Consider the following 144179-nt stretch of genomic DNA (forward strand, 5'->3'; position numbering starts at 1 on the left):
CTCTCTCATTGATTTGGATGTTACCACTACTCACTTACAAAGTTGCTTGTGTGTCAAAATTTGCGCACAGTCTTTGCTTCATAATCGGAGGATGTGGCTGGTCTCAGGTTACCATTGGAAATGATGAATTATGAATGCAACATCGGACTGCTTGTACTCTGGTTTAAATTATATCTGACATGATTAAGTTATGAACATAATTGAAATAGATAATGACTACTGGCATGTAAAATCTGTTTGAAGTGAAATTGTATATTGCTAGGCTAAATATTTTCTTAGTAAATGGGCAAAATAAAAAAAACTTGCATTTATACCAACTCTTCCATATATGCGGTCCCTATTTGACTCATATATATATACTCTGCTAGAGTTGAATTAACGCTGGACGTTTTACTGTGTAACTGAAAAGAATAAAATTTGCATTGAAGACACACAGCCTTCCAATGATACATGCTCAGATACTTAGTAACATAGTAGGGCTCACCTCTCTGGTTTATGACAATGCTTTTATCTACTGTACAAGTAAAAAAAAACAGGCATACAAAGTATAATAGACATAGCACACCTCAGGTAATGATTCAGCCAGAAATCCAAGTCAAGAAATGTCCAAATTATTTGCTGAAATTTGATTTCTGTGAACTAAATAATTAAGGAGAATATAAACATGTAGCTGGCAAGGCTTTTATCTGAGGACGCTTGAAAGGGCCACATTCTCATTACAGTATTCATAAGAGAGTCTATCCGCTTGGCTCAGAAAAACTTTTCTGATGAGCTTCATTTATTAACGTGTTTTTTGACCCAACAATGGTTTATCACAAAGCTTTCTATTTAGTCTAGTGAGACAATCTGCTACTTTTATTATGTGACATATTTTTGATTAATAACCATTGTAGATAAATTGTATATAAGGTATAAATCCCCCCTGAACTCTGCCCATTAACTATAGCAAATGCGGGCAGATAACTTAACATTACGCATAATGTTAACTTTACATTATGCATTATTGAGTTTTGCACAACAATTTACTATGAACCGTATTATGGCTCTTGCGCAGAGATTCCTCTAGAGTTTCTAAATTAGATACAGGTGATTGCTGTACTATCAACAGATCAACATGCCCCTAATCACCTAAATTAAGACAGTAGGTGAGTAGGTGTAGAAAACATTGAGTACAAACACAATGTAATCAGTGTGCATTTACTCAATGGCACGAGTAAGTGATGGACTACAGACATGTGTGGTTTTAACAGCTGATTACCAATACAGAAGGGGAAAACTGGCCAATATAAATGAACATTGACATTAAATGAATTAAGAAAACATTTATACATTCCTCACCTTGATCACAGATCACTTAGATGTCATAGTGCTCAAATGTTTCTCAGAGAAGTGAATCATGCTCATAACATAAGGTAGTGGCCAACATGCTGATCAGTAACCTTATTTTACCTTGAATATTCTGCTCAAGTTGGTTCAGTCAGAATCTTGATTTACATCAGCCTTGAGAATTGAGAAGTCTAGAGATTAGTTCAGTATGGCCATGCTTCACACCAAACAAGTGAGCTTTTTTTACAAGATCTAAGGAAACACATGAGGAATCCACTTTTTGGCATCTGATCATTTACCTTTCAAACTGCAATGATGCTCTATGACCAGGAAAAAAAACCTCTTTCATACTCACAGACCTGTCATGGCAGCAATCAAGCCTTACAATCAACAGCTGTGCAAAGGGTTATTTAAAATCTAGACTGCGGGTTCCTATGCATTGGTCGCTGCTCCTGTCACGCACCCCTGCCTCCCTCTTTCTCTTCCTCCTGCCACCACCTGCTTTTCTTGGCTACGCTCTCGCGAGACAGCAGCTTTTCTGCCCCTGTGCTTAGCGCGCCGTAGGGCAGGCTTGCCGGTGTTGCGAGGTTTCTTCAGGGTGGCGGAAGTGGACAACTTACCACTCGGTAGCGTCGCAAAACACTGCAGTGGTCAACCTATATATCTTTTCTGATTCTAAGAGTGGAATGTAATTTTTATTCTCATTTGTACAAGTGAAAGAGGCTTACATCATATAGCAGACATCTGAGGTCCCAGGCATTTGAATCCTGGTGTATGCTTTTCATGTCCAGGCCTGATAGTCACACAGATTTGAAGTAATACTATTTTTTGTCCCATAATTCATGATGATGATCTTATGAAAGTGTAATGCAGGAATTTTTGCCACCCCCGCCCCAACCCCACCACCTCACCCCCCACCCATTTCAATAAAGGAACTGTCAAGCCTTCTTCCTCCAAACCAAATTGCCAAGGCTGAAACCAATGCAATTCAGTAATTCAATTTAGTGCAGCATATATTTTTACTGGATGAAATAATTCATTTCAAATCTGAAAGGAAATAGCCTTTTTTTCTTGAATGTCCCTCTTCTATATTTCTTTTTTTACTTTCCAATTTTTGCTCCTCTGGAGTTACTGCCATGCCACTACCACCTGCACACTAGAAGTATTATGACTATCTCTCTATGGCATTAACTAGTAGCATGAGCATGGTTGCCTTACATGTTGTTGAGATGAAGTAGTACACTAGTAACCTGAGGAAGCATGGGCAATGTAAACCCACCCGCAACTTTGTAGTTGTACATTCTTCTGTTGCATGTTCCCTTTAAAATTGGAAATGGCCACAAATTAGCTTCCATTTAACTATTCGACAATATGTACTGTACTCTATTGTGATGGTCCAAACTTGTGGCACAGTGATAAAATGAAGACGATTAAATTGATTACCGGTAAAACATTTATTTTCAAATTGAGATTTTTGTGATATTTAAGAAAGCACAGTTTTACTTTTATAGTAGTTTTTAATGTAAGCAAATGTACATAACTGTCTATTTAATGCACACTGCAGCTGAAATAAACAACGCAGCAGCTGTTCAAGGTAAATCACTATTCTTATTGTTGTTCCACAAGTTTATGTGTGTGTATTTTTAGCAAAGTAACCTGGCTGTTCTGTTCTTGAAACTTAACGCTGGTCTTGCAATGAACCTACTGAGATTTATGCTGGTGTAATATTCTCTTTATAGTAACTTTTGACACACTTATGTGTACATCCTGGAGTTTGTCCTTGATCTGTTTGACTGTTGAAAAGGGGTTTTTTTCACAATTGAAAGTATTCATTCACTCTAAGTCATTCACTACCAGGGTGTTTGCTATTGCTGAAGTCCCCAGTGTGTTCTTGCTTCTTGACAATGTATGAAACAGTTGATTCTGACACTCCCAATGTTTTGGCTATGTCTATGATTGGTTTATTCAGATTATTCCATCCCATGATGGCCTGCTTTACCGGCATTTCTTCGGCCTTCTTGTTGAGAAACAACTAACAATTAAGATGGGAAAAAAATATATTGTTCTGTATTCGGCTCTAATAGGTGCCACTTAATTACATGCTGGTACAACTAATTAATTCTTAATTAGCCAGTCAACCAAACTGTATTAGCTTTTCCAGATTTAGAATTTGTCAAAACCGGACACACATGCACACACAAAGTTTGCGTTCACTGTTATGGCTTGGGCATTTTCTTTTTTTTCTTTTTTTAAATATCATTTCTAAGCTGTAAATAGTTTACTTTCAGCTACCTGCTTCAAAAGGTCAGTAGTAACTTGTTTTTGCACTACTGTTTTTTTGTGTTTTTTTTTTTTTCAGTTTTAATGTTGCCAGCAGACTTATAAATCCATTGTCAAGGATGTTGTAAGTTACTGTTTTTATATTTCTTCTTTTTTAGAAGCACAAGGACACCACATTCTACCAGGTTTGGGGGGGTAATAATAAACATAAGCTGTAAATTCACAAGGGTATGGCAGATTGGTCTCACAGCATTTAACAAGAAAATAGCTGTGAGAAAAACTTGAAATATCTTGATGGATGTGGCTCACCCTGTCTACAGGGAGTTTCAGCTTCCATCTGGGAGGCACATTTGTATCCCACAGAGGAAAAACAACAGGCACAGATTTGCTTTTATCCCCACTGTGATATCATTTCTACATGTTATGTTCACAGTACCACAATATTTCTACGCTTTACTTTTTATGTTGTAAATAGGTTGATGAAAACACTCATCTTGAGTGTCCACTGATTGTCCTAATTCCAGCTATACTATAATATTTGTTCATTTTTGTATTTTCTGTTTTAATTCTTTCTGATTGTCTGTCATATTTATGAATACTGTGTTCTGCCTCCACATCTTGTGATATCGCCGGCCACTAATGGCTTGTTATGATGCTATTTTACAAATTTTACATTTTTATATTATATTTTTAATGCTTGCTTAATTAAAATAATCTTTTATAAGAATTTAAGAATTCATACCAATTTGGATTATTTGTGACAATTAATTATAAGTTAACCATGGGGAAAATCAGGTCTGAAAAGTTTCACTTAGTTGTGTATCCAAAATATTCCTGAGTAACTTTGAGGAAGAACCCCTTAAGCCTTAAACTTGGTGCTTTACATGCTTGGTGAGAAACTTTCTTGAATATTTCATGAATTCACAATGTGAAGTGTACTCAGTAACACTTTAGAATAGGGTCTGCATATAAATACTTAAATAGAGCATTACTAGTGTTGTTAATTATTGAATTGCACTGTTGTTGTCTCATCCAGCATTAGTAAATGTTAGTAAATGTGTTATTTCAACAATCACTAGCAGCAATGAATGCCCACTCTGGGAAATCATAATAGCTATGGGAATTTGCATGTAAATCAGAGCAAGTCTGTGGCTTATACCATGGAAAGAAGTGAATTTGTGCAAACATGACATTTTGTATTACAACAAGGCAGGGGTTAATTAAACTTTACCAAGTGAAGTTTCAGAGATTATACTTTCACTTAAATGCATACTATGCAGGATTTTTAGCCTTGCTGTGGCCCTGTGTTTACAATCACAGAAGTCTCCTTGGCCCTCAAACTCCACTTAGTCACCTCCGTTTTTATATTTTATATCCATTTTTAGCCTGGCCAGTTTTCTATTTCACAAAAAATGCATTATTATGCAATGATAAAGTAACTTTGATGAAAAAATAATTTTGATGTCATTTTCAAGATGACGGATTACCTATGTCAAACAACTTTTAAGTGTGTGATTTTCATGCCATGCAGAAATAAATGAAAACCAAAACAAATTCAGAAAGTTGTTGTATGCTTTGCAAATTGATTTGCAGCAGTGTAAAGGCAATCAAGGTATGCCCCAATTGTATTTATGGTATGAAAGACATCTTCTCAACAAGAACGTGCAATGATAATTTACCAGTAGCCTAGGCTAAATCATTTTGGTAAGGAATGCAAGGAGGAAGTAAGAAGTTCAGTGCTTTTCAGATTTTTCATTAAATATGTATGCTCCTGAGTGAACACGCAACCATAGATTATTTGAGCTTGTCACACTATCTCCCCACACACCCCTCAGTCCATAGTTGTTGGATGCACACAGGTTGTATTTTGTCACACTAAACACACAAAAACACACACGGAAGGACCAGGGACCAGATGTTAGGAGCAGCTCCTGTGTGCGTGTCTCATTTCAGCCCCCCGATCTCACCACAGGCAGAACAGATAGTGTCAGCAATAATTGTCTAATTGCCTACAGCTGTGCTTGCAGGCTGACTAAACCGTATTTGCTCCGCCTGCAGATGATGTCCCAACCACGCCACCCCTCCACATACCCCTAGCACCCAACTTAGGCTGGGGACCATCCGCCACCAGCTACCCTAGTGGGACAGGAAGTCAGCCACCACCATCTGACCTCCCGGTCTATGGATCATCTTGAGCTTATAAGGTTGTTGTGCCAGATCCCAACAAGTGATGCGCATGTTAGGATCTTTCATGTGGTGGAGCCTCTGAAGGGCAGCGTCGTCCAAACAGAGGGTAAAAGGGCATCCCAGGAGATAAGCTTCCAGCTAATGTACAGCACGGGACGGTCAACCTCAAACCTTCTGGGACAAAACAACCCCCAGCCCACAGTTCAATGTGTCTGCCTGCAATCAAAAAGCGAGAGCAAAGTTAGGAGTACAAAGAAGTGTTTGACTAGAGTGTTACCCTGTCAAATGCTTGCTGGCACTGCCCTGGCCACTGGACTGGATCTGAGGCACCCTTCCAGGTCAGATAGGTCAGGGGACTAGTCAGCTCTGAGAAAGCTGGAATAAACATCCTACAGCAGCCTGGCTCTGGAGACAATGGAATCTGCCAGTAGCCCTTGGTTAAATCCAGCATTGTGGAAAAAATGAGTGGTGCCCAGCCAGTCGAAGAGGTTGTCAACCCTAGGCTAAGCATCTAAATGTGAGACATCATTCACCTTGCGATAATCAACATAGAAGCGCACAGACCCATCCTGCTTAGGCGCGAGAACAATGGGGCTGCTCCATGCACTAGTTGATTTTTATATTGCTCCCATCTCTAACACAGCCTGAAACTCAGCCTGCACAGTTTTCTTGTGTTCTAGGGAGCCGAGAATACACCATCCGCCCTGCTGGTGTTTCAAGTATGGTGGTGAATGAGATTTGTGCACCCTAGAAGGAGGGAGAGCACATCAGCAAAGCGCTTCTGCAAATGGGCAACGTCTGCTCTCTGACACAGTGAGAGATGGTTATCACAAAGGACCAGGGTAGAATTAACCAGTTTTGTTACCTCTGGAGCCAACTCATCTCTTTCAATTACAGTGGTAACATGTGAAACCGAAGCCACCTCTCTCCATGCTTTTAGGAGGTTGAGGTGGTATATCTGTGCTGCCCCACCCCTGTCAGGTCGTAAAACCTCATAGTCAACATAAGCATCATTGCCGTGTGACCACAAAGGGCCCTTGGTACCTGGAGAGCAATTTTGAGGTAGAGGAAGGGAGTAAAACAAGTACTTTATCTCCTAATTGTCTCAGCTGTACCCCTTTATTATGTGTGTGCTATTGTTGTTCCTGCGCCTGCAGCAAATTCTCCCATGACAATTGCCCTACTACAGTATGTAGAGCTTTGCTCGCAGCCACATATCCCAATTACAAGTATCTTCATGATGCACAAACTTACAAATCGTAGTTTTTTAAGTTTTTATTAAATCTTTCTACCAAACCGTCCACTAGGGGATGGTAGACCAGGGATCTAATGGATTTTATTACAAACAATTTGTATAGTTTTTGTAAAGTGTGTGACATGAACCAAGTGCCTTGATCAGTTGGAATTTCCTTCAGGATTTTAACCTGGGAGCTTATTCGGAACAGTGCTTGTGCAACGATCCTGGCCGATATTGTACAAAGTGGCACTTCTTCTGGGTACTGCATTGTATTGAATAAAACTATAAAACTAACATAAAATTATGCCCACATGCACTTCGGACTAATGGCCCAATGAGGTCCATCCACACCCGTTCAAGCGGGACCTCCATTAATGGTAATGGGGGCAACGGTGCTTTTTGTGTGACCACGGGGTTAACTAATTGGCTCCCTACTTCTAAATTACAAAAGAGAAGACATTAATTTGAAAATATCAGAAAAGATAGAGAGGGACTGATAAACCAGACCTTGCCAAACCATTATCCTCTTCCAGTTTAAGTTTGTGCCACAGCAACAAAAGAAATGAGTTCAAACACACAACCAAGGAACCTCCACCAAAATAAGAAGAGGAAAACTCTTCTTCTCCAAGGCTCCAAAGCCAAATGTGACAACTTCCCTGTGGCTATCATAAATACCTTATGCAGCATGGCTTGAGGATGTTTCCCTGACTGGGTGATGCTGACTTGGTGTGAAAGGTGTGGGGGGTCAGGCTCATTTATGACAAGGACTACCCAAGGAAAGGGGATGTGACAGGCGGGAGCTAACTGCAGCCTTTACTCTATGCCCTATTCCCTCTAATACAGATTGTAGGCCCCCACACTTCTGAAATGATTCCAGCGTGGCAAGTCCCTGGATGCCAGGCCAGTTCATCCTTTAGTCATTCTGACAGTCCTAGATTAAAGACTATGACCAGGGCTTCTTTGTTCCATCCAGCCTCCCTCATATTCATTGTTATATTTCAAATCCAATGTGTTGGAGTACAGAGCCAAAGCAACAAATGGCAAAAATCCCCCAAACCAAACCGGAACTGATGATGGCTGCAGTACAGGCCTGGCAGAGCATCACTAGGGAATATACCCAGTCTCTGGTGATGTCTATGGGTCACAAATTTCAGGCAGTCAACATATGCAAAGGATTTGCAACCTAGCACTAAATATGACAACTTAATTTCAGATTATGTTAATTTGTCCAATTACCTTTGTTCCGCTAAAATGGGGGGCTATGTATAAAAAAGGCTGAAATTCCATGGGTCACTGGATATGGTTGTAAATACCCCCTGCATTACAGCTGACAGTCTGTACTTCAACCTTGATTCATTTCAAATGAATATGCTGGGGTACAGAGCCAAAACAAACAAAACAAAATTGTGTCACTATGCAAATGCTTATGGACTGCTCTGTATGTATATATATTGTCACAATATCAGTGATGGACAGACCAGGAGAATCACTTTGAGCTCATTTATCAATACATCAAAATACATGGAGCTTTAGCACAATACAGGAATAACAAAATTGACTGCACACATACGACATGCTCTTTTTATTCCTACATGCAGCCTTTTATGCAAATCACTGACACAAATCTCAGCTAACTCTCTATGGCTTTTCTTTTGCAGCGTACTGGCCCAGTTTCTTCCCCGGTCACCTCTCTCTCAAGCGCAGCTGTTCCTTGAGAGCAATGATTGACGTTGCCTCTTCGAAATTCGCTTGGCCAGCGTTGAACTGAGGCTTTGGAAAGACGGATTCTCATCACCACCGATGTCCACGATGTGCCTGCAAATCCTTGCCCTCCAGGGATAGTCTTTCCACTGAAAGAGGAAACAAGAACTGTAAATGGATGTTCTACTGTATGACAGCGGGCTGGATCCATATTAAATCTAAAGTCTAATCTAACCTAATGAAGTGTCTTTGTTATTTTATTTCATCTCAGCATCTGTGATGCTATCTCTGTGCCTGGGTCCATACACGGAGCCATGACATCATTACCATGTAGCAAATTTTTTATAGCAAAAATGAGACCCTGTATTATGGACATTTTTAGTGACCTATACTCTCATCTTGTCATCAATATCCAATACAAACTTAATTTGTGGGAAGGAACATGTGAGAGGGACTACAACAAGTATAGTTGCTTGGCTAGCAAGCAATAGTGACCTGGCAGCTTGCTAGCAATATCCCATATTGTTTTCTGACTGGTAACAATGGACTCAGAGGATGATATAGTCAAGTTGGTAGAGATTTGGAAGAGCTGCCTGCACCCATAGCAACAGCACCGTCTGGTTAGAATTCACATAAATTTTACTCAGACAGAGACTATTGAAAAATGACATTTATTTATGTATGTATATATATATATATATATATATATATAATGTAGTTGTATACCATAGCTAATCATGCAGAACATCTAGGTTGCTGTTACGACTTTAAAAACAAACAAATTATCTGTTATACAGCATGCTTGATATGTTAGTGTTACACATGAGGTCTGGTGCACAAAAGGCACAAAGATTGCAACGCCCATTTACATTTAGCAAGAAAACTGTCATTTTCTATTGTTGATGCAACTTTAATTGGCACCCACACTGACTGTCTGAATACAGATACAGATAATTGTTGGTTAAACAGACACAGATAATGATAGTGTCATTTCTGCACAGCCCTACTGCCTACGCAGCAAACTTCCAAGTGTTATATAAACCCTACCAGTATTTGTATTCATCCAATGGAGACAATTATCTATTAGATGTGACACGATGCTGGGAAGGCCACTGTGTCACATGGCAAACAGACAAAACAAACTCAAAGTCTTTTGGCATACCACCTTTCATTATGCCCAGTAACCGAAAACAATAGAAAACACTTCAGGAAAACCAGAAATGATGAAACAAGGAACAAAAACACCACTAAAGGGCAGACCAAAAGAGTCCACAACAAATAAAAACTAACAAAACCCACAGTAGACGTTTAGAAAAGGTCTCCCCTTTAGGCCTGGGTGCAAGGCCTTTTAAAAATCCCAATAATTAGGCAAGGGACAGCAGCTGTGATAATTGCAGTGAGCTACAGCTGCTACCCTGCCTGAGAGATGTCTATGGCTATGCAGCGTTCCCAGGTTGCTGGAATACCTGGGGGGCTGAAAGGACAGTGCCCCATAACCCTTCCTGGCATCACATAGACTAAATGGTAATCTATCAGGGTTAATTTTGCACTGAACATGTTGCTGTGTATGGGTGTAAAAACTAATGGTAAAGCAGCCTGTGTTAACTGAGAATGGAAATTTCTGCTTACACTAATAAAATAACTGGTACAGGGAAGGAAAATCTTCTACTTACTGTCCTAGCCTCACTTGATGTATAATACAATCTGTGACAAAAATAACAGATCCCTGTCATTATCTGTTTTTCCCTTTCAAGAATTCATATTCTCTTTTGTGAACTACTGAAATCAAATCCAAGACCAGACATACTGTAAGGACTGGGAGCTATTTTTGTTCAATGACATCACATCACACACACATACACACACAAGCATGAGAGCGCATCCAAACACATACACACATACAAATACGCATACACTTGCTGTGCATTTGCACAGGCCCTTAATGTATACAGTAGATTGGCAGCGGTTGCCGTGGTTGCAGAGCAGCAGCAGCAGCTGCAGTTTCTGTGAGTGGGGCCAGTGCCATCCATGGCCCTGCAGCTTTCACTGCACTCCTGCTCCTCATGGGCGTGATACAGAAAGAAAGTTGGCTGCATGTATGAGCATGAGTTCCAGCCTTCCTGTCACCATGTGAGCAAATTGCAGAAGGCTAAAATTTTGCTCATAAAGAAATAATGTCAGGCTTTTGGACTTGTCTTTGAAGAGTAAAAAATTAGTGTGTCCAAGATGTCTATGTTTTTGCTTCCGTAAATATTCAGTTAAATGTTTCTATATAATTTATTTCGAAACAATTGCCATTTTTATGATTGAGGGCATGTTCTACTGAATGCACTCACTTTTTCTAATAAAGTGTGTGTGGGTGTGTGTGTGTTTGTGAACTAGCCCTGATGACAAGAAAAATACTGTTCGTTGTTTGTTGTTACTCCTCCTGCAAAGCAATATTGTGACTGAACTGCAATGCTTACTTACTTAAACAGCATACATTCATTAATTACTTCCTGACAGAAACAATAACAATTAAAATAGTCTAGATTTTACTTTTTAATATTTTAAATTCTGTTAAAGTCAATTTTGTGTCTATATGGTTTTTCAAAAATGATCAGTGTCTCAGAGCATATTAAACACATTCCAGGAGTAGGCCCCTAAGAGCTAGGTAAGGGCAACTTTGGCAACAAAAAATCCCTCAAGGAAATACTGTAGAAACAAAGTTTGGTTGACTGAAGGAGTTGCCATGCATTCCTGGCAGACAGTGCTCAGACTATTTATATAATTGAGGAGCAAGATATTGCTGAAAGTCATGGATTTTTTCCCCCACAGTATCTGCAGAAATCAACCAAAAAAGTAGAAAACTGTATTGCTTTGTTCCATTTTCAGAAAATCCAATAAAGCATTCTGCTTAGACAAATTTCTCACAATCTCCTCTCATTCAACATATGGGAGCTTACGTGTAAAAAACTGGCAGACATATATCCCAAGTGGCTACAGTAGCACAGCTGTCAAATGGACAACATTATTTTTGTCACTGAAAAAAAGATGTGATCTTGCTGGTTTTGGCTGTGCCTCTTTCAGACTGTGAGGAGTTGTGTAGTTCTGCACCTGAATACTTGCTTCTCAAGTGTGTCACTTGCACCCTTCAGCAGTCACTTCACTCCAGCTGGTGGGAATGTAGTCAGACTGCCAAAAATACTGTGGAATAAAACAGTAGTGCAAAAGATGCAGAGATTTAGCAGTGTATTTATGAAAATTAATTATGCAAACTAATATGTCTCATAGCCGCAAAAACATTCCATAAGACTAATAACACCAACGCCAACAAGTGACAGCACAGTTGCCCATTTTCTGGACTGTGCCCACAGTAAAGAAGTGCAGTGTAGAGAGAAGCTTCTGTGCTGTTGGTGTAGTGAGTGTTCTAAATGAAAAAAAAATATATATATATATAAATCACTAAAAATGATTTTTCCTGCCAATGATAATACAAGCAATACAATTATAGTAATACAATTTCATCTGCCTTTCATTTGTCAATGATAACACACAAACTCAAAACTTAATGTATGTAGTGCCTTGGTTGTTTTGAGAGCACTCCTATTTTTTGACAAATTTTACCCGATGATATAAGCTGGAAGAATCATGTACCTGTGTCATACAATAATTACACACACACACATATATATATATATATAATGTGTAAATCAGCATTAATGTTCTCAGGTACGTATCACTATCTTTAAGATTTTTAAATCAATAAACTATGTGTTACGTCCCTGTGCGTGTGTGTGTGTGTGTGTTTCCCTGGCTCTCTCTTACTCGCTCTCTTTTTCTCCCTCTTCCCACAGACTGCTGCCATTTGGCATTCATGCCGCCCATCACAACCATATTGTTGAGTCACTGCCTACCTTCCACCAATCAGAGGTCGATGCCAGATTTAAAATACCCACCGGCCATCCCGTGTTTTGCTTATGCCATTTTCATCCCTCTATTTCCTGTGCTACTGTATGTATTGTTGCTCTCTGTTTGTCCTTGGTGGTGTGTTGGTAGTTGTGCACTTGTTCCTCTTTGTGTTACCCTACTGCAGAGAGAACAGATTGATTGCTTAGGGCTCAGCGGGAGATGTCTAGCGATATCAAAAACCGTCACTGTTGCATTAGCAGTTGTTTCACTTGTTGTGTTATTGGATTATAAAATGCCATAATCATCAACCTGGGGTGTCAATTCATGCTTGGCTATGAATAGCTCTTAAATAATGAGTATTGTACTTTATCGGACCTGTGTTTTGTAGTTGTTCCAATGTAATGTAATATAATGTAATACTTGGGTGATATCACAGTGGTCAGTCAGTGGTGTTATTGCATAGCAGTAATTAGAGAAGCATAATTCGTCATTCTGTGTAATAAAATGTTTGGTGTCCAATTGTTAAAATGAGGATATCTAGAAGAAGAATAATCCTGCATGAATGCTTTCTGTTTACTTTTGTGATTTTCTGTGAAGACAATGTCTCCTCTAGTAACGATCATGTAAGCCATGCCAGTTATTTTCGTGCCAAACTAACATTAGCACCTGCTTTCCCCAGGCCTTACAGAATGCACAATTATCATTGCCATAATTGCAGTCAGCTTGGATAAATTAGATTAGGATATGCTTATGCGCATACCTTCATTTTCATCTACTTCTTTATTAATCTTTTTCATAGTCTCTTATTAGAATTCCACTAAAACATATCCATTAGAGCTAAACTGCAGAATTCATTGGGCACTCTATTTTAACACATTTCAGAAGCACTCAATACAGATGTGCCAGTTTAGCAACTATGGACTTTATTGCACTTGGTTTTACTTGTATGAAACCCCCCAAGTGCTTGATATAACTGGAGAGGGATTTAAAAATAGCAAAGTGAGATGCACTCCATATCAGTGGATATCAGAGAATTACTTTCATTAGTAAAACACCAAATAAAACATCATTTTTGCACAAGTCTCTATTCCAAGGAAGTGGAATTGAGAATTGTGAGCTGTTTCTGAATGGCATTATAACGTCCTTGAATAATCAATACACTGTAATTACAAAAAAAGCATAAATAAATTAATAAACTGAATTAACAATGTGCACTGACTGTGGGCTTTTGTTGTCCAACATTATAACTGTGGGAGTGAAATGGTCCCTAGCCTAATCAGTAAATAATGGGGTGATTGGTGATTCATTCATGAGGACAGTACCATTTCGGGACTGTTTACACTTGCTGCTGTAGCAAATGGATGAATGAATGAAATACATCTGTTTGTGTATGACAAGTTCACTTTAGTAGCACATTTAAGCTGTGGGTCAATTTTCCTCCAATTCAATAAATTCAGGAAATGGACTGAAATTCAGTACATGAATTAAAAAATGCCTAAAATGCTCTGTGAGTATTATTTTTTATTATTAATAAAAAATCAAATTTTTATTTACTGAACTGCTTATTTGTTTATCTTGATTTTCACCTCTGCACAGTTTATTTTCAGTATTAAATCAACTCTGATAGAATTAACCTTGAAACAATACTTTGTCAACTGCGTTACATTTGGGCCTGATGTCTAACTAATGTTGTACCTCGTGGAACACCACCCTTACTTAAATGAACTAAGTTATCTCTGTAAAATATGTTTAAGTTTGAAACATCAGAATACCCCGCTGTTTTTTTACATTTATTTTTGGGAACGTCTGTGTTCAACACTAAATATGTGGAAGAAGAAGATAGACAGGGTGTTAGATAAATCCGTTATATGCAGTTTATTTTTGTGTGGCTTAAATTTACTGCTGTGTGGAGAAGGAACTGGTGGAGAATTTCAAACTGCCTCTGGAGACAATGTTATAGTATCCAGACATATGTACCTGCCAGTCCGTGGCATATTGCTAAAATATATTGTTTTTTCATTAAACTATGTTTTGAAACCCTTCACTGCCACAACTGGTAGCGTTTGGATGCTTTGCACAATCCTGAGAGGGGCAAAGCTGTTTTTCACAAAGTATGCATTGGATTTAATCTTATTCATGAGGTCAATTTTTGCAAAATCGAGAGTGAACGTGCATTCAGAAAGGTGCACATAGTGATCCTAAAAAAACTTTTCTATCACAAAAATGAGAACAAACTTTGGTAAATTCAATTTATTTAATCAAAAAATACCCCAACAGCTGGGCACTCCTTATTACAGCCCTGCATGGGAGAGAAAAAAATCATGTGATGTGGGAACATTCGACTTCATTAACAGTTCACAGTTCATGTTATTCCCACATCATGTGGGCAAATATATTTCTTACCTGTTATAACACTCCAAAAATATGTGCCCTAGATTTGTTCTTGTTCTCCCCATCACATTTTTTTCTGCCAGAAATAATCATTTCAAACATTTCACCTTCAGATTCTCAACTCAATGTTTGACTCAGATTCCACAGAAATATCGATATACCATCTCTGCATTTGAGAAAATCTAACATTGCCTGTCTGAAATTTTTCTAGCAACTTCTTGCCTCTTCTGTGTAAATAAATTCATATTCACAGTGTCAACATAAAGTTATTCCAGACAAGAATTTCTTAACAGAAAGCATGCACATATTGTTCTGTGTGAGTGTGTGTGCGTGTGTGTGCTTGCTCTCCACAGAGCGTAACTCACTTGCACATGAGCCAACAATGATCTTAAACCCTACTGGCTACACTGTACTTTAGGATAGGTAGCACTGGACATAGCTTAGACTGACAACATTTGGTACCATATGTAAACTGGACATGCCGGTGGGAGGTAAAATGCAGTGTTGATCTGAAGATACTTGGATTTGAATATATCTTACCTTTGGCAGTATGTCTTTCTCTGCAGATGACCCAGCCCAGGCCTGAACCAATGATATTTAGCATATAGGGTTCAGTATGCATCTATGAAGATAACCTTTAACAGTGGTGCCTCATGTCTGCCTACACCTCTTGGCATAATTTTGTCTGGAACAGGGATTGGGAATAGTGATAGTGGAGTACTATACTTTTTGCTTTCTTTCTAAAAATATTCACACACTAATTTATTTAAATGTGTGTACATGGCTTATTCTACTCTAATTTTGATTTTAAAAGACAATAAACTGACAATCAGCTATCTGGTAACAGTTCTATATAGGTGATGGATACACCATCTGGGTCTGCCTCATTTTGTCTTGTGTGAAGGTGTGCTGTGGGAGGACCATCATGTTTATTGTAGGTGGCTATATCCATATACCTGAGGCCCTTTACAAAAGACACCAGGATTCATTACATTTATACATAAAATTATTTTATTGGCAGGAAAGAAATACCGGAGGGCTGGACAAAGTACATTTTAATTTTAAATCAGTTTGGTTATCTTATTTTCAGTTTATTCTGTTTCAGAGATGGTAACAGTAAATGTTACGGCGTTGCTGTTTTTCATGACAAATGTGATGTGCAAATTGAAATCTGAGAGATGTGATCATTTTACATCTCTGTTCTGGAGCATTTGTGAATCATTACCACTTCATTCATGGCGAATAGGTCCTGACAGGTGAATATAACTCCTTTTTTTCTGTAATCAAATCAATGTAATTGTCAATAATAACAATTTGAAATGGTAAGCTATGATATTCATGATTTATGTGGCATAATGAGGTTGGTCATAATAATTAAGCTAGTAAAACTATGTGTACTCATAAAAACACAGGCTAGTGACCCTTTCCCCCTGCCCCCTATCGGTATGGGTGCTGGCGTCCACAGGATGAAATCCACAATGTATTAAAAAAATGGCCTACAAACACACTTCAAATTCTAGCTCAGCACTAACAGCACAATCTCTTATGGCCAAATTATGACACTCGTTCCCTTATTAATACTCTGGGCAATAAATGGCAGAAAAATAACAGGATCCTCCCCATCACCCAATCACGTATTACATACATTCTACAGTCACTTAATTTGCATTAAAAAAATTGTAGTTTTCAGAACAGCAACTCACAGGTCATAATAAATAAATCATTCCAAAAAAGTTGTCAGGTGCTATTTTCAACCCAATCCAACAAGCATCACCCTCCACAGCACACCCCAGGTAGCTTAATCTGGGAAAGCTGGGAAGGCACAATGTTTGGTTCCCAGACTGGCCCGGGAAGCCCACACCCTTTTGCATGGCGCTCGGGCCCCAGACTTCTGCCCCGGGTCTTTTGGTGCCAATTCTGCAAGCTCTTCAGGATGTCTTCAATCTCTTCTTGTATCTTTTATCCTACTTCCAACACTAATGTGGCGAGTTGGGCTTATATGGGCAGGAAACCAGAAGAGAAGTTTGGAATTAAAAGGCTCTTTATTGGCACGAATGTAACCCCTCAGCATACACACCTCAATGAACAGCAATGACGAGAAGGGCATAATTAACCACATCGCATGATGGTTACTCTAACTTAGCCTAGTGCACTGTATGCCACCAGTTCAGCTGAACACCACAACAAGCACCAGAAAAGGCTGGGATTCCAGGGTCTGCAGTACTCCTTTTATTACTGGTAAGATTTTAATTATCCAGTTAACCAACTAACTAGCTAAATAAATAGAACATGTCGGCTACAGCCATGTGTGTTCTTTAAACAACAAACATATGTTAGCTAACTAGCTAGCTCACGTTGACGTTCAGTTATAGCATTATGATAACATTACTCAAAGTCGTATAAGTAAAGCACATTAGAAAGTACCCGCTTAATTAACCCAGTAGCTAAGACACCATGTTAGGGAACCTAATGTAACCAACTAAGCTACTGGTTACTCTTCGTAAAAGCAACTTTACCTTAAAAGCTAAAATGGTACATGTTACTTTAAAGATCTAGCTGCATTGCAGTTATTTTATACTGTTTTAATTACTAAAAAGATCACATTTTAATCCCTAAACTGTCAAATTTAAAGAAACCCTTTATAAACCCACACAAATGAGTCAGTTCGATAATGAACAGTGATAACAGTATTTTTATTTTTATTTTTATTACAAGCGACAGGATTTGTGAAAAGTGATCTGCAAATGAATTGTATACTGCTTTCATGAAATAAGCCCCTGTACAGCTACTGGACAGCTATGCTCCTTGTCTGTCTTATTTGTGAATCAAAATTGCAGCTACATACAGTTTATTGTTGCCAATAACATTCAAGGTGCCAGTGTCATATACCAACATGTTCTGACAAAAATAACCCAGCCATAAAATGAGTTGCAATAACAGGACATGATTTTAAAGTGATACATTTTCACAAGACGCACATTTATGGTTTCTCATGGCTCTCTTAGCAAATCTCATTCTCACCACTGCCTGGAAAATTATGCAGCGTGAACTTTTTCCAAGTTATTTTTGCCATTGATACCTTAAAACAATTAAGCTCCGTATGTTTTCTTATGCATCCTGGGAATAAATCAGCGGCATTCTATTTGTGAAATCCCAGGGGAATTGAAAATTGCTGCAAATGTGAACACAGCATATGCAGCTTGCCTTTTTGTGTGTTGTCACTAGGTGAAGTCTGATGAGGCTATTTCTATTTAGCTTTTTTTGGATAGAACAGTGTAGAGAGACAGGAAATACTAGGAGGAGAGAGAGACGTGCGCCGAAGGTCACTGGTTGGATTCAAACCGCCGACGTCGCGGCTCGCATTGAGCATGTAGATAGCGCTCTATGGGCTGCGCCACTAGAGGCCGACGAGACTATTTCACTTTTAATTGCACTGAACAACCCAACAACAATGTATAAGAGATTTGTCTCAATATTATTGACAAATGCATATCATGATCCATAAATAAGAGACCAGTCACAAATGTGTTTCACTTTCCACAAATATCTCTCAACTTGTGTCTTGTAAATTGACATTTGAATGAATGTGCACTGATTTGTACAAATGCATACATATATGTGAATACACATTGTCCCTTTTGCACAAATACCTCATACGTTGTATGTGAAATGCCAGAAATATTGATGAAGATATGAATATTTTCCTGTTATTAACAGCTGTTGTTAATGTAAATATACAAATATACATTTGCAAGTTGCATTGAATGACTGCAGTTTTACATTATATCTATGAAATTAAAACTCATTCCTATAATACTTGCTAAATCTCAGAGTTTTGGAGGGAAAACTTTGCACATGTCAAAGTTTTGTAGTGAACTTTATTGATGGGAGTACCCTATTCTTCTGCATTCATGGGAAACTAATTTGAGTTGCATGGTCAATCAGACATGAGAATTCAACATTGATGTGCACAGTGTAGGCTAATATAAGATAAAAGAAAATAGATAAACATGCAGTATGAATGTTTCCAGATATTGTATTCAGTTACTGGAAAGCAGAGGGCTCAGAATTATTCCATAGTCATGTGATTTAAAAATGAAAATTTATTGTGACTTCATGTCCTGAATGTATGTCTTCGTGATGAATTGTATCTAATCTTGCCACTAATCATTCAAATTTACAACTTACGGATTTTACCTGGGGTCTGGTTTTATAAGCACCAAAAGTAAGCATAACAACAGACATTCAAGCATACAGTCTCAGTCAAAGTCACCTTTCTTTTGACTTATTATTCAATGAGTGGAACAGCATGTTCCCATGGGACCCTAATTGACTTCAGGAATGCTTATTGTTGTCATTGAGTATCCGTCTATGACTTGCTGACACTTGCTACAAGAGCAGCACCACAGCTCAAGTACTACATGCTTTGCCAAGTGCCATTCCACACAAGCTGTGTTACCATTACATACTGTAATGGTGGAAAAATATTTTTAGTCTTGAGCTGCTGGATGGATCTACCCGGTTAAGACACTGTTCAGTATGTGGCTGGGCCCCATAGTTCCATACATCCCATGCTAACCAGTAACTCTGCAAGATAGCACATATTTGACCCCAGCCAAGGAGGAGAAATTCAGTAGCAGGATACAACTGTCTCTCATTGCCTATGAACAAACCCACTGGTCAATCAGGTGTCTGCAGTCTGCTTGCATAAGCTACACATGAAGTGGTCTTCCTCTGGCTCATCATTGCTAGTTCACTTATTTTTTAGACTCTGTGTTTACTCATGTCTGTGAGAAAAGAGGGGAATAAGTATTTTTGGTTTCTGTCACACTTGTGTCAACTACAGTGAACTCACCACACTGTTGGCGCCAGTGGAGCTGCATTTTCACAGAGCTGTACAGTTTGTTGGCGACACTGACAGTCGTATCCACGTGGAGGAATCTAATTCATGGCTGCATTAAGGAGGACATGTGTAGGTGGTTAAATTCAACACAGTAGCTAACACTGCACATTAGATCTGCACGCTCCATAATCAGATGTCCTCAAGGGCATTCAGCTCAATTTAGGGGTCCATTAAATCCTCCCACTTTGCAGTTTGGTTTTAACATCGACAGAGAGAGAGAAATATTAAGGAAGAGTTTTTGAAAAAATATAATACTTTAATATCTGTGCAGTTGTCCTTTGCTGTGTCTTCATAGCACAAGGCATTGGCAGGACCATTCCCATTCGGAAGGTGTCACTACCAAAGACGAAGGAGACAACACACATATTAGTTAATTTTCATGACCATGAATTTTAAGTTAATGTATGCCCTCCATTGAATCCTTCATTCTCATAGTGTTTAACTGGGTTAGCTGGGACACTTTATTACATTCTTATTTTTCATTATATAATGCACTATACCAAAGCAAAATAATCTGTCTTTAATGCTTCACCTGTGCCTAATTATATGTCCTTATTTAAAACTTTGTATAAAAAGCATGTATCCTCAGAGTGGTAAATAGGAGCTTCCTTACTGAAATAAATCTGTGCCCTGCACTCAGTCTCTACATTATCGGTTCACATTAAATAATTCCACATAAGGTTCACTCTACTGACCAACCCACTCAAACAGAATTGTAGAACATGTTGATCTGGCCAATTTACAAATTGTATATTGATTAATTGTCATATAATAATCCCACAGTTTCCTGTTGGATTTATACTCATCACAGCCTTACATTCTACAAAATTAATTCACCAGAAATTACATAAAAGGACCCCCAGAAGACCAGAATCTCAGAGATTTCTCTGATCAGCTGGCCAACATGAACAATGGTCATAAAAGACACAAGCAACATGAGCTGCTGTGGGTTTCGCCACTGACAGTCAGTGTAATAAATGCTATTTTGGATAAAGATAGTATAGTTATAGGCTACTGTGTCAAAAGTGTGATGTTTTCTTTGATGATTTTGACACTAATCTGACACTAACCTGTGGCATGTGACATAGCCACATCTTCCCAATGGGCAAACTACCTTCCTGCTACATCGCAACTACCTTCTACAGACAGTGTGACAGTGTACCTATGTCGGCCTTACGTCACTGTGCTGTCAGGTTTGCACCTCCTGGTGTTGTTGTCGACCACTGAAGGTCATTGCATTGTATTGTCATTATATTATAAATAAATAAGCAGTAACTCGTTCCCACTTAAATCAATTAAGACACATTTCTAAAGTTAAATCTTTTTGTCTTTACAGTAAAACATTACTGTCTTTTTTAGTTTTGGTTCTGCTAGTTATTGTATTTTCTAACCCCAGGTGCAGTCTTGCAGTTGTAGCATAGTCACGCACAGGACTATTCTCTGACAGAAAAAAAGCAGACATGTGGCTCTTGCTAATGTTCTGCATCTGTGTTGAATGTGTTTGGCTTCACCCTGCAGCTCTTGTAGGAGAGTTTGCATAATGTCTAGAGAAAACAATCAATCTTTTTAATTTCTTACTAGGGCATATTGGGCAAATGTTTTATCCAGCTCAGATGAGTTAGACAGGGATTGTAGTAAATGAAACAAAGCAAGAGGGGGAAGAGCCAAAATGTTCCACTTCATACTCTGTAAAAGGCTAAAACTATGGCACTTGGGCATTCAAAATGCATTAAAATCTTTTGATGTACAGAGTTAGCAATGCTTTACCATTTAACACTATGTGGAACCAGAGCAACTAAGATAAAACCAGGGATTATGAGAGTATTAGAGTATGTCTCTTGGCTACGTTAAGGTATTTTAGATCCCTAGTACAGTGTCCCTGCTTCTGTAAAACTTCCCACGAGTCATAGCATGGCATCACCCCTACCCTCCCAGACTCTACCCTTCACTGACATGCGAGTTGCTGCAGTTTGTGCCTTTGTCACCATGCCAAAATCCTATGCAGCACACAGAATAATGTTATATTTGATTATCTATTGTTAAGGCTGGGTCACAGAGTCATATGTGTCATGGATTCCATGACTTATGCCATTTTTTGACAGTTCCATGACTTTCAGTTTTTTTTTAAATTTCCATGGTTTCTTCTGTTTTTAGTGTTTTCCATGATTTTTTGGAAGTTTTGGATGAGAACTGTCAACCTTACCATAGCTAACAGTGTTATTGAAGAGGCATATGTATTTTAACAATATTACCAGATGCTGGGAGAAACAAAATGTGACAATGTATACAGAGTCTGGAATGTGCTTGTAGGGAAGTTGAATGTTCTGCCCACAATGTAATCATGATGTGCGTTCCACACACAAACATAAACCAAAACTGGCATCTGAGCTCACTTTAACAGGTCAAAAAGAAATTATACAAAATCAGAGTAGACAAAGCTATTAAATAGTTTTTTAAAAGTGCACTGACAGTTCAGCAATGTTACTGCTATGCCGACGACACACAACTCTTTCTCTCCTCCCCATCGGACACACAGGTCCCTGCCCGCTTGCCTGAGGGACATCCAGAGCTGGATGGACAATCACCACCTGAAGCTCAACCCAGGAAAGACGGAGCTAATCTTTATTCCTGCTCTAAACTCTCCCCTCCTCGATTTTTCCATTTCCCTAGGGGACACCTTAGTGACATCATCACCCTGTGCCAAGAATCTCGGAGTGGTGATGGACAACAGGTTGTCCCTCTCCAAGAACATCGCAGCAGTAAGCCGGGCATGCAGATTTTTCCTGTATAACATCCGGAGAATCCGCCCCTTTCTCACCACCTACTCAACCCAGCTCCTGGTCCAAGCAATGGTACTATCCCGCCTGGACTACTGCAACTCTCTTCTGGCTGGACTACCGGCATCTGCCATCAGACCCCTGCAACTCATTCAGAATGCTGCTGCTCGTCTGGTCTTCAACCTCCCCAGACACTCCCACGTCACCCCCCTGCTCACTACCCTCCACTGGCTGCCTGTTATGGCTCGCATCAAATTTAAAACATTGGTCCTAGCATACCAGGCAGTCGAGGGATCAGCCCCAGCATACCTCCACAAGATATTCAAACCCTACATGCCAGCCAGACCCGTTCTGCTACCTCAGGACGCCTGGCACCTCCCCCTCTTCGCACCTGCGCTTTCCGAACACGTCTCCTGTCTGTTCTGGCCCCACGATGGTGGAATGACCTCCCCGTGGAGGTCAGAACAGCTGAGACACTGACCCACTTCAAGCGACGACTGAAGACTCACCTTTTCAGGCTGCACCTCTCCCCATCCCACCCTACCTCCCTGTAAATGACTGTAAGCTTAGGGTTGTAACTAGGTAGCTGTTTTGTAGGTGACTTAGTTAATGCACCTGTCTTAACTACTGCTTGTATTTTTGCATAGACTGTGTTGTTGCTGTTCTCGTTTGTGTTAGTGCTAATCAGATTAATCTTCAGGGTCCAAGTTGAACTATGCGGTTGTTCCCTGCACTTGGACTGGTACTTCTCTCTAGGGTTTTCATCATACTTGTTCCTGGTTATGGTTATACACTTTGTTGTACGTCGCTCTGGATAAGAGCGTCTGCCAAATGCCTGTAATGTAATGTAATGTTACTTTTTTTACTTCAAATGTCAGGAATTATGCTATTTTGACTGGTTATTTGTACCTAAGTTTAATGCTTCACTGAAATCAATGGGGTCATTACTAAAAAATCTAAAACATTGAAGGCATTATTAAAAATTTTGATGCAAGGAAATGTTTTAGATGTTGATTGGTGTATATTCATACATTTGTATATGTAGGTGTCCTAAATATGTTACAGTACAACTGCCTGCATCCTGAGGGAATTCTACCGCTATTTCAAAAGCAAAATGGCACCCCAAAAAAACCCCAGAAAAAAAAAAAAAACAGATGCTTGGTATCTGATTCAAAATAAACCCAGAAGGGATTTTGTATTGGTGAAATAAAATGTTATTCAGATTGTGGTCAGCCCCTGTCTTGATATCATCCCAATTGTTCAATTCCGATTAGTCCAAGTTATGCTGGGAAAGAGGCTCTATGAAGGATTTTCTGACATGGCTAGACAACTAAGGCTAGTTTGAACTAATGTAGATGTAATGTTTACATGTAGATCCTCGCCAAGATCTTGTCTACAGTGTGTATAAAGCATTTCAGTTGCGTGTTGTTTTAATGACAGTAAAAAGGTGACATGCGCCGCCTTATGGATTCTGAATCCCCAGCTGCAAGAATAGTATGCCACAGCCAGCTAACCTGCTGCCAGTGTACTACTTACTTTTTCTGGCTGCTAGGCCACCGGGAAACCTATTTTCATCAACACAATTTTTACATGTATATCTTCCCCGATATCTTGTCTACAGCATTTAAGAATTTTAGTTTTACGAAATAGTACAATTAATATACATTGCCATCCTCAACTGTTTTCATGCCAGGCAGTGGCCATGTGCTTGTCAGCATCCAGCCCTCTGGTCTTCACAATGTTTGCTCATTGTTTCAAAGTAAGTACAGAATGCATTTCTATGCATTGATGAGGTAGCTAACTAATGATACATGTATTTCAGACTATTTACGGACCAATCAGGTGGACGTTAGTAAAAATACTTAAAAAGGCAAACAAGATCTGCTGTCGTACCAATTTGACCAATTACACTTTTAAAGGCAGTCATAATTTGTATTAAATTGTATACAATTTGAATTGCCTTAATATTATGTCATAGTTATATTCCTCTTATTATACAGCATGTGTAAAAAAAATAAATAAATAAAAAAGTATTAAAATAAATTTTTGTGTATTTCACGGAAACTTAAACAAACCAGTTTTGGATTCTTGTTTAAAGCATAAAATATTGGTGCACTTCAAAGAGATCCATCAAAATATCTAAGCGTCAACAACAGACTAAACAACAAGGCAAAATATAGTTATCTAGCTCAAACAGCAAAACTCCATAAGATGTGCAAATGTGTGTATCACAACAAATATTGTGTTTATAAGTATCCTTTGTTTAATCTTTGATTTCTCTTGAATAACAATAAGCTGGCAAAGCTCAATGTGTACTTTTGTTGTCTTGCAGCCAAGTGAACATATGGAGGGCTGGATGTTGAAAAGCTTTGATATATCATCACAGGTATTAGCTTGGAGGTTAAACTAGTTATTGAAAGGCTGATATACACTATTTAAACAGGTATTGCAGACACTAGACAGATCTGCATAATTGCATAAATTCTTAGATCAGGCTTATTTTGTTCAATACTGCAATCACTACTTCAGTTGGAAAAAAATACACAAATCAATGTCGTTTTGTTGTCATAAACAGAGGGAATTTATGAGGAGACTGCTGAATAAACACATTCCTCACACCTGAACAGTGGAAAAATATAACTGAAACTATATATATATATATATATATATATATATATATATATATATATATATATATATATGTATATATATATTGCCTTGCTCACATTTTATCAGTAGGTGTTTGGCCAAACTTGGATTAAAACTTCTTCAAATGTTAAGTGTGACTGTTCACGCCTGGTGGCCAAAAAAAAAGTAACATAGTAATATCTGATAATGACATGGACATTTGTGTGTATATATATTTATACTTTAACTGATAACTGATCGCTCTTACTTACCATATCGTGTCAGTGTCAATAAATAGACAATTTTATTGTGTATTCAATTTAATAATAGTGAATAATAGTTTTCAGTATGTGTTATTTCTCTATCCCAAAGATTATAAAGATGTACTCTGTGTGTATCTATGTCTTATGGCATCATTGAAGTCATTCTTCTAGTTATTTATTTAGTGAATAATTAAGTCAATGGGATTGCTCCATTTAAGGGATGGCACTCAATTTCATGTTCTTGTGGCCTGAACACACTATAAGAAACCACATAAGGACAGGACTTCAGAGGATTCCTCTGGCCTGAATATCAAATAGCTTACCATATACAGGCCCACCACTAGTGGGGGTTAAACAGGGTGATCACATAAGGCCTCACCTCTGGGAGAGCCATGTGCCAGGCAGGGATGTTTTATTTTAATTTATTAGCTTTACAAATGTTCACACATTAAATAATTTTTATTATTAGTCAATAATATGGGGTAGAAAAGCTAGCATACTGATAGACTGTGACAATGGTGGCTAAAAATTGAGGGGGAGGAAAACCCCCCCTTACACAGACTTTTACTGGTCACAACCCATTTTCAATAATTTTCTTTCATCAACAATATAGCAATTAATTCACAAAATACTCACTGCCAACTGATATAGCCAGTTTTCCTCAGGTCGGCCATTAGCCATGTAATAAAATTCATTTTATTTGTATTGCAAAATTGTGGACATTTTATCAACCTTATTTAAAGTTGTGGATACATGGATATATATACTCTTTGTTGTCCGTACTCACACTCGGTGAATATTCTGGACAACGGTCTGCTATGCACAGATTTTGTAATTTAAATGATCTTGAAGCACAGCTTTTGTTCCATAGCGTACATTGCAGATTGTGCTAAAGGCTAATAACGGTGTGTCTTTTTCATAATGTGTACTTAGTGATTAAAACTGATTTTTCTAAATTGCTTTATTGTTTAAGATCCCTAACATGACCGGAGAAAAGACACTCTGTGTTTAGCTGCTAATGGATTATTCATATCGTTGGCACACTTGTTAATCAAGGACAATTTAATGAGAACAGGATGAGACTAAATATCAGTTAAAATTTTTCCACCCTGTCTATTTTCAGCTGACCAGCCAACAATGTCAATAATACCGTGGGCGTATTTAATGTGGGCTACAACTTTTTTTTGTATCTTATATTTTAAATCCTAATAAACGTGGTTGTAAGCTAGTCTAAATACTAGTAACTCAAGCATTCTATTATTGTCTGTCATCTAACAGCAGTACAGTATAGGGTAGGCTACATTGCAAAAACAGTGGTGGGTGCATGATGAGTGTAAATATGGTCAGGGCCATCTGGGAGGTATGTGAGGCACTGTGCAAAGTTGGCTGCTCAAGGCTTTTATAGCGATGAGTGCATTTTTTTACACTGTTTTACATCTGAAAAAAAAGATGTGCATGAGCTTTGTATCTGTGTGCATCATGATACATTTTACAAAGATTTATAAATAAAAGATTTATACAGAAAAGTCTGTGTATCAACTGTGGTAAATAAGTCAATACACTAGGGATGGGAAAAGGGTGATAATATGAAATGCTCAAAGTCAGAAATGAAGCAGGCCATTCATTGCCAAATGGGAATCATGATGCAGTTTCAGTCTACAGTTTTTTTCTCTCTTTTAACCATTAAATCTCGTATATTTGAAGGAAAGCTTTCATTGGAATGTATTTTTAACCAAAATAAATAAATAAATAAATATGAATGGATCAAGAAGGCTTAATGAAAGCAGAAAATCATTACATTTTGGGTGGAATATTCCATTAAATGGAAAACCAGCTAGTCATTTGTAATTCCATTTTAACTCAATAGTACTATAATAATAATAATAATAATAATAATAATAATAATAATAATAATCTGTTTTATTTATATAACACCTTTCTCAGAACTTAGGTTGCCTTATAAAAACATTAAACAGGTAAAATATACTTGGTTATATGAACATACAAACACTATGATGGGAGGACATCTGTCCAGCCCACCCTATCTCTATTGTATCACTCTTGATTTGCATGAACTCATATTACCTTTAGTGAATTCTAGTTTGCTGATTGGTTCAATGTCTTTTAGCCTTGTCATCCAAATAACAAAAATCTTGTCTGTTAGTTGTTACCACCCAAAATCTATTTCCAATATTACTCCTCCTTTTCTGCTTAACCATCAATAATCTTGCCCTTAGTATCTTTGCCAGGTTTTCTTTTCTTCATGAACAGGTGTCACATCTAGGCTAGCCATGTTGATCTTTTTTGAACGCACTTAGAGAAAAGTGGTGGGTAGGGAAAACGGTTGGATTTGATGTTAAGTGTAGTCGCTGTAATCAGGACAAAGTAGCATATTTATATCCAATCAGATGTCAGTTTTTTTTTTTTTAAATCACAGTTGACACCTGATGCTAAAAACTTTTTTCAGGGCTCTGTGCAGGCCAGTCAAGTTCGTAATAATTGTTTAGTGTCTTTCGTAACTTCCATTGCTGTCCAAAATGCTTCACAGAAAACATTAAAGAAATACAAACATGATGTAGCAGAAACTACTATGTAAACAAGTAACAAACAATTCAGTACCCTCCAAAATTATTCACACATCACATAAACAAAGTATAAAATCAATCGTTCAGGTACTGACCTATATTGTAATTTACAAATATGGAAAAAAGAAAAGTTTTTATTGTTATCATTGTGATTTACAAAAAGTCCACATACAGTATTTCTAATTACTGTCGTATATTCAATTTTTGAACATCATTTTCTTTTATCGTATGTAATTTTTAAAGCTTCTGCAATAAGGGTGCATTGCATTGCGTTGCGGAAAGGCAGCTATTCTTGGGTCAAGACTCCACCTCAGGTTTGGAGTGCAGCTTTTTTTTTACACTGTAGATGATGGTGCCATCCAAGCCAACAAGCCAATATATTGTTTGTTATCATAGAGTGATGGGATATGTGTATTGTTCTGACATTTCTGAGCATGGTGCCACATTTTACCACATGGTCTGGGTTTGATGTGCAAGTGACCGCATACATTTCATATCCCTCTGACAGGAACTAGCTTTAGGAACCATTATTGGAATTATGTGATATAAAACTGAATTGATGTTTTACCAGTCATTAATGATGGGATAATACGCTGAAATTATCTGTGGTATGAAGTGACCCATGCGCTATGGTCATTAGACCCTCAGCGCTGCTGTTCCTGACCAAGTCTGAGCTTTAGAAAAAAAGTGACACCCAAATGCATCATTCACTGAAAGGCTCAGATTCAACCATTGTTAATCTGGAATAGGCTGCATCTCGAGTACATATATTTGAAATATGTACTGTAAAGTATTAACTTGTATGCTTTTGTAATATGGCATGCATGCCCCTATTTTGTAACTTCACTATCTTGATTATTGTTTTTGGATATATTCTACAATATTTTGCAGTATTTTGTATATGTTGCATAATACATTGAGCGTGTTTTTACCTACTCTTGCTTTGGGTAAAGCATGACTAATATAACTAATACTGATTGTTTTTCACAAAATAGTCAATTATAGTAACACTAGTTGCTGATCCCTTTTTAAGTACAGTGTCTCTTTTATACTCACATTGTCAAAAAAAAAAATGGAATCATGAAACTGAATCATGAAAGTTTTCTTAATTTTGTATAATCTTAGTAGAAACTTCTACCTTGAATGATTTAAATAATTTAGTTAATTACCATTGTACTATAAAGTATAGCTGTTAAAGTTTAACAAATAAACAGAGATAGTAACTACAGTAGTAGACTAGGATATTTAGGCCAAATAACATGGAAGACCAACATGTTTAAAACATCAGTACATCTGCTCAAGAGCCTCCAGTTCCTCCTAAAACTGAGGAACACAAATTAAGCAATATTATTTCTTTATTAGCAGTATTGTTTAATTGTGTTCAAAGTGAGGATTGTGTTGAACCTGGGCTTTATGGTGTAGGTTTAATTGCTCCATGAGACAAACTGTCATTTAGATTGAGGGCTTGATTGTTTTCATCTGCTATCCATACTATACCATGTCTATTTCCCCTAACATGCAAGAGCCAGCCGCCATCAGTGTATCTTTATTTTTCCATAGAGTAATGAAAAACCAGTTTATTCTACTATCCCTTTATTAGGCCTACAAATTTTTCATAGCCTTTTTTTGTTTCACTATCATTAACATATGGATCCTAATGGATTATTGATTATTTTGTTCAAAAGTAGTCTATTAATAACCGCTGTTGAATTTTCCCCACGACCAGAAGTGTTGCTAAGTGGTTTTGTGCTAAAAATTGCGCTTTATAAGCATTTTATGATAGGAGGATCACGATACAAAGAGTGAAAACAGTGTTGACCTGTGTCTTATTTTTATATTTCTCAGTCAACACTAGAATCTAGTGCTAATTGGGTGTTAGACATTCACTCCATGTGTGTAGATCTGTTTAAACAGCTACATTGTACCATAATTACACTTATATTGTTTTTACAGCTCCATCCACCAACCACTTTCATATCTGAGAAGTCACATTTTCACACTACAATTATCTATGGGATGGTAGGGTAGCAAAGGGTTGTTTAGCTTCTCTATTTTTTCTGAAAAATGTATTAAGTGCAGACAAAAAAACATCCTATTTATTTTCAAATGTGCCCTATAAAGAATTAAGGCCATTGATATATGGATACTGAGCTACAAATGAAATACATATTTAAAATCAATTTGTAGTTATCTCTGATTATTGTTGATCATACTTATAATGGCTTTATATACTATATGACCAAAAGTATTAGGAAACCCCTTGGTCTGGGGCTGTTTTAATGCTACATCATACAATGACAAGCAATTACATTCTGTATGATTCTGTGCTTCCCCAACAGTTTGGGGAATCCCTCTCCTATTTCAGCATGACAATGCCCCGAGGCACACAGCAAGGTCCATATAGAAGTGGTTTTGACAAGAACGGTGTAGAAGAACTTGACTGGCCTGCACAGAGCCCTGACCTCAACCCTGTCCAGCACCTTTGGGATCAACTGGAAAGCCAACTGCGAGCCAGGCTTAATCGCCCAATCAGTGCTCGACCTCACTAATGCTGTTCTGGCTGAATGGAAGCAAATCCCTGCTGCAATGTTCCAACATCTAGTATAAAGCCAGAAGCGTGGAGGTTGTTATAGGGTGGACAAACTCAATATTAATGGCCATAAATTTGGATGAGATGTTGGATGTCAGATTACCACGTAGTTTTGGCCATGTTGTGTATATAACCAAGCCTTGTCTGAAGGGAGGCCCACTGTCTCTTCTTTGAAAACTTGAAAATGGATCTATATAAATAAACGGCCATGAACTGCAGGGGCACTGCACAACCTTAGCAATGGTAAATTGCATTCACTTAAAATTTAGCCACTAAAAGATGTGAAAATTGATTTTATGGTGGTGGACCATGCTACTGAAGAAACGCATGTTTAATTCAACAGTGATTAAGAAAAAAGTAATCCTGCTACAGAGGTTGCATTAACATAAGAATCTCTGTTTTATAATAAGTCCATATACTGCATATAATAAGTCCAGTGTACTCATCGCATAATGTGCTTGATTCCAAAATCGATTTATTGCATGGGGAAGAATCTGTTTTTAGAATGCCTCTTGCCTGGGCGGCACCACAGCTTGTATTGAAAATACATGCGCAAATAACATCAATTCAAAAGTTTTTCCATCTTAATAAAGTCTTAATGCTTAGCCCATTATGTCAATAAATCAGTCATACTGTTGGGTAAGATACAAAGCATTTTTGTTTCTCAAGTCACAAATGTTGTGCACTTGCAAAACTAATATACAGTATTCAATATAATATAATATAATATTCAATCACCATTATAAATTAATGCGCATTGGTGTGACTTGATAAATAAAGTGTAAATTTGTAAGAGCTAAAAAGCCAACAGTTACAATACTATACTTGCAAGCGTCAGCTTGATGTCCATGAATGACTGTAGAGTAGCTAGTTATAACTTGACTTCATTCATAGTTTATCTTCTATTTTGAATAGCCTATAATTCAATAGTTGTCTAGCTAACCATCCAAGATAACAAACGTGTTGACCACCGAGAGAGGGACTAGAAACATGCATTAATTGCTAAGTGGTATAGGATATGGGATATTTGCTGGAATACAGTGGAATTTAATATTTTGAAATGTAATTTTGATTACAATTATGCTTTTTGTTCGTAAGCCGTTCTTTCAGCGGGATAATGGCTGAGAGGCTCGTCATTAAGCTGTTTGAATGCCTGACATGGAAGACATAAATTCACCCAGCAGTTTTCCTCAGTACTGCATAATAACTGGGTAATGCTCAGCCCTTGTCATTATCTCGCTTATGCAGCAGCTTACCAACAAGAAGCATAATTTTAATCAAAACATGCATATCAAAATATACACCCTACATGGCTAAAAGTGTGTGGACACCTGACATCCAACATCTCATTTGCTTCCATTCAGTCAGAAGAGCATTCATGAGGTCAGGCACTGATTGGCGGATTAGGCCTGGCTCACAGTTGGCTTTAAAATTGATCCCAAAGATGTTGGATGGGGTTGAGGTCAGGTTTCTGTGCTGGCCAGTCAAGTTCTTCCATACCGGTCTCGACAAAACCATTTCTATAAGGACCTTGCAGTGTTCCCGGGGGCATTGTCAATAAGAATAGGCCATCCCTAAAATGTTGCCACAAAGTTGTAAGCACGAAATTGTCTAAAATGTCATTACCTTAAGATTTTCACTGGAACTAAGGGGCCTAGGCAAAACCATGAAAAACAGCTCCAGGTCAAGGGGCGTCCAGATAATTTTGATCATATAGTGTAATTAGATGAAGAAATACCCTTATTTTAATGTGTCTCTGGGTGCATTGGGTGAGAGGCAGGAATACACCCCGGAAAGGTTGCAAATCTATTGCAGGGCACACACACCATTCACTCACACATTCATATGTATGTCCAATTTAGAGTCTCCAATTAGCCTGCCTGCATGTCTTTGGACTGTGGGAAGAACCTGGAGTAGATGGAGGAAACCCACGCAGACACGGGGAGAACATGCAAGCTCCACTCCAAGACCTTCTTGCTGTGAGGTGACAGTGCTACCCACCACTGCACCACCTTGCCGCCCCTTTTTTTTTACATATGCAAAATTATTAAATGGAACTAAATTCCAACACATAGTTGTACACTCATAGCCTTTGTGAAAGGATTGAGTAGTCACATATCCAATGAGTAATCAACTAATATAATACTCACATGCAACCCTAGTACTCATTTAACAAAACATTGTGGAAAATTACACAGAAGATTTTCAGATGAGCGAGAGGTTTATTTCTGTTTAGTTATTTATGTCATATAAAAAGTATTATTTTCCATAATAAGCAGTTAAATTTCAACATTTGATAGAATGTTCACACTAAGTGTGTGATGTGAGGCCTGGATTCATTATCTGGAGGTTTAGATAACTGGAAGCTCAATCAGAGACTCTGTGGGGTATTAACTTTTGTCTGTTTTGTGGAATGAGGCAAGTTCTAATTTAGATTATTTATTTTCTAATGAAACTGTGCTGTCCAATGTTTTATAGCTGCTGTTGGTTCAAAATCAGACAGCCTGTCACACTGTAGTTCTTCTTTTACAGTAACAAAGGCTGTAGCAAAATACAACAATAGCTGTGTACAAATAAAACAGTTCAAACTCACTGCATAATTCTCAAAAATTTATCAATTTTCAGATAGCAATCTGATCACATACATGCATCAGCTTTGGCTCAGGCACACAACATCACACTAACTTGCTAGCTAGATGTAGCAATATGCTTAATCCTGAGAAACAAAAAAGCCAGCTCCACTACTTGAGGCTATTAAATGCAAGTTATCCTTTTCCCTTCATGCCATATGAACATCAATAACTTTGGGCGTACCAGCCCCTCCACCTTCTAGTGCCTTTGGGCTCCCCCATGCCTCTTAGGCCCTTATCAAAAACACACTGCCTTCTCCTGTATTTCCTTTCAGATGAGACTCGCACTTCTTGGGTATGATACAAAATGTGCTGGTGCTTTCAGGTTGCTGTGTCAGACAGATGGATCTGTAAATAGATCAAATAGATTTTCTCCTTCAGATACAGTCAAAAGGTCATGGTACTCCAGCCTTGGTTATTGGTTATTGGATGATAATTCTTTAATCTCAGTCGGATATGTCTGAGTTGTTTTTCAGCCTGATAAACTCAATGAGGTTATGCGGGATAGTGAGCAATAGCCGTGCACATGTATTTTAAGCAGCGGCAATACCATTAATTTCTGTAGCATGCTTTAAAAGAGACAGTTTTGCATGTGAGTGGGAGTTAGTACAGCACCTGTAACATTTTAGATTATAATAAAACTGGTTTAGCTTGGGGGAGATAAAATGCTTGCCCTGAGCTCTGCAGAGCAGAGATGGAAAAGCAATTAACTGGCCATGTGTGTACCATTTAGGCCTTCTTCAAGTTCCTTCATCCGTACAAGCTGTCTACATGGCCCCCTCACCAGAAGTGAAAGTGACACACAGCCTTTGTACAGGGTACACTGCCCTAGCATATACAACGTTGCACTTATGGTCTTTGCCCATGAATGCAGCTGATACTCTGTTAGTTAGATTATATATCTCTGTGGCAGGGACACTAAACTCCAGGTCCTGCATCACTAAAGTTCAACCTGCCACCAAGTACTATATTACTAAGAATGAAGCAACGGATCTGCAAAGGAAATGCTTGACTGGGGATTTTCATTGTACCTAAACTACATAATATTTCCATGGGTATGAGGGGACTGGGAAATTGAACTGAATTGTATCAGGCAATCCAGAACATTCTTTAATTCTTCTTTACTGGGGAAAGTGTGACGGTAGGCTCAGCCATCATGAGTACTGAATTGGAAATGAATGTCCACTGAATTTAAGGATGCTATTTACACTTGATAGTGTTGTAGTGTAAAGGTATTTACATGCTCAAATGTGCCATTTAAATGCCAGCCAGTTACACAATTAAATCTAAGGCAGTGATGGTGACATCAGGTCCTCTAGGTTTTTCATCCTAATTTCCCTATTACCACTTTGAGGTTATCAGGCCCATTAACAGACCTCAGCTATGCCCTGGCTTTGTATAGCACAACATTGGCATACAATTTAATACCGCTTGCCTAATGATTGACACTTTAAAGTCTTGGTAAGCCTTCAAATTAGCCACAGTAAAGCTGAATAATAGCCAATAGCCACTGAGGAATTGAATGAAATGTACTAGTCAGACAATCTGGCAGGGTCTAGTCATTCGTTAGGACTGCAGAGTTGTAACATAAGGTAAGTGAACATTTATAATTTTTTCAGCTATTATTGTGGACTATGACTGTCAGCTAGTACAATAATTATACTGCATATTCCATTGATTAGTCAGACGTATTTCTCTTTCTTGTATGCAAATTGTCCCTTTCTGCCAGTTCAATAATTATGGACATAACTAATGACTGTTCAAATCTACTGCTGATGCTACTGATAACTATCCCTTTTATGACTGGCAGTTGTTGTAAGAAATGTTGACAAGTGAACAACAAAGGGTGTAGTTTGAGGACTTGCATGGACCATGGCCTCTTTAGCCCCATGGGAACCAAAGTAAAATATATCTAAGAAAGCACTTGTGGAACCCTCTGAAAGATTATTTTCTAAAGCAAGGGCAAGGTCTAATTTACATTTTATCTTAATCCCCCAGTTCATTGATGGCAAATGCCAAAATGCAGATGTTCCTGTTCAGTTTACAACTTAATTTACTGTAGCCACTACACATTTCCCTCTGTGATTGATGCCTCTTTCTACCTCTCTCTCAATCATGCTCTCATAAACTCAAACCAGCTGATTTATATTTTAGTTTTTGTGACTCAGATTTCCTACAACTAGCTACTCTAAAGAGGTTTCCATGGAAGGCAATACAAAGACTAACAATGATTTCTACCTTTAACAGCAAATAAAAAATGTATCTGAGCATTAATGAAAGGATAAGTGTTACAAGTATTCACACTCCTGTTCCCAGTACTTTGTGCACCCTCTCTTCACAAGGCTAACACTACTTAGTTGTTTTCTACAGTATTGTATGAGATCAGTGAACGTATTGGGGCAATCTACAGTATGACCATTCCTCCATACAAAATCCTTCAGATTCTTTGGTCCATGTTTGTGAACTTCCCTTTTCAATACAAACTTCACATTTTTGATTGGGTTCAACTCTGGAGACTGAGTTCACAATTGTGAATTAATAATTTTGTGAGCAATTTGAATTTGAGGAATGCTTGGGAACATCATTTTGCTGAAGACTTAGCTTCCTGGTGGGTGTTACCACATTTCTGGCCAAATTTCCTTGGTACTCGCTGAAGTTCATGATTTCATTGACCTTAATTAAGGTCCTAGGACCAGCAAATGAAAAACAACCTTGTAACATTAAGTGTGCATGGCAAAACCTCAATTTAGGTCTAATCTGACCATAACGGGTCCTAGTCGAAGTGTCACTGCTGATGACATTATTGGCACGCTTCTCACATGCTTATAGCAGACAGAAATTTTTTAATTCTCAAAAGGAGTCTTGAGGCACATGAACTGGGGCCATCTCTACTGTTCAGACCTTTTAAAAACTAATTTCAGGTGAGCATTTCACAGGCTATTGGTGACAGTTGAAAAGGAAAGAAAACTCAGTTTATTGCAACATCAAGCTGATCCATTTGGTCTCCCTGGCTCTTTCTAATTCATTTTACCATGAAATTGCGCATAGAAAACATCATGGGTTCACTACCAGATTTGGCCAAAGGTGAAGGTCTCTAGTGGCCAAAAGAGCTAGGGAGAGTTTACTGGATTTGATTTTGATCGTTGCAGAATTCCAAGCCAATGCTATGTCAGATCCAGGTACTTCAATTATGCACCATTCCAAACAAAAAAAAACAAAACAAAAAAAAAAACAACAACAATATCTTCCAGCTGCCCAAAACATTTTCTTCTGGTTGATCCTGTTGATTTGATCCAACATGATGTTGCAGGTCATAAGAAATACCGTTTTCCTTTAACCCCTCTCCCCCCAAGCCCAAATAATTTATAGTATAATTTACTAATTCAGATCCATTCACAGAATATTCTGTATTAGGTCAGTGTTAATTCAACTCAAGTTTATTTGTTTCCAAAATCTAAAAAAAAAAAAATACTGTGTTGGTTACTCAATCAAGAGTTGACAAACTAAGCAGTACAGCCAATGCCACAGTAACTGTGCTTCCATTGGTCCATGAAATTTCCAGACATGAAGTACCATTCCCCTTTTTGAATGATTGGCAGGAAGAACAAACTTGTTGTCAGAATCAAGTCTGTTAAATAATAATGTGTTCATTTCAAAGTACTGTGGAGGTTTCAGTTTACATCATGCCACTGCCTGAAGAGAGCAACAGATTTATTACTTAACTGTCACATCTTGTTAGGGCCCCGAATCCAATGCTGTAAATAATTCATTTTCACATAGTGAAAAGTGTCACAGGGTTACAAATGGTTATGGCACATAGTACATTGCATCAAGCCTCCGCTGCAACGATGTGAGACTAATTATGAGTGCTGAGCTCGACTGTAATCTGCACTGCAACTGAGATTCTTTATTTCCCTTCAGCCGAAGAAGCATGAGTGCAAGTCACTTCTGCCCTGCCAGTCTCCAGACAAAGTCTGGAGAAAAAGCTATTTTTATTTATTTATTTAATTTCTATTCTGTAGAAACAAATGACATATGTCACTTAAATATATGTATTTTCTGAATTTTATTGAGAACTGACCTTGCATGCTTTCTTGAGCAGGCTTGACAGCATAATAAAATGTCTTTTCAATCTTTTCAACCCATTCATGCATTAGAAATGTCCTATAATGATAATATTTTATATAAAGTATTTCTACAGCACGATGTTGATACATTTTTCAGCTCTTTCTCTACTTATATACACTATTTTTTATTACATGGAATGTTTTTGGTTATATATTTTATCTTTATATAATTAAATGCATGTTTTGTTTTGTGTGTCATTGATTTGAAAAGGTGTTGCCAAAAAAATAAGGTGTGCATTGTGGAATAAGTGCATATTTTACTGCGCCACATCGACATTTAAAATGCAGGTTTTATTTAATTAAAGCTTTATTTAACCATGAAACCTCACTGAGAATAATAATCTCTTTTTCAAGAGTGTCCTGGCCAAGACAGGCAGCAGCACAGATAACATGGTTGCAGACAGACAAAATAAAAACAAAATTATACACAAGAAAAATTACAGAAGATTAGATCCGTCACACCAGGCACATGCATTGTGCCCATTTTCATGTTTGGTCATTTTTTGTATTGTGGATATCACGATTTAGCATTTCTGTCAGCAGCACCCCCTGCTCAAAATATCTTGCTGTACCAATGCAAACTTTTGTTTTCTTTTATGTTTTTTTGGACTTACAAAGCTAAACCTAAAGCTTTCCCTTGTGATATATTAACTGTAACCCCTCTTCCTTGCAGGCACATGGACTGATTTGTAGTCAGGGTATATTGTCAAGGTGCCTTTGACCAACCTGGAAATCCCTGCCATGGGCAGTGCATCTCATCTGAAAACCTGAGAGAACAGACAGAAATTCTGCATGATGACGTTTGAGGGTATGCTTGGGTCTGTCCACATATACCATTTGCATGTTCCCAACTAATTATTTTGTTCTTCAAACTGTGACATTTTATAAAGCTAATAAAATGTTACATGGTGGTTAGTATGAAAAAAAACATTTTAACTCACTGCATGGGAGTACATAAGGCTTTTTCAACATTATTCTATAATTATACAATTATCCTTATTACATAAGGATATTTTCTTTCCAGTAATGGTGATTATTCATTCGTAAAAAATACCCTTCATTTTTTTGTTCACACTTCACCAGGGTAATTCTAAGAAAACACTTCCGTACATTATGTACTTCATATTGTTTATTCTCACATTACTAAGTACAGTTCTGCATGCCATCAAAGGCAGTTATTTATTCATTAGGCTTACGTACATCTCGATTAATCTTCCAACTCACTTACAATAGTTGGTGCATGTAAGGTTGCAGGAGACCCCAGATACCTGATTTACCAGAACAGTAGGTACTGAGTGATGAGGGAGAAGCAGAACCTGTAAACAGAGTTGGGTGAGCATAAATGCTGTACATTGCATTGTATCTACTCCATGTTTGATCTGCCACCCACGTGCTTCATTACCAGTTGTGTTCTCGCTCATATGAATAAAAATTCTTCACTTTGATTCAATTGGGGCAATGTCTACACATCCACATTTATCTACCTCTCCTTCATAAATGTTTATTGTACTTGTTATTCTTTGTAAAAACCTTAGACAAATTCCTTCTCAAAACGTCCTAGCTATGTGTGGTTTACTCCATGGTTACAGTTAAGTGCATGCTGGGCCAGCACAGCATGTGCTGCGGGACTAAAGTGGTATGGAGTGAGTGAAAACCAACATGCTCCGGCACAAAAGTAATCCGCCCTGCACTTCATGAGAAGCAGGGTTCATTCCTTGCACAAATCTGTTCACATGCTCCAGGCAAAAATTAACCTGACAACGGGAGTTTGTCTATCCCATGCAACACCATGGTCCAACACTTATGTATGTAACCCTCTATGTCATGTTAGTGTCAGCTTAGTCTGGACTTTATTCAGAATGTATGCCCCGTCACGTCACGAAAGGAGAAAAAAAAATCCACAGATTCTCCACCTGGAAACATCCAGTTATATTTCCATGTGTATATACTTCATGGAAATACATACTATATATCAAAACAATATTTAAATATATCTTACCTATTTGATAGTGAATTGAAGTCTGCTTGCTCAAACCAAGTTACATTAATTTCACCAGATGGTAGCTTTTATCTGTTTCCGCCTGCAGGTCTTTGTTTGCGGGGGTCTCTATAGAGAGTTGTTTTATGAGGAACATTTCTTATTGTCTGATCAATACAAAACTCACAGGAAACTACTTCTTTTTACCTGAGCAGAAGAGAGGGATTCAGTTTCACAAAAGTTGTACTCAGTTGCCATCTCATAAACTCTGATGTCACTAGTTTCTAAGACTACCTAAAATTAGGTAATATAAACTAGTATTTTTGGTGCTCAGTCAGTTGGAGTCAGCACTGATCCAGCACCATGCAGAAATCTAAACGAGTATACAAGCAAAAGGAATTCATTAACTGTAATACCACTTACGTGGTTTATCGTCTCCTCTGCCCTTGTGGTAGTTTTTATTTGGGACGCACCAAGAGGTGCCTTAAGGATAGGGTCTCTGAACACAAATATGCTATACGTACACAAAATTTAGATTACCCCATGGCAAAACATTTTAAGGAGTTCCATTCCAGCAATTAATCCCTTTTAAGAGTGGAAGGAATCAAACTTATAAAATAGTCTATTCGTGGTGGCGATAGGCTTAAAAAGCTCCTAAGGGAAACTTTTTGGATTTTTCAGTTTGATGCGATGACATTCCCTGGTTTAAATGAGGAGGTGGATTACCGACCATACCTATAACACTCTTTATACTTATTTGATTAGACGTATATCTATCAGTCCCTTATTTCTTCGCCTTCCCTCTTTGTCGTTTTTTGTAATTTTTACATTGTACTTTTCACATACGATCATACTTTTTCATTATAGCAATATTCGGGATATTGTTATCCTTAGTTTGAAGTTGTATTTTAGTTGTATTGCATCCTAAATGTCGTGTCACATGGCATTGATTGACAGCCCATGCCTACCTACCACACATGATTCATGGATTGCTCATCCCCACCCAGAGGTTATAAACATCTCCTCTTTAACCATTCTGTTACACCCTGATAAAGGCCCTGCGTGGTCGAAACCGGTCGGTGGTATTTCTCCTGTTCCTGGATATGCCGCGACAATAAAGGTTTTTAAAAAAATACCAATTCCTCCACACAAGAGTGCCTGAAGTTTTAAGTAAGCTGAATTTTCTTTGGCTACCTTCCCTGCAAAGCATGCGGAAATCTTATTGGCTGAATTCCTTGGTTGAATCATTCAGGAAATAAATCAAAAAAGCACCTTTATAGATGATTCACATGTACATGGCAAGTTGAACAGCAACACACAACTGTTAATATTTTTAAAAAATCATTTCTGTTGATGTTTTTATTTTTTCACACTGACAGATTACAAATGGTATGTCGGTTGAAACAACATTCAGTGCCAATTAGTCAACCACAGTTCTCACAGATACCTTGTCTTTATGATGCAACCTGACTCAACCATAGCTTGCTTTGAACTCAAAACCTGTTCTGTGTAGCTATCACTTCATCTTCAAAGGCTTTCAGATTCTCTGAAACTCATAAACATACATTCCTTATGGAAGTTCAACTAACAGTTTGTAATGTTTTTGTTTTGGGTTCATCCCCCATCCCCCCATTCTCAAAGGATTCAGATCACTGAGGGTCTACAGCATTAATTCATGAACTACTAATTAATGAGCAGATCAGGCATTTCACTTTAGTCATATTTATGAAGATTCTTGAAAGCCTGATTCATTCAGGCTTGCCCTTTACTTATGAGCTACATGACCACAAGACAGAGTGTAATATAAAGCAAACATTTTTTACCTGGAGGTTGAATTACAGCATGCTCTTCTGGGCATCCTATTTTCATTACACATGCGTGTCAGAATCCGATGTTATAACTCCTTACTAACTTGTGTAACTCTAGCCTTTTCTTGCCAACGGATTAGCTTGGGGTCTAAGGCTCTGTGCCTTGGAACACAAATTCTCTTTCTGTTGGAGTTCCCACTGCGATGTGGCTCCTGGTATTTCTTTGATGAATGCTGTTTCCTTCTAATTAATGAGGGGAAATTAGGGGATATGTATTTTTTCATCCCTTATAATTCTTCTGATAGCTCATTAAAAACTGTTCCATGCTCTCTCTCCAATCACTGGGGTCTGTTGGGAAAGAAAGAAAGCCCTTCATATCCAACTCCCAAAGCATATGTGTTTCTGACTCAGTGAAAAGCAATTCACTGGCTTGGGACCCCCCATGGCCTGGGCAAAAGTCCCCCACATGTGGTGTCATCATATATGCCAAAAGGGATTGGACTAATGAATTATTTTGATAATTCCCATTCCGCATTATGACCGGCAATGAAGTGGAATTGCAGCCATAATGACATTTACACTCCAGTGTCTCGTGCTATGTTTTAAGAGCAATGGCTAAGTAAAAAAAAAACAGGTCCCTTCTTTTTCCCATTTGCTGTTACAAACACACTTGATGATACAGGGATCAGAAAAGGACATGCTTACTTCTCAAGAGTCAATGCCCAGAAACCATATGAAAAAAACTTCTTTTTTTTCACAAATAACAAATGCCAACAGGCCAGTAGATTAGATCATCTTTTGAGCTTGGACAATGTCCTCAGCATTGAGCCTGAAATAGCATTCAGAAGCAGGCAGCAGATGACCACTGGCCCTTTATTTGTGACCGTTGAAACCTTGGGAGCTGCTGTGATAGCTGCACCAATCCTGAAGGAGAGGGGAGTATAGCGGTCAAGAGACAACACAATTTAACGCAGAACCACGAGCTGGTCATGGCGTTGCCAGCATTGGTCATGAACACAGGGTTGCATGAAGATGCAGATTGGTGGCAAGTAGCAAGTAGCAGATGTTAGCAGCACATGCAAGTATATTTTGATAATTATGTTTTGAGCTTGATTGACGTCCTTGGTGTTACGCATAGTGCAGTGTTCAAAAGCAGTACATGACTATTGCCATGATTTTTTTGAGTGTGGCCGTGGGAACCATTGGAGCTTACTCAGTAGCTGCACCAATCCTGAAGGAGTGGGCAATTGTAGTGGCTATGAGGCAGCCCTCCAATTTGACAGAGGAGTTTAGTGCAGAACCAGTACTGAAGAAGCATTGCTGGCAGTCATGAACAGAGGCTGAGGAGCAACTGCATAGTGACATTGAAATTGAATTCCTGCAATAATAACATTAATAGAAAGAATTTAATGAAACTGAAGGTAGTTAACTCGGTATGAAGGTGCATACTATGGAGACGTTAAACTGGTGCGGTGAAACAGAAAAAGCCGCACAGAAATTGGAGGAGAACCATGCAGTGTCACAAGGCTTTTCTGTTGCTTCTCTATCCTTCACCTCATGCAATTAGGCAAGGGTGGCAAGGATTTAATTTCATCAGGCTATAACCTGCAGATCATTCTCTTTTGTATTAACCCCATGACCACTAGAGGGAACCACATTGGTGTAAAATTCAAAGGATTTGGAGGTTTCAACTAGAACAAAAAAATGTATTTTCCTTAAAAAGCCATTTCAGGTGATTAAGCAGCAAATCCCAGAACAGAATAGAATACTTTATTTCAAGGATTTGAGCATGTTGTGCAGATTCATTGCAATTTGAGTGATTTGGGGCCATGTCTAAACCAGTACACTTTCCCACCATTGAGTACACAAGTAGAGCCAGAGGATGTGAAAAATTTCCTCTAAATATACTGCACTTAAAATCCCAGGAAGATATACTTATTTCTGGGGTTTTGAGCATATTCAGGAGTATACTTTTCAGGAGGAAATTACCATTTTGGACCCATAAATATGACACACAGCTTCATTTTAAAATCGAGGTGTAGCTTCGCTGACATTTTCCTTCAACGACATATGAGCAAGGCTGCACAAGTGCGGAACATAAGGACACATCACAGTACGGAGAATATTATATCTTCCTTTGTATTTTTGGAAAGCTGATGTCAAGGGGAACAAGTTGGTGTCTTTGGTGGTGATATTTATGTATTTCTTTTATAATTATAATTATTTATAAATTTATTTGCATATTACGCATTACATGACAGCAGTATGATTAGACAGTACATATTTTGGGGACAGAGTAGTTAGGGGTCTTATTCGGACACAGACTAGGAGTTTAGAGAGAGAGGCATGTCCTTGAATTTCTGTCACTGCAAAACTCAAATACCCAATAGAGAAGCAGCTCATGGTTGGTAATGCTCTTGGTTGCTAATAATGTAAAAGAGGACATGTCAGTGATGTGAGAGTTTCCCTTTGGGCAGGGAATCTTGTGTGAAATTACATAACACTTGAGAACTCCAAGGGAGGTAGCAGGCCCTAAAGTCTTCCACCAATAGGACATTTAGCCTGGCAAACGTTTTGAGTGCGGTAGGCAACTGGCAGGAGGCAAATTAGGAAATTTCTTACAAATAAATCATCAAGCAGATACAACATAAAAGGCTTTTTTTTTGGTGTTCAGTAAAATCCAATACAGTGCCTTGCTAGCACTAATAATTTGCATTAGGAAGTATAGGCTAACAGCAATATGCAAATAGAAAGAACTTGGCAAAATGGGAAAGAAGCCTTGCAATGATAAAAATGTCCCCAAAATTACATCACATTCAGCGAGGCAGGTAATACATGCTTTGATATGATCACATTTAGATTGCTGCTCTGTGTTTTGTCCACTGTGGCAAAAAGCAAGATTAATAAAGCACAAAATAAAGCATCAAGATTTGAACTTCGTTGAGGATATAGGGAAAATATAGTCACAAATAATGCATAATAACTTGAATTAGCTGTTAAATTGATTACATTATTAATTAATTTACTTTTAAAGAACATCCCTGTAAAAAAAATGTCCAGAAATAGAATTTGAAATAGAAATAGAACTTCAGCTCAGACAGACACAATTACTCCACAAGGCATTCATTTTAGTAACTCTGTAATGTAGCATGGCATATATATATATTGTGCTGTGGAATTAGACTGTTTAAATAGCTATTTAAAAATCAATCTATCTTTATTTTTGTATAATGCCATTTATAAAGAGGTTGACATACAGCGCTAAATAAATAAATAAATAAGCCAATTTTGCTTTAAAACATTTTCAATTTTATCCCAACCACTTATAAGGCAATCAAGCTGAACTTGTGGGAAATGGTCAAACAGAGAAAAATACACCACTTAAGTGCACTATTTAATTGTCTCTGTGCACCTCCTTGGGTGCTCAAATGAGCTGCCGTCGAGGTGCTTTACCTTGCCAGCTGGCCTCGAGACTCGCACTCTCCCGAGTCCTTCCATCAATCACACCATGCCTTTTCTGATGAAAGATTGCTCCTGTGGAGAAGACCTCAGATTTTTGATTCAATGGCTGATGTGCATCTTTCAGCAGTTCCCACTTAATTGCCTGTGCTGAACTCCAGTACCTCTTTTTCTGTTTCTTCAGGTCACCCCCTCAGGAAAAGCAGGCGCAAGCCTCCCTTGTCACCGAACTGCACATTAAAGTGCCACAACACACAGAACACATATTCCACATCATAAAATAAATCAGTATTAACAAAATATTGTGGTTATTAAGTGAATGGTATGGCCTTCACAGGTCAGTTCGTATTGTAGTTATATTACTACTTGGTTATTAATATTCTGTACTCTATACACAGTATATCACTATTGCTTTCAATATTTAAAACAGTCTGAGATATAAATACTAAGAATGAACTTTTAGACCATTGTATGTGAGACCAACAGATACAGCCAGCTTAGCACTATTATATTACTGTTTATATTTCATTCATTGGAATGCATTGCATACTAAAGGCAAAACACACACCCGTTTGCCTTAAAGTACATTACTCAGCAACCACCAATACATCACCTTGAATTGATCAACTATCAACTATCACTTCTTTTCCACCTCTGGGAGCCCCAAGTAATACAAGGGCATATTTATTTATTTAATAATTTATTCATTCACTCATTCAACTATATGCAGGAGTTTATGAAAGTCTACCTGAAGTGAAGTTTGGTCCTGCACATCGGACATGCATTGTACCATTGGTATATTAGAGTAAGCTGTCTATACTGTAGTCCAGGTACTGATTAATCAAAGCAGTTTAAGCTAGCCACAAGATCAAAAAGTAAAAGGTCTTGCTGGTTATATGCTCATGTTGTCAAGAAATATTTATCTTTTGTAAACCTTTTCCTGTTGCACATCATGTGATTTAGTTCTGCTCAACCATTGATCAATAATTCAAATTGAAACTACAACTTTTTTATTTCAAGTTTGCAAGACCCTTCTGCAAACGATTAGTGTGAAATACGCAAACAGACATTCAAAATGAAGCTTCACCCTTTCAATTTGTTCATTCAATTTTTTGATCCATCGTACTACTGTGGCGATCGCGGACCACACAATTTAAATATCTTTCAAATTTAAAACCTGAATTGTGTGGCCCATAGATGGTTGTGCCCCTGAACGACCACATAGCCTTTATGCCAGCAGCAGGCACTGTCTATATTATTACAAGTGACCGATTTCAGGTGCTCTGTAAACGTGGATGGGCTGAGCTAAGGAATCAACATGCGTTTTACAACCATTGCAGCAGTCTGGCTTCCTGTTCTTGTGCTAAGAGTCATTTGGCAACAAAGCAAGCTATGTTTGCCTTTAAATAAAAAAGGCTTCACTACATCAGCTTGGATGAGGGTACAGGGGGTTAAATTCCAGGACTGACCAATGACATAACCAGCCTTTTTGAGGACTTTGGCAGGGTTTATTCAGATAACCCAAGCACCAAAATCATTGTTGCTGAATGCAAACTTATGAAGTGGTGAAACATACTGCTTTTAAATGTGCGTGCTTGGAGATGGCTTGTTTTGCTTTTTTCTGCACAGATTGGTAGATGAAGAATGATTTCAGTTGTGTGATCAGAACTGTGAAAGGCAAGTAATGGAATATGACATGCTATTGAAGCGATCGACATTCGACAACAAGAACAAAATAATCAGAACAGACTGGACACAATTCTGTCCCTCATGGTCAGTGATTATAGTCAGTCGCCAGATGACCATGCATAGTGGCCTTTGTCAATTCATCACCATTAAATTATTTCTCCATTTCATCATAATGATACCCTTTTAGCCACAAGTATTTAGTGAGAGTTGTGCTGCTATTACAACTCTAGGAGGTGTTTGTCTGCTACTGATTTTTTGTCTGTAATGTAATTACATTAATTAGATAGTAATTAATTATTTTCACATATCATTTTAACTTGAATACATACTGTACAATGAAATGTTGAGCAAAATCTTCAAGTTAATTAATTCAATTCATTCATTTAATTTTAAATACAGCAGATGGGAATATGTTGGTTTATTTTTAATGATTTTTAATATGTTGTGGTAGAGATTGTTAGAACATCTAATTGATATGTTTGGACCATTGAGGGGCACCACATACAATGAGGAACTGCATATCAAACTGAAGAAAAAATAACATTTGTGTTTCAAGAGTCCTCTTGACAGTGAAAGCTGACAGTACCTGGAAGGTTTTGTACAGGGAGAAATTATAATTTGCTTTGTAATTGTAATGCCCATGTCATATGAGCGCAAAACAGATGGGGTCTGCTTCATAAGATAGCAGAGCACTTGTTGCAGTCTGAAATGATAAAGGTATTGTGGTCTCTCATAAAGGTATGGGCAGGTCATAGATGAAAGAAAAACATTTTAAATACAAAAAAAAACAAAAAAAAAACAATGTGATTTTCAAAAGTGATTCTGAATAACTTGAATTGATAGATTGGCTCATTCAGTAAATGTAAGATTTCAACATATTGCAGTTCACAACTTCAAACAGTTCATACTTCAGGGTTTAAATTTTTTTTTTAAATGTTTACATAACCCTCAAATGCTTCTGAAATAAAATATACATTGACCTGTTTTTCACCAATTCTGACTTAAAAACCTTATAAGAAGAAAAGATATTGATCTGAATATTAGGTTAACTTATTCATTTTGTTATTGAGATGCATCACAGTAGTCTCCTATGATATACAGTTACTCTATGCTCACTGCTACTTCACCTCAGTGTCTCTAACGTCACAATATTTTTATGTGTGGTTGTTATTGGTTTGTTGTTCAAAGAACAAGTTTTACCGTGACCATTTATTTATACAACTTTTAAAGTAGTGACAAAGATCATTCGTGCATTCAGAGTGTTTGACATAAGGCCGGTCTGATTTTCACTGGTGCTTCCTGGTGTGCAGGTCCTGATTGGTTCAAACAATTTGGATGGTGAAGGGCTCAGCAGACCACTGTGAAACTCCACATAGGTGTCCCTAGGTTGGATTTCAAACATGATCAACCTTTTCCCTCCAAGATTTTTTAAAGAAATGCTTGTGCCTTGCTTGCAGATTCAGTTCATTAATTGTTATATAAACACTAATTATTTTAATAATGAGAAGCACAAGCATGTTTCTTAGGCTTGTGGTTATTAGAACCTTAATTTAGTAATCATAATGGCCCTGGATTCCATCAGGGAAGCAACAAACCTAGCAAACAGTAGCCCCCATATGAAAAAATACATTTATTTTCTTATATGGTCAAACATGCTAAAGGTAAACTCATATATTATACTGAAAAAGGGTATATATGATTCTTCTACACTGTCTATATTATCCTTATTTTTTCTTAAAGGTATATCATGCATGGTTTTCTGGCCCTTTTGGACTCTTTGTTTGTAATCGAAGAAGTCTCCTCAGTCCCACCCACACCTCTATTGAGGACACACCCTCAAGCCCTACAAGCAAAATGTCAAGGGAAGAAGTGAGGTGGTCAGAGGTTTATCTGTTTTACATGTGTGACTCAGTATTACATTGCAAACTATTGGAGAACAACTTCACAATTTTTTGCAAACATTTTTGCATTTTCGCATAGATTGTTTTGTATTTGTGGCATTTCATTTATATCTAAATGAAATACCTAAATTATTATAATAAATAAGCTAAACAAATTTAGTATTGTAAATGGCAGAAGTGTCTTGCTTCATTTAAATTTGCTTCATTTTACAAGTCTCTGTGATGCTCACATCAGTTATAAAGCCTTAAATAGAACACTACATAAATAGACAAGGATTGGCCAGATTTAGCATCTGCATGAAGGGTTTAAATTAAAGCTGACAGTCTGCTCATTAAAATGATATTCATTGTCTAAATACAAATTCAATCTGCTGGAATACCGAGCTGAAAAAAAAAGAGTGTCAATTTCCAAATACTTATCAACTGCATTGTAGATAGGGAAAGCATAGCCCAGGGTGGTGTCATATGATAGGCTTGTCTTCATCACACCGTGAAAGAGTGAGATGAAAACAATTGGGCGCCTGCTTTCTTGCTTCATCAGCACCAACTGAAATTTCAAATCGGAGAAGATGGAAGACGCAGCAGTGAAGGTCTAAAATATTATTTCGGAAATTTGAAATTGGAAGAAAGCAAATATGTCAACAATTAATGTGTATATTTATCTCCATTTTAGTTCCATATCATGATCACTTGGTGCAATGAAATCACTATAAGCCTTCACTAAAATGAGAAATTTAGGTTAACTGTTTTATTATTGGGTTTTCATTTCCACATCAGTTCCCCACATGTGAGGCTTTGTCGGAGGTGGATATGCAGTAGTCATTTGTGCAAATGGACGATAATCATACATTTATATTGATGCACTTTGGCAATTTGTGCTTATTTGGTTCATGTTGATCACCACCTCACGTCACTGTAATGAATGCAAACTTCAGATTTCATCAGTTCTATTTTTTTCCTCTTTCAGAATATCCTCCTGAGATCCTTCAGAAAATATATAAAAACATATTACTAGAAGTAAAAAATAAAAAATAAAAAATTATTTATTTTATTTTTATTGATTGTCCTTTGTAATGTAGGTTTCTGCACTGTTCAGATCAGACTCATGTTCACTACAAGGGACAAAAATGAATTTCCAGTTCTTATATGAGGATATGGTGACACCATGTGATGTGATTTGATGTTATTGCAAATTCAGAATATCAATATAGCTGGATTTACTATTTTGCTATTGAATAACATAAATGTTTATATTTGTAGCAAGCAGCATGACAATACTGCTTCTCCCCTTGTAAGCCAAAATGAAGATAATCCACAGCTGTGCAGCCCTGCACAGGGCAGTCAGAATTTAGCAACAGAGCCACAGGTGTGCGTGCCTCTGACAACAGAATTAAACAAAAGGAAAATGACTGGAAAACAATTTCTTAAAAGTAAGTGCTGTTGATGAACAGAGAACAGAAAAATACAAGCATCAACTGTGTACTATTTCTCCACTGATGTAATCTTTATTTCCTCACAGAATCATAATCATTTTGAAGGTCCAGCCACCTCTGAGGAACTGCTGTTTTAATTCCGTACATGGCATGCTTCAGCAGTCTTTTGACCAATCGAATGTACACTGCAAAGTGGTTAGAATTTGTTCTCAGGTACAGTTTAAAGTGTGGTGTATCTGAATGATAAGCGAGAGGGTGTGTGTGTGTGTGAACCCAATCATCCCTGTGATTCTCATCAGGGAGTAATTACAGACACCGGCCTGGTGAACCCAGTTTGTTCCTGGATTCCCCTGATCACTTCCACTTCTACCCATCCACACTGATTATGTGACCAAAGCCTGTAATTAAAAATCAAGCAAGGCTGCCATTCACAACATAATCACTATTATTATCATCATCATCCAAACGAGCACTCTTAACTTTCCTTTATTCTGGGATGTTCTAAGTGTTGCCAGATTCAGTGATGTTAATTAGACCATCATAGAGAGAACTGAAGGCTGAAGTTGCTTTGCAATCATACACAACCAGCCCTATCAATTTCAGCTAACTGTAATATATGTTTAGATAAGCCACAAGAGGATATGATACACTTGGAACGTGTGTCCTCAAGGTGCACCACTGGTAGCGTTATGTGTTCCACGTAGAGTTGGCATACTCACTCCAGAAACAAAGCTAATTTCCTAAACTACAAAACCAGCTAATTGCTTTGGCATTGACACAAAACTGTTGATTTTTCATGTTCAGAAGCTGATGTGCTCGCTCATAACTTGTCACCTGCGGGGCCAAAACTACTGATCCCGGTTTTGGTGCGGTCCCACCTGAATTGTAGCTCTCTAAGCACAGGCTATGAAGTATATCAAAACTTTTTATCCCAACTGATCTTATTCCTAGCTCCTTTTCCTTGCCACTACATTATATGCCCAATTCAAAACTATTACATTTTCATTTATCTTAAACCAGGAATTCAGAAACTTGATCCTGGAGACAAATTATTTGGTTTCAGGTGTCAGATGACTACACTAAACTTCAGTACATAATGATTTCACCTGGCAGCTTGTAGAAAGCTAGCAAAACTCTTAATATTGGCATCTTGTTATGTTTGCCAATATAGCTTTGCATCAAACCAGCGTTGTTGCTCCTTTATAGGACTCCATTACACAGTCTGGAATGGGAAACAGAGCAGCCACATTGGGCAATTAATATTAGTGAATTGCAGAATTAATTTTTTTACAGGCTCCTCTTGGCAGCCCGACATTATAACCACAACAGCAGTTGAAAGGTAGCGACCACAAAGGATGGGGATGCGTGCTTCGTGGTTCGCTACCCGAGGTTCAAGCAAGAGTAGTTGGGTAGTCCCATGCAATCAAGAAGAGGGCATTGTATGGTTAGAAATTTCAATCAGTCTTCACATCTGATTTATTTTCTGAGTGCTGTGCAAGCATCAATAACCATATTGCTAAATGTGACCTAAACAATGTTTGTCCCTCTCCAGCGTACGCATCGACCCTAATGGAGTCTCTGAGGGAGGGCTACTCCAGGTCACCCGCTGCTCTACGTGAGAGCAGTGTCACCATGTCCTCCTCTCCATCTCGCCCCCTGTCCAGATCCTGCCTGCAGATCACCAAGGATAAGGGTGTCGGCCAGTACCTTTCACTGAAGTTGCGATTCCCCAAAGGGCATTGAGAGCAGACAGTGGCTCATGGCACAAGTATTACAGTTCAAGATTGCAGCTTGCTCTCAGATTTCTGTGTGAAAATGAAATGTCTCATTAGCAGTTTATTATTACCATTAGTTTGCACTGATAATTGCTGATCTTATTTATATAGGCAATTTGCGCACATTATAAACATGCTCGTATTAGGCTTTTACTGTATGTAGGCCTATAGTCATTAATGCTGCATCTATTTGATACATGTTTTACCCATGTAAACTGCCACCTGTGCTGCTTCTTTATATGAGCTTCATAAAACAATGCTTTATGTAATCGATTCATCGCCCAAATGAGCCCATAGAAAGCCTTTGTAAGTTCCTCCTTCTTCTGGAAACTGTCTTGTTATTGCAGCGGCAGCACACAATGGCAAGGACTTCTTTATGTGCCTCCCCAGAATGCCATAGGCCCAGCAGATAACCTTCTTTAGGACGTGTAGCAGTATTGCCCAGGGATAAGAACACATTAGTATCAGAAGAGAAATGTTTTAACTTACTCATGAGTACTGGTGTGGGCGATGTTACTGCTGGAAAATATGCTGTCTGGAGCACAAAGAGATTGAGACAGTATGCTTCAAAGCCTGGGAGCTCTGTAACACAATTAATGCCTGGCCTGCGAGTAAGGTTCTCCACTAATTTCCAGAAGGCATCCACTTCCTAGCAGCACATCCTCTCCTCGGCTCAGGCCATAGGCTGGCAGTGCCTGCACAAGCACCTACCGAGCATCTATTACTGTAAAGTTAATCCTATAATACTGCCGAACACAGACAAAAGGCAGGAACTTCATTTTTGGTAAAAATAATAATAATAATAATAATTATCCTTTTCATTTTTGTGACATTGAAAACATCCTTTATCACATGGACAAATATAATGTCTCTGTTTTGTGTTTTGGAGAAAATAGGGTGGTCGATTTACAGTAACTACGAAAAGCCACAGAGAAGCCAAAGCAAACCACCGTAACTTCACTTACTGCATTCTGCCTTTGTTTTACCCCCTCAACATTCAGCAAGAAAACATTGTGGAACCAGGCTGAAATTTTACTCTGGAATTCTCAATCTAATGATTGTGAAAATATTAAAATGTACTTCTGTCAAATCATTTTTAATAAAGACCAAAATGCGCCTTTTCACACTCATTGTGCAGTGTTGCAAAGTCATATTAAAATTAGGAATTTATTTCTGCTCTTGTGCAGGTAAAGATATAGATCTCTTTAGAATTACATCAAAATTAAAAACCTGAAAATGACTTAATTGCCAATCACACAAAGAAAACAGCAAAAACTGCAAAGGAATAACTTAACTGCAAGCAGGTCAGCATTCTGGAATGGCCCATTGGCCAATCAATGACATCTCATGAAAAATCTCTGATTTGACTCGTTTTATGTTCATCATTGCTTTCTGTCTAACTTGGCAGAGTAGGAGCAAATTCACATGGAGGAAGGGCAAAATGTAGGGTTGCCTGATTTGAGGATGGGGTCACCTGAAAACTTGGGGGTGGGGGGGGGGATGTAAAAAATATTATTTTTGTCATTTTTGTCCCTTTAAATGAGTGAATATAGACTACTGCATGTTGAACATCAAAACAACCCAACTATAATAAAGCAATGAGGCGCAAAGGTTGTGGTAGGCTATATTGCCAATATAGGAGAACTAACTGGAATTAAGGGTCTCTCGAATTGCTGCTTTCAGGAAAAACATTTGATGTATTTCATTTTCTGTCTACGTGTCAGGACATTTTGTTTGCTTTAAAAGTCACAATGTTGATAGAATCACCACTGCAGTCTCCTGACTCTCATTTTCTCCCCCCCCCTCTTCACAACAGTTGAAGATTGTACTTCCAATTTATGACCTCCCCTCAGGCACAAAACACAGTGGAAAACAGTCCAATCGTGCAAGGCTTTGAGCTTATTGCATCCTCACCCAATTAGACTAAAATCCATGGCTTTATTTGTTAGTTCTGGTTTAGACTCAAGCCGATTGATATCCATTTCTACCTAATGAGACCTTTGCATTGCAATTTCAGTTATTTTGTGCAATAGGGTAAATGTCACACCAGAGTGGTGCTTTTGTTATTTGAAATCTATAATACTCTCTTCTAGTGAGACACACTACACAGACAGCCTAAATATGTGAGATGGATTTAAAGCAGGCATGTGCATCTGCAGTCCTGGATAGCTTGTGTATACACTCTTTCTTTGTTCAAAACACGGATTCTGGCTCAATCATTGTGATCATTTACACAGTAAAATGTTTCAACCAAGGATATATGTTCAGTCTGAACATATATGTAGCTCATGATTTTATCAAAAATGGCAGAGCAAACAAATCTTGAGCACACTGAGTTTTATTTATAAAACGGATTGGCCTTTGTTGTACTGATTGAAAGGAAACCTATCAACACTGTGAGAGCTCTGTGTACATTATACAAATCCAGGAATACAAGAGACAATTTTTCTGGGTTACTTAATGCTGGCCTTGACACTAGATGATATTTTAAGCGATTTCAGTCTTAGGAGTCGTAGTAAAATCTGTCCAGTCTTACCTCAGTCAGTCCGCACCCCCGTCACGACTCACAATTTCTGTGGGATTGTATTAAGGCGGCTGACTGAGTTTGTCACAGTCTTTTCCTCGCCTCGACCATCACGACAAAATCAAACATGTTTAATATTATCTTTTAAGTCTTTAGTCTTGGCTCAAAAGGTTTGTGATGGTTAACAACGCGATTTATAAGCCTACACTGCCAATAGGTGCGCCGGCTTTAGCCCCGTCTGGATAAAATTAGTATTGCATGACAGCATTGGTAATGTACCTATTTTTATCATTGCACATCAGTGATTTCATTGGGCGATCTGCACAGAAAAACCCTTTCCCTTTACTACTCCCTAAAATTACTGAGGGGGCTGTTTGGCTGTTCCAGGTGTAGGTCTATTCGCCACAGATTCCTACCAGGGGAAAAAAAAGAAAGAAAAAAAACACAAAACAGCACACACGAGTGCCTGGTAATCCTTTACATGGTCCTGAATTATGCTCTTAAAAACTGCTGTATCTTACCTCCCCTCATGAAACTAATCCCGTCTGGACAGGGCTTTTGCCTGACAATGGTAGTGGGTTTCTGACAGAAAGAGGAAGGCTAAAAAAATCTAAGATGAAAAAATCTAAAATAATTCTGTTGTAATTTTATGTTTGAAGCTGCATGATTCTCAGTATATTCAGAATCTTAAGATGTGTGCACCTCTAGGTCTAAAAACCCACAATTTTTGTTAAATGTGAGAGTTAAATTTCAATTGTCTAGTGGTCATCTAGTACATGGGAGGCATACGAAACTGTCAAAACTCTGTCTTAATCTGGAAGGCCACAGCATCTGTAGGTTTATGTGATTTCATTTCAATCAGCTTCTCAAGTAGGTCTTGGAAACAAGGTGTGTGGATACCTTGGGCAGTCTAATCACCTCAATTAAAAAGCGCTCATCACTTATCACAGAGCACAATAAAATCGAGCAAACACTGCAGCCCTCCAGGACTGAAGTCTAACACCCTACCCTCTTAACTATGGACCAAAGCAGCCCAACGTGGATCCAATCTCTGGTGTAGGCTCTCCTGCAGTGTGCTCTGGTTCTAATTGAATCAGTGGAAGCGTGTGTCCAGGCTGAGAGCGTGCCAGCTGTGGAGGGACAAATCCAATATGGCAGTACGCTGTAGCCATGGCCAGTGCCCGGGGAAGCAAGGCAGCGGGCATCCTCCGCACATGGTCTTCACGGCCTGCCTGCAGCAGCTACATCAGCCGAGTGATCCTCACAGTGCAGTTGCTGTGGCAACTCACCTGGTCAATTCTATAGTGAAAAAGACACAGCTGTCTGGCTGCACGTTTCACAGGAAGCACGTGTTAGGATGCGGGAGGTGGAGGATGAGAATTGATGGAGGAAGCTGCACCAATGAGGAAGGCTATTGCCATTCAAAATTGGGATGAAAAATAGAACAAACAAAAAGCAGTCATACATCACTGTATAAACAAGTGGCATGTCCCGCTGTGAAATGCAGTTACAGTATTGTATAACCTACTTGCAGCACAATAATCCTGCCATAGAAACAGACAATGGCGAATCTATGCTATTTATTTCTGTTTTCAAAAGGATGATCATAAAATGAAGTTGAATGATTTTGATGCCTCGTCATTAAAAATAAAATAAAAAGAATGGTCTTTCATTTCCCTCACACTGTTCGAAGCATCACCCCCTCTCTCTGTCTGTTTCACCTTAAACCCTCCAGGTGGAAAGGGCAGACAGAGGGCAAACATTTTGACTGTGTGATCAGTTCAAATTCATCCTATTCTCCAACCTGATTTCTCCATTTTTTTCACATTTGTCCTATCCCTGAGACAAATTCCGTGTACAAATGTTTAAAGCATTGCAAAAATCCCAAGGACGTCTCTGCTCAGGGACAAATTCAGATAAACTCAGTCATGGCCAGCCACGGCTAAGGGTTATCCAGATTCTTCAAAAAGGGGCATAAGACTCTGGGAGTAGGTCGGTGAGGGTTTTTTGGGACATCCCTGGGAAATGCCCATGCAGAGGTACAGTGTCGACTGTAAGATTCGATTCTACAAGACTGTTATGAACCCAAAAGGTCAATGCTCTAAAACACTGATTTACCTGGTACTGTCACAGATAAAACAATGGAACTGTGTACCAAGTGTTGTACGTGCTGCACATTGTTTTCTATGGCGCTAAATGTGGGGGGATTCCAAATCATATATATATGTGTATCAGCCTGTTAGCTTTCGCAGGATCGTTCTTCTTCTCTTTCTACGAAGCCCCTAAAGCAGAGGTGTCAAAGTCCAGTCCTGGAGGGCAGCAGTGTCTGCTTCTTCTTAGCTATTGGTTTTCTGAATCAACCATTATGACCAGTTTCTGTGATTACTGTGTGGCACAACCTCCCTCTGATACTACTGTGACTGTACCAATGGTACTGATCAAGAGAATGTGATTAACTTGTGAGCAATGTAACCATTGCTGTATCACGTATCCAGTTAGACAGATGTAGCATTCGGTCCGCCGGAGAAGCGGATTGGTCTTGGTTGCGCTGGCTGGTGGAGAGAGCACACACACCTGGGCTGCGTTAGCTAATCAGCCCAGGTGCTTAAAGGTGTGCTGCTCTCCACAGTTCGGGGCCGAGACTGGGAGCTCACACCGAGAACGTGTTATGATTTTTGTTTCAGTTTTGTTTATTTGAACACAATATGGAGAAAAGTAATCCGCCACTGGAAAAGTGGGAGGAGCTGGTCTGCTGCAAAGCAGTCTAGGTACAAAGTGGGGAACTGAAAAGTTTCCGCTCCGTTTTACTTTCTTTTGTCTTTGTTATTTTAGCTTGTTGTTTTAGTTTATTGTTTTTGCGCAGAACCGGTGAGGGGGAAGAGTGAAGGTGCTCGTTTATTTGATTTCATGTTAGTGTGGGTGTGCTCTCTCTCTCTCTCTCTGCTGCATCTCCCTCTCAGTGGTGTCACGCTGGCGTGTGACATCAGAATATTCAAGACAGAGCTAACTAGACAGATAAATCGATTATAATACATAATACAGACTATAAATAATTTGTGACTCTTCAGTTAAAATTGCAGGAATTGCATGCTTGGCATTTGCATTTCAGGTAAATTAGGAAGTTATGTAGCAGCTAGTCAGCTGCGTCACTCACTCTTCATAACTAACTTACATTCTTGTTTTCAAACTGCACCAGGGACCACATAAATGTAGATGTAACTTGTTGCATCCAAAACACATGCCTGATAAAAGTGCTTTTAAACTATATATTCAACATTGGCTACTGGTTTTGTGAATCAATCTTTAAAACCTGTTGGTAAAGTCTAGCAGCAGTCAGAGCCCTCTGCCAACATGGCCGCACTTTGATGCAAGAACTAATGACAGTAGGCTTATTTTCGAATAAAATTAAGAACTTGCTAAGCGTATCAAATTAAAGTTGATGTCAGGCAATGGTATGTCCTCTAAGAGTTCTTTTTTAATACTCGTAATATTTAGGAAATGACAATATCAGTCACATGAATGGTGAAACAAAACTATCTAGACTTGTAGCAACCTTTAAATACTGTAACTTCTGATCTATTGGGCTAAAATTTGGGAATGTGCTGTCTAGGCTACAGTTTACAGCTACCACAAAGTGAGTACTTTGTTCTTTAAAGAAATGTAACATTCGTTTTTTCACTTGTCCAGATAGTATGATGCAAGATAGAGCTAACCAGAGAGATAACAATATGAGGCTATTTTTACATTGCAGGATGAGCAAACAAGTATGACTCTTGTCCCTGTTCTACATCCCTCCCAAGTCATATTCAGATTAACATTTTCATAGATAATGCAGTTACTAATATTAGGCTATGAGGCCTCATCAAGACAGGTCTCTGTTTTGCCAAGCTACAATGGCTTACTCAAATATGAGTTCCATAAATACTTTGTCTTTTGTAGGCCTAAATTTTAACCAAAACTCAATTCCAGTGAAATAACTACATTATATGTATGACGGTCATAAAAGGTGTAAACCATAGACATGTAAAGCGTACATCAATGTAATTCTAGGTCTGTAAAAGCCTGGCTGAAAAATAGGCTTTACTATAACAGTAAAAAGGTCAAATAAAATGGTTCTTCCTTGGGCTTGACTTGCACGGTAACAAATTCAAACCTGCTACAGAGACCTGCTCTTTAACCATGGACTGCATCTCAGCAACGTCCCGGTAATGATTTCCATGGTAACAGAGATCCAAGAAAGTGGCAAAACACATTTGTTTTTGCATGTTTTCAACCTTGTATTTAGAGAGCACTTTGTCAACGATGCTCATTTTGATCTCGCTGACCAGCACATCAGCAGCAGACGCAGGGAGGACCTTATTTTCCAGCAAGTGCAACCTAGGTAGTATTAATGACATGGTCACTTAATCTGAAAAAAGTCAGTAAACTCTGACAGTGGCTTCAAAGCAGTATTTAGGCATTCGAGCACACTTTTTGTCCTGCTAAGTAACATTTGTTCGTGGACGTCTTTCTTTGGCAAAGACACACTTGATAGCTTTGGCATGCACTAATATTGGGTCAACCATTTTCTGTTTCGATCTCTACCAAGTAGGGAACACCTGTTACAAAAAATCCTATCTATATATAAACTATACTCGCTTATTCCTGATCAGGGTTGTGGGAGGTGCTGGAGCCTATCCCAACATGCACTGGGAAATAGGCAGGGATATAACCTGGACAGTTTGCCAATCCATCGCAGGGCACACACACCATTCAGTTACACACTCATACTTAGGGGTAATTTAGACTCCCAAATTAACCTAACTTGTATGTCTTTGGACTATGAGAGATAACTGGAGTATTTAGAGGAAATTCACATGAACACAGGGAGAGCATGCAAACGAGACACAGAAAGGTCCCAGCCAGGGATTCAAACCAAGGATCTTCTTACTGTGAGGCAAATTGGTTACACTGAAATTGGGTTCGGGCTCCAGTAGGAGGGCTCTCAGTAGTGGCTGCCTTAGCCATCATAGGTTATACACTGCTGGCCGAGAATTGTATAGTAGCTGGATGGAGCTTCTGTCCAAGTGTTTATTTTAGTTTTTTTGGTACGAAGACTACATGTACTTTGTGTGTTGACAATCTTTATAGTGCCTAGCCTCATCTTCTCTGTTTATTTTTCCCTGGGGCTCCTGCCCCTCCCTCGCTCGAGTTCACAGACTGCTCCAGCTTTGTTTCCTTTCCCTGAGTTCACGGGATAGCTCCAGCCATGTCCCTCATTTCATGACTGCACTAGAATGAACTATAAAGTACAATTTGGACTTCTACTGGTTAGTTTATTACTTCAACTGTAACCTGCTTTAAACCCCTTTTTATAGCATTTCATTTCTGTTACATTCCATTCTAACACCATCAAAATGATCAAGCATACATGCAATATGACGGTCAATTTGACCGTTCATTGCCATTTAACAAGTATTTCTAACTTTATTTCCTTGTTCAATATTGATATTCAAATTATATCAGAAGGTTCAAGAAACGTGCTTACAAAAAATCATGTTCAAAATAATTGCTCCTCCAGGATAATATCTTGTGCATACAAGATTAAAAAAGTACCATTTTTCAGGACTTTGGGGGTTCCAGCATCTTTGTGACAGTTCTCTTTAAAAAAGCACTATACAAATAAAATGGGTGTGTGCACCAAAGTGTGTTACAATGCCATGTATATGTGATATTTCAGTTTTTTATTTTTAATTCATTATCAAAAAATTCTAAAATCTTGCTTTGTCATTATGGGGTATTGTGTTTAGATTGATGAGAATAAAAATGTAATCCATTATATAATAAGGATGTAATGCAACAAAATGTGTAAAAAGTGAAGGGGTCTGAATACTTTCCAAAGGCACTGTAATATTTTGTAAATAAAACTACGTAATACATTTTTGAAATTGTATTTTTTTTCTACATTTTCTTCCATGTTCCTGTCCCAGTCATCTGACATGACATGCTTCGAATGACCAATTGTAGCTCTCCCACAGATAGTCACCATCCACATTGCCAGTGGAACATCAGCAGCTGTTGTTGTAAATTATTTATTAATCTTTATTAATCACAACCAAGCAATGGGAAAGGAAAGAGCCCCTTACTCTGCAAAGAAACAGAACTCTTATTGCCCCCTCATACCTCACATAAACACTGCATGCTTCCTGTTTTAAGAGTTCATGAGAAATAATTACTGCATGCCTGGCTTGAAGCTTTTATTCTCTGGTTAGTATTGCCTGTGGGTGATTTTTGGAATAGTCTAAATGAAGGAAAATTGATGATGAAACCATGAAGTGGCTTTTTTTTTACATGTAATTTTATAAAGCCATTGCAATTTACAGAAACTTCCTCAACTTAATTTCTGCTACAATGATGGTGAATTTATTGAAGATTTTTGTGTGGTCATGAACTAAACCTAGGAACATTTCGCTGTCTCATCAAGGTGACATTGGCCTGATTATGAATGATTCATGTTGCCAGTAGATGGTTTATGCATTTCATTTCCTATTTCCTGGGACCTATTATGCCCACAGTTTAGGAGCTCACCCCATTTACCAATATACACAGCATCCCCTAAAAATGAGATCAGAATTCCAAGAAATCATTCTAGTGGGTGCTATTTTATAGCATATAATGCACAATAAAAATACAAAGAAGCATACCAAGTTTTAACTCTTTGAAGAGGGATATGAGGGCACACAAGCTATCCTCAAACCCAGTCCCATGATTGTAAGTTGCTCCATTTGTCAGAATGGAATGTCTCATGCACCAGGAGATATCCCAAATCAGGCATTGTGGTACCAGGGGGATAATATTAAGCCCCTTTCATACATGCATCTCATCCCATAAATGTTACAGCAATTTTCTGCATCAGCATCATGTGTAAACAGAAGCATGGGTAGATTTTGTGTGTAAGAGGTTCCTCTAATTGGCCACATCAGGACCTAGTACGATTTATGGAAATATTCAGGCTCAGTTCTAGTGTGAACAAAAGCAGCAACATTCCTGGGTAAAGCACGTGAAAGGTTATGACATTCATACATATGACGAGTTTATGTGGTGCAAGCAAGCCAATCATAAGATACACAGAGGGCGACACATTACATTCTGCGAGTAGTTATTTCTAGTAAGGTTGTTTCTACAAGGTTTAGCATGTACTTAAATGTGTCGCATGATATTTGAAAGTGCTTTCTCCATTGCTCTCCATCAAAGTTTTTTTAAGAAACTTGACTAGAACACCTGGCAATGTGGCCTCTAGCTTCCACATTTTTCTTTCAAAGTCTTTCTGTTGTTGAACTCAAGAAATAAACACTATGGTTTACCACATAGCATGTCCATCTCCGGAGTCTAGCTGCATTGTTTTCATCTTTACTTCCCTTTGGTTTCTCATCCAAGCCTCTTCTGATGTCTTCCAGGCGTCTTTGTGTTTTGAACATTATGGAAAAACAATGTGTTGTATAGTAGTAACATTATGAGAAAATCATGCCTTGCCAAAACTATCCAGAATGGTCACGTTGTGTGTGAACAGACTTGACATGGACTTTTTCCAGACTGAAGAGGTGTGTGTGAACTGGAAAAATCATTACCTAATCCAGATAATTGAACCAAGCAATATTGTGGGTTCCTTGCATGAACAGGGCTTTAGAGAGCTTGCACACTAATGCCAAAAACTCACAGGCTTACATCAAGAATGCCAACAGAGGTCCATCCTTGTGTGATTGACATCTTCAGGGCAATGTACCACTCAAATCCACATGGTCAATCATTCACCAGCCTTCATAGGAGATGCACAAATGGGGTTCTTTCGCATCAACAAATTTTACCAACTGTACTATGCCAAGACAAAGTTAGCTTGCCATAGTCCACCAAATACAACTAAACCGGTTTATTTCTCTTCATGTTATAAAGGAAATAACTCCCACGCAGCATACGCCTAAGGTGAGATCCGTCAACATTCCAGACTTCCAGACTTTAACCCACAAGTCTCCAAAGAGGAGTCCACATTCTCAAAGCTGAACTTTTGACCAGTTTAAGAGCTGCTCTATTTTATTAATGGACACTGGAACTGGCCTGCACTGATACACACTATTAAGTATTGAAAGGCGTGGGGCTGCTAGCTGGCTCATTCGGTTAGGCACCGTGCTGTATGGATGAGCTCCGCAGTCTTGGATCAAATCCAGTCCAAGCCAGTGCTGAGTGTGGCCAGTAGCCCCAAAGGGCCCTGTGTTGTGTGTTCAATTTTAGTGGCTTATGACTTATTTTGTTTTTATTCAGCTTTTTCTGAATATATTTTAATTTAAAAAGTTTTCTTCAAGACCATTTTCTGCCAAACTAAGATAATATTATACAGGCTATATACACAACAGTGGTGCAATGAAAACAGCAGATGATAGGCAACTAAATCATAGATTTTTTAATTTTGCATTTTGGCATTTAGCAGATGCTTTCATCCAGAGTGTTTACAAAAGTTTATTCACAAAGTTTAGGCAAAAGAAATCAGAGATGGCACCAAGCCATCAATCACCAACAGGTTGTAGGTTTATACAATGAGTACTACAACCATTAAGAGTCATAGTAGGTTCAAAGGGAGATTGAGCATGTAGTCATTTGGTGTAGCAAATGGGCTTGAGTATATGATGTTTAATGGAGCTTAAGAATGGGGTATTTCAACCCAGAATAAATGTTTAAATTGTTTTGTTTTCAGTCTGTTGTGGAAGTTAGGCAATGGCTTAGCTTGTCCTGACTGTAGTGGGGAGTCATTGCAGGGCCAGGGTAAAGAGGAGACTTCAATTGATCAAAAGTGATAAAAAATTGAGAAAATATGTTGCTCGATACCAGTGAAAGCATTCATTTTATAACAATATATGTTATTTTATTTAGTGGCTTCTGTGTATTGATTACATTGTTGCATTGCAAGGGTATTTTTGTTAACCACTCTGGTAAGTAAAATCAGAGTACTGTGGGGAAAAAAACTGCCAGTTTCCAGAAAGGGGCAAGATTTTACCAATGACTTAAAGCTAAATTAATGGGTTGTTTTTTTTTTTTTTTTTTGCAGATACAAAACATGCTGAGTATATAAAATATCAGGTGTTAGAACTAGCATTATTAGTTTGCAGTTCGATATTCAAGCCTATCTATTTATACATTTGCTTTTCTTCAATAATTGTTTTAGTTGGGCAATTTATAAACTGTAACAGACAGTAAACAGTATGTTTATTTCTGTTTTCAAAAAGCTGAAAAGCAGGGCAGATCTTCCACTCGAGTGTGTCTTAAGAGGAACTAAAATGTATAGTTTGAGATTACTTCCTCTCTTTCTGCTGCCGCAAATGCAACACAAATAGATATATGAGATTGAAGATTTCTGAAATATATAATCTACAAATGCCTTTTTTTTCTTTTACGCTCAGTTTTATGGTCACAGATAGTTCGTAATATATCTGAAGAGCTTCTTTTAAAGCACTAAAAAGTAAATAATAAATCCATGGACCACTTCCAATTATATAAGTATATAATTCATTTCCTAGTAAAGGTTTGACAGAAGCCAACAGTATTTTTTAAAGTAATGCTGTTACATTTCTGTAAAGACTTGTATTGTCATCATGTAAAAAAAATATTGATAATATGCAACATGGAATTTAATCAAATCGGTCGTTAAATGGTGACAACAAAAACACAATTTCCATTCATAACAAATAATCTCTGCCTGCTTTCCAATTACTATTCCAATTACTCAATTTATCATTTGTGATATAAGGCCCAGTAACCACCCGGCATTATATGCCTACTGTTTTTAACCAAGATTTTTCTATTTGTGCTTCTGTTAGTACCATCTTTCATGTCAACAAGAAGCACAACCGTTGCCTTTTCAGGGCCAGAACGTGTACTGATGAAGCATTCATATGAAAGCTCTGTGTGTTGAAATCAAGCATTTCCTGTGCAAACTAATTTTTTTTACTGCAGAGTATTCTAATTTCCCCACTTATAATACCTATGATGAAAGGCTACAAGTACCCTACAGCCTGCTGGCGGCTCACCGATCATTTAAATGATAGAGTGCATGATACATCACTGTCACTGATTTCCTGCTGAGTTCCTCTCGTTATGTCTTAGCAAGTTGTACCATCCTCCTTTATGCAGCTCTTTTGCTTTTTTCCCCACCTTTGAACATTAGTATTTCTTAAGTGTTGGGAAGTTTGATTCTTTAAAATGAACTTAACATTTTGAGTCATTCGAGTTACTTTCTGAGACTCAACTATTAAAAAATAACTTTCTTTGCCGAATATACTTTTTTTCTGCTCGTCTAGTCACCTCGCAGCTTGTTGCCAGACGCAGATATTTTAATGTATTTTAACAGTTGAGAGAGACTGTATTTCTCTTCTCCCACATAGGTACTACATCTTTAAAAAAATGTTTGCACTTTAAGCAGCGAGACAAGTGTCTTTATTCAGCACAATACAATGGTGTCTTTCCCACACACAGAAAACTCTCACATGGTGTGAATATCAATCTTACTCTTGCTGTGCCACCTAGAACTCTCGGAAAGTGGGTGGTACTAACACTATAAAAGCAGGGTCACTGTATTATGAAACTCAAAAAGCTAAATTGGTGGCAATGAGGTCCCAGCTGTGTATAGTTGAAGTTAGACAGCTGGTCTTGAATGCCAATTTGCAATAAATTATTCAGTATGTAGAATATATAGGTTATGTGGCCTACTAGCATCTAGCATCAGTTCCGAGGGGAACCCCTGGTCCGACAGCCATATTGTTTGCTAGCTAAGTAGCTAACCTCAGCCTTACAGGTGGTGAGTGAAAACTGCGAGCAGATAGCTGGTTTATTGTAGTTAACTTTGAACTATAGTTAATTTCACTGGCTAGCTAGCTAGCCATACAATTTTTAGCTTTATTTATTTATTTATTTTTTTTAATTTGAAGGTTACTAGCTAGTGCAGTGTAATGAAACATCCTAAGAATAGCTAGGTAGACTAGTTAAGCAGACAGCCAGTCTGCACCTGAATGTAATGCATGGTTGGAAGCAGTTCTGAATATTAGCAATCAGTTGTTGTGATAAAGCTGTTTAATGCAGGCATTTTTCAGAATTCTATTTTTTTTAACCCAGTTTCCATTTCTTTTTATTTGATATTGAAGTAATTGTTATGGCAAGTTCTACATACTCTCTTGAAATGACAGAAGGGAATGTTTTCTATACGTTTTTTTGGATGGAAACTATCTGCTTGTAAAATAGTATTTCTGTCTGTGGGTTTTCTGGAGATTGATCTGTAAAAAAGAAAAAACGTCATAATTTTTACTGATATCCAGGTCTAGAAAATGTTCACCGTTTTTACTCTAAGTCTAATGTTAGCTTTATATTAACATTTATATTCTTAAGATATTCAGGAAAAGCAATTAATTAGGTTTCTGATCCAGACCAAAATAAAATTTTGTCATAAATATATCATCCTCACCATATAAATGTGGTCAAAATAGATACTTTTGCATTGATCAAATTATAATGTAATGTAATGTAAATATTAATTAGCATACGAGGAGCTACAACATGCTCCCATAGCACAGCCTTTAATTTGTTTAAAAAATATGGTCTTGAAAGATAAATATATTGTTATTCAGAGACCACTCAGTGACTGACACAATGAATTCTCTAGGGAGCATGTCAGTCTCAGGCCACGTTCTCAAGAAATAGCTTACAGCTGCCAAGCCTTGCTTGTGTTAAATAGATGTGTATAAGGATTGTACATCCATTGTGACCAAAATGACTGTCCTATTATCCAGTTGCTTGACTTTGTTTAGGACATCTGCGCTGTCTTAAATATAGGCTGGATATGAAGGAATAAATTGTTTAGATATGGGTTCAGAGAGACTGTCATTCCCTGAGATTACTGGTCTACCTGGAGGATTTTATAAATTCTTACGCACTTTTGGGAGGATATAAAAATAATCGATTTGTGGATATGAAAAGGGTAGCACGAACCATAAGGATGATGATGATGATGAGGAAGTTCAATTCATATGGAGAACTGAATCAGTCCAGGAGCTGAAATTTAGTTTCAGCATGTACCAATTAAAAAAAAAAAAGTATGCATGCATTCCTGCGTGTGTGTGTGTGTGTTCTGTTTACCTGTTTACCATGACAAATCCCAATGGTGTGTTTCAGACATCCCCTTTCCACTGACATAAACCAGAGGAACCCTGCTGTAACATGGTTTGGCCACCAGACAAGATTGATATTGTATTCAAGTGAGTCCAATAGCAACACACCTGCACAGACAGGCACAGATAAATAAGAATGTATCTTGGAAAGAACATGTTACCTGTATCAAAAAGCAATTTCTATCTCAATGGGACTGACCTACATAAATAAAGTATAACTAAGAGGTTTACATATGTTTGGATCTGCAAAATTCTGACATACATTTCTAGCTACACTTCAGTAAATATGACTGTAAACATCCATTACAGTCACAAGGCCAGGACTAGATAGGCAATAGGTTATTCGGCCAAGAAAAATGTGTCATGACATTCCTGCACACATATCACAGAATGTGGATTTGTGCTGTTATGGCAGATGGAAGATTTAGTAAAGGCCCTGTAATTAGGCTGCTCTTCAGAAGCATAGGACCTGCTAATCACAGACAGGCAGAATAAAAATAAAACAGAAACATTTTGATCAGCGGTGCCTCTACCATTGCAGGCTTCAAGTCATACATCATTAAACATTTTTCATGCAACATTACATATTTGCCAAATCACTGAAATGAGCACGCATGTTGTCTAAGAGCTTCATAAGACTGGTTACTGTGCTGAGTTTGACCATTAAAACAAATGACACTGCAAGGAGACTATATTGTAAACAAGGAATGTTCAATCTGTAATGTTACAAAAATAAAAAAATAGGCCAGACAATTAAATGAAATGACTTGAGAAAGAACATCAGTGACGCCTGAAAATGAAATTGAGCACGATATTGAGGGACAATACAAGTGACACTCAACCCCTGACAGTGAAATCGAATGAGGCATGAAGCAGAGGGCTTGAGAAAAATTATGACTGACTCCTGACAAATAAAAAATATGCAAAAATGACACATGGCCACATGCAAAGTGAGACGTGAGAAAATATATTGCATGACACCTGATAACAAAATTCAGACAGCTATGAGAAAAATATGAGGGAGAGGTAGAGACATCACACAATGGACACCATAACTTATGTTGGAATTCAGTACACATTTATATGTGAATTATTTGCTGATGTGTTGTTTTAATACTTTTTTTTGCATTCACAAAGGCCAAGAAATATTTTGAAATGATTCTTGCAAAAAAAAAAAGAAAAAAAAAAAAAGAACTTGTAAAAGCATGTGCTGAAATTGGCCTGCATTCCAATCCAGGTTTTCACAGTGGGCAGGGTTAACTAGGTATTTTTTTACATAACAAAGGGCCTCATTCACCAACCGTTCTTAAGAAGAATTTTCTTCTTAAAACCCACTTACGCAGTTTTCACGAAGATTCTGACATTCATCAATGTTTTCTTATTTGGGATTTCTTCTTAGGTAAGAACAGAATCTACGCGCACTCAAGAAAACACTTACGCACATTTAAGTGCTGACACTTTTGTGCAAAATAATTGGTTATTGCGTTTTCTTCAATTCTACAGTTGTATAATATTATAGGATTTAAATTACAATAATATTTTTGTAATTTATAATATTTTTTAAAATAATTATTTTTATTATTTTATAAAGCATTAAGGTCCCAGGTTCCGCCTCAGAGGGTGGTTGCCTCAGCGGAAGTTCATCTGTAAATAAATGATAAAAATCAAACCGTTGTAGTGACCTTCTATTTTTGGGGGTTTTAATTATGCAATGTTTGGTATATACTGCAAAAGGAAATGTTTAGATTTTTAATACAAACTAAGCACTTAGGTAACACTTGTTAAACACATGGACATGTTGAAGTAGAGAACACTTATTCAGAGGCGTCACTAGGAGGGGTGACACCAAAATGACTGGCAATGCATTTATTGTGCAGTGTTTTGTGTAGCGACGGGTTTACTCCGATGCAGCTTATTGCCGGTTGATTTAATTAGCGGTATTAACATGACGAGAAGCGCTTTGTCGTTTGAATGCATAACACGCAATTCTTTGCGCCCATGAGCATTTTTTTTAAGATTTTACATCAAACCATTTTTTTTACTTCATCAGTTGTGCGCCCTTCTCTGGATACAGCGTTCACTGAACGAGTAATAGCATCCCATGCATCTTTTTTTGTGTTATTTTATATACGCTACTTACGCTACTAAATATGACAGGTGGTTTGCTGTTCACGTCGCGCAGCAATATCTCCACTTCAGAACTACTGAAGTTTTTCTTACGTTTGGAGTCCGATGCTCCACTGTCTTTAGATTTTCGTTTGGGCATTATTGACTTTGTTCGCTCTCAACTTTTCTTTTCGATTTCTGTGTGTGCATACCGCCCAGCAGTCTCATGTCCTTTTATGGGGATTGGCGGGGCGTTTACCTATGCTAATTAGGAACAACTGGCACACGCTTTACATTTACGAGGACAATGGGATTCATCATTTTAAGAACACATGTGCAAACAATTCTGCGGTTTAAGAACACGTGGTGAATCTGATGTAGACTTTTCTTAGGATCTTTCTTAAAAACAAATTTAAGAAAAAAACTTATGAAGATATTGGTGAATGAGGCCCAAAAACCTTAAATCCAGTGAAATCTAAGGCAAGGCAAGTTGAAAATGAATAAACACTGCCCCTTGTCTGGATGCGGAGAAAGCTTTTTACACTTTTTATTTTCCCAAAAATGAAGAGACCATCAGGAAATGTGTTTTATTTCTGGACCCCACGGGCACTGCAATATCACAATAATCTGTACAGTTAGTATTTGCAATGGCCATTTTCGCCTGGAACTTGTTGCTGAACTTGGTGGATCGGTAAGTATGCCTACTATTAGCTAGAGACAATGAAATAGCTTGCAAGTAGACATGTGGAACCAAAGGACTTTCTTTATCCACGTGTAATTTCCAGAGTTTGAGACTGCTATAGAGTATAATGGTAGTGTACAGTAGCTCTGTGTTACAACATTAATACACACTGACTGATCTTCTGGGGGGGGATCTGTATTGACCAACTAAAACACTAACGTATGTATGTCATATTTATTTGAGAGGACTAGACACAGTTACCCATTAAAATGGTGTAATCAAAGTCCAGCAGAAATACACATATTAAACTCTCTAAATGAAAAAACCAACTTCATACCTATACATTTCATTAAATCTATATACATTTCATTATATCTAATATCAACTTTTAGACCGAAATGTTGCTTTGCACATTCCGACTGCTTTCCTAATGGCTAACAAAATAAAACATTTAAATTTGGGGGGGGGGGGGGAGGCTGCAGTTTGTGTAATTATTGTGAATCCATTTGGACATTTGTGCTATGGCTTAGGTTTGTGGCATGTTTCTGGGTTCAAAGACATTATCTGTACTGTGGTGACAGAAATAGGTAATTTGGTGGGATTTACTGCAGTGCTGTTCCTGCTTGGCTAATGTGTATCCTTATACTCTTTGAAGTGATGCATTTGGGTGTGGAAAAATAATTTCCATATGAAAATTGTTGCTTACATGGCAGACAATTTGTAAAGAACGTTCAGTGTCAGGTCAAGCCATACATTGGTTTAAGGTCAAAATAACACATAATGTTCCAAAGAGCCTAGCCAACATGTAAAATATGTGTATTTATACACTCATGGTGGAAAACATGAAGCAGTGTTGGAACATCGGTGATTTGAATTCTGAAATGTAACACTGTGCAAAATAAACTGTAATTATTATGCTGTAACCATTAGGTATGCAAACAGTACATATGGGGAGAAATAAGCAGAAGGTGAGCTGAGGATAGAACATTATTTATTTATTTTTTGGCATATAAGTAGGATTCAGGTAGTATTTGCAAGTGAAGTGTATTGTTTTTGTGGGTATATATGCTGTCATAACATTCTGTTGTTGTCCCCAGAGAGTTGTGTTTAATGAATTATTAAAACACTTATTCCTGCAGGTGCAAATTACTAATGGACCACTACCTTGAAGCACTTTGTACTATTGCTACATTCTTGTGCATAATGCAGCCTCTTGGACATGTGTCTGCAATTTTGAACCAGTTGATCCAAGGTGCAAACAAGCGGAAGTAACAAAATGGTTTGGGTCATCAAAATATGGCTTTCTGTCCTTGTAATAATGGCCAGGACCATATTACCATGTACCTTGCTCTAAAGCCATGCAGAAAAGTGCTTGGTTAGCCCTTGCATTGGAGACATACTTAGCAAACTATGTTGTGGCTGGAAGAGGTGTTGGTGGATCTCTAAGTTGGATACATACCCTAGCACAATGATAAGGGCACTGGGCTCCAAAATATGTCCCTTTGATGCAGTGTAAATGTACAAATTTACCAGAAAAACTTCCTCCTTAGTCCTACATCAGGCTAGTAATCCTCTAAATCTGTGGTGGTCCTAGCTGTATACTGGTCTTTGTTCCAACCACACCTGAAATGGCAGAAATGAGAGAGAGAATGCATCTCCTGCACTAATAGGAGCTCAATCAATACATGGTCTCCTTTATTTAGAATGCAAAGGTGCACTGAGATTAGCTAGACGTAGCTAACTTCAGTAGCCTTTTGTACACGCCCTTCCCCTGGTTTCCAGGCCACATTTAGCACCACACGCTAAAAGCTGATTCATAATTTGCTCCAAACAAAAGAGCTTTTGTCCTCCTGCACAACGTGTCCTGGAGAACACGCATGACTAAACACACACAGAACACTCTAGTTCCTATTCATATTCTCTTCTTCAGCCTTTTAGGATTTCCCCCTTGAGCCTTCCGAGGTTTCTTCCCATCTGCCACAGGGAGTTTTACCTTGCCACTATTGCTTTATGCTTGCTCCTCTGAGGGTTTAGGCCAGGGTTGTCTGTGAAGCATATTGTGACAATTGCTGTAAAATGCGCTATACAAATAAAATTTGATTGATTTATTGATACACAGATGAAGATGGATTGTAAGCTAATGTTAGTTTTAGAGTATATTTGTCAGCTATATGGCCTAGGCAGATGTAGCTAACTAACCAGTGATGTGATATTATATAAACACATTACATATAATCAATAAGTGATTATTATTACTTTGATCTTTAAAAATATATGTGCATTTTGAGTGTGTATATTTCATTCTTTTATTTGTTGACTTCATAATTTATCTCCCCTTTCATGCACTATTGACTCTAAAAGTTAAGAGATTTTCGCTTTGGCAAGTGAACTTTACCAGCCTATGTTTTTTTTTTTGTACAGCGTTCCTTCTGAGATCCATTAGCAAGTTAACTAGCAACGTTGACACAATCATTAGAGTAATTTCAAGACAAATATACCATTCTGCCAAGTAAAAATGACCAGTTTGTTAGAAGTGCTGTTATGGAGTATATGTGTGTTATTGGTTGCAGTTGCACAGTAGGCCTACATGTACCTTTTCGGTCCAGCTCTATCGTTCATGTCCTGTAAGTTCTAGGTCATGTGTTTCTGAACCGTCACATCATTTGCGCGTCTGTAGGCATCAGCCATCAGACCCCTGCAACTCATTCAGAATGCTGCAGCTCGTCTGGTCTTCAACCTCCCCAGACACTCCCACGTCACCCCCCTGCTCACTACCCTCCACTGGCTGTCTGTCTGTTATGGCTCGCATCAAATTCAAAACATTGGTCCTAGCATACCAGGCAGTCAAGCTGAGACACTGACCCATTTCAAACGACGACTGAAGACTCACCTCTTCAGGCTGCACCTCTCCCCATCCCTCCCTTCCCCCCTGTAAATGACTAAACTTAGGGTTGTAACTAGGCAGCTGTTTCGTCGGTGACTTAGGTGCATTAACTGTCTTAACGACTACTTGTATTTTTTCCATAGATTGCGTTGTTGCCGTTCTCGTTGTTAGTGTTAATCAGTTTAACCATCAGGGTCCAAGTTGAACTATGTGGTTGTTCCCTGCACTTGGACTGGTACTTCTCTCTAGGGGTTTCGTCATACTTGTTCCTGGTTATGGTTATACACTTTGTTGTACGTCGCTCTGGATAAGAGCGTCTGCCAAATGCCTGTAATGTAATGTAAATGTCAAGGGATCAGCCCCAGCATACCTCCACACGATCTTCAAACCCTACATGCCAGCCAGACCGTTCCGCTACCTCAGGATGCCTGGCACCTCCCCCTCTTTGCACTTGCGTTCCCCGGTCACGTCTCCTGTCTGTTTTGGCTCCACAATGGTGGAATGACCTTCCCGTGGAGGTCAAAACAGCTGAGACCCTGATCACCTTCAAATGACGACTGAAGACTCACCTTTTCAGGCTGCACCTCTCCCCATCCCTCCCTCCCTGTAGTCTCTAATTGACTATGTAATCTTAGGGTTGTAGCTAGGTAAGCTGTTTATCTTAGTTGACTTAGTTATCGCACTTGTGCCTACTCAACTATTGCTTGTTTTATTTGCATAGACTGCTTTGTTGCTGTTTTTGTTGTGTTAATCAGATTAACCTACAGGGTCCAAGTTAAACTACGCGTTCATTCCCTGCACTTGGAACTGTACTTCCCTCAAGGGTTTTCAACACACTTTTGGTTATACACTTTGTTGTACGTCACTCTGGATAAGAGCATCTGCCAAATGCCTGTAATGTAATGTAATAATAGTTTATATTGCAGAGTTAATGCACGTTAGCTATCCCACTTGCAATTCCGACACTACATTGTGTTTCAGTTGCCGTATTTTGAAATAGACATATCATAGTGAATCTCACAACAGACTACAGCATGACATCGCATTCCCAAGCTCTGATCAATCAGAACACCATACACCATTTTCACCACGCCCTGACCAATCAGGACGCTGTAAATCATTTTCAGGCACAGGACTCCGAGCAGATCTGGCACTCGGGAAGGTCTAGTACCGATACCGGTCTCTCTCTTTCCACGTGTTGCTAATAAGATGGCTTACACTGTTGTCTCTATACAGATGCTTTGCTTAAATAGCCAGCACTGGACAGCCATCTAGAGGGGCTTGAAATTTAGATTAAGAGACGTTTTTACATAAATGGACTAGTCTTTGTTGGTTTAATGGACTAGTCACTTTTCAACCAAATGTAGCCTGAATATCTAGCCAGTGTAATAATAATAAAAGTGGAACAATCAGAGGTCAAAAACCTTGCTTCTTGAGTAACTGGGGTTTTAATTTCTCCTAGTTCAAGGGAATTAGTGAAGCCCTCTTTTTTGTCCACACTCAGAGAGCATGCCTTGAGTCTTAAATGTTACACTGTTAAAACATGGAAATTCATGTCTTACTCCATAACTGTGTTTGGATGCATCTAAAATAAATTATTTCTGAAGGAGAAGCACAATGACAAGAAAACAATAGTAATTGTTCCAAATAACATGATTCATTTCTCAAGGCAACAACAGATGCATTTCCTAATTAAAAGTGCTAGAGGCAGTGTAAGTTTAGCTGGGAAGCTCTCTTTACATCAACAGACTGCTGCTTGCCTTGCGGTACATAATTTTGCTTCTGTATTTTAGGTGGATGATATATAATTTATGAATTGTTGCCATTCACAATTATGCAACAGACAAGTGACCATCTAATTGAGGTTGGGGCTTCCGTATCAATAGAGATTTTGACTAGGGCCCACTGTCAGTAGAGAGCATGGCTTGGGCCCCATGTCAATAGAGAACATGGCTTTGGCCCCATGACAATAGAGAACTTGGCTAGGGCCCCATGCCAATAGAGATCGTGGCTAGGGCCCCATGTCAATAGTGAACATGGCTAGGGCCCCATGTCAGTAGAGAACTTGGCTAGGGCCCCATGCCAATAGAGATCATGACTAGGGCCCCATGTCAATAGTGAACATGGCTAGGGCCCCATGTCAGTAGAGAACAAGACTAGGGCCCCATGTCAGTAGAGAACAAGACTAGGGCCCTATGTCAATAGAGAACAAGACTAGGGTCCCAAGATAATAGTGAACATGGCTAGGACCCCATGTCAATAGTGAACATGACTAGGGCCTCATGAGCCCCAGATGCACATTTCAATTGAAATTACTGAGATGTTGCAAAATGATATGGCCCTCAAGCTTACTCAATTGTATTCTCTTTTTAATTATTGAATAGGCTTTGGCACCCAGGACAATTGCCTGTCGTTTGTCAGTTAGATTGCAGAGACATACCTTTTGTTGAAAACTTGTGTTCTCAAAAGCATTGTCTGAAGCAATGTGGCCTTGTGAGTTTACTCGCATACAAACAGTGCCAGTAGAAATCTGTATTTTTGGAAGCCTTTATCAAATTAACATCACAATATAAAGAGACTTTCTTTATTTGATTTTTGTATTTTTTTTATAAGGCCCAACTAAACATGAAATGCTTTCTCCTTAGACGCAAGAAGTGAGCAAGTGACTTTTCCATGAACTAAATAAGAATATGAACTATTCTCCAGCTGGTGCATGGCGTGATATGAGCGCACACTGATGAAGTGGTATTTTCCTCATGGATTTTGGTGGGGACAAAATATGAATCCAGGAGAAAGTCCCCGTCAATGTACATGAGCGGCAACTGCCCTCCAACCCTCCAAAGGCTAAACATTTTTTTCCTCTCTAAAGGAAATCACTTGGTTCAGTTTAGTCTACATAAGCCATGCAGTTGTGAACTAATGATAGATTCCTGCATTATAATTGTTTTGTTTTTTTCATTCGAGCAACAGTTCATATCGAGCCATTTCACTGTTGTGAATGGGATCACTGGCATTGTTATGATCTTCCCTGGTTTTATTTTTTTTAATAAAACTTAAAGATACTGTTGTCATTATTTCTTAGTTATAGCTAAGCACGTTGAAGCTATTTAGCTACAACTTTAATGGGAAATTAACACTGGCCCATAATAAATGCTTAGGCTATGTTTTATTGGAATTCTGACAGAAGAAAATTCAAACAAATTCAAAAGAATTAACCTTATTTATGTGATTGATTCAAATTCAAGGGAATTAAAAGTCATTTTTTTAAATCTATGAGTGAATCCAGCTGCAGCACACCCGCTGATTATATATTCAGCATAATCCAACCCATTTCCCACCTGTGCCACATGCTTTGAGCTGCACACTCCTCACCTGGTCACAAATATACAAACATTCAGTGGCCACACATGCTGCGTCCACATGCTGCTCCGTTGAATGTGTCTGTGTGTTGTGCATCATTGATTTTGGAAAATAGAGCCCGATGATTTTCAGTGGAATTAATTATTTACATTGTGTCAGAAATTAAATGCACAACACTTTTTAAAATGTGTTCCTTAACCCAAACAGCTCAAGACAACCTGTAACACCATGTTAAATTCAGTTAAATTTTATTTGTAAGGTGCTTTTTACAGAGACACTGACAAAGACGCTTTACAGTGGAAATATGCTCCTCACAGGGCTCTCCATCAGCCTTAGCCCTCTGAGACGCATCTGGCTTGGCAGCGCTAGTTAACTTGATGCTGGAGACTGTGCCTTGAGACACAGCAAATCATGTTGGGCACATTAAAGCAGGGTAGAGTGCGAGGGACTGGAGCAAGAAGACAAGGATCACACAGAGCCCCCGTTTGTGAAGAATAACGTCAACCATCAAGTTGTACAGGCAGTGTCATCTGTGTCAGGGCACCTCGAGCCAGAATCAGCCTTTTGGAACACGGCCTGGGAAGCATTGAGGAAGACTGGCTGACTGCTGCTGGCGAGGCTTGACCTTGCAGCAATCTCAAGAAGAGGACGTTTTCATTTCCTCCCACTAATTCTTTGACTGCTGGACGTTGTTCTCATTGCTTGCCTATCAGGGGACAGTGGATTAATTCAAGGTATGAAATGGGAAACCCAAAAATTAATTTTCTATTTGAAAATTTTAATTATTTGTGTGGGGGTTGAGGGTTGGGCGGTAAATGTTTAATGCATGCATTTTAAAGATTTTGGATTATCACAACAGAAGGCGACTGCGAGTGAGCAGCTAAAGTCCTAATGGAACTGCAGCTATGAAGGCTTCCAAGAACTTTTCATGTCTCAAAGCAGTCTGCTGGATCTCTCAGAACACAAAGGTTGGTTAGCAGAGGAGATTGGGTGGTAACACTTTACAATAATGTCACATGAATTGGCATTAACTAGTTGTTGTAGTGTTTGGTAGTTAGCAGTTAATGTAGTTGTTAGGTGCCAACTACTGAAAAGTTCATCTGTACAGCTTTGTTAATGTATTTGTACACCATTAATTCATGTTAACAACTAAGCTGACTAATTCATGTTTTAAAGTTGCCGTATGTGGTTGGAAGCAGGGCTAAGCACTGCACTATTATTATCAAAATAGTAATTTTCTTACCGTCTTTATAATGAGACCAAACATGAATATGTTGGGAGTTAATGTAGCTTAGCTAAAAACATGTGGAAGTTTACTCCTATTTCTAACAATGAGGTGAAATCTGTTGACAAATAATTGTCAAAGACAGTGAGTTGTACTCTCCCTCTTCAGGTAAAATATTTTCCATGTAATAAAAACAACCATACCACATTATTTTCTGCTTTTAACTGGAATGCCCTGAAAATGTAGATTCCAATGATTAGCCCTTAACAGCCCGTATTTATACAGACATTAAAATTTTCACTCAGTGATTTCAATGAAATATCAGAGACTGCATTCCATTTCAGATCACAAAGAACATTCTTGTGCAGCATCCTTTAGTCATGCAGTGGGTCTCTGGCCCTCAGTGGCAGTAAAGTAATAAAACTTTCATGGTAGAAAATTCTAGGTCATTGTATACAGTACATTTGAGAGACTTCTGGTGCAATCGTAGTTGCCCCAAAGGCATTCCTTTGGTGTTTGTGAAGGGGAGGGAGGACAGAAAGAGAAAACAGGTAACATTCCTGTACTCAATAAGAGCGAGTTTGCCAGATCAAATTATATCGCCTGTTCTTTGGCACTATCATAAACTGACAGTGAAGAACATAATGGGCATAAGAAATGGCATCAAGCCTTGAAAATAGAAAACAAAAATCTAAAAGTAAATCAGATTATTCTATAACTTTTTAAAAAATCATATCAATGCTTACTTAATCCATTTAATCTCATCTGTGTAAATAACCATTTATTAGATGTGACATTGTCTTTTTTTATTTGCACATTACCTACATGCTCAGAGTGCAGCTTTGTATTCCGGAACATATACTCATTGAAAGATAGGAGACCAATATAGTTACTGTCACTTCCTCTGAGCATTGTTTGGGCAGCTGGTTATGATGCATTATTTATATTTCTTTACTTGCTGTAGTTCCAAAATGGTACTAGGAAATACATGCCTTTTCACAAGCAAAACATTTCATCCACCTTACTGATGGGCACATTATCAAGCAGAATTGTGCAAACATATGTTGAAAGCTTTCATTTGGTTGGTGTACATTCTTAGCAACCACTAATTCATATTTTTATAATGTGCTATGCAAGCACTTTGAATTCAGTAAATGCAAAATGCATTAAAACTTAAGTCAGTAATAACTTTGAAAAAGCAACAGGCAATGAACTCATAGCTGATGTAACTGGTAACATAATTGATGTAACTGTTTTTATTTCACTCAGTAGTTCCATTATTGCAAGACATGAAAGTCTGTATGTTAATTTGATTCATTTTTTGGGGGGGGGAATTTAAAGTAGATGTTTGGGTGTGAAATCTTTTTTGGTCACACTATCACTCACTGGTCTAGTAATTACTACTAGCAATTACTACTGCAGGTATTTTCCTGGAAGAGATTGCCTGGTTTTAAAACCTCTAGAAGCTGCTGCAAGTTTTGATTAAAGTCATTAAAGTGATTTTGAAATTTGAGCATGAATCCAGTCCTACATGTTGTGGCTTCTCTTTGGGAACACCCGCAATTTCATATGCATTATGGAAGACAGGCAGAAAAAAACTCAAATACCATTGTGTGAGTTTTCGCAAGGCCCCTCAGATGCTATGATGTGGCAGCAATGCACTAGTAGCAGCAAACCCCCAAAACCATTGTTATATCTGGACTTCACTGTTTTTTACAGTTAATCATGCATACTGTCCACTGAAAGTGAAGTAGTATGCTGTTTCCAGTCTCTCGGTGTGCTTTTTCCTCAGGTTTCTATTTGCCTGCAGGCATGGACAGAGGGTATGGTAGCCGCAGGCTGCCCAATGGCTGTAACCCTTCCTGGGTCAGCCAGTGACCACATACCTCGCAGAGGCTGATTCAGCGTAAAGCAAACTGAGGAAAACCTTCATCTGGGAGGGGTGAGGGTGTCACCAGAATTAAAGCACATTAAGGACCTTTGGGTAAAGCTTGAGTAATGACTCTTTTAGGAAATAAGGCTTCATTTGTTTCTGATGGGTTGATCCTTGTTTATGTTATAACCTGAGCTGACACTGTTTGTCCTTAAATCTTTTTAACACAGAACTTGGAGAGAATAAAAGGAAGTAGGTTATCTTAGTCTCCCATATTCAGCCTGTTGTTATAGGATCACAGTCGTACACATCCGTCTCTGCTGCCAGGCTTTGCCTTGGCTGATAAAATTGTGATATAGCTATTCCTCAATTTGTAAGCTGAAAAACCTTGCAGTTGACATTAATTGATGACTACCTTTAAATATGCATGGCAAATCTCCTTGCAAGGAATCAAGGCATGCAGTTGATTCAGCCAGAAGGTTACAAGTTCAATTCCTAGTGCACAAGAAGAGTCTGTTTCTGGATTTTGACAGAATTTCTGCATGCATAGCAACGTTATGAATGAACCAACAGTCATGAGTACAGCAGCGATATTTAAGTCAGAATAATGGGTTGGAACACCTTCCAGAAAAATAAATGTACATGTATCTTACTGTGGTAAGTCCTGCAGTTTCCTCGAATAAAGTATTAATCAATACTGTTTGGCAAATATCCAGCTTATAACTGAATAATTTGCAGAAGAATTATATTAAAGGCATATGTTGACCTGAATAGCATCTCTGTTAAGTTAATTACATGATAAAATATAAGGTAATGGCATGTAAAATTTGTCTTTAAAAAAACTAACAGTGATTACAAGATCCCAGCAAATATCCACCAAGGGATGGTTTTTGCAACTGGAGCCAAAATGTGGCTAACATATGGCAGGGTCAGACTGGCCCACTGCCAATGACTGGCTTTGGAAGAAGTAAAGTGCCATTAGACTACACTGTTCTACCCTACCTGTGTTTTTATGTAAAATGGCAGGTACAATTTATTGTGGTTACTGTACAATATAACTTAATAAGAACAAAGCTCATAGGACACCAGTGTAAGCATGTACAGTACATGCGCACATTCCAGTGTTCTCATTTTAGTTAAATACTGTTGAAAGGATGCCTAACCAATTAATTACTGCCAGTTGCACCACATACACAGGGTTTTTCCTGGCTCAATATGAGGCAGACATGGTACTTTAGTTGTGATCATGTAAACACATTTATCACATCTTGTTCAAAATATGAATTATACTTAACAGCCACCTGCACTCACCTGCCTTCTTTATTCTCCTTCTTGTGAACTCTCTTTCTGAAAATAATTGGTTATTCTACAGGCCATATCTGCAAAGTTGACTGTGACTGTGGTCATGTTACCGCAAGGTTCTGCATTTTTTTACACCAAAAAAAGAACCAAAACACAGGGAAAAGTACATTGCGATCTACAAAAGCAGATATTCCCAGGTTTTTTGATATTACAGTGGGTGATGACCCAGACTTGAACCACAACAAAATAACTGCTCTTGTTTCTTTGTGCCAATCATCTTTCAGTGTATGATTGTGTTGTTTTTTTTATCATAATATATACACACACAGCATTTGGTAGCACTGCGAGATTCAAAGACTCAGCACTTAATTAGAATAAGAAGTCAGAAACAAGATGTCACACTCATAGCATAAATGTAAATTAGCAAAAAGTAAATTCCGCACAGATTTTAGGGAGTATTTATTCACCCAGAGAGTAGTCACTATAGCTTGCCAGGTCATGTAGTAGAGGCAGAAACTCTGGGCATTTTCAAGACCAGCCTTGATACAGTACTAGATACCATCTAGTATGTACGTAAACCGAACACTAGATACACTTTAGTGGTAAGAAAATGGTGAGCATTGTTGAGCTGAATGCCCTGTTTCCGTCCTTATGTTATGTCTTGTTATATTATGAGACAACAATGTCTTATGTTGAGAGATCATTAACCGAGATGGGCTCTTAGCAGAAGGCTGTGGAATAACACATCCATCACTGTCTCATGTTCTCATAATCTGTTTTCCACATCTTCATATTTTATTTAGCACATTTTTTCTCTTGATATTTTGCTGCAGATCTATTTCAGAGAAAAGAAGGGTCACTTTCAGGTCAAAACCTACTGTTTTCCCATTAACATGTACCAGCAATGAGGAAAAACATGTCTGTATTTTCTGCCTGTTCAAGATGTACCGCTGTAATATAAACCTAGAGGTACATCGATACACAAACAAACTGTATTGGGTGGGAATGCTATACTTTCATTGAATTACCATTTGTGAACTGAATTGAAATCATTGCGGGCCAAGGTGTCATCAGTTGTGCCCTGCTCTCTGCTATCTGTCTTAGCATGTTCATAACTGGAACACTGTGTGAGGTTCAAAATTCTGCAGATTTCTGGCCCCTTCACTTTTGCCACCCTCCTACATTTTTACCATTACTAGTTGTCATTTGGCTGTCACTTTTAGTCAGTGGGTTAACCTAATGAAATCGCAGACAGGCAGAAATTTGCATTCTCTTAAATTATTGCTTTTCTCAGTCACTAATCGCACAGCCGTAAAGCTTACACTCTTCTTTGATGCAAAAAACTCTTTGATCCAGTCACCTTCTCCAAAGTAGGGCTGAAATTGACACCTCAGGTTGATGATTATGGCATTTTATAATCCATAACTGTCCCCAGCAAGTCAGACAGCCGCTAATACTACACTGATTGTATTGATATAGCAAGAAATCCCCCTCAAAGACACTTGTCGAAATGGTTGTGCGATTAAGTATAAACCAGGCTTAGGCCTATGATAGTAGTGTGCCTACACAGACAGGTGTGTAACACATACAGCCTTCACCCTTCAGGGGCGTACACATACATGCAGAGTCATTATGGTTAGTCATAATATTGATATAAATGAGATAACTACAGTAAAGACGAATAATGTAGGATAATTATTTGACCAATCATGGCAAAACACAGAAGTATTTCAGCAGAAGTATACGGTCCAGGGTGTCTGTCAAACCCACTCTAAAGATGATGCAGATTCAATATTTGAACTTGTTAAACAACGTTTGCCCCACATCCATGGCGGGCCCGTGGCATAAACGCTCTATGCGGTTGTTTAGGACCACAACCGCTAGGGGGGTCACACGACCACGAGGGGGGGGGGGGCCCACACAAACCAATGTTTATCTAAGGTAAATAACGTTATTTTCATAATTACGGTATTCATCCCGTATTGTGGAACTAGCAGTATAAATTTAAAATGGAATGGCAACAGAACGTGTCATAACAATGTAATATAAGAAGATAAACCCCCCCCCCCCCCCCGCTCGACAGAATCCAACAGCACTCCCTGCTTGAACGCAGCCCACAGATTTGTTTAGGGCCACCAAAATCCCTGCCCACATCCATACAAGACCATGCAAGTTGAACAAAAGATCAATTTTAGAACATTTCAGTTGTTAAATATTAGTGCATTCACTTATATATTTGTGATTCGCACAGCCAACCTACCTGATTGGACAAAGAATTGGGAGACGACAGAGGCTTTAGAGGGTTTATCGTCCAAGGACCACATACCTGTCCCCCAGTGAAGGGGAATGCCACCATAAATTGTGCTTGCTATCCCGCAAGGCTGTAACAAAAATCTGTCATCTCCTGGCAGATGAGCTGGAGAAGAATGCCTGCTGTCCCTATCTGCACTCCCCGTTGCTGCCACGCAAGTCCTGGCTTCACTACATTTCCTTGTGAGTGGGTTGTTCCAGCTTTACCTCAATTGGTGGCATATTTCAATCTGCTGTATTAATTTCAGCCATGCATGCAGTTACCTCAGTGAAATGCCAATGAAAACTTTCAATTCCCCATAATGCCTTACCGGCAGGCACAGGTAAAACAGGAGTTCAGGGCATTAATTGCATGCACGTGCAATTGCGGACCCCAGCAGAGAATGTTCTTATACACGTGAACCTTAAAGCACCTTTATTCACAAAAATGACAAACTGTGTTTTATCTTTATTCTTCTTTGGAATCAAACTGCTGGAACTGATGATGTAATCGGGAAGCACTAACATGGAACTATGCTTCTAACTACAGGTCGAGAGCTATACCTATTTAACCACACAGCTATCCAACTACACAACTTTGTGAAGCTGTTTGCAAATGTTCGTCCAAACTATGGTTTTCAGGAACGCCAAATCGTCTAATGACAGTTCTTCCAACATTACTTGCTGTAGTTAGACAACAACACTTTCGGGAAATCCTCCCCAGGGTGTTGCATAATTGCTGGCTGCATCGCCAAGGGTTAGGGTAGGTTCAATAATCCAGCATTTTTTCTCATCGCAGCCCCGGCTGGTCGACCAGATACCCACTGTCTGCTTGCTAAAGCTACAGGTGCAGTGTCTTCCTCAGACTCATGGCTGTGTGAAGCTTAGTTTGTGGCCAGCGATGTGAAAAGCAGCAGCTTGAGACATCACGTGGTTCAGAGGAGAGTGCTGCAGAGATTGTAAGTATGAGCTGTGTACATTTAACAGTCCATATTGAAGAGAAAAGTGGGGTAAAGTGTTAAAATTGAACAAATAAAATAACCTGCATTTCAGGGCTTCCTGTGTCTCTATCTCTACTGTCACAATATTTATATAACATGGAAAACCCTTACATATTATTGTCATAATGTTGCTTGATTAATGTTTCTTTAATAAATCATTTAAACAAAGACCCATGCAGTGTGTAGATGCATATGTATTTTCCTTTTCCTTTAGCACTGATAATCATTTTGCACCTATATCACTGCAGTACAAACGCCAGGGGGATTTCCCAGTACCATATACCAACACCATTATAAAACCTTCATTAATAATATTCTAAAATTACTTTTCAAGGATGAAAGCAATTAAATTTACCAGGAGATATAGTTTGTGTATTGAAGCATCTACTGCATAAGAAATTACAACATACAGTAATGTCAACATAATATATTGCATTTTGCTGAGCCTAATAGTGGAACACAGCTGTGCAGCTTGTAATTTTATATGTACAGCCTAGAACAACCATGGCTCTGTATGTCATGTAAATATTACTGTTATAAATTAATTGCACGTGGTTCTTTGCCATGCTGATCGTTTGTCCCATGCAAACAATTTCTTGTTGTTTAATCAAGACTCATAGTCATGCAGTTACCAGGGGGTTCAGTAGGGACACACATGTGCTGTCCAGCACACACACGCATACACACACATACACCCACACACACGTGCACTTTCTCAATGATACAACGGGCTCAATCATTAACAAATAAACAAGGGGATGAGGGGTGGGTATGAACAAACATAAGGTGGCTGTATGTTTAGAGTCAGAAAGCTGAAGGATTTTAAGAGATAAATGTGTATTTGCACATGTATATATTAAGATATTTTAGGTAAGTACAAATCAGGGTTACCATAACATATTTGGAGTGTTATGCTCAAGCTGTCCAAATAATGAGCCATGGGAATCTAGCAGTCAAAATAATGAGTAGAAACCCTTGGGAATTTGTGGCCGTGACTGTTGTCCTGATAATGGCACTAGATCAGCATTGTCACTTAGTTTGGTACGTTTAGTCTTGGAAACACAAGAGGTGATTTTGAAAAAGTTTTTAGGTTTATAGGTAATAATGATCGCAGTTTTCAGAGAATGCAAAGGGAGCCTTTAGCCAATTCATTATTTGGAAATAGAAAATTGTGGTGTATTAATCGTTTCTAATGTTATTTCTTTCCCCATTTGCCTTTGTGTTTTTCTTAAGGTGTTTATTGAGTATTTATGTTTTCGCTCATAGGGCCACAGTATTTACCCTGCTTTTATAACTTCATGTATTTTTGAACTGACTTTACTCATTCTCACAACTTACGTTTAATTTGGTTGTATTTGTTTTCCATTACAATCAGAAAGACAGAAATTCATTTCATAACAGAAAATTTCACATTATCACATTATGATGCTGACAGAATTTTGTTTTCAGTTCAGTTCAGTCTACCACCCTAAAAATGAGTCCTACTTGGCTCGATATTGTCATGCATAATTAGCATACAGTTAAATGTGAAAGTATTGGGGCTGTGACACAATTCTTTGTTTTGGCTCTGTACTCTGCTCTGCACATTTGACTTGAAATAACACAATGGATATGGCGTTAAAGGGCAAACTGTCAGCTTTAATTTGAATGCATTTACATCCATATCAGGTGATCTGTTTGGGGATCACAGCACTTTTTATACATATTCCCCCCATTTTAGGATCGCAAAAGCAATCTGACAAATTAACATGACATTAACTTGACAACCTCAAGTGCAAAACATAGAAATCACCAGATGCTAGATATCTTTCCTGGTGACATTCTGCCAGGACTTTACTGTAGCCATCTTCAGTTGTTGTTTGTTTCTGGTGTGTTTTGCCCTCAGTCTTATCTTCAGCATGTAAGACACATGTTCTGTTCAGGATGGTTTATTGACTTGGCCTTTTAAAGATCATTTCACTTTTCAACTTTCAACTCTTTGGTTGCTTTAGCACTATAGCCGCGTTTCCACCAAAATTACCCGGAACTTTTAGTCCCAGGAACTACTTTTCAAGGAACTAAAAGGTTCCTTCAGCCCATGGTTGTCTGCGTTTCCACCACAGTCTAAAGTCCCGCGAAGATTAGGCAAATTAGCCCACTGACGTATGAAAAAGTGACGTTGTCGTCCGTCCATCTGTCCTATGATTTATTCTGTAACCCCATACTACCACCGAAGTAGCCTACATTATTTTCTAATAACCGGGACAGCCCGGAGGGGTTTATTCCACTTGTATACAACGGGCTACCAACAATAACTGTATATGGTTACTTTTGTATTTATTGATTTTTATCGATTTAATCACCTGGAATTGAAATATTCTTCTGCAGGCGTTTGGGCATATTTTACCGTTGTCAAGCAAAAATGTCGTTGGTAGTTGAACTTGGACCGTTGTTATGCAACAAATAGTATATAACAGGCCAATAGTCAGATTGTAACTGTTTTATATATCCTCTCAAACACATTCATTATGTTTTTATTCGAACATTCGCTTTCATGTCTTGATATCCGAAGCGACAGAATGCATTCACATTTCCAATATAACTGGCAACAACAGCAGAAAACATGCACACGTTGTAAACAATTTGCTGTTTGATTACTTTCTCATCGTCAATTCCATATAGGCAAATCGCAAAATGACAAGAATAGAACGAAAACTCGGACTTGCGTGAAAATTTAAATTAGTAGTGGTACAGCCACCGTTTGCTTTCCTTCGAAGTTACTGCTAGCCGAGCAGCGAAGTGTGCCCTCCAGATGCGAACCATGCACCATAAATTAGTCCATAGTCTTCCTGGTCTTTTCGTGGAATTGAAGAATGGCAGTAAAATGGAGTAAAATTACGGCAGTCTGAAAAAGCTAAAGGGACGATTACTAGAATTAACCTAGAATAACCTTAATTACTAGAATTAAGATGCTTCTCTACACTTCAAAATGTATCCTGCTGCCACTTTCAGCAGTCACATCATCAATGAAGACAAGTGAGCCAGTTCCAGTGGCAGATATACATAGCTTAGTCATAACACCACCCCCATGTTTCACATGGGCTCTTTGCATCATGAGCACTTCCATTTTGTCTGCACATTTCCTGTTTCCATCTCTTTGGTATAGGTTAATACTCATCTCATATGTCCATAAGACCTTTTCCACTCTGACCATTCTGTTCTTGAGGTTTACCAGTGGTTTACATCTTGTAGTGAACCTTTTGAGGCTATGCTGGTGTAATCTTCTCTTTATGGTAGTCTCTGACATGTCTGTGCCTACATGCGGGCACATGTCCTTGATTTGTTCAACAATTAAAAAAGGGGTTTTTATTCACATTTGAAAGCATTCTTCAGTCATCCACAATAGTCGTCTTCTGTGGTCTGCCAGGTCGTTTGCTATTTCTTAGCTCATCAAACAGTTGCCTTTGACTCATCCAATGCTGTGGCTATGTCTCTGATCAATTTATTGAGATTTTTCAGCCTCATGATGGCCTGGTTTACTGGAGTTGGCTCATATATGGTCCTCATGTTGAAAGACAATAGCAACAGACTTAAAATGCAAATTACACTCCTTGCATCAACTCAAGACCTTTTGCCATCTCTTTGTCTCCAACTAATGGCGGGAGAGTTGTGTGTGTGTGTGTGTGTGAAGGAATCTAACTGTATATAATCTTAACCAGTCTTTTAGTGACTAACAGATCACATAGTATTGATATAGCATGCTATTTTACATCTCCAAAGACCCATAATATCATTTGGTTACCAAGTGTCCTCTTGGAGTCTCCAAATGGCCTTTTTGTTAACCCACCTGGACATATTTTGGAAACAAACTATGCAGAATGCGTATTATTAGGCACATTGTTATCAGATTTAACCTGGATTTGCCTAGCATTGTGGCTGTGGCTCCATTGAGTTTTTAGGCCACCAAGCATCTATATCCACTCAATAAAATATTTTAGATGAGAAAAAAACTTCCACAACCACTGTGTTTGAGCTTCTGTTACTTTGTTTCAGTAATATTTAGTGTAATTCTCTTGCAAAACAAACTGCAAGGAGTTACCTTTATGAAGAGAGTATGTCAGTAGTTAAAAGGGTTCAAGAGTAGTAACCATTTTATTTTGGGTATGTCATTTTCAGGCTGGGGCGGGGAGGCGATACTGAAGGAGCTAAGATAGGCAGGGAAAAAATCTAGCCAGTGCTAGAAATTCGAGACATAGTGATAGACATACTGTAGGTCAAACAATTTCAGAAATGTATAAATCAAAATACATTTACCCCAGTAATTATGGAATCAGATCAGGTAAGATTTTTTTTTTCTCTTTCATCAACAAGATTAATTAATTTTATATTACTAGTCTTGTGCGGATAATTGGATTGGCGGGCACATGCAGAAGAATGGAGTGAACACCAATTAACTTATGACACCGTCAGCTTGATTATTGCATTGTATTAAACATGAAATGAATCACTTTCAAATGGTGCCAAAGCGCTTAGTAAACTTAGTCTAATATATGAAGACAGATTTGCATTTGGATTGCATGCTTATGTGACCGGGGCTAGTGTTTCTTCACTTGTTCCTGTTTGGGATGACATCATGGTAAACTGGTTGCGTGTTTTTCCCCACCCCTCTTCACTGAGTAGTTCGCCAATTAGGTAGGTTTCTATATAAGTGAAATGTACCTATCGCTTTACCTTGTTTCCTGCTTTTGTGCCCACCCGTGTTTCTGAGCGTCTTCCTGCTTTGGTGAGAGGTACGTGTAACCGTGCAGTATTGTTCCTCTGTTTTAAGGTTCAATATCTACAGCGGTGTATTCATAAACATTTGTATTTGTAGTTTATTGGCTTCTAGTAAATCGCTGGATCCTACTGTGAACCAGTTGTTGCTGCATCTAGGTAGGTTCGGAAGACGTGTACATTTAACTAAAAGTCTGTGTTTCCACTGGCTAACAAACCCTCCCATTCATTTACAGATATCCGTAAGCCAGAGCGAGTGATTGATTCACCTGGCTGAGGTAGCCTAATAGTAAAGTGAGGGTGTGTCTTCACCAATCAAGGTGCGTGCATTTCTGAGGTTTAAGGTAGGCTAGAGGTCTGGTAAGTAGGATTGCCTTATGGCATCCGAGGTAATTATTTTTCATAGCGATTGTCCGGTTACCTTATTTATTGGTTGTTTTTTTTCCCCCTTTAGGTTGCCTCAATGTGCTCCTGTTTTGCCTCTTTTTATTACTGCAACATTACTTGCCTACAGCTTAATAACCACTTGTAGGTTTCCGCTGTGTTTAGGATTTGGTAGGCTAATCTAGCTTTGTCAAAAGGGTATTTCGTACTTGTACTACACCTGCTACCCTGAACGCTCCTGAAGTGTATTCGCGCTGGTCGTGTTTTACTGCCATTGTTCAGCTGTTAAATCTCCGTTCCTTTGCATTAAACGGGCTAAACTGCGTTTGTTGGCGGAGATACGGGAAAGACTGGCCTACCCAAATTGCCATTTTTAATTTCGAAATGATCTAAACTAACCAACTGGTTCTTTGTATCTGATTCATTGTTTTTAGCTAGATTTATTACATTGTTTAAATTAAGGTTGGCGGTGAGCCCAGCGCTGCTCTGGTGGGGAGGTTAGCCGGTGGTTAGGTCTGTTTACATTCCTGTTAATGGTAATTGCACTGAATCACTTATTTAACACAAATTTGATTGTGTTTCAGATGAGGTGGCACGCGTGGTGGTAAGTAGAATTCACTTGGACAGCCCCTATTGTTAGTATACCTCCCACCGAGTGGATGCACGGCTCATTTGTTAGCGCGATCTAGTGGTCATTTTTTAGTAATTTTTAACGAAATAGTCTGGAAGTCCGTGTATGTATTTTGATATTAAATTAATAAAAGTTTGGTATCATTGCTTAAATTCTTCTGTTTTTTTTTTTTTTTTTTTTTTTTTTGTAGCTTCTAATCGTTTTGGCTATTTGATCTTGATTCTTCCATACAGGTACTTCCAGCCCTCTTAAATCTCAATGAAAGTTAAAATAATTTCTTTTGAACCACGTCTCTGTCTTCTTTCAATGAAAGAACCTGGGAAACTGTTGTAAAATGTCCAAACTGGTTATCTCCTTGGGTGAAATTCCCAAGGTGGCGTAGTCTGGCTACTTACCCTTATCCATTGCCACATTTAGTACATGGAACACATCCATGCACTGAAATGAGTAATTATGAAGCACTTGTTTGGGCTGCCAACTGACAAAGTAATTCCCTCAGTCTCACTGTACTACAATTGTCAAGCTATGGGAGCTCACACCTTTGTTTTTGAGAAAAGTCAACATATACTGTAAAGACAACCACCAAATAACACACATTGATTGTGTTAGGCTAATGTCAAGCCTCTGCCACACAGGACCCATCCAGCTAGTTTTATGAATGTTTCGATTTAGCATGTTATGCTCTGCCATTTGCAAATGGATTTGCTGTGAGACTTAGGAATCCAATGTAGAAACAGGGCTACACTTATTTGCAGTGCATGGGGAGTGTTATGATTCATAAATAGGAGTGACATGCATACACCAGGGAGGTAGTTAGGTAAGGAAAAGGGTGCAATTCCATATGTGAGGCAACCATAACAAATTTATCATCAATCTTCCATTTATATGAATACACTATATTCTGTTTTTCAGTGACTGGCTCCTCCAATATCTGCAAGTTACTAAATTTAAAGTAGGTCGTCCTCTAAGGTGTTGAGATTTATTATACTGGGGGGACGGTCCATTTTGATCACCATTCAGCAAGATTTTGTTGCGAGAGGCAATTCCCCTGCAGCTCAATGGCACACTGCACCGCTCTCACATGAATAATGATGGTAAAAATGTTTTGTTACAGTGAGGGCTTCTGCATTAATGTGCACTGCATGAATTCTGGAAATGCTATGCTCCACATTTCAGTTTCATAAATCATGCCACGGTTGAGCTCATTGGTCCTCTCATCTTGCTCTCACCAAGAGCTGCTCACCATAATTGTATGCCTGTAAGCCCTTTATACCAAAGTATTCTTTGGTAGTTTATTTGTAAGTCAATGAAGAGACAAGTTCTTGATTGTGGAATGTAATCTTTGACATTTAAAACTTGAGCATGTTTAATTACAATGTACAGTAATTCATGTACTGTATATTATAATAACTAGTGCACTGACACACATTTCTTCAATGAAAAAAAGCATTAAAATGATTGGATTTCACATTTTATGAGTAACATGCAAAGCCACAGGAATATCCAGCAGTGTGCCATGGAAGTGGAATGTCTATGTGGGCAATGGTTTCATAGACATGAGAAGTCAGTGGAAATGAACAGAAGCGATAAGGCTGCCAGTGAGGCTCCTGACTCTTCTCATCAAGCGTGAATCATATTCATTGTAAAGAGATTCACAAAAACCCAGAGGCCACTCGAATGTAGTGAGCAATGGCCATTAGCAGCTATGTTGAAGCCATGCTGACACGGGACCTTGAGGCTGTGTGGCAGAAGGCCTAATACTGCAGGAGCTTAATGGTACTGTGTCCTGTACCTTGGGGATTTTATCATTACAGTGCCATGCAACCACTGCTATTTCTTCAATTCTGAACATAACGTGATGCATAATCAAAAACTATAAAAAAACTGGCATTGTTTGGTTTATGCTGTAGGCCTACTTGAAATACAATGCACTTAGTGGATGTCTTTCTGACTTGATCAAGCTAAGATGTCAAGGAATTCACATTCCTCAACTACATCATCGTTTGTCTTGTATTTTTATAATTACAGTGTGTAATAAAGACTACAGTGCCATGAATAAGTATGTGCCCCTTTCCTGCTTTCCTTTATTACTATATTTGTCGTACTGAATGGCTCCAGATCTTGAGACAAAATTTAATATTAGACAAAGGGAAACTGAGTAAACACAAAAAACATTAAAATTATTTCATTCATTGAATGAAAAATGTTATCAAACACCCATATTACCCATGTGAAAAATAATTCCTCCCTTAGTTACTCAATCAACCAATTAACAATACAATTAACAATTCATCTTCAATTATCAATATCAGTTATCAGCCAGCCTTGATTGCAGCTAGCCGTGTTGAATCTAAACTTTACTCATATTGAACCTCACCATCAGAATGAAGTAGTCACCAAAGTGTGACTGTGACGGTGTGGGGATTCTTTGCTGTCTGGGGACCTGGAGACCTTGCCATTATTGAAGGAACCATGAATTCTGCTCTATACCAGAAAACTATTGAGGAGAATGTCCGGTCATCTGTTTGTGTGCTGAAGCTGAAGTGTAATTGGGGTATGCAGCAAGACAGTGATCCAAAACACAAAAACATGAAAAAATGGCTGGAAAAAAAAAGAATTTAAACTTTGGAAAGGCCTAGTCGAAGTCCTGACTTCAACCCAATAGAGATGCTGTGGCAACTTGTTTCAATTAAAGCAGTTATGTAAAGAAGAGTGGGCTAAAATTCCTCCACAGCAATGTGAAAGACTGATATCAAATTATAGGAAACATTTGGTTCCAGTTATTGCTGCTAAAGATGGTGCAACCAGTTATGAAGTTTAAGAGGGAAATTACTTTTTCACATGGGTGTTTCATAACTTTTTTCATTAAATAAATGAAATAATAATTCAAAAGTGTGTTTTGTGTTTAATATTACATTCAGAGTGACAAATATGCAATAAAAGAGCAAATACTTTTTCAAGGCACTTGTTTTCTGCCAGTCCTGGGAAATAAAATAAAAAATCCTTCTGCAATATTTATGGAGGCAATGAAATACAAAGTCCAGGACTAATATTGTATCATTAAACTATTTAAGGTTCCTATGTTGTGTAGACTACCGCTGTGTAGACTGCTGTTTAATGACTAGAAATAACTATGTTTCCAACCAAATAAAGATGACTAGGTAACAAACTAAATAAAAATCCATGTAAATCATATTAAACTTAAACTAAAATTATTTATTAGAGGTAAGACCTCTAAAGAAACATTCTATTTTAGGTTTAGCAGGATTTAGCTGGGGTTTTGATTGGTTTGTAACCTAGTCTATGTTTATAACTCTGCAAAATTTTTAATTCTCTAAATCCTCTGGAGAAAGTTGATTTGTGGTGAATGTTGAAGTAAAGGCAGTCATTGATTCATTAAACTGTGCCCTGAGTGCATTTTTCCTATGCTGACCATCCTTGGGACGGCTTTGAGTATTAACCACTAACATTAAATAAGTGTGCCCATTTTATGTTTTTAAGGCATTTTTTAAAAATGTGCTGTCAATGTATTAATGCTGTTTTTGTGGGGAGAGTACTTCCTGCATCAGATGCTATTTTTTGTCACTCCTTCCTCTCATCATTGCCTCTTAATCGCGAAGCTCTAGAAGGTTCCGATTACTTCCAATCAGACACCTCCTTGACATTCAAATTTAGATTGAAATGAATATCTTTTCCAGTCACGTCAAACCTATCAGGAGAGACTAATATCATTCTCCTGAGTGATATTGATTGCAGTAGCTCTCTCCCCCTCTAGTAAGAGTTGATGGCAGTCCATGAACACTCGATCAAGCATACTCAAATGCTGCAAGTCAAATTGACCTCCAGAGGTTTTGTATATGCTGGTATATAAATAGATTTTTTTTCTAAATCTGTGGTTTGCCATGGTTCATGCATCTTTTATATATTAAACCTGGCACATTTATTTCAGCTGATGTCCTGTTTTTAACTGCACCATGATGATGATGATGATGATCATCATCATCATCATCATCATCATCATCATCATCATCATCGTCATCATCATCAACAACAACAACAACAACAACAACAACAACAACAACAACAACAACAACAACAGCAACAACAACAACAACAACAACAACAACAACAACATAAATATGCTTTCAGCATATTGTGGTGATTTCCCTGGAAATCAGAATTGATGATTACATTGTTGTTGTTTAAGTGGTGTCCCAAGTACTCCTGGGCCTTTACTTTCAAAAAGACTGAACCAAAATAAGTGGTAAGTAAAACTGAGTAACCCTCAATCTATTGAGTACATATTGCAGAGATATCATATACCCAGTGTCCCTCTGATATGGAAAATTCAAATGTATGAAACAACTTTAGAAATTGTATACTGTATTGTATGAAACACTGGTGGGAGTTTGAAATATGGAAATGCAATTTACTAGCTGGGAGGGATGTAATTGGTGAAAGAGTGATATATGTTTTTGGATTTAGTGAAGTGGTGTTAGATTGCATCTTGATAGCTGAGTGTGTTGTAATTTGAATAGCACTCGTGTTATCTTTGTAGAAGATACAGATAAGCACAAAAGTTTGCTAATTGCCTTTATCATCTGAAGTTTTGGGGCCTGGAGGGCGATTATCTGAACATAAATCGAACAAGATGTTGAGCAGAAAACTAATGAAGCTATTTACACTTTTTTTTTACCCTCTGAATACAAATACATTAAATTAGTTAATTACACACACACACACACACACACACACACACACACACAGTAAGTTCCATAATGTTTGGGACAGACATATTTTTTTCTTCATTTTAGTTCTTCAATCAAACAATTCATGTATGGTTAATGTGCTTTTTCTTGCAGCACAGCTTTTTCTCAGCTTTTGTTAACCCCTTCATACAAGCCCTCTAGTGGCCAGGATGCCGGCTTGCTGAGGTTGCTCAACTCAGATATTTATTGATTTTGCAACCGAACTATGAGGAAACAACAAACTCAGTGTCTTAGCTTTATTGGTACATGGAACACTACAACAATGCCAGTTGTTTCTAATTGTTGTTATTGACAAATTAGATAAAAGGAACGAATGAACGCCCTTTATTAATTATTTTCACCGTTGCCTCATTATCGCAATAGGCTAGAAATGGTTTCCTTGGCCAGCGGCTTCCCCAAAGGATACATGCGACGACTATGGGGTATGATTCGAGCAGTGCTGTAGAGTGGGCATTTAAAGTCATTGACTGCAGCTCTTTAGGCCATGCATCTGCGAACCACTGATTATTGAAGAATCCCCCAAAACCGATTGAGGGTGCTGCGTCGGTAAAAAACTTAAGGGTGGCTGACGTTTCTACCTGATCATTATGGAAGAACGAGATACCGTTCCAATTGTCGCATAGCCTAGACCAAAATCGCAGGTCGGATCTGCAACCTGCGTCCAAGGTGATATTATCGTGCAAGTTATTTGCGGTTTTTGAGAGGTCGAGGAGTCTGGATATAAAGGAACGCCCCTGAGGGATTATTCGCGTTGCAAAATTAAAATGCCCCAGTAATGAGAGCAACTCCTTTTTTGAAAGAGATTCCTTGTCCGCCGCAGATTTAATAGCTTCGCAAATGCAGACCAGTTTTTCCAATGGCAGGGATGCCTGCATGAGGTATCCAGGATAATGCCGAGAAACTCGATGGCTTTAGCGGGGCCTTTAGTTTTCTCCTCCGATAGAGGAACGCCCAGTTCCTTAAATGTGTTTTTTAAAGCTGTAATGCAGCGATCTGGCTGGGAATGGGGGAAATCTACTACTAGGAAATCATCTAGTAGGTGTAAAACGAAAGGTAGTTTACAGTTGTTTAAGAGTATCCAGCAAAGTGCTTCCAATAATGTATCGAATATTTGAGGGCTGCTGCGACAACCGAAGGTGAGCCTAACCGCGAAATACATTTTTTGACGCCACATTACGCCGAATAAATGCCACTGAGAAGGATGAAGAGGCATGATTTTAAAAGCATCCGTTATGTCGGCTTTACCAAGCCAGGCGCCTTTACCGGCTTTTTTTATGAATTCGATAGCGTGATCTACTGTGGCATAGTATAGTGAAAATTGTTGCGAAGGAATGAGACTATTAATAGAAAGGACGTCATTGTTGTGAGGGGCAGATAAGTCCATTATTAAGCGTTTTTTCCGGAGTATTTACGTGTGGCCACGCCTACGGGATTGATACGATAAAGCGGAAATGGCGAGCTATCGAATGGACCGATCATATAGCCTTTCTCAGACTCTCGTGAGAGCAGTTCGTCTACTATTCCTGGTTCGTGTAGAGCAGACCGAAGGTTAGGGCAAACACAGGATGCTTTAGGGAGAAAGGATAAACCAGCAAAAAACCCGTGAATCAACCCGGTTATCAAATAATTGACAAAACAACAGTTGGGATGCTGCTTCAGAGCTTTGCCCAGCTCTGGAATGTTGACAGGCGTAGATGGCTTTAATGCTTTTTCTTGTTTACAAGGCGCATTTGCCTGGGGCACACAGACTTGGGATGCCCGTCTCCGCAGTAGCTGCAAGCATGTATAAATTCACAGTTACGAAATGCGCAGAAATTCTCATTGAAATTATAGCACAGCGGGGTTTGAAGGGCGGTCTTCACCTTGATTTCCCCGCAACGCTCGTGTTTTATTTTAGGGACAACGGGTTGGAACAGTGACGCCGCCTTGGGGCAGAAGCTGGTGGTGTGGGTAAATGAACCGCACACCGTACAGGAGAGGGGGCGATGCCCCGTGAAATGCCTACTAATTAGAGCCAAATCGACCACGGACCATTCAAGCCTCTGGTTAAAACGCTGAATGTACATAGCCGCTTTAGCGGAAAAGGACTTATGGTATTCGTAAAACAAAGTCGCCCCCGTACGACATGGCTAAGTCCGAAATAATAGACAGGTAAGTGTCCAGTTCCTTCCTGCGTTCGGGATTGATTTCGCATATAGTGTCTCTGTAAACTCCGAAGGCTGTGTTAAATTCGGCCATAGTCAGACTTTTGGTAAGCCTGGGGTCGCTATCTTTAAGAAGCACTGAAACATCCCCGCAGTCTATTATGCGATTATCACTGGTCTCCAAGCACAGCAATATATTTGCTAAGTTGATGTTATTACCTTCCAGAATTGAAGCTCGCAGCTGGGGAGAAATGGCAGCCGCTGGAGGAATGAAGGGCACCCCAGCCGGGGCCGCGGGGACTGCAGTTGCCAGCGTTCTCCGCGGTGCCATGACGGTAGGAGGTGGCGCGTAGCTGACGTCATCGACGGCGGACGGGGAGATGTCGGTTCTGTTGTACCCTTGGAAGTAGGTAGCGGAGCGGGGATCTGAGGTAGAAGAGGGAGCTTCCAGTGCTTGAATCCGGACGTCCATCTGGGAGAGGGAAGATTGGATGTTGTGCTTATTTGGATTGGTCGGCTTTGTTTTGTTTATTTGGATTGGTCGGCTGTTGTGTTCTTGCCCTTTTGGCGGGGGCGGCGGCTGCGGCAGGGAACTCGGGGGCGCAGGCGCAGTTTTTGCGTTTAGCTGTAGCTTTCCTGGGGGCGGATGGTGCGGCTGCGGGACCTTCTCCGGCTGTGGCCGTATCCAGATCGGGAACCTTCTCGGTCAGAAAACTGAAGAGTTCTTTGTGGCTGGCTCCGAGGGGAGGGTGCAGTCCACGTCGGAATAGGGCTTCCAGGATTTTCTCCACCGGCCAGTTAGAAGCGCTTCGGTTGGAGGGGCTATGGGTTGCCAGGCGGGAGCTCCTACGGACGGAAGTGGAGTTTTCGTCCTGGACGTGTCTGGTTGTACTGTCGGGCTGCGGCTGCGTCTCTACGGCATCGTCCTCTGTCCAGAGATGTTCATTTTGGTCGACGGTGGACATCGTATATTTAAGCCAGGTAAGAATGACGGGTATTGATATTACTGTCAATAGTCGCATCTCAGGTTTGGTGCCGTATTGTTGAGCTAGCTACTTGCGAATGCAACGTGCAGCACTTGCATGCAGGAGGAGCAGCCGAATGAGTAGAGGGAGGCTGTTTAAGTAGACCACCCTGTTAGTGAATGTACTGTGATAGGCGAACATCACTCAGCTGAGCCATCAGCAGATTCGGCCAGAGTGCTTGACTCTCGTGGCCTGCCAGAACTATGCGATGCTCCATTTTTGCCAACTCATCAGCATGGCTAAAGCAAATTCTTTAGTGAGTGGGTCAGAAAACGGGAAGCGTGCCTTCTAGCTAGGATATATATGAACATTTGTATCACCTTAATTATTTACATTGTGTCATATTTTTGATATTTTTATATTTGCATTGGTCTTAAGAGACAACTGTTAGCCTTTGCTAATAATGTCTCAGTACATTTGTTTTGGGAGCTAACTAACAGCCCTAGCTGTTAGTATGGAATGGAAATGGCATGAAAAATACTCATTCAAATTTACTGTGTGCTTATATGTGCTAGATGAATGTAAAATGTTGATTGGAGTGATCATAGTAGTAACATGTCATCTCTATCTCCATGCAACAAAAGATTACATTCTACAGAGCATAGACAAACAAGTGTGAATGATTACACATTTAGGTATGTGTACCACAGTGTGTCACAACGATTTTTCATTGTTTTTCAATGTGACACCAATGCCATCTTAAACCATCATAAAGGGGCACATTTCTATGCTTTATAATGAACAAAAGTCATTTAATTCATTTTTGCGCAGGTTTTGAATACATTTTTGGACCCCTAAATATCTTAGATCCCTATGCGGATAAAACGATAGTTTTTAACATTTGGATATATTCGGAGTCACAAAGAGACACCAGGGTGCCTAATTTTTGATTCAGAGATCTTTCGTAGTTCTGCATATAACCCTCAGTTATTGCATAATTCCGGACAAGGTGTTTGAAGGAGAACAACTTCATTTTTACCACAATAATTGAATTTGTGGCACTTTATTTCTATCCAAATAATGAATACACTCTAATATAATCTAGTATTGTAAATGGTACAAGTGACTTGCCTCACTGAAGTCATTTTCCAAGTCTCTGTGATTCTTGCATCAGTAGTTATAAAGCCTTGATTATAATACCCTGTAAATGGGTGAGGATTGGTCAGATTTAGCATCTGCACAAAGGGTATTTTTATACACTGATTTCACCATCCAGAAATTACAGCTCTTTTTATACATTACTCTCCCATTTTAGAACAGCATAATGTCTGGGACAAATGATTCACAGGTGTTTCCGGTTTGTCAGCTGTGTTCAATTCCATCCTTAGTGTCCGTATAATAGAGCTTTTAACATCTATTCTCCATTCTAGGCTTTTGATTGCCTTTGGCATCTGTTATTGGCATCTGTCAACATGAGGACCAGAGTTGTGCCAATGAAAGTCAAGGAAGGCTCCATGAGACTGACAAATAAGAAATAAAAAAACAGCAACATTGGCCAAGATTTTGGCTTACCAAAACAACTGTTTAAGATACTAAGCACCTGGTGATGTCTATGGGTCACAGACTTAAAGCAGTCATTGCATGCAAAGGACATGCAACAAATTACTAAACATTACTACTTTTATTTACATAGCATTAATATGTCTCAAACATTATGGTAAATAAATGACAATTACAGCCCAGCCAGAAACCATACAGCACCCAATAGTTGCCCTGTAGTGGCCTGTTGTTGGCACACTTGTTGGTGCATTAGCATTTTTCAAAGCATAGTACTGTCGTCCACTGGCTGACAATTGAGGCAAGGCAGTCAAGCTGAGGATCAGGCCTGAACAAAATGTTAAATAATTTGTGAATTGTGATGGCACAAGTGGATCACTCTGGTGCTGATCTGCAAAACACTGGTGGACCAGCAGGTGGCACCAACTGAGGTCCAACAGGTGCTTACTTGTTGGGTGGGAAATGAAAAGCCAGGGTGTTATCTGAAGTTTCATACATCATAAATGGCGCTTTTTCCAAGAAAGAAATAATTGCTGTACACTCACACTCATGCATTGTATTGTACTGGTTAAATATTTGCAAATGATTTTGCTGAGTTCATCTTTAATTTATTTTTAAAATTTAATTAGCATTACAAATATACCCCTCCCGTATTACATTTCTTTTCCTTCAATGTGTTATGACATGTAAAAAAAAGTATTACAGTAATAGTTTTTTCCCGAAAGAAAATCAATATAATTTGATGGGGTGACAAGGATTTGCCATGTATTCATTTTTAAAAAGTAATGCCTTGACAACCTACTTTTTGTATTATTTATTTATTATTATGTCATCACACAGAAAACTGTGGTACACAAAAAGCATATGGGAATTATAATCTGCATTCATAATCTAAATACTTTTCGAAAGAAAAACAGCCCGTCAGATAGCCTCAATGCAGTTAATGTGCCTTGATTCTGATGCCAGTTTTGCACATATTTATTTTGCACTTTAGGTAATGAATAAGTATGTTAAGGTGGTTGTAAGTTAGCTGTATATTTATATTTAATGTCAGTTTTAATATCAGCTCCCTCCAAGTTTGTTGACTCAACCACATGGGTTGCCTTTGAGTCAATGTGCCAGGATTTTTATGGGTGTGAGTGAGCAATTTAGTCATTTGATTCGCTGAGTGTTTGCAGCTTAGTAGCTCAGCATGTGGCACGTGAAGGAAATGAACAAAGTATAAATCACCTCTTTGAAGTGAACGGTGCACAATTAATTGGTGTGGCAAGCTGGACTGACCACTGCTACATAAGTACAGCTCTCCATCACCTCCTAGTGGAACAAATGCCTGGTTGGACTCTTCTGAACTGAACTGGCAAGCAGGAAGTCATTGCCATCAGCAAACCAAGAGACTCATTTTCTCCATCCATAGGTCAGAGTGTAACGCAAATAAAGTTTGAATGCCATTCAGGAACAGAACTACTGGTTGTAAGGCATATGTTATATTGTATCCAATAGCATACAGAAAAAAAATTAGGCAAACAGGTTGATATGATAGAACATTGTGATGGTGGACAGAAGGAAGAAGATCATCCATGGCAGTATGATAGATGGCCCTGACTCTTGTGGTTTCCAAGGTTGAGAGTACTTGAAAGTCCTTTTGTAAAGAGGCTGTTAAGATTATACATCAAAGCAACACTGAGTCGACCTGGTCACAATGGCCCTGCTGACTTCTGGAGAAAGAATTTATCGATTTTTTCTTCTTTCCTTTGATGCCTTGCATTCTGACTTGAGATGTGGGGAAGGCGGCCCCCTCTAGACAAAGCAAACAATGTTGTTAGTGGTTTCAATGGCACAAACTGTAAGTCAATGGAGGTCTTTAGACTGTATTACTGAATCTGGAGAGTTAACAGGATGCTGGTTTGACAAGGTAGATCAGCAGTAAGTGGCATGGATCCAAGAATATCACAAGCCCTCCGATGTTTCTTAGTGACATTAAACTCAGTTACTCTGGGAATATGTGTCAATGTGGCCCTTGAGGTTTGAGTATGACCACTTGAACACACTGTGCTTACTGCAGGCCAAGGATGTATCTGATTTAGGGTAAAACATGAAGAAGGGGCTATTATTATATCGACCCAGATGTTTATTACTACTGTTTTACTCATCTATGTGAGCAAAAAACCATGTGTAGAAAAAAAGTAAATAATTTGTTTTGTCTTTAAAAGAAATAGATGACTGTATCATTAATAGCTTAAATATTCCTTATTTCATGTGTCCTTTCAGATTTTTGATATTTGGGTTCTGTCATACATATATTTCAGTAACCGTCTTCAGTCTTCACCATGAGCAAGTTGGCATTAGAGATAACAGAACAGTGAGTGCATATTGGGAGAGGGTTGTACATTGATCCCCAATGCACATTAGAACCAGACAGAAATGAGAGGAGTTGCACTTTGAGTAATGGTGAGCATGACTAGTCACTGTCTACAAATGTAAAATGAAAAACTCCTTGAATTAAATGTTAGCTCCCTTTGGAAAATATCTATGGACTGACTGCTGGTTATCTAGATAGTGAAATTAGCTTTCTGATAGCTTCTACCACATTTCAGTCAGGTGATTTACTGGGTCAGGGTTTACATGCAAAAACCAAAGAAATTTGTAGATTAGTTTTCCAGTAATGGAAAACACACAGAAAATAAGAAAATTATTAAAAATAACGTCAATGAATAAAACAATAGCAAGTTTTCTAGCTATGTCTTCTTCAGTTGTGGGCTAAATACACTACATGGCCAAAAGTATTTGGACACCAGACATCCAACATCTCATACAAAATTATGGCCATTAATATGGGGTCGGTCCACCCTGAGCCGACCAGAGGAGGATGGGTTTCCCCCTTGAGCCTGGTTCCTTCCAAGGTTTCTCCTCATCTGCCACAGGGAGTTTTTCCTTGCCACTGTTGCCTTAGGCTTGCTCCTGTGGGGGTTTAGGCTAGGGTTGTCTGTAAAGCGTATTGTGACAACTGTTGTAAAATACGCTATATAAATAAAATTTGATTGATTGATTGATAACCTCCACTCTTCTGGGTAGGATTTATACTAGATGTTGGAGCATTGCTTCAGTTCAGCTAGAAGAGCATTACTGAAGTCAGGCAGTGATTAGGCCTGGCTTGCAGTTGGTTTTCCAATTGATCCCAAAGGAAGAAAAAAATGTAAAGCATTGGAGAGACCTAGTCAAAGTCCTGACTTGAACCTTGATGCTGAGACAAGACCCGAACAAGCAGATATTGCTGCTAATGGTAGTGCAACCAGTTATTCATTTTAAGAGGGAATTTACTTTTTCACATGGGTGATATGGGTTTTTGAAATATTTTTTCATTAAATAAATTAAATCATAATTTTAAAAAATATGTTTTGTGTTTACTTGTGGTTCCCTTTGGCTAATACATTTTTGTCCAAAGATCTGAAACCACTGAGTGTGTGACAAATGTGCAATAATAGAGGAAATCAGGAATGGGGTAAACGCTTTTTTATGGAACTGTTATATTATAGGGTTATATTATATTTAACACCACTATATTAGTTGGGCTGATTTTGTTATGACACCTGGAAACATGGACATTTTTACCAAATTAGAACAGAACACATCTCCACGTTGAGCTAGCAGGCAAATATACTACAATTCATCTTCAAAGCCTGAACAAAAGAAGTGCTCATCGGTAGTCTGTCCAGAATAGGTTACAGTACATACAAAGAGAGGAAAAAAACAATGGTATCATGCCACAAATATTCATGACTTTCTTCTGTGCATTCACTTAAGTGAATTCACAGTTTATATAATAATTAATAATTAATTATATATGTAATTTATATAAGTTTGTATTATCTCAAGCCGTTTCTAGCCCTACATTAAGTATTTATGCTGCTAAGGATGAAAGTAAAATATATGACTCTTTTCCCTGAGACCTGCAAATTGACATTGACAAGGCACACATTTTCCGTTAAGAATTTCATTCATTCTTTTTGACCTGTTGATCACTGTAGTTTGTTTGAAATGATGGAGGTAAAGAATTCTTAAAGTAGTTTCCTTTATGTGCCCTTTTGGAAGGTATGAATACAGGGGCACCAGAGTGACACAAGAAAGCAAAGAGAGGACATTGGAGAACCAATGGGAGTTCTGCCTTTGTAAAAACAGCTGTTGCTAGGGAACTGCTGGCTGGCCTTTGTCCCAGTATAACTTGCTCTATGAGGAATGGGCTTATCTGGGAACAGTGTGGAAAAGTCATCAATGTGATAACGCCACTGAGCTTACTTGATGCATAAGGCAATGAGAAATATTTGAATCAGTTAGTAGACAAGATAATACGGGATACTGTAACAAGAGTCATATTAATGATGACAAAAAAATTATTGTTATAACAATGGTGGTGATAATATCACAGGATGATGGGAGATTTAATGTTCCGTCACACCAAAACAATATGGCCATTTGTGAAATAGTGGGTGTTGTTCATTTATGTCAGTGGGAGCTGTCTAATAAGAAAAATGCATCATTGTATGCTCCAATGAAATTTTTCTTATTCCTTATATTTTCCCAAGTACATGTAAAACTGAGAAAATGGAGAAATGTATGAATAAATGGACCTATGAATGAAGATTGAACATGTATTTAAGGAGGTATTCTGAAACAGATTCTTACCAGACAGTCAACAGATCCATCATTCGCTGGTAATGAGGTCTACCTTATCGTGGACCCATTTAATGCTGCCAGGTTGTTTTCTCTTTTGTCCCAGTAGCCCTTGCTATGCATTTATTTTCTTTAAATCCACAAAATATAAGCAAACACAGATTTATGAGGGCATCTACTAAAATCAATAAAATATACAGTATTGGCAACAAAATATCTACTGCGACCGCTGATTCTTATTTAATGACGGAGCATTGAATGACCTCATGCAAATAAAAGGGTTTCAGTTTACTAATTAACAACAAAAAGCCTCTATTCACCAACATAAATGGAATAGACTTTGGAAATTAGTGACAAGCATGCAAAATACCCCATGCTAAATGTGATAATATCATAATAACATAAGTTATAAGTTTAATAGGGGTGTGTGCTACAGTGCTGTAATTTTAATAGTGTCTTTTATGTTAATTGTGTCATCGTTTTTGTCAGCATCGCCTGCTCGACAATTTTTTTAAGACAGGGTCGCAACTATTTTCTAAAATATGGGGTCAGTTGCCAGAAAAATGTGGGAACCCCTTGAACTCACTAATCCTTGGGTAGAAAGCATAAAACTATCCAATAGTATTTGAGCATGTCTGGGCATCCTTAGATATTAAAAAACTGACCAGGCAAATCTGAAATACTTCTTCATCTGCAGTCATACACATAGGGAGTAATTGCGAGCCTGGTCTCTGGTTAATATTGAACTCTGTGGCTTTAATGCATGGAAGGCAGGCTCAGGCTTTTTTTAACGCAAGCCCAAGCTTCTAAGCAAGGAATATAACAAGCCAATATTGGGGCTCCAACAAAAAACAATACCTTCCAGTGCCTGCAATGCTTGACTGAAGTACCTTGTGAATGCACCTTGTGACAATTGTGTATTACTGTGACTGGTGTATTACTGAAGTACGTGTATGTGTGCAAATTTGTGATAAGCAATGCACAGAAAGAATGGATCATAAATATATGCTCCATTTACAATTTCCTTGTATTGATTGGCAGTAGTGCTATCCAGTTAAGTTTCTTACTATTTTTCTGACAAAAATCTTAAACAGGGCTGCCCAACCATGTTCTGGATATCTACCACCCTGTAGGTCTTCATTTAAACCCTAATTTGGCATGCTTGATTCTACTAATTATCATCTGTTGAATGAGGTATGCTTTGTTAGGGTTGGAGTGAAAACCTACAGGACAGTTGATCTCCAGGAACAGGGGTGGCCAGCCCTACTATAAAATGACTGTTTCCAGACTAGTCAGTACGCTCCTAGACTTTAAAGTATTTCACAATTATTTAAATTCAAATATTTGTTTGTGAGTCTACAGCAATTTTATAGGGAAAATAGAAACGTCTTAAATAATTCCTTAAAAATCATGAACCTAAAATAAATAGTTTTTTTTTTTTCTCTTGTTCCAGGCCCATAGCTTTTGGATTCAATGTTATTAATATACATTGTCTAGTGCATGTAACAAAAACTTTAAAAGTGTAAAATAAATACATTGAGTTGGCACAGTATCGGTTTTCTGATGCACCGCTTGGGTCTGGGCAATTATTTAATCTTTGATCTTTTCCAAGAGGCATGCTGTTTATCCACACTGTTTTCAACATGATATGTATCTTAAATGGCCCTGCCATTTCTTCGTTTATCTAGTGCAGCTGTTAATGTATCTCATTACTCCAAAGGGTCGCGTGTTAACAGCCTGCATACGAAGTCAAAGATAAGGATTCTGCCTCCAAAGGTATACTGATGATATTTGTTTGGCTTGGTTCAGGTTTTTTTTCTGGGAAGCATTTTTCAATTATTTGAAGCTTGAGGGAAATTATTATGTTTGTATGTGTTATTTTGCTGGTCATGATGTAACATTTATTTTAAAGCATTAAGCACATTAATCGTTAATATATGGTGGATTTCGGTGACATCTGTGATGACTCTTCATCACAAACGTTCTTTGAACTCTGCAAATGCCCGGGGGGGGGGGGGGGTCGGTGTTAGCATTCAACAATATCTTCTGACATGGTAATATTGAGCAACATATCAAACCTCATTTTAAAGACAAAGTGTCAATAAATGCGGTTACATTTGATAAATTTAACTGATATACTGTATCAACCCCAACAAATAAGGGATTTAAGGTTAGGTAACAATCAACTGTAAGACTGTGTAGGTACAATGTAAGTGGATACTCTCTCATTCACTTTTTTATCCACAACGACAAAACTAAGAACAACTCCTAAGAGGAGGAGGTTAGCTAGCATCTTGATTAGCAAAATATAAAGTCATCATGCATCTTTTGCCTAAAGTAAATTGTGATACATCAAGCCTCTGCTAGGCGCTTACTCATCTGCATTTGACATGCAAGTTCCTGTGTGTGCGTCACCACATTTGATTACTTGGTGAGAATGTCGCATCTGACGGTACCATTAGAAAACAGCATATAGAGGAGCAATTACAGAATGCAAATCCATTGAATGCCAGTGTGGAAAGGCATCAAATATAGCCTTTTTTAATATCTAAAAATGAAGGATTACAGCATTAAATCGACACATAGATAAAGATTGCATAGAAAATAAAATGACAACGCCACCCAGTTTTGTTTGAAGGTGGCCAATCATACTAATAAACCAATCTCATTGCTGCAATCTTCTGTCAGACAGGAACCCATTTTCTGCCAAAGCACGTGTTGCCAACCGTCGCTTCTACTCCCTTTGCAGTTCATCTGCTGAGCTGTGCAGTCAGAAGAAATCACTTCCTGCACAGCTGGCACAGATAGATAGACAGGCACATTCCCCAAAATTCAAACACACTCTCATACATTACATTGCTTACTGTATGTACATACCCAAACATAATTTCTGTGAAATTGTCAAGCTGATGCACAGTTGCTTGAAATAAATGATCAATCACTGAAATTGATTGAACAAACATTTCATCAGATTTAATTTTTTTATAGCTGTTGTATAATCTCAGTTAATTTTTCTATGAATGTTATAACGGAAAAACACTTGAAAGGTGATGCATTTAATTGATTGTCAATAAATGTGCATTCAGAAATGTTTCATCTTTTCAAACTTGGTCTGGAGCTGCAGTAATTCGGTATTCCATCAAAACAAGCCCATTGTGGGATTATCTTGTCTAATGCATCATATGTGAAACATTGGGGAACGAAGACAAATCTCATGCTCATTTACAAAAATCCATGCATTACAATGAATGCAATCATGCTAGTATTTCAGCCTCTAAGACACAGCAAAATTGAAACAGAAATATGCCATGCAACCTGCCACAAAATGATACGATACTGTGCATTTAGATTTCAGAACCCCAAGGTATATGAGAGCAATTAATTGCACTTTAAAGAACTGGGCACAAACCAGAGAGCAGAGTGAAGCAGCGAGCCGTTTGAAAAATGACCTTCACTTTGGAGTGTTAAGTGATCTTCATTTCCCTCAAGCCCATCTACTGGAAGGGGTAGTCCATCCCAGTTCAGCATTTGGTAATGTGCATGTACTGGAAAATACTGTTGCTATAGGAATGCTGAACTAAACACCGTGACCTTGTGGTCAGAATACTGCTAAATGGTTTTTTGCATAATGGATATTCATATGGATGTTAGCACCTCATAAACTTAGCCATAGGATTCACCTTCTGTTCCTTTGCTTGGAAATGGTGAGGAGGTTTGGGGCCAAATAATCCACATGTTCTAACCAGGGTCCAGGGTATGAAGCTCTTGTTCCTACATTTAATGTATATGCTGTAATATCACCTTATTTTTTTCTCCAAACTGTTCATCTCTACTATTCCCTGATATATATTCTGCATGGATATCAGGGAATATTTCTTACATACAACTGTCAATGTGTCGAATAGCTTGCCAGGCTATGTAGTAAAAGCAGAGATCCTGAGAGTATTCAAGCCCAAGACTGCTGTAATGCTATATAGTCTCTGCTTTGTAAATGCAGTTCTGTGTAAAAGGTTCAGGCACCTCTGCTCAAAATGTATGTTACAATGAGTCGCTAGGTAAACAGAAGCTGGCTCAGCCTCTACATGTTAAAAATAACATCCAGCTCCAATTTAAGATCTGGTGTGACTTTAATGGGAACAGGATGCCATGGTCAGAGGAGATGACAACCAGCAATTCAGCTTCAAGTAGACTCATGAGGAGAGAGTGTCCGTTTGTATACAGCCCACCTGCTTTATCCTCTGGTCAGTGAATTCAGCTGCTACTTCAATCAGCTTAATGACAGAAAAAAATTATGACCGCAATACCCGGATAATTCATTCATCACCCTGGTGTCAATTTTGTACCACAGTAGCTGGTACATAGTATGGAATACCAGCATATCTCTAGTTGCAAGTAGTACAACAACTCTTTTCTGTTGTTTGATTTAGCCTACTGATGGCCTTCATACAATTTCTTGCAAGAAACTTGACTGTATGGCAAAGTTATATATATATTTTTTTTTTTTGGCCCGGATTTAAAAAAAGATAAAGAGATTGTTTTCCTCTAGTAACGTTTTGATGTCTCATCATTTACAGTATGTCAAACTCTAGATTATGGTATAAACATATTTCTTATTCAGACCAAATTATGAATTAACATAAATTGTTGGTAATTAACATTCATTGGCCATGCCAGGGAAATGATTATCAATGACAAGAATGGGCAAAAAACTTAAATATTGGTACATCCCTACTTTTCGACCAGGCACACCAGCACACTGTAAAATCAACCTTGAGGCACTGTACTTACAGGAAACAAGGATGATGGTTTTGGAATGACCGTCAGACTTATTATCGAAAATCTGTGGGGAGATCTTTAACATGCAGTTCATGCAAGGGCACCTCTGAATATTTTTGAGCTAGAAGAGTTCTGCAAGAAACAGAGGGAAAAATTCCAAAACAAGGATAGAAAGACTTAACTGGCTACAGGACATGTTTTTGAAGCTGTTACAGATCTGCCTCAGGAGGTGTTGCTAAATACTGACTAAGAGGGTGTCAAAACCTTTGCATATGCAGTGCTCATTTCATTTTAGCATGTGTAATGAACACATTTTATTTTATTTAATATTAGTTTCATTTAATAGTTTAAATTTAAATGCAATACACTGAATGTTTATTTCTAATGTTTAGCTGGTCAAATTCTGTTCATTTAGAGGCTCATTGAAATATTTACTTCGACCAAGGGTGTCCAAACATCTACATTAAACTATAAGTGGCCTTTTCTCATTATTATGTGTTTTTACATTTTACCTTATTGAAAACCGATTTACCTTGGGGAAAAGGCAAAGTAACATTGTGACACCCTACCACAAGGTTTCAGGTTAGATTTATGCTGGCTACTACACACAAGGCTGTTAATTAAATATCCCTTGTATTCATCCAAAGCTGATCCACTAATCAACTCATGGTGACTACCCTCCATATATCCAGATCACTTCTTTGTTTCCTTCTCTCTCTCCTACCAGCTCTCTCACAACTCTGCCAAAAACTCATCCACTGTAAATTTCAGGAGAAATCTCTGCACTCTGTTACACTCCTCCCCCATCTACACTGCTCTCTCTTCACTTCCTCCTCCTGCTACTTTCTCTAACCTGCCTGTTGACTTTGCTACATCTGTGTTTTTCATGCATGCCTCTCTCAGTCTTTTGACTGACTTTGTCCTCTCGTCTCCACACCAGCATGATCATCATCCCCCAGCCTGTGGCTGATCTCTCCAATCATTGGCTCCTCTTGGCTCATTTATTATTATGATGATATACAACTCTTCTTCTCCTTTCCTCCCTGTGCCACACAGGTTAATGACAGAATATCTGCTTGCCTGGCTGACATCTCAACCTGGATGGATAGGCATCACCTGAAACTCAACCTTGACAAGACAGAGCTGGTCTTCATCCCTCAGAATTCCTTTCTAGTACAAGAGCCACTGTCGATGGTAGTACAGTGGCTGTCTCTTGGTTTGTGAAGAACCCGGGGGTGGTCCTAGATGACCAGCCGGTCTTCAACGAGCAGATCTCAGCAACACCATGGTCCCGCGTATTCCTCCTGTATAAGATCAGGAGGATTCAACCACCCAGCTACTTGCCCAGGCCATGGGTATCTCCCATCTAGATTACTGCAACTCCCTTCTTGCAAGCCTGCCAGCCTGTGCCATACAACCACTACCACTCACTCAGAATGCCACTGTCCAACTTGTCTTCTATCTTCCAAAGTTCTCATATATCACTTCCCTGCTGAGGTCACTCCACTGGCTGCTGGTTGCCACCAGGGCCAGGTTCAAAGTCCTTGCTCTGACCTACACTACAGCCAACAGGCCAGCCTCTTCCTACCTACAGGACATAATTCAACCGTACTGTACATGCCAGCTGGACCACTCCTGGACTAGCACTTTCATGTTGCGCTTGTATCTTCATCTTGATGTTGTAGCTCTTTATCATATCTCTTGTAATCATGCTGCACTTATAGCCAATGTTTACTGTGTGAACTAGACTTGATGTTCATGGCTATGGACAATAGATACTTTGTGAGAATTCTACCATATCTTGCCTGTGATCTGTATTTTTTCCAGGGACCTTTGGTATGCGCTAATTGTACATTGCTTCTCTTTTTTGTGTGTGTTAAGACAGAGTCGGTTATTCGTGAGTGGTGTTTCCAGTTTCCAGGTTAGGGCAGTGATGTGTACTACAGTTTGATAAAATCCTGACCAAGTCAGTGCTAACTCCCCAGAGGAGGTGGAAAATTGTCCCATGGAGGAGGCTCAAAACTGCCCCAGGGAGGATTTAAGTTGGCAAACACCCAACTCATTGCTGTCAAATAAAATTACACAACAAGGATGATTGTTGCAGGACGGGTAGTCTGGTAGTGTAGAGGTATAAGCACTTGCCTACCACCGCAGAGACCCGGGTTCAATCCCCGGCAGCAATACTTCTGGTGTGGTCAGACGTTCCTACGAACACAACTGGCAGTGTTCGCGAGTGGGAAGCCGGTAAGGGTATGATTAGCGACTCCTACTGGTTGGTCGGGGTGCCTGTCCAGCAGGGAGGGGATCCGGGGGAAATAGTGTGAACCTCCGTGCGCGTTACGCTCTCCCAGTGAAACTCCTCGCTGTCAGGTGAAAAGAAGCAGCTGGTGACTCCACATGTATCAGAGGTATGTCTTGTATGTATGTCTACACCCTCCCCAGACCGACAGAGGATAGCGCATCGACCAGGACTGTGGCTGGTCCACACGGGGAATTGGTATAACAACTAAATTGGGGAGAAAATGGGAGAAAATGGCAAAAAGAAAGATGATTGTTGCGTAGACACATAGACACAATACTGTATTTTATAACAACTGAAATGGAATATATTATGCTGCAAAAATAATGATACACATATTTCATAGCAATGTAACTTAAAAGGATATCCTGCATTTTCTGAAAGTGGCATAATGTGCATATTTTCCCACATATTGTGAAATGTGATATTAATTTTGATCATGATAACATATGTCATGATCAAAACATAGATAACATATTTGTTTAAATATATTGCAGTAAATAGCAATACATAGCAGTTCCACCCAGTATCTTTATCCAGAGTACCCACATTACACATACCACTACTTATCCAAAAAAGTTGGCTTTAACAATCTCTTGGCTTCAGTAAAGTTAACTCATGATAATTATATACTTCCCACTGGCAAGATTGTTACTGCTGTTTTTGCATATTGCTGATATTCAAACATCTCACTAAGGCCATCGGCATTTATGATGTGATATCTGGAAGTCTCAAGGTGCAGCCTAATCTAGAGGTTGTACACTGCTTAGTGCTCACAAGGGGGGAAAACCCCCCTTTAAGAGTACAATACATCTATAGCATTGCTCATTTGTGAATACGTTACACTGGTTGAGCAGTCTGAATCATCTATTTTAGCACCATCAAAGGCTCTCTGTGTTATTTATAGCAGCCAGTGCATTTACAAAAATGTAAATGTGCTCTACACTGTGTAGTGGAGCTACAGTGCCCTCACATGGGAACATGAAGTAACCCAACCTTGTTTCACTCTTTTCTCTGTCTCGAAAACAAGTCCCTATGTTGCTTGCAGCATGGCATAAGGTTAAAAAACAACATTTCTGGCAGCTGCCATTTTGTGGCATATTTTAGAACTTCACAGTGCCTCACAGCAAGGTTACCTTTGAAATCACAAATGCCATTCTTAAAAGGCAGCTGGGTGAGAAGCCAGATGCACAAAGCAGCTCAGCTTTCATATGGTGCAATTGCCTTCCATTTCCAAAATGGCACCTTTTAGTCACAGTTTTATTATTTTTTTATTTATTGTTATTTGACCACAAAGAGTGCAATAGACAGGTTTAAAACTGATGTTGGGAGGCTGGAAAAAACAGCTTTTCGCCTTTCACTACATACAGGCATAGAGGGTATTCAAGTTCACTATCTCAGACCATTATTTTTTCATAGAAAACAATTGTCTTGAGAAGTTGACTTTGAAGGCCAAATGGGGAATGCAATTGGGTTAATCACTGGAAAAGATAATGTAGGGGATTGTGGTTGTAATATCAAAGCATTTACCTCTGAACGATTAATTACAACCTTTTCTTTTAAGGAAACACTCTTCACTGTATCATTTTATTTTTATGTATCTATGCTTTATTAATGCAGAGTAAATATTTATGTTGGTTTTAATTGTAGTTCTTGTTTGTAGTGTCCCAGTACCCATACTGCATTCTATTGTTATTACGTTGTATTTGTATTCTGTGTCTAAATTTTACCATTGGATTTGATTTAATCAAAGTTGAACATAACTTTGGCTTAAAAAATAATCTTAGCATAATTCCTTTCATAGATCATTTTTTATGATTGATGAAATACCTCAATTTTAAAAAATCAATTGAGGAAAAATGTTGAATCAATCCAGGTCAGTATATAGCAGATCAGCAGAACTGTGTATTTTTATATAATTAATGATGTCTTTGTACATTACCTTGTGCATTATTTCTGTAAATCACTGCTTAAGATGAAGATGAAATTGCTTTGTACCTGCAACATATCTGTGGGTCCTTAAGCACATATTTATATTAGCAGCATGGGTGGTGCACTTGCACATCCAAGGCAGTTCTGTCAGGGTGTCTCTGGATGTGTCATTGTGTCCCTTCCCATCATCCTTATATTCATATCAAATTCCATCACCTCTTGGAAAAGTCATGGTGCTCACCATTCACACTCACACAGATTTAGCTCAATTTGAAACTCTTTCACTCTCAGTATGTGAATTGCATATCCCCTTGAACCAACTGCTGGGGCTATTTGATCCTTTAGCTGATTTACTTTATCTGTGTGACCTTGCTGTTGTGGTTTCACTCAAAGGTGGAAAAACTGTCAAAAGCCCATTTTGACTTTATCTGTGAGCCAAATGCATGCTGACATATAGCTACTTCTCTTTTCAGGTCCCTCTCATACCATAAGTGGTTCTACAGGAAGCGCTGAGACACTTTACAACAAACATTGTAGAAGCAAATTGCATTTCCAAACACCCTGCATGGGAAAGCAAACATACGTTGAGTGCTGCATATATTTGCAATAAAATAATTTTGTTTTAAAATGTGGGTACAACATTAAACCACAATGAGAATAAGATACAAGCTGACAACTTACTGGAGCGAGGCTGGGATATGGAACGAAATACCTCTTTTAATCTTTTTTTTTTCACTAAAAAATCTATTTGGCTAAATTAACCAGATGAGACTAGCATTAAAGCAGAAACTTGGTGTTAAACATGAGTTGGTGTCGAACACCACCAGTGAGTCTCCAGAACACTCCAAACAGAAAATTTAATTTGATTCTGTTATATGTACACAACTGCATACACAATTCCAACTGTTTGATATATTTAATGTCATTGCACTAATTAACGTAAACAATAAATAAATAATAAGTGTCTATGGTGGTTTTTCAGTGTTTAAATAACCAAAAGGATATTCAGTGCATCAAACAAAATATGTTATTTCCTGTTACAGATGACTAATTAATAGTTCAGTGAAAATTAAATAATGTTAGTAAGAATTATTTGACAATAATTATTTTTTTGACAATACTGTTTATGTTCCTTGGGAAATTAACCATACTGTATGACAAACATTCAGTGCTCATATACTGAATAATAACCATGGAAATTACTCATTAATATTACTTGGTACATTAATTCATACTTGAATTAGAATAGTTTGGGTGACATACTGTACACTGTCACTGAATGGTGGACATTGGAATCCATTCAGGACACTGTTGGTAGTGTAAAGGAATTGGATGGATAGTCACAGGCCGGGAACTGCTACTGCACTCTGGGAAAAAAAATAATTATCTTGAAATCCTTCAGTAAATATTCTAGTGTATGTGGACAATATGTAAAAGTAAACCTGGCTATTTCCTCAAGAATCTGCTGTGCAAATAAATAATATAATTTGAAAGACCCAACAATTAGCTTCAGCCCCAGGGCTACCATCAAATGGCTTATTGCCATGATTCTAAAATTAAAACATGAGTCGCTGGAGAGTCTTGCAAGTGGAACGAGGTATCAATATCCACTGTGGTAGGAGAAAGATTGCAATAGTGCAGAGAGACAGAAACTGAATCATTGGTATATGGAAATGGCAATGGATAGAAAACATTTATATGGAATCTGGTCCGTTTATTTTATTTATGGAAAAATACTTGCTATACAGTATATGAGAGATTATGAATTACATTTTATTATTATTGTTATTATTATTATTAGTAGTAGTAGTAGTAGTAGTAGTAGTATTTTTTATTATTATTTTTTATTTATTTAACCGTTATTTAATAAGGAAGAAAACTCCATTAAGAGCAAAATCTCTTTCAAGGGGGACATGACGTAAAACACAGTTATACATGACAGTACACAAGCGAGTTACAAACATCAAATGGGGAATGAGACAGCAGTATAACAGTAATTTAAAAGCAGACAGAGGTTAAAAGCAGGAGCATATTTCTGTCACAGAGACATGAATTACACCTTTAAAGACAGCAACTGAAATAATTTGTCAATTATTTTTTGAAGATTGTTCCAACTCAAAGGTGCAAAATATCCGAAACCCAGCTTTCCAAATTAAATAGAGAGATGAGGGACTTTAAAGAGTATCACATCACTAGAGTAGAGGTGATAACTGTGTCTAGTTCCAATTAGTAGACAGCAGAGGTATAAAGGAAATAGACCAATTATTGTTTTATAAATTAATATATACCAGTGGATCAATCTACACAGATGTAATGAAGTCAACCCAGACCATTTATATAGCAGACAATGCTGATGTAAAGTAGAGGAGGAATCGTGCATGTAAAGTGTCTCTATAGTCTAAAATGGGTTAAAAACAAGGTAGTTAAAATGAGTTTCCTCTTGATTTTACATATATAACAAGATTTATTCCTAAAATAGAAGCAAACTTTGTCCTCAGTATTTACATATATATAATATATAATTTATCTACATACAATTTAAAACTAAGCTTATCATCAAGCCAGACCTTTCCATACAAACAGTAGTCCCCCAATTTAGGCGAGCAAAAGTAATGGAACAAATCAACATAATCTGAAATAAAGTTGTCATACATAGTACATCATCACAAATCATTTGCATTTGATGGCTGCCTGAAGTCTGAAACCTGTAGACATCACCACACCCTGTTCCTTTCCCCTGATTGATGCTCTGTTAGGCCTGTACTGCAGCCATCTTCAGTTCCTGTTTCGGGAATGTTTTGCCTGTGGTCATGTCATCAGAAAGTAAAACGCAAATTCAGTTGGATTCACAACAGGGGATTGACTGGGCCAGTCAAGAACATTCCACTTTGCAAGCCCTGAAAAAATCCTTGATTGCTCCAACAGTGTGGGGTCATTGTTTTGCTACAAGTTGAGGCAGATTTGTAGCATTTGGTTGGATCTGAGAAGATTTTTGTTCCTCATGTTGGTCCATATAGCAGTAACAGGCTCCAAATGCAAATGCCTATGCCCAGAATCAACTTGAGATCTTTTTTGAGCTTCCTTTTGCATTAACGAATGATGCAAAGACACACAGCTGGCCAAGAAATAGCCAAGCAGCCAACTGTCTGATTACTTTTGCTCCTCTAAAATGATGGGACCATGTCTAGAAAGGACTGTAATTCCTACACAAATCGCCTGATATGGATACAAATTAAAGCTGAATCAATAAATAAACAGGAGCTGAGTTTCCAGTCCTTGTAACACAAAATATATATGTGGAGCCAAGTCTCAAAGATAGGACTTCCATGTAGGAGACTAAAACCATTTTCAGGTCAGAGCAACCTCTCTCTCTCCGATGTGTTTAGCCAGTGTATCAAAAGACTGTAATGTAGAAAAAAAAGTATCAAGAAAGTGCCGTGTATTTCCAAATACAAAAACCTGCCCATAGTTGTCGAAGTCAATGGCTACTTTCAAAATACACTTAAACTTTCGGCTGGGTTACTCTGACATATTTATTTATTTTAATTTTTTTCCTTCACTCTGATAACTCTATGTTGTACATAATCTCTACTCCCCATTTACCATCTTTACCATGCTGTTTTATACCTTCATACACAGTAAATTATCCAAAACCATATTCAATCAAACACATTTAGACTGTTTAAAGGCATATTAAGTTTAATTAAGCCCTCCAGGTTAATCTGGTGCCATATCTCATAAAGTCTCCTTAGCTCACTGTATCTCATAAGTAAGAGCTTGGTGCCAATGAAAACAAATTTTAATGTAATCGCACTCCTGGTTGTGATTTACCGGTCAGACCACTTTTACAATACCTGTCTTTTCATTGCATTACACTTTTTCAAGCTTGCTACATTCATTTTAATGTTCTCTGTAGCACACAAAATTTATTATACCACACGGACATAGACTTGCTACTTCAAGATTCCTTTATGCTATCCTGGTTATTTAAATAATACATATGGTTTAGTTTAATTCAGTTTTTTCATTCAATTACATAAAGAATTGCCAAGACAAGGTCAACTCCATTTGTGTTTGCTACAAACATAACCTTGTGTTTTAAGCTATGAAGACTTAAAAACACAAAGGTTTGTATTTGAATCCCATCACACATCCAGTTTTATAAATGATTCCATTTACTTCCAGCAAGCTATTATGTTCATGACAGTTGTTGTTGTTTTGGATATACACAATATACAGTTGTGAAACGGCAATGCAACACAATACAGAACAACAAACACAATTCATAGTAACTTCATTCCAGTGTCCTCTTTATGAGGTTTTGGTAATATGGCTACTAGTGATTGCAGGCAGAAACTACAATATATATACCATGTTCGATATCTGCCAAAAGTCTAACTCCTCAATCAATATTCAGTGCATCAGAATTCCATCAAATACCAGCATTATTCATTTATTGTATGGAATATCTTACTGTAACACAATGACATTTGAATGGTTAATTATACTGTCAGTACACAGAAAGATGTCCAGTGTTCATTAAACTCTAACCAAGTACGTATGAGTCCAATTGGGATCATATGTACTCTGTAGGTGTTTATTTAACACTGATTATTTTACTGTGTATTTGAAACAGTGTAACTATTACTCGGAACAATTTGCATGACCTTCTAATGGATGCTTTTATCATTTTTTGGACTTTGAGAGCATTCAGAAAACATAATGTGAAATGTGAAACAAATTGACAATAGAACCATGTTGCTCACCATTACTGTGATTGGTAAGCTTGTTTGCTGGAGTGTAAGCACATTAAGCTAGGCGTGACAGGGGACAGCTTGGGTTGCAGTTTGTTTTAGAAGCACAGATGGTGACGATAGGCTACTTTGATTTTGCCCTAACACATGTCAAGAATCCACATTTGTCAATATGCCATATATACCATGCAGATGGTATTAAAGTCTCTAGCCTTGTCTGACAGCAAAAGAGACTTTGATTGTATCACTGTATCACTGCACATTAAAACCTCAAAGGAACAGTTAATTGTTGCCATTGAGGCTGGCTCATTTACTGTAAGGTCTAGTGGCACTGAAACAGCAGGCTAATCTGATAGCGTCTGAGTAGAGAACACAACTATTTGCTTGCCCATCTGGAGAAATTAATCACATAACTGCTGCGCCAATTCAGTAGTATGTTTCTCAATTTTAAGCTTAGCTGTGTTATAATGGTAAGTGATTTTTCATCAAGCTAAAATCTCAGCTTTGAAACAACTTTGTTTTATTTTATTTTATTTTATTTTTTCTGTACACAGGTACTTTGGAATTCCAGGTTTAAAAATGAACTGGGACTGTAGCCCAAAGAACCTTCAAATAGGAAAAAAACTAGACAGAGAGAAAGATAGAGAGAGACACAGAGAGAAAGACATTACAGCTAACCAAATGAGACTCTGTTCTATTAAGAGACAAAAAGAATTCAGTAGGACTTCACATTTTCGGTGCAGTGACACACCACCTTTATGTGCATCTTGTGTTGAGTGCCTTCATGTGAACAAAGAAAAAGAAGCACATGGCATATGGAACATATTCTCTTTGTCTGTTGACCATCAGTACAAAGTCCAATTCTGACACATGGCAATTCAATTTCACATTCATTCAAGAGGCCATTGTGCACCCAGAACAGCTCTCCACTGATTTCTTTTGTGTGAGTGTGTGTGCGTATGCACATGTGTGCATGTAGGTAAGTAGTGGTTTGCAAAAGAAAATGTCAATTTTGAATTACATTCCCATCAATGCATTGCACATGCATAAGGAGGTGGTCCAAGGCTTCCACACCTATTGACTCCTCAAGTTAAAAAGCAACCTAACAGCAGCTAATAATAACCTTGTTCAGCTCAATCGGGAGCAGGATTGGGGAAGTCACACCATGAAACACTGCAACCAGACACAATCTCATTTTCCTTCTCTTGGCATGCTGTGCGTGTTTGACCATAAGCGGGAAAAGCACCGTGGGTAAGATGTGGCATATTTATTGACACATCAAAAAACCAGTTCCAATCTTTGTCCCGCTCAACCACCCTTTTTATCGCTGCTCTTCAGTTCAAACAAACCATCTGTGAGTGATATATGGTGAGTGTGCAGCATTTTAACGTGGACTCATTGACAGAGATCCCTTGAAGCAGGCCCTTAGTCTGTTGAAACACCATTTAGATCATGTGGTTACATATTTTTTTTTGTGTTGCAGTAGTATGGAAAGAGATTAGTCTCAATATTATTAATAAATGTGTGTACCACGATTCATAAATTAGAGGCACATTACAAATGTGTTTTACTACCACCAAACAAATACCTCTCAATTTGTGCCTTGTAAATTGTAATTTCAATTAATATGCACTGATTTGTATACAAATACATACACATTTATGAATACATATTTTCTATACATTTGTATAAGAAAAGATGTTTCTTACTTCTGCATGTATTTTTTTCAATAAGATTTGCTAGTGAAGTGTTGAATCCGCATTTTCCTATCAAGTGACACACAAACAATTCAGTGATATAAGTTTGTGAGTTTCCTTTTCTGTTTTTGTTTTGAGTGTTTACTGTTCCTGCACCGCGATCCACACAAAAATAGCAGTAAAATAATATCTTGAAATCAGTGGCAACCCTGCTTTAAAAACCATGGTGGGACAACACCGGGAAAAACCAACAGTGGAATCTCTTCTGCAGTAAGTAAAAGCAGGAATTGATAAAACAGGATCAATAGACCCTTCAATTCTGATTTCAGATAATACATGGAATGTTAATTAACATTAGCTAGGTTAGCAGTCACATGATTTGGGATAGGAAATGTAATGTCAGTTAACAAAAGTTAGCTAGGTTAGTAGCTTCATTGAAGCTATCCTGGTATAGCAAAGACAGTGAAACCTCAGCCCTAGTTATATATACAATATTACATACTATAGCTAGGGCTGTGGTTTCTCTGGCTTCACTGCTAGACTGAGGTAACATGAATGGAGCAATTAATAACCTAGCTAACAAATGCTGAATTTAATATCCCAAGTCATGCACATTCTATATAAAGGGATTATTAACCTATCTGCTTTTACTCACCGCAGAAGTTTTCCTGTTCTTCCCTCCTGGCTTGCAAAGAATGAAGTCTCGTTAGCTATTTGTGTGTGGATCATGCACAGAACTGTAATGTGGTCATGCGGTTCCATTTGACCCTGCTCAATTCAGCACTTCTGCAAATGGGTACACCCCAAGATGGCTGCCATGACCCATAAATGATGACCTCTGCCATGTATTTCCTTTGTGTGTTGTACAAATGAATTAAACTTGCTCTAGTGTGAATTAGGTTCAAAAAGCTCACACTGTGGTAATAAATAGAAGCTGGCAATAACATTTTTACATTTTTCCTGGATCAAAAAATGTTTTAGGCTGAACAGAAAAGAGAAAAACATGATCAAAATCACCAATTGCATTGACTAGGCACACTTATCTCTGATTGGTTAAGTACCATTATTATATTTGTAGAACATTATTATAGTAGCTTCACAGGTTCATCATGTGATGAGGCCTAACTCCATTGTAGCTTCAGTTCTGTCTCCAACGCACCTAGATACATCAGTTAGCTTACCAATAACTACAGCTAACTAGCATGCTAGTTACTTAATGATGAAGGCCCTTTCCTGTTTCAGCATGACAATGCCCCCAGGCACGCCACAAGGTCCATGTAGAAATGGTTTGTCAAGTATAGTGTGGAAGAACTTGACTGGCCTGCATATCCCCATCCAAAACCATTGGGATCAATTAGAAAGCCAATTGCAAGCATGCCTAATCGCCCAATCAGTGCTCGACCTCACCAATGCTTTTCTGGCTGAATGGAAGCAAATCCCAGAAGCAGAGCTCCAACAACTAGCAGAAAGCATTCCCAGAAGAGTGGAGGTTGTTATTGCAGCAAAGGGTGGACCAACTACAAATTAATGCCCATAATTTTGGATGAGATGTTTCATGTCAGGTGGCCACGTAGTCAGTTAACTAATTAATTGTAAACTTTTTCTTTGATTGTGTTGTGACTGTGTTGTATTTCATGAACTGTATTAAAGGGGAATTGCACTTTAAAACACTTCTGCTTCTCATGACTGATATTGTCCTTCTAATGAATGTGTCGCCCTTCATTTTTCAATTAGTTATTTAATTATGTTAATATTTTCCGCTGTTTTGTTGTTTTCCTTTACAAATGCAGGAAGTAGACCCAGGCTGTTTAGTGTCGAACTCGAGGATGCATATCATTGTGCGACTTCTGATGTGTGCATACCTGCAAACAATAACATTAGGTTGGTCATTGAAATAGTGTTGTATGACTACTAGCTAGCAAAACCGAAAATGTCTGAGGACGAAGGAGATAATGTTTTTGATTATGGGATTGTTGTGCCTTATCGATTTGAGCCGGAATACACAGAAGAAGAGCTGGCTAATTTGCAGGCTGATCGTGTGAGAGGGAGTCAGGAGCGGGCCGAGATTGAGGAACCACAGGCTAACTCCCAGGACAAACGGCAACTGGTGGTAGACATCTTATGTATCACAGACAGACGCAAAAGCGTTAGACAGCCTGCATAGTACCTACCTCGAGCGGTTCGACCAACGATGGGAAAACGGTGGGGACAGCTCCAGGCTTCCGACGGTTGCCTTGGTAGTTGGTGCCTTCAAAGTGGTCACTGCATACCCTTAGTCCTCGTTGCGAACTTCTTCGGCTATTATGTTGGGGTGTCTGATTACATCCAGCCATGTCTGGCACAAAGTTGCATCGCGTGGAAAACTATGAAAATGTGCTTTCAAGTCAAGTTTAACGGGGGCATTAGAACAACCGGGTACAATGCACCTCATTCTTACACCGATATCGCATCAAACAAAAGCTAGCAGACGTTACTTTGTTTGATTTCAATGCTAAGTTAACGGAATGTTTTGCTTTGCTTCTTGTCGATTTTGTCGCAAAACAAAATCGAAGAAGAAGAAAAAACCAGAAACCGTACTACTATGTGGACTTGCACTAAAAAAAGGGTCTTTGTCTCCCCTTTAAAACGAATTGTAAAAAGTAATGTGAATTGTAAAGCTGGAGACCGGTAAACTTCATAATTGATACTTTACATGAGAAACCTCATTTATTAATTTTTTTTTAAAAAGCAAGAGCACCACAGTTTTCATGTAAAAACCTTTCCTGTTTCTTGGGTCTTTATCAAAGGTTTGTTTGATAGAAGAAAAAAATAAAAACAGAATTCTGATTTGAATTGCATTTATTATTTATTATTTTTTGGTAATAACAATATCTCTAGTGCCATGCATCTCTACAGTCCCACAGATTTGATTGGAGTTATACTTGGCTCTAGTGTTCTAGCTGTGTTGCACATTTGTTAAACATCACTTTGGCTATATAAGTATCTTACACATTTTTAAACTAATTGTAATACATATAAAGACTGCAGAATATTGCTTTCTATTGGATTTCTTAATACTGAGAATTAGGCTGTCTTATAAATTAATGTATTTCTGACAAACATTCACTGGCAAATTCCATGCAGTTGCACTCCTGAATAAAACACCACACAGACAGCCAGTGAGGGTAACTGAGTGCTGGACTTGCATGACAAGTGAGGAAGAAAACGGAAACATAAGCAGAATGAACCCTACCTCAGTCTAAAAATGTGGCTAATGCCGGAACCCTGGTTGGAAACAGTTTGAATAATCAAGATGAGAAATCACTTGTTTCCTACCTTCTTGTTCATCGAAACCAATCAATCACCAACAGAAAGAATTTCCAAAAAAAAAAATTATGAGCCTTTTTATCATTTTTCCTGACCCTATTGATGAAGGTTTAATCAATGTTTTTTTTTTTTTTTCTCATTTTCAACAAGCTTTGACTCATTAATACTTGACACAGTAGCAATCTGTTCTATTTTGTGTAAATATGTTTCGTTTTTTTGTTTAATTTAAATAAACGCAATTAAGTATTCTCATGAAAAATGTATAATGTTAATGTCATTTTCAGTTGTCATATACCCTTTTCAAAAAGATTGACATTTTGGAATGAAAAACCCACCGTAATCAGGCTGATAAATTTATTATATATGCTAAATAATTCCGATGAGGGACATATCTGAACAAATGCAGGACGTGTTTTCCTATAAATTAAAATTTTATTAAACTATCCTAAGACTTGTCATGTGCCATGAATTAGAACTTCTTTGTTTTGAATATATTTCAGTTCTTCAGTATTTATTTTATTTCATTTTAATGACCTCATAACCAGTGCTCCAACTAATCTGGTAGTTCATAAAACTAGGGGGAGAAATTATTTTAAAAATTTGCTACATGAATATAAAACATCATGTAGCAAATTTTTTACTTCATGTCAGTACTATGTACTGACAATGTTTCATTATGGCTCTGTGACTAATAACACGTTTAACACCATGCAACTAAACCTTTTATATATATAAAACCCTGCATGTTTGGAGAATGTTCTCAACATACTGGTACCTGACTTATGAATTGCCATGTAACTTTCTGGAAATTTTATTTATTTATTTATTTATTTATTATTTTGTTTTATTTTTTGCAGTATTTGCATCATGATCTTTTAACAACTAATTGGGAAAAAAACTAAGATAATTGTATTGCAAGCCAGGTTGGAAAATCTTGAAAGAAGGAGGCACAAGTGTTAGGGAAGAAATCTCAAGTTTCAGTGTTGGATCACACTGCTACTTACGCATTTCTACCTTGGATACAGGAACCACATCGAATCATTGTTTATTACCAGCCGTGGTAAGGGTCAGATGTTTTCATTAGCCCTTATGACATCAGTGGTGGAAATGCAAGTGTGGGTGGATTAATGTGTGGCCTGGAGGTCTTCCCTCAGGTAGGGTTACAGTTTAATAAACCTGACTCTGAAACCACGCTCCTCTACCTCCATCTGAGCTAAACAAGGATGGAGACTGAAGGAGAGAAAACACATGTGTGTAGATGTTTTATGAGTAAATTCAATAAAATGCCAGGCATCTCGTTACAAATGCATGATTTCTTCTTTGCTTCTCTCCACTTACACTGTATGTTCATGTATCCTGTTGATGTTCCTAAACTGTGTTTAACATTTTTATGTCCTCTGGCAATGGGCACTTCAGTAAAAAGTATTTGTTTTTTATTCAATTGAAAGGTCTTGTCTAAGAGATGAGGTGTAGGGTAATATTGCACTGTACAGAACTTACAATACATTACTATGGTGAATAAGTGGTGACATCATAGGCCAATTGAAAGGTCTTGTCTAAGAGATGAGGTGTAGGGTAATATTGCACTGTACAGAACTTACAATACATTACTATGGTGAATAAGTGGTGACATCATAGGCCAAAACGTGTGTTTTTATTGTCCCTAATAAAATACTGAACAAGTGCAATATTGACAATATTGTCATGATTTAACTGTTTTCTATTCAGACTTTCTTAATTCTTTTTGTTTTATAATTGTTTTGAGAAGCCAACATGCTGACATGCTTATATCTGTGGAGTATAAGGGTTCATTACCACCTTATTCACCATTGATGACTCACTGGATGTTTACAGGAACTATATGTTTTTGTTCTTGTCATTCAAGGCAAGCATTTGTGATAGACCATTTCAAAATGTGTGTGCGCATCGAGCAATGAATCAGAAATAGGACGCTAACTCAAGAAACGTGTGTGCTCAAGAAAAATTCTGTATAATGTTTTTGAATTAGTGCTAAAGTTGTATTTTTAGTAAACAGGCTGCCTCATCTGAAATGGCAATACATACATGTGACGTACAGGAGCTGGACAGAATAACAAAAACACCACATGAAAAAGGACATTAACTTTTAAATAACTAAATCACAATTCCAAAAGCAGTGACACAGGTAAGTCATATGACATTGAATGTCAATTAGTAGTGTGTGTTAGCTATATTTCAAAATTATAGTGCCCCCATACACTCTGATAAACAAATTAAAGAGGGGACACCAGGATAAATTAAAACACTTTCCCTGGCCTCCACAATCAGTCACAACCAGATCTAAACATCATTGTACCTTTATGGGAAGTTCTGGAGTGCAGTGTGAAAAGTAGACTTTCACTGCTATCCCTTAAAATGGCAGATTTTGCAAAGGGTGGCCCTATTCCTTAATTTTACTTGATATTCATATATTGTTTTGTGTCTCTATAATTTTGCCCAGCCCCCATTATCTACTTATAATAAGATCCAAATATGAACTGAAAAAAATCTATGGTTACTACCCTTGTTCAAGAGTATAGTGTCAGTTTAATCTGTTTCAGGAAAAAAAGTATGAATAAGTAAAAATGCAAAACCACTTTTCTAACGTTGTTTCTCAATGCATATGTCCTTGCATATTAACTGGAGGATATATATTGGAAGAGCTTATATTTCAAGATATAAGCACAAGTTGTATGCATATTCCAAAATTAATCAAATCATTAAACATCAACAGGTATTAAAACATATTTTGAACATGGCAGTTAAACAAAAATTGTAGCCACACCACATAGTTAGTTTACCATTCGCATACTGTAAAGCTTTATCATACATATTTTAACTGTGAACTTAGATATTTACTAATTGCATGAGAATGTAATTACCATTAAGATTTAATCAGGTGTCAGCTAAATATACAAGCTCAAACTGTTTAAGAAAACAAATTTCAAATATTTTTATTGAAAAATGGATTGAGATCACAATAGCAGGGAAACAACACAGAAAAGGAGGAAAAAAAATACATGAGACAACTTTCAAGGTAGCTCAATCCTCCTCTGTGGTAAAAAAAAGAAAAAAAAAAAAAAACATGTTTTTAAATTAAATTTCCATAAGTTCAGAGTTCTTTTCAAAGTGTACCAAGGTTGGCACACTTTTAAAAGGGCTGCATACGAAATATGATTAATCCACTGAACTCTTCAATTATTCAGTGGAGAGGAACACAACAGCTGGTGCATTTGTAATCTTTCACACATCTATTTTTTTCCTTTGGGTAGATGGATATGAAGGAATGAACAGCTCTCTTTCAGAAGTGTTCCAATTCCCTAAGGTGTCATTTGAGGAGTGAAAATTACAAGACTTTTTCACAGCTGTGTACATCCATATTCTATAGCTGGAGGTTCTTCAGGACATTGCCCTCTGTTTTATGGTGAAAAATTAATTTCAATTTTGTTCCCCTGCCCCAAAAACATTTCCAGTTGAGTTTCCAGCACTGTAATTCAATACTGTGCGACTGAAATGCAAAGCAAGCAATAAAACTATAAAAAGGGCAACAACGCTCTCCCCTCTCTCTCTACTCGCCACTCTCTGGACTAACTCACCCCACTCTCTCCCTCTTGCCTGCAACACACATTCAGTCCTGCTCAACCAAGCAATGCAAGTTCGCATATAGGCCTACCCTAGGCTATGAGCAGCAGAAGAGTGCAGATAAGAGACTGGGAGGCTACGAGACTTGGTCCACAAATTATTATAAAGTGAATGACACACCAAGCTACGAATCTTGCAGAGTTTCCAGTAAGTCCCATGACTCCCACGAGGCAAGCGGACGGCGACAAGGATCAAGCTGTGTGACTTGGCAGTGGAGAAAAAGGGCGAGTATAATTATTAAAATATTATATTATTTCCTTAATGAGAATGATTTATTACTTTTACATTATGCCACCATTTGTAGAAGGAATGTATGACCATATCCCCTGCATTAAATGGTGCTCTGCATGAGTAGTGAAGGTGGATCCCCTACAATACAGACCAAATGGAAAGCTGGGAAAAAGGATGTCTGAACAGCAATCAGAATAACTTGGGCGCGTCCTTACAACACACTCTAATAGTACCAATATTGATGATGTAACACTGTTTCAGGTTTCATATTAAATATTCCACATTCCAAATGCATCATTGCCAACTGGCTCAATGTCTGCAACAAAAAGGGAGACCACACAGTCCTCAGTTTGATTTCTTTCCCTCCTGCAGTTCAATCAATTTTCTCTTCATCTGGCAGGGAGATGTTTTGTTTTTGGAGGCCCAAATTCTGAACAAAACAACATAAGTCATGACCAATGTTCTTTCCGATCTTACTTCCAAGCTGGACCTCAAATAACCTGTTAAAAACCAAGAGATAATAATTTTTATGTCATTTGTATGTTTAATGAGGAGGCAATCAAAGTAAGATGGGATCTTTACTTGTACAGTGTATTGTCATGAAAGTTCCAGTACTGTAATTCAGCAATTTAACTGCAATCTTCTATCTGTTACATCGTATTAGCTGTATACCGGCTGGAGAATAGTACATGTTCAATCAACCATTTATACGGTATTAATAGTAACCTGCATATTTACTTCACATATACGTTCAAGTCATTCAAGTTAACTTTCTTTGTAGATAGCTTTGTAATCATTGTAAATATTCTTCTATTTTAAACATCTTCTTAAGTGCATTAACCCTTCCTCACCCAAAACCGTTTATCTTGCCATCAGCACCATTTTCTCATCAGCAATATTTTTGCTGTAATTGCATTGAGATTGCTTTTCATAAAATACTGGATTCTTTTTATATTAGCACTGAACTTTTCATTTAATTCAAAAGTTGTCAGTCGTGGCTTTTATGTCACAAGATGATACATTACTCTCTAATTGATTTTTCCTCCTTTATATCACATTATATGGTTCTGCGTACATGCTGTTTTATTGGAACCAATCAGTATTGGTTAGCCTGTAAAATGCTGCTTGGTAAATGTGTACAGTGGCATAATGCAACATAGCAGTTTTGTCTATGTTAATTGGTTGGCCTAAGTGATGGAATATACATATACACTCCTTCACTGAGCCCCCTATTTCAGGGCACTATAATGTTTGGGACATATACATGTTATGTTGTTAAATGAAAGTAGTACTGTACTGAAACCATCTTCAGCTCCTTGTTTCCAGAGCAATTTGCTGTGGCATTCAGTCTGCCGGGGAAGCAGATTGGTCTCGGCTGCACGGGCTCATGGAGAGAGCATACACACCTGGGTTGCATTAGCTAATCAGCCCAGGTGTTTAAAGGTGTGCTGCTCTCCACAGTTTGGCCAAGACCGGGAGCTCACACTGAGAGTGAGTTTCTTTATTTGAGTTGCGTTTTAGTTCTCGTTTTGTTTCCGTTAACATGAAAGGGAAAAGTGAACTGCCACTGAAAATTTGGAGGAGCTGGTCTGCTGGAAAGCAGTCCAGCTACAGAGCGGGAAACTAATATTTGTCGCTCTGTTTTAGTTTCATTTGTCTTCGTTATTTTAGTTTGTTGTTTTAGTTCATTGTTTTTGCCCGGAACCCATGAGGGGGAAGGGTTAAAAATGGCGTTTATTTTATTTTGTGTTTGTGTGGGTGCACGCTCTCCCTCTCCAACGATGTTCCCCAGCACTGCTGCATCTCCCTCTCAGGGGTGTCACGCTATCGTGTGACAGTTGCCTTGTCTATTCAGCGTACGCAACACATCCAGTTGGGTTCAGAATTTATTCTACTGCCATCATTATCAATGAAGACAAGTGAGCCACCACCTGTGGCAGCCATACATACCCAAAACATAGCACGCCCACCACCATGTTTCACAGATGAGCGGAGTGGGGGGGGGGTTTGGACTTTAGGAAGTTCATTTTGACCTCCACACTTTTTTCACAATACCCTTTTCATGAACTCTTTCAGGTACAAGCTCTTTTAGTTACTTGGCAAACTGTAATCTGGCTTGTCCTGTTTTTGGAACAAGTGGTTTTGCATATTTCAGTGTGGCCTCACTGTGAAGTCTTCTGCAGACAGAAGTCACAGACACATCTACACCTGCCTCCTGAAGAGTGTTTCTGATCTATCAGACAGGTGTTTAAGGGTTTTTTGTCATTATGATGGGAATTCCTCTATCATCAACTGTAGAGGTCTTCCTTGGCCTACCCGGCCCGTTGCAATTACTGAGCTCACTAGTGCTGTCTTTCTTCTCAATGATGTTCCTGACAGTTGATTTTGATTAGTCTAAGGTTTGGTGCATGTCTCTGACCATTTTCTTTCCTATTTCTCAGCCTCATAATGGCTTCCTTGACTTTCATTGGTACAATTCTGGTCCTCATATTGACAAATTCCAAAAACATACTCCAAAGGTAAAAGCCTAGAATCAAGACTAGGTACTGAAATCTCTTTTGTACCTGCAGTGAGGAAGCAACTGATCATACCTGACTAATCAGAAACACATGTGAGCCATTTGTCTCAAACATAATGGTGTCCTGAAATGGGGGGGACTCCATTATAAAAAGTGCTCTGATTTCTTCATAGTATGTATAAAAATACCTTCTAATAAAAGTGAGAATATGCACTTTAACCAATTGTTTGATTACAGATCTAAAACTGTGGAGTACAGAGTCAAATCACACACACACACACACATACACTCCATATTATCAAAAACTATTATAAATCACTGGGTACATCTTGCTGACAGGCAAGTGCCACTTTTATTCACATGAGATATATAGTTCAGGGGAGGGGAAAAAATGGCTGAATCTGCCAAAATCTAAAATAAACAACATCCTACAATCTGTGCAAACAGATTTATGTTGGAAGCAGGATATCTTGGCTATGCACATTGGCGTCCTCTGGCAGTGCAAAGGCTCCATCGCTCTGGTATTCACCAACCAGGAGAGCATGGCAAAATGGCATTCAACAGAGGGGCACAGCTGAGATAAACAGCCTCCTCTTATCACAGGCACCTCAATGACAATGGCAGATTTGATTGGCTGACATGATAGAGATCCTTTAAAAAACAGGATGGCAAACCTTTATCTGCATTGCATTAGTAATTAAACACACAGGTTCAGCAATGTAGCAATCACTGCAAAGACAGTACAGCTGCATTCCATCACATGGCGTGCTATCTGTACTGCATGCAGTGGGTTATTTGTATAACACATCCATAATATTACACATTAAATATTTATAATGGACTGAGACAGTGTGTGTGTGTGTGTGTGTGTGTGTGTGTGCCATTCAGATATTTGTGAAACCCCATTTACTTATTTGTGAAATCGTTTAGGGCGACACGGTGGTGCAGTGCGTATCGCTGTCGCCTCACAGCAAGAAGGTCGTGGGTTTGGGTCTCAGCTTGGGGCCTTTCTGTGTGGAGTTTGCATGTTCTCCATAGGTATGACTGTGTGAGTGAATGGTGTGTGTGCCCTGCGATAGATTGGCAGCCTGTCCACCCCCCGCGACCCTTCTCAGGATAAGAGGGCATAGATAATGGATGGATGGATAGATGGATGAAATCGTTTAGATACTTGTGAAACCCCATTTACATAATTGTAAAACTGTTTAGATATTTGCGACTTTTGCCACAAAAATACCTCCATTGAGTTAAATTCAAAATAAAATAAGTTTAAGCCACACAATTAGACAAGACTACAAAGAAATTAACAGCGCAGCACATTCTGAAGGGTAGACTGAAGAGGACACTTTTCACACCACGATGTCAATACCATGCATTCAACAGATGCAATGCATAGCACAGACCTACACATTTCCAAAATAACAATTATTTATCTAAGAACCCAGGGCTCTGGCTGATGACTGAATAAAAAATTGCACTCATGCCAGTGTGAAACAATTTTTTAAATAGAATTGGGGACAGAGCCAGCTCTTGGACAAGGCGAGACAGATTTATCAAGACGTGTTCCTTTTTTTCTGTGGATTATTGCCCAGAATTGCACCCAACTCGTTAATGTACTTATTAATGAGCCTGTCACCGTGGGGCCTGCATTTGCAATTGTGGCACAATTAAAATGCTAATAAGACCTTCCCAGCTCTCCCAGGCTTGATTGAGACACAAACTGTCCTTATCCAGCTTGCTGAAGTGTCTAACAGTAAACATTATTTTTTTTTATAGCTGCCTATTTAACAGTCTTCCGTAAAGAAAATATATCCTACAGAAAATGATTCCAAAACAGATGTAGAACATTACAATTCCACTTTCCATAGATAATCATGGAATTCCAGCACATTTTATACTCATGGAGTTATTTTTAAACAGTTTGGACTCATAAACTGTTTGAGTTAACACTGGAGATTTTATGGTTCCAATGCCCATCAGGTGAATAACTTTAATGTAGACAGTCCTTATAAATTCAGATTCCTCCACAATCTCCACTATAATGCCTTCGGGGCTTCTGTGCCAGTTAGTACTTGTAAAGCAAGGAGACTTTTAATAATTGTGACACCCAGTCTTTGTAAATGCGATGTTATGATCTAATTCACTGTAAAACCATTGAGGTGCCTAAGGCCACAAAGATGTTTTTAAACCTATCCCCTCTTCAGTCAAACTAGGTAAAGAGATGCCTAGAGGCAACAAATGAATGGGAAATATACCATACCTGGTATTATGATTGTGGTGTATGGTATTATCATTTTAAAATCTGCCATTAACCGTGCATCCTCCAATCACGGTAAGATTTCTTCTGTTGTTTGCTAAAAACCCACTGTGTGATTAGTGTCGCTCCTCCCTGTTTTCCACTACTAAGGTGATGTCACAACTGTCTTTTCCCTATTGTATTATCCTTGTACACAACACAAGAAAGAAATATCCGTCTATAGTTTTGGTCTGGCCTTTCTGCTCTCCCGAGCTGGCTGGCTGGTATTCTTACTGACATTACACTCTGCAGTTTGTCCTGACAGCAGTGTTTTTATAATGCCCTCTGATCCTGGCAAGATAGAAAAATAAAGGAAGTAAAATTAAATAAGAAATGATATAAATCTGTGTCACAAGACCTTTCACAAGCGGTTGCACTTCATATTTCCCCTTCACCCGTTCACCGTGTCATCTCCATTTCTTCGATGCTAAGGGAGTCGCAAGTTTATCTGCACATGCTGGTCAGATTTATATCTGAAGTTTCTCAGTATTGTTTCTGGACAAAGATGGAGATGATAACATAATGCAGCACTGTGTTTTTTTGTCTTTTGTATCTAATGTTGGAGTAACAAGACTTGTTTTGTTGTGATTTATAGCAAACAACAGGCAGTGGAATTGCAATAAGGCTCAAATTTATTAGAGGCTTTTGGGGCTTGAAAATTGCATTTTAAATGCAATAGCCTCTGAAATGGGAAATTCTCTACTTTCTCTGGAAAGGAAATTGCAGCATCGGTAGCCAGCCAGTGGGTGCCAAATATCAGTGGTCCTCACTGAAGTATGATAAACGTTGCCTAAAATGGTTGTACATGTGGAACATGATGGTACTTGTTAGCAACTACTGACTTTTTAGACTTTATCTGAGCTCATGAGGGGCTTTACACTGTAACTTGTGTTTTCCTCAGCGCCGATTCTGGCATTGGTTCCAGTTGTAATAAATCCTTCCTGTTTATATCTCTTCATCAAACAGAAGACTTCCCAGGATCAGAATGTAAATGTTGACTGTCTTGCACACTTTTGACCTCTTACTTTTCTTTACATTTAGAACGCAGTCAATTTCATCTGAACGCCCAGACTAGAGCCAATCCCACATATTTTCTATTTGCAAGAAAATTGTGTCCAAACACATATTAGAGTAGAACAGATGTATCTTCTTCCAATTGTACACAAATCAGATCGTGCCAGCTTCAAAAAGTAAGGACAGAGCTTTATCAAACTACCCTACAGTGTCAAGTGCAACAGGATGTGCCTTTTTAACACTTCTAAAGGAGAAACACATTGGGTGACAGCTGTGCCACTGAACTAGATGATCTCATCACCACAATGGGACAAAGATCATTGATGACGACTTTAAACCAAGGTGGTCTGAGGTGAAAGAATGTCTTTATTTCTTTTTTGTGTCCGTTTTTCATACTGTATTGAGTTTCACCTGACTGCCAGCAACTATATAGGTGTGTGCTGTTAGATAGAATGCATTAGTATGTCACTGGTTTCTTGATTTGGATCTGTACTACACAATTTTTTATTTGTAATCAAACAATTCACATGTGGTTAAAGTGCACATGCTCAGCTTTTACTTAAGGGTATTTTTATACACGTTTACAGCACTTTTATACATTGCCTCCCATTTCTGGACACCATAATGTTTGGGATAAATGGCTTCTCGGGTGATTCTGATTAGTCAGGTATGATCAACTGCTTTGTTAGTGCAAGTGGAAGAGAGCTTCCAGTATCTAGTTTTGATTCTTGGCTTTTGGAGTCTGTTATTGGCATTTATCAACATGAGGACCAGAGTTGTGCTATTGAAACTTGAAGAAGCCATTATGAAGCTGCGAAATAGGTAAAAACAGTCAGAGATGGAGGCCAAACCTTAGGCTTGCCAAAATCAACTGTTTGGAACATCATTAAGTAGAAAGAGAGCACTGTGAGCTCAGTAATTGCAAAGGGCCTCATAGGCCAAGGACCGCTTCAGATTATGACCAAATAATTCTCACTATAATGAAGAAAACCCCCCAAACATCTGTCTGGCAGACCAGAAACACTCTTCAAAAGGCATGTGGGGATGTCTCAGTGACTACTGTCTGCAGAAGAGTTCATAGACACAACTACAGAGGCTACACTGCAAGATGCTAGTTAGCCACAAAAAAACAGGATGACCAGGTCACAGTTTGCTAAGAGGTACCTAAATTAGCCTGCAGAGTTTTGGAAAAAAGGTGTTGTGGACAGGTGAGACTAATATTCACTTATATCAGAATAAGGGTAAAAGCAAAGTGTGGAAGCCAGAAGGAACTGACCATGACTCAAAGCGCACTCCCTCATCTGTGAAACATGGTGGTGGGGGTGTTATGGTTTGGGCATATATGGCTGTCACAGGTACTGACTCACTTGTCTTCATTGATGATATAACTGCTGATAGCAGCAGCAGAACTCATTGGACGGTGCTTTGTCCTACAGCAGTACGATGATCTCAAACATACTGCACAAGAAACAAAAGAGCTGTTCAAAACCAAAAACTGTTAAATTCTTGACTGGCTCAAGTCATTCCCCTAATCTGAATCCAGTTGAACATGTGTTTCATATGCTTAAGGGAAAACTTAAGGCAACTAGCCCTCAAAACATGTAGTCACTGCATGCAAATGATATGTGACAAAGTACTGAAGATGATTACTATCATTTATATAACATATATATATATGTATATATGTATGTATAGTCTGTGTTGTTTTATAAGATTAAATACAAAATACAAAGGGTGACTGAGGCTTATGCACCACCTTTAAAAATGGAGGCTCAATGAGGACAATTTGTCAGATTTGCTTGCATTTTCAATTGATAGAGCTTACAACTGTATAATGCAAAGGAGTTTAGCGCTGAGTGCATATTCTGTGTTCAACATAACAGCAGTGCTCAGTGTTGTGGGAACATTTAGCTCGCTTGGTGTGTCCCTGTATTGATCAAATGTGTTAATGCGGTGCAGATCAAAATGCCAATGCTCCTCCTACATTTGATGAAAGTCAAGGTTCTGTATAGGACATGCTAAAATAAAACCCTACATATTTGCAAGGCAAAGATTTCACAGAGAGAACATTTACAAATGTTGTGCCAACAAAAGCTGCATTGTGTAAATCAGTGCATGCATGGCAATGTGGTTTAATAGAAACTACATATGGGGCTGTGACTTCATATTTTTGAAAAAAATTATATTTCACAGAATCAATCATCCAATTTTAGCCTCAGTTTCATTGACTCTCAGTGGGGCAGAAGCGTCATCTGGATCTTGTGGGATAGAATTACTGAAGCTACTGGCTTTGTCTCTTTAACAGCATGTGGTATAATGTTTGGGTTTTTTCCTGTATTTACTATTAGACTTTCCCTTAGTCTAATTAATGGCATATAGATTGAGGAAGCAGTTCTTTGCCGGTTGTTTATTTAGAAAACACTGAAGAATGTCTCATATTGACATACGCAAGGCTCAATGGGTTCAAATAGAAGGCTGATTGTTCTAAGCTTTGGGAAGCAGGCTTATTACAGAGACCAATTAACTTGACAAGAAGTTTCGCTCTTCAAATATTGTTTTCCCAGGTGGAATGATAGGTCAAGACAAAGACTGTCACAGCATGTTGGAAGTCAAATTGGCTTTCAGTGAGCCATTTTTTCCAACTGTTGTGGCAGCAGTCATTAGCAAGCAGACCAAACAGAGTTCAAAGCGACAGATGTATCAAAGTCATACTTTGTGCCTACAACAGTAAGGCAACATTTATTTTCTAAAAGTAAAACAATTACCACTTGGAATGCAGTGCATTAGAACTTTTTAAAGCACCGAGCAACACTACTGGTTATCAGAATTCACAGAACTTCTGGCAACAGTATACCCCTCCTGCCGTTTGTCTTCCATGTTGCAATCAAGACACTGAAAGGAGAGCAGTCGCTTTCTCCAGCAATAATGCTTTTCACAGCATTACTGTGCACAGTATGTGCCTTTTCCCATTCATCCTCGTTCGGGAGAAAATATTTCAGCCCACACATAAAGACTTTTCCAAATGCGCATTGAGTGGTGCCAGGAACATGAGTTGAATTGTGCCCTGCTGCATTAATAGAATGGCCTTGCATGACAGTGATGGAGGTAGAAAGCCAGAGCAAAGCAGGTGAGCAGCTGAGCTCGGGCAATTCCTCTAAGATCCTAAAACTCCTCATTATCTGGGCCATTGGTCCCGTAACTCTGGGAGGGGAGAGGGGTTTATTGTCTGACCCTTAATGGATGTAAGGGGGCACCACTCAGAACAGCACATAGCCTGCCGCTTCTTTATCTTGAAGGAGGATGTTTTCTCATTTAGCCAGAGTAGTACAGTATTTTTAGGATTGATGAACCCAGACCTAAACAGCTGAGGGGTTTAATGGGACATTGTTAAATCAGATATCTCAGTTGAAACTTATAGAGCAACCAATTTCATAGGTTCAAATGTAACAGCATTTATACTAGAAGAGATATGGTAATAAAACAATTTGAGTAACTATTGAGTGTATATTGTGTAACAGTGCACATAAATGAGTTACAGGAATGCAGTGTATGTTTTAAAGCTTCTTAATTGAGGATGAGACAAAAAAACTCGGCTTTCTTCACAAGTTTTCTGACAACATGACCAGTCTATCGCAGCAATGATAGAGAATCAAAGCAGTCAGTGCAGAAACAACACCGGATCTCTATGCAGCCCACTCTTCTGTGTGATCCAAATTATGGGATCATTCTGGAGGCAAAAAGGGCAACCTGAAATACTAATGCTCTGCAGCAGGGAAATGTGTTGTGTAGACACAGAGTATCTATCGTGACTGATAATAAAGATAAATGTAATGGTTAAGGCAAGGTAAATGGTACAATGTACAAAAACAGGCAACATAAATAAGTATAAATAAAGAAACAATTAAAAACAAGTCTAAAATGTTTGCTGTCTTTTAATCCACAAAATTATTCATTCATTTTGTTTCTCCTTTTTCCCATCTGTGAGGGCAAAACGGGCCCACACTAAATAATGACAAAAGTGTGGTGGCATAATCTACAAGTCCATGAAAAATTCATACTGTAGGAGACTGAGGCTGCTGTCTTAGGTGATTATATTTATATGCAAATCATCACAACCAGACAGGGAAATCAATCTTCTTTTTTGTTTTGTTTTAAAATGGAGAAGCTATACCCCAGTATCTGGGGTTAGCAGCTTTTTTTTTTTTTCTTTTTTTAATTTGGCATCTCAAATCCCAGCCGAATACGGAATGTCCAATTTCAGAACAATGTACAAGTGCGCTCACGTGTGCCCCCTGCTGTCTGCTGGGGAAAATTAACACAATTTGCCATTCTCCACTGACCTCCGGAACTAGCCTGCTGCTTCTTTTCACGCTGCAGCCAAAAAAGGCAAATGTGCAGTGCAGGGGCAGAGGAGACCCAATTATACAAATGCGCAGAGAGCAATCCAGGGGCATCTGGACAGCCAACAGGGGTCACTCAGCAATGAACAATGTTATCCCTGCTGTCACGACCAGACCCTGGCAAGTTGCAACATAAAGCATGGAATACCACATGCTTATAAAGGAGATTAAGTTATATACAAAAATAAATGGTTATATGAACAAAAAAACAGAACACGTGCAACGTGGAACCCAGAGAGTTAACGCAGAATGAATCATCTCGATGATGTCACACGACTTCTCATAAAGGGCGTCCATCAGGTGCTGCCAATCCTGCAATTAAAGGAAGGAACAAAAAGGAAACGCAAATGTACCAAACACCACTAGGGGCACCAGCAAGAGGGCGGGGGTGGTCACACCCGCCAACTTAATCTCTCCCATATAACCCTTGGGCGATGCAATGCCAGCTGTGCGCCACTCGTGCAGGGCTGCTGAGCCCCAGTCGGCACTGGCATGGGCCAGATTCAATCCGAGACCCTGGTGCTCACAGAGTTAGCAGCTCTAAATGGGAGTGAATATGTTTATTGAGCAGTTCGATCTTTACCAGGTCCTGACTCAGCAAACGGGAGGAACACCTTCATGGAAAATCAAATTCTGCTTCTGTTCACACATGACACAGACATGCAAAATTCCCAGAACATTGACAGGTTAAGATGCCTGTCTGAAAGAGGCTACTGAGTTTGGCAGAACAGGTGATTTTGATAATAAACTCCCTCGTTTTAGCACTGGACACAACTAAATGACATTGAATAGAGATCAGAGCTTAGTCTGCCCTAGCAGTTGCCATAGCAACCCAAAAACCTGATCATCTTTTCATTTTCCTAAAGGCAATTCTTTTCACAAGGTTAATCCAAATCTGCCCAATTTTCGCTTCAACTGTCAGTCGTAGAAATAACGATGCCAAGCAAGCACCAAGCTCAAAGGTGTATTTTTACTTTAAAACCAAATTAATCAACAGAAATAAGAAAAGGTATAAGCACTCCCTGGTGAATTGTGCTTGACTTTTTGCCTTCCATTTTTCCTGCAGGTTGTCTTAACAAGAAGTAATGCTGGTTTGTACAGTCAATCCCGTACTATAATTGGAAGCTTCATTTACACATCTAGTTAGCTTCAAGTTTGTTAAAATGCTTTAAAAAAAAGTATTTTTATGTTACAACATGTTTGACATTGCAAAATGATGTTGAGCGAGAATTCCTTTCTGTCAAATTAAATGAGTTTATTTACAGTAAAGTAAAGGTAAATTCATTCCTCTCAGATTACCACCAAGTCAAGATATCCTCGATTTCTCTTCTCATTCTGCATTCAAGCATCAGCTCTATAAATATATTCAGCTTCAGCCCTACTCTTGAAATCTTATTGCAGCGTTATTGCCGCATGCCCTCACCACTAGCAAGTATTAACACCAGTGAGGTCTCCAGGGACTAAATGCACTGTCATCACTTCCCAGCAATCTCTGGGGTGCAGTTCAAACACCATTTAACACCTACCACCATGGATGTGTTTATGTTCTGTCAAAAGAGCATTTAATGGGTAAAAATAAATACAAGCTCCCAGGTAATGTGCAAACTGGGCTTTTAACCTGTAGGACTACTGAAAATCCTTTTTATTTTTTATCTCCCTTTTCTGGTATTTTCAGGTTAATTGTTTAATGTTTTGTCATTTAGCAGTGAGCCTGCATTCAATAAAGAATATATGATTTCAATTTGTTATTCTAATTGACTGCCTCTGATTGTCTTTGATTATTTTAAGACCTGATATTGTGTTTTGACTTGTTGGTTTATTCTGTAAGTTTTCTGTAGACTGACCTAATAACACATTTGGAGATGTAATTCACAATTGCCATTTTCAACAGCAATTATTAAATTAAATCACATAAAATATATTGTGCATGTAGGTATCTCCTTAAGTGAGGAGTGCTGAACATTATAACAAGGGCATTAACTTTTGAAACCACTGGATTCCGAAATTAAACATTTTTCTAATTAATCCTCGCTTGTCCGAAAAAAAACAGAATGTTGCAGGTTCAGCAGGGCAGTGGGGACTAGGCTTGTAACCCAGGGGCTTCATGTGTGTGTCTCAGGTGCAGCACTGCCACTGTAGCCTTAAGCAAGGTACATGACCTGAATTTCTCAAGTGAACATTCAGCTGTTTAAATAAATTGAATGCAAAATAAACAAAATATGTGTAAATCAATCTGGATTGCAGCATTAGTTAAAAGTAAACATTTTGTAAGTGAAGAGCTGTATTTTATTTTTACTCTTTTGCAAGGTACTTAACCTTAATAGCTTTGGTGAATATTCATTCTGCATAAATTGGTATAATTGAAATGATGTCATAAAGCATGGAATGGAGCATCTGCTGAGAAAATTAAAATTAAATTAAAATTAAAAAAGCTAATAAAAATTAAGACAGTGGAGTTGTCTTGTTGTTCACATGTTATTCTGTAAACATTTATCCCCCATCTAAACACTTTTTAAAATCTTTTTCTATATCTATGGTGGACATATTGAAGGTGTTCTCCACAGCTTTACTCTGGAAAAAACTATACCCTATGTTGTCAAGTTACAGTTAGTTTGAGAGTCATTTCATTCCCAACAGACCACCTAGGAAAATCCAATTACAGTCAGTTTGCCATTTACTGAAGAACAAAAAGAATCAGTCATATTGTCCACAAAAAAGGAGAAAACTGCACAAACTTATCTTTTTTTTTTTTTTTTTTTTACAGTTTTTTCCTTATTTGCAGATATCGATGGAATTGGTGAAGACCAAAAATAAAATCAATATGAGAAAAACTGAACAATTCACCGCTTTGTGAATTATTTTCACCTCTTTCCTTATATAGCATACAGTCAATAGGTATATTTGAATTTCTTTTAATTGATTACTGTGGCATTCGGTCCGTCGGAGAGGCGAATTGGTCTCTGTTGCGCCGGCTGGTGAAGAGAGCATACGCACCTGGGCTGCATTCACTAATCAGCCCAGGTGCTTAAAGGTGTGGTGCTCTCAACAGTTCAGGGCTGAGACTGGGAGCTAACACCAAGAGTGCAGTTATGATTTTTGGTTTGTTCTTGTTTGAGCACGAAAGAAAAAGAAAGCAATCCTCAGCTGGGATGCTGGAGGAGCTGGACCTGGCCGGGAAGGCGGTCGGCTATGGTGCATGGAACTGAAAAGTTGCTGCTCTGTTTTACTTTCTTTTGTCTTTGTTATTTTAGCTTGTTGTTTTAGTTTGTTTTTGCCTGGAACCCATGAGGGGGATGGGTGAAGGTGTCCGTTTATTTTATTTCATGTTTATGTGGGTGCGCTCTCTCTCTTCATGCGACAGACAACTGTGTTGCCTGGTACTGCTTTATTTCCCTCCCCAGGGTGTCACACTTGCCGTGTGACAATCACGTATTTAATATTATTACGTAATAAATAAGAAATTGTAACATTCAATTCAGTCAATCTTTCATCAAACCCAAAATCAGCCTAATGAACAATAACCTACAGCCACAAAGAAGAAAAATAACTAACTTAAGAAAATATTTCCAAATCATGCAAATTACTATCAATTACTATCACCATAAATTTGACAATATCTGCCTCTTAAAGACATAGTTCACTAGATTTATTATTTAATTTGCTTATGTGTCTAATGGGTGGGGAAGAAACTGTCACCACTGTTTGTAATACATGCAAAGCCTCGACAGAAATGTTGTAAAACTCAATTCCCCTTAAATGGCTGTGAACTAAGTACACTTTTGAAGGGTTTAGTATATCCTTGTATTACTGTCTCTCACACTGATGTAATGTCTGGGTTGTGGCAATAGGGGGCAGTGCTCTACTGCAGACTTTGCACTCTGTCAAATGATGCTTGGTCGTGCATCCCTCTTTCAGAGTAGATGAAGCATGGATGCTCCAAATGGTTCTGTTTGTTAACCGACAGGGTGAAGTGTTAGGAAGAATAATGGACCGGAGCCTCAGTGTATACAGTAAACCACGCACACACACTGACACACATATGCACGTACACCACACACACACACAATTCTATGAAATCCTGTATTTGTTTTCTTCTCATTTAGATCCAAGAACCATAACCTTCATGTTACCAAATTATCTCAAATAAAATAAACTCAAATAATACTCAAATAAATTATTGTTTTGAAAAATCCAGATAAGAAATTGTTGAAAACAGGTGCCAGAAAATTAGAAAAATCCTTCTCATATTCTGTATTTTAAGCACTGTGTGCAAAGATTCATATAAGGTGAACACAGTTTGGACCAGGGTTTGGCTGATAAAGGAGACCGAATCAGCAGGAGTACTGGATAACTGCATCTCATTTCAACACAATCCAAATGATCTGAAGAAAGAGAGCTTGTTTTGTGGTTTGTGACAAAAGGATTTTCTATATAGTGTCCGTATGTGTATTTAAAAAGCGCATGGTTTCGGTTAGCCTGTGTCACCTGACCTACTCCCTTTGTGTCATGCCCTACTTAATTCTACACTCTCCCTTTATCTGCAGCATAGGATTTGGGCCTTCAAAAAGCATACATACCTTTGAAAGTCTGGAACCAGCTTTGATGTTCTCATGCACAAAAAAATAACATTCTGCAAATACCAATTTCCCATTTAAGAGCTAAAATATGTTACCGCGGTGTTGAATAAATTCATTAAATTAGCAAAAACCAGCGTTAACACTCGACTGCGTGTGAGTGTGTCATTGTAAATGTCTCATCAGTCCTTTCAACGACGGCTCTGTTGACGATAATCTTATCAGCTGGCCTAGACGGAGTACAGTGCTGGCTGACTGAACACCTGGGCTGCCAATCTGCTCTGCTCAACAAAAATGTATTCATTTTCCATATAATGAGAACCAATTTTTTGACAATATTTGTGTATTCTTTATGTGACAATGGAAGGCTGCTCTGATGTAACTACATCAGACATCAAGATGTAACACATTTGGGAGAAATGGAACTGTTATCTGAAATGTTCATATACATTTAAGTATCAATGAAGAGTGATACCAGTAATACCAAACACATGGTATGTCTAATGTCACATACAGTGCAAGCACTTCTACTAATATGTTATTAACTGATCCCTGCCAAAGCACACAAAATATATACCATTGTAGATTTAAATATAAATTGACTGTTATCTCTTCTATCACCCCCATCATGTTCACATCTTGTTGTCTGTGGTGACTTCTCAGATAGGTGTCCAGGTGTTTCAGTTCAGGCATGTTTAGGTTGGATCCGCTGCTGCGGGAGAGAGGGATATCGCTTCCAGAACTCTGTTTTATCACTTTTTGATTACTGTGCAAATCTCTTTAACTTTCCTTTTGTTCTACTGAGGTGGAAATGAACTATATCCACTGGCTTAGCATCTGGCCACATTATCTTTGATTTATTATTTTTATTTCAATGTTTTAAGACGGGGACTTGGCACCTATCCATTTTTTTTTCTTGTCTGCACACAGGAGGGTAGCTCAAGGAGACCTGATTCTGGAGGACTATAATCAATCATTCCATTTAAGTTTAAAATGCTTGCATTTCTTCAGTGTTCGAAATACTTTGCCATGACAGAGAAATCTCTGGTCTATGGTTCTCAATGCTCATAATAATTGTCAACTTAAAGGCTGGCTAAGATGTAATAATGATGTAATGAAAGGTACCCATTCCCTTGTTATTCAACTCGAACTTGAATAACTGTAATGGGTTTTGTCATTAACTCAGGTAAGACTATTTTAAAACTTCGTTTTTTTTTTGTTTTTTTTTTGGTTTTAAATGACAACATGGTCAAATGTGTTACACTGCATAAGAATTTAATGTAGTAAATAATAATAGAAAATGGGTACTGTCAGTGCATCTTGTTGAAACACTGGGTTCAGTGTAGAGTTTGTTGTTGAATCCTGATAGTAGCAGTGCTGACAATGACAGATGAAACGGGTGTAGATCTGCAGCAGGTTTCACATATGCTGGGTTTCACCAGCCATACAAGAAGAGATGTGATTAGCCTGCTGAGCTAAAGACCAAGGTCCTCAGGAAAGGGAACTAATCACACTGTTATTGCTTGTACAGTGGTGTCGCATTCTGTAGCATTCATTCTTGTGCCAGTGCATCTCTCTGAACCCTGATACATTCTACACTGTCAAAGCAACCTCAGGTAATAAGCATTTGTTTGTTTATGAGAGTCACAGCACTACTGTAACAGGGCTAGGTCGGCTGTACCACATCCCTCAACTGAACTGAAGACCAAGCTCCCCAGCCAAGGGACATACACCAGTCATGATGTCACATTCTGTAACAGATGTGTCCAGTAATGTCTCTGAACCCCGTTACACTGACAGCCCTGTTGGGCAGCACATAATTGGTCATAATCGAGGGAGAGAGGGTTCTCTTCTCATTTTCTCTGTGTCAAGGCAATAGCAGTGTCGTATAATGTTCAGAGATTGCAGGTATGATTCCCAGGTGGCACCCTGCCATTGTACCCTTCAGCAATATTCTTATCCTGACTCACTGCACTTAAATAAACAGCTGTATGAAGAGATACACACACAAACTGTAGCATCTCCTAAATACAAGAAAGGCTACCACTTGATGTTTTGCAGGTATTGTTATCAGCATCTGTATTAAATCAGATCCGTTTTGATAGTGATTATAATAATCATAATTATGCAAGCCTGTGGGCAAAATATATCTATTAAAACATATTACATGTACATAAAATATATTAATTATACGTCATAACATATAATGACCAGGTACAGTGACCAGTATTTAAATTTTAGTGGATTCATTGCAGATGCAATGTTTGAAAACAAAAAATTTTACATCTCCCTTGGGGGAGTTCAGTCCAGAGACACCAAGGCAGTGACTAAACTACTTAGCTGGAGGAGTTTTTTGGATGGTTATTTAATTTACTATATTCCAACCCCAACTAAATCTACCACGTCGTTTTACACATTTGCTTAAATACAACTATATTTTTTTCTTAAATTAATTTCAGTTGATGCTTAATCCAAAATAGCCTTGACTGAGCATGACCTTTTTCTCTACCTGCTATGACAATGGTTTAGTGCAAAGAAAGAAGCGAAAGGTAAAGTTTTTCTATGCTCACAATGTAGATGCAATAATGCTTTTATCTTTGATTACAGTTTGATAGGATCCTGTATATGAACTTCATAAAACAAACTAAATACAAAACACCTTTCATTTCTTGGAGCCAGGTGTGAGACACCACATAGAAGGAAGTGTGGTATGTACTTCCATGCCTGTAGAAGCTTAGTAACCTGAACATAAACCACCTGAGCCAATTGGAATGACCTCAGCAAGACTCTAAACTTGAGCTTTGACAAATAGACCATAGAACCCACCGGAAAATCTGTCTCAAATGAGATCAGACTGATATAATAGCGTGAGGCCCACTTAGGCCTTTGCAATTGGGCCCTTGGGGTCTGTACCTGAAGTGGCAGATGATCAAAGCATTGTGCTGAAGCACTGCCTCGAGAATGCTTAGAGACTGGACATGATTCTCCTGCCACAGAAAAGAAAACATTTACATTGCCCATTACCTGCTTCCTTCTTGTGAGATCGACAAATTAAAACAAGCCCAAAAAAGGTTGACTAATCATTCATGTACTGTTAGACAGCAAGTCCCTGAGGGAAACAGCTCTCCCTATGACATGAGATCATAATTATGAATCCCCCTTTTTCTTCTACATCTTCATCATCTTCACTGGCTCTTTTTCAACCACCACCCTCCTGTACCCATATTTATAAAGTATCCAGTAGTAGTAACATGCACCCCGGGTCAAGTTTTCTGTTTGTTTTTTGCAATTCAAAATGAAAACAGTAGCCAGGCCTTTCCCCAGACCGCTTAGAAACATCACCTTCATTTGACACAATGAGCATAACTGCTGAAATAATGTGTACATCCACATCCTCTGGGTGATTGCGCTCTACTCAGTTTTATTTATATTACTTTCTTTATACTAATACACAGTAAAATGATCACAGTGTTAAATCGACCCTTACGGAGTACATATGGTCCCTATTGGACTCATACGTGCTCTGTTAGAGTTGAATTACCATTGGACATGTTACTGTGGAGGCTCGTGTGGTATGGCACAGCAGTGCATGCTTCCACATCTGCACAGCCGCAGCATCGGCTGGTTTTCTGAATTACATTTCTAAGCAGCTGCATGCAACCAATGCTGGTCCATTCCTTTGCTGGACCACAGTAAAATATTTTTTTTTTTACCAAAGATGTATGGCAGTCTGCAGCTGTAACTCATGGCTGTTTCAGATCAGATAAATTATTTGGGCAAATTAAATAATTAAGAGCAAACGTTGGCGTGAAGTTCTGAAAAGAATCAGATCCTCAGAGGGTTAAACACACGATTCTGCTCC

General features: G+C 38.4%; 1 long non-coding RNA gene across 1 annotated transcript in view; it reads left to right on the forward strand.

Moving 5' to 3' along the window:
• LOC118222168 overlaps positions 1–8924 on the forward strand; it is an 11592-nt gene extending 2668 nt beyond the window's left edge. The window contains exons 2-3 of the long non-coding RNA XR_004764241.1: positions 5665–5810; positions 8689–8924. This is a non-coding gene — a long non-coding RNA (uncharacterized LOC118222168). The remainder of the gene's footprint in view (positions 1–5664; positions 5811–8688) is intronic.
• The last annotated feature ends 135255 nt before the right edge of the window (positions 8925–144179 follow it).

The sequence above is a fragment of the Anguilla anguilla genome, chromosome 3 (assembly GCF_013347855.1).
Source record: "Anguilla anguilla isolate fAngAng1 chromosome 3, fAngAng1.pri, whole genome shotgun sequence".
Lineage (NCBI taxonomy): Eukaryota > Metazoa > Chordata > Actinopteri > Anguilliformes > Anguillidae > Anguilla > Anguilla anguilla.